Source organism: Globicephala melas, chromosome 18 (assembly GCF_963455315.2).
Source record: "Globicephala melas chromosome 18, mGloMel1.2, whole genome shotgun sequence".
Taxonomy (NCBI): Eukaryota; Metazoa; Chordata; class Mammalia; order Artiodactyla; family Delphinidae; genus Globicephala; species Globicephala melas.
The window spans coordinates 21029059-21150954 of NC_083331.1; the positions used below are offsets into that span (position 1 = coordinate 21029059).

Consider the following 121896-nt stretch of genomic DNA (forward strand, 5'->3'; position numbering starts at 1 on the left):
AATGCAATAATTGTACAACTCACCATAATGCTGACAGGAGGTGGAGCTCAGGCGGTAATGTGAGCGATGGGGAGCGGCTGTAAATACAGATGAGGCTTCGCTTGCCCGCTGCTCACTTCCTGCTGTGCAGCCTGGTTCCTAACAGGTCACGGACCACTACCGGTCCATGGCCCGGGGGTTGGGGACCCCTGACTTAGTGTATATGCAATTCAGCACATTTGCTTTATGTTTCACTTGGTAAATGCCTTAGCTCTGATTCTTCTTTTTTTTTAATTGAAGTATGGTTGATGTACAGTGTTGTGTTAGTTTCAGGTGCATGGCAAAGTGATTCAGTTTTATGTGTGTGTGTGTGTGAGTGTGTGTGTGTGTGTGTGTGTGTGTATATCTGTTCTTTTTCAGATTCTTTTCCCTTATAGGTCATTACAAAATATTGAGTATAGTTCTCTGTACTGTACAGTAGGTCCTTCCTCAGCTTTGATTCTTAAGAGGACAGAAAGATGAGACAGAGGAAGCAGCAGAAGAAACTACTGTACATTTAAGTTTATAGTTGGGAATAAGCAAAAACCAAGAGATTTCACATGCTAAATTTCAGAAAAATAACTATAAGCGTTCATCTAAAGAGCATATTGAGGTTTTTAAGAAAGAAATTACCTAGCAGCAAGCAGTGAGGGGTGCGGTTGGGGGGTCTGCATGTGTGCATGTGTCAACGCACATGCATGTTGGGGGACACATTAACACAGACACGTACTGGGAGAAGGTCTAAAGGGCATAAGATATCAAAACCTTAATAAATCTAATAGTCTATCCAAACTTGGAATAGCATATTTTTATCTGTACTGCAAATAAAACTGGGCAACAGGTTCATTTAAAACACTTAAGAAATAACCACAACTAACACAAAATCAAAAATGTTCTAGAAATAGAAACAGCTTTGGGAAAGATCACTGGTGTTCTCCTTACTTGGTGCAAGTAATATATCCTTCTTTCTCCAGCTCCCCCCGCCCCACCCCCAAAAAAAAGATGTCCTAGAAAGACTTTAACTACAGTTTCAAATGTTCACAACTTTTAATTAGGACCGCTGTCTTGAGACATTTAAAACAATCAAATATCCTTAGAAATAATGCTGCCATTCACCTGCTGTGCAGTTTCAATTCTTTCTTCTTCCATTTCTAAGGAGGTGAATCCCTTCAAGAGAATGTCTTCTGTAGATTCAGGCACTACTGAAGTCTGTGCAATGGGCAGCGACTGGGATGTTAAATTGCACAAGTCTTCAATTGGGAGCTTGAAAAAAAAAGAGCCACAAAGATATTCAAATAACTTGAAAATTCTCTAAACTTAACTCAAGATTGATATTCCACCTCAGGTGTTTTGAAAGAGAAAGAAATGTTTTCTGTTAAATCGTCTGATGTTAACAAGCGCCATATGATACTAACACTTAGAACCAGGTTCTCTCTATATTAAATGCTGGTCTCAAAATATAAACTTGACACCAATACCCAACCATTTGCAAAGTATGGTTTTTGAGTTACCTTTTGAAAACTGGTGGTGAATCTGTACTAATCCACACACCTTTTCCTACTGGAACTTCTTGGGAACTAGCACCAAGGCAAAGGCAAAACCTGCACGCTAATGAAAGTAGCCGGCCCTCTCCATTATCAACACAAAAGCCTCACTTCATTAATAGAAAACAGAAAACAAATCGTACCCAAGAATCAACTACCAACAACTATATCCCCTTCTACTATTTCTACACTGTTGCCACACTTCACCCACGTCTTCTTGCTGACAAATTCTGAAATTACAACTGAAAAGAAAGAATTTCAGAATTTCCCATCAGCTTCAGAAGAGCTCACCTTGAGGCCATCAGACCTACAATACTGTCTAGTTTGCCATTACTAAAGCTATTCCAGGTGTTCATTTACCTAGGGTGATACAGACAAGCTGTTTTTGGACTTAAAAGAAAGGGAGTGTGAATGCTGGGGAAGGTAAAAGGGTGGAATTATTTCGTTTCAATCCCAGTTTATGCCCTTAAGGCATGACATCTAAGGTCCAGCAATAAAAGACCTTAATCCAAGGCCTTAGGAAATTGCCTCCTGTCTATTTTTCTAGATACAGAAATTTCAGCTGAAGACAGTATTTTCTCTTCAAAGCTAAAATAAAATAAGCTAGATGCAAAATGCACCATCATTAACTTAGAAATACAACACTTTAAATATGGGGGGAGGGAATTCCCTGGCAGTCCAGTGGTTAGGAGTCAGTGCTTTCACTGCTGTGGGCCCAGGTTTGATCCCTGGTCTGGGAACTAAGATTCTGGGAGCAGTGCGGCATCAAAAAGAAAGAGAGAGACACACAGAAAGAGAGAGAGAAAGAAAGAGAAAAAGAAAGAAAGAAAGGAAGGAAGAAAGGAGGGGGGAGAGAGAGAAAGAGGAAGGGAGGGAGGGAGGGAAGGAGGGAGGAAGGGAGGAAGGGAGGGAGGGAGGGAGGGAGGAAGGAAGAAAGGAGAGGGGAGAGAGAGAGAAAGAGGAAGGGAGGGACGGAGGGAAAGGAGAGAGGGAGGGAGGGAGGGAGGGAGGGAGGGAGGGAGGAAGGAAGGAAGGAAGGAAGGAAGCGAGGGAGGGAGGGAGTTTTGTGTCTGGGTTAAAGTGGGGCTGCACCTTCGGGCGCAGTAAAGCACATCACAGTGCGGCCTGGTTTGAACCCTGCTCACTTAATAAGCGTGTTACAATGGGCAAATCACATAATGCTTCTAAATCTCTATTTCTTCTCTGTAAAACAGGAATTACATTATCTGTATCATGAGGCCATTGTGAAATGAAGAAAACACAGGTGTAAGAAAACAGGCTCCTTGGACCACTGGGAAGCTGCAGACAGAAAAAAAGTGTTCAGAAAGGTCCTCAATCTGCTTTCTCCCAGGAGGGTCCTGGATGTACAGAGATACGTCTTACTAAGGGCATCATTGTTCAACATAAACTCTTCCTGAATGGTGACACAATCCCTGAAGAGAAAAGGACTGTTGGGCAGGAAGAATTAAGTTTCTGAAATCTGATGAGAATCTATCTTGACTCTAACGTGTCACCAGCAACTGTGTGCTGCCACCAGAGGTTCTGAGGACAGAGGAAGCTGAGCTGAGCTAAGCCTACCTGCTCACGCTCTGTGCGAGTTACCAACAACAAGCTGTCTCCTCGGAGACAATGCTACGTGTGTTTAGCGTAATGCCTGCCAAATAATACACACGATCAACCGGAGCCGCTTCTATTTATCATATTACTATTCCTACTTATTAGCAGTAACAAAGTAAATTTGTTTCTTTTAATTTATTTATTTTTATTGAAGTATAGTTGATTTACAATGTTGTGTTAGTTTCTTGTGTACAGCAGAGTGATTCAGAAATGTGTGTGTGTGTGTATATATATATATATATTCTTTTTCAGATTCTTTTCCATTATAGGTTATTACAAGATATTGAATATAGTTCCCTGTGCTACACAGTAAATCCTTGTTGTTTATCTATTTTATATATAGTAGTTTGTACCTATTAGTCCCAAACTCCTTATTTATCCCTCCCCCACTTTCACCTTTGGTAACCATAAGTTTGTTTTCTATGTCTGTGAGTCTGTTTCTGTTTTGTAAATAAGTATTTGTACCACTTTTTAGATTCCACATATAAGTGATATCATATGATATTTCTCTTTCTCTGTCTGACTGACTTAGTATGATAATCTCTAGGTCCATCCATGTTGCTGCAAATGGAATTATTTTGTTCTTTTTTATGGCTGAGTAATTGTATATATGTGCCACATCTTCTTTATCCATTCCTCTGTCGATGGACACTTAGGTTGCTTCCATGTCTTGGCTATTGTAAATAGAGCTGCTCTGAATGTTGGGATGCATGTATCTTTTCAAAGTAGAGTTTTCTCCTGATACATGCCCAGGAGTGGGATTGTTGGATCAAATGGTAACTCTATTTTTAGTCTTTTAAGGAACCCCCATACTGTTTTGCATAGTGTCTGCACCAATTTACATTCCCATCAACAGTGTAGGAGGGTTCCCTTTTTACAGTAAGTAAATTTACAAATCAGAATCTATACTGCTTCTTGGGAACAGAATCGTCTAAGTTACCTTTACAAAATTATAGTTTATTAGTAGTAAAATTTAGTTATATATGAACAGATAATGACAAAATTCAAACACATAATTCTATCAGCACTGTTTACCTGATACCTAAGGAGGAAAAGGGAGAGAGACATGGATCAGGTACAGATTTGAAAAATACACCAGAAAGCACATGGAGACTAGGCTAAAAGAATGCTAGACAGAGTGTTGCTTGCACCTTAATAATAAGAAAAAGACAAATAGTCTACAAAATCAGGTTCTTGAAGCCATCAGAGAGTTGAGGTTCCAGAGTAACTAAGTAGCTTAAAATCTAGAAAAAGATGGGTATCTCCAGGCAGAGACAGAGTGAGAGCACGGGCTTACCGTGGCAGATTATGGAAAAATAGATGACAAATGCCACACAAGTAGGTAAGAATTAGGCTAAAATTTCTTTCAAATTACTAAATGGTACAGGACGGGTGAGTACAGAATGCTTGGAAGTCACAGACACAAGGGGAATTTGCACCCACTCACATGGTCTTCACGGACCTCCACCAGGTGCTCATGAGAAAGAATGAGGACTGGTGGTGCAGGCTTAGAAGAGGAGGGGCCTGGGGAAAGTGGGGCACAAAGCCCCATCCAGACCCTTCTCCCCAGTGGAACAAAATCTTAAGACACTGAAAAAAGGGCAGCAAGCGCTATCAACCCTAGGGCACAGGGGAGAACACACTACAGCCGGGGAAAGGGAAAAGAAAACAACCATTACCCCTGGAGGAGAGGCAAGAAGGAACCCAAGACCCAGAACATCAGAGGTCTCCTACTGCCGGAGGAGGGCAGAGTCAGTAAGAAACTCCACCCCTGAGTCCCAGGGGCAAAGGCCTGCCTAAGACTGAGACTGGACGCAGATGATAGAAAACTCCCACCTACCACCACCAGGCTATAGAGCGCCAGCAATGCTCTCCTGTGGGAGGGGCAAGAGCACAGACACCCTCTGAGACACAGGCGCACAGCACACCAAAAGCTGAGGGTTGAGAAGGAAGGTTAAGAAGACCCTGCAGTAGCCCAGCCCCAATGCTAGGCAAAAAGTAATGAAAGAGAAGTCTGAAGCCAGTGGTAAACTAAAGGCAACCAGAACAAAAACAAAACACAAATCTAGCCCACTAACCCAAACCTCCACACTAATGACCTAACAGAGTAAGTGTATTCATTTCCAGGCATTCACGCTATTTCCCTCATTCTCAAATGTCCTGCATACAACGTACAGTATTTGACCAAAAGTTACATTAAACAGCAAGGAAAATAACCCAACTCATTGTCAAGAAACGAAGCACTCAACAGAGCCAGACTCAAGAGATGATCTGGATATTGGAACTATATAACTGTGACTAATATGTCAAAGGCTCTGGTATGAAATATAAATAAAATGAATGAACAGACACAGAAGTTAAGCAGAAAGATAAAAACTATACATGTCCAACAGAAATGCTGGAAATAACCATTATTGTAACAGGTGAAGAATACCTGCCATAGACTCATCAGTACACTCAACACAGCTAAGGAAAGAATCAGTGAACTTGAAGACAGGTCAATAAAAATCACCCAAAATTAAACATAAAGAAGAAACAGAGTGGACAAATAAAAACTGAACACAACATCCAAGAACTGTGGGATGGTATAAAATGATCTAATATATGTGTAATCTGAATCTCAAAATAAGAAGAGAGAGAGAGAACAGGGTAGAAGAAATATTTAAAGAGATAATAGTTGAGAAGTTTCCAAAAATGATGAAAGACACAATGCTACAATTCTGAACTCAGAAAATCCCAAGCAGAATGCACATGCATGTGTGCGTGTGCACACACACACACCACCCCTAGACACATCACATTCAAACTCAGAGAGAAAATCAAAAGTCATAGAGAAAACCTTAAGGCAGTCAGAGAGAAAAAGATACATTATATACAGGGGAACAAAAATAAGAATTAAAGCAGACTTATCAGAAATCAGGGGACTTCCCTGGTGGTCCAGTGGGTAAGACTCCGAGCTCCCAATGCAGGGGGCCTGGGTTCGATCCCTGGTCGGGGAACTAAATCCCACATGCATGCCACAACTAAGAGTTCACATACCACAACCAAGAAGTTCGCATGCCACAACTAAGACCTGGCACAGCCAAAATGAATAAATAATTTTTTTAAGCTGCTTTTTAAAAGCTTATGAGGGAGTTCCCTGGTGGTCTAGTGGTTAGGACTCGGTGCTTTCACTGCTATGGCCTGGGTTTAATTCCTGGTCGGAGAAATGAGATCCCGCAAGCCACTCAGCGTAGCCAGAATAAAAAAAAAAAAAAATTAAAAAAATAAAAGCTTATGAGAAGATGCCCCCATTAGGTACATTTGCCCAGCTGTCTTCTTTTCTCAAAGCACCTGGAAGAGAATGGCAAATCAAGAAGGGTGTGTTGCAGGGAGATCAGCTCGGTGCTTTGTGACCGCCTAGAGGGGTGGGATAGGGAGACACAAAAGGGAGGGGATATGGGGATACATGTTTATGCATAGCTGATTCACCGTGTTATACAGCAGAAACTAACACACCATTGTAAAGCAATTATACTCCAATAAAGATGTTAAAAAAATAAAATAATATAATATAAATGGTAGAACTATTTTAAAAAAAGGGTGTGCTGGTGTCACAAACTTTCCTGTTCTGACTACTCTTTCACTCCTGAAGAGATGTTGACTGAATACCTCTGGCTTACTCGCACTGTCCTGGCTTCCAGATGGAGCAGACATTTACCACCAGAAAGAGAAGAGCAGAGACCTAGGCTCCTGGTTGGTCCTGGATAGCTACTGTACAGCTTACACAAATGGGGACACTAACATATTAAATACTAACTACAATAAACTATCAAGCCTTGCCTGACCAGCTGAGCAGCTCCAGGAAAAAACAAGCAAATATACCTTTCTCTCCCAAACTTTACTTCTTGCACAGTTCTGGGTTGGAGAAAATCACTTCTGTAATCAATCTAATAAATTCATTCCCTAAATGAAACCTGACGTTACCTACTCTGTTTGGAGCAAATCATTGAAGAGGTATAGATGGAGTCTCAGAACCTTCCTCCAGGCACCTAACCTCTTCTTTTCTTACCTTTGGTCTGAGTGACACCTACACAGTACCAGCTCAGCGTCGTAACATTCTAATCTATTCTTTTAAGGTAATAATCATTTGGGGAGAAAAGCACATGAATAATATAATACTGGCAGGTAGCTTGCTGTGTGCACTTTATATACTTCATTTAGTTCTCACAACTCCCTGTGACGCAAGTACTATTATAATCCCCATTTTATAAAGAAGAAAACAGGTTCAGAGAAGTTAAGTAGCATGTCTAAGGCCACACAAACTTTAGGAAAACAACAACTGTAACAGTAAATTACAGGTAAATTTCAGGATAAATTATCTCAGCATTTTATCAAGAATTACTAAACTCAGCAGAAAGAAAAAGGCCCTCACTACTAAAAAAATTTGCCCTGGCTACAAGAAACCAGTCTACTTAATATTCTACTGCAAATTTTCTTATCTAACACCAGATAAAAAGGTATATAAGGCTAGTTCTCCTAAATAAAAAGGAAAGCTATAAACAGCTTCATGATATTTGCTCAGAGGTAGCTGGCCTCTTGCTATTCAACTAACTTGCCCAGTTCCAGTTGCTCAGGACGTAACTTATCTCCTGAAAATTGTGAAACACTACAGAAAACCCTTTACAGGTTTTTATTTTGGTCAGACCAAATAAAAATTGAGGCATTCTTTCTCAGTGCCAGTGTTAAAAGAGTGGTAACGGATAAAAAATTCAATTCCAAAGTCTTCCCACCAGACATATAAAGGAAAAAGAGGGCTGTCGAAAGCTGAAGAGCAATGAGAAATTCCCCCTCAAAGATTCCAGGATGGATAAATAACAGGCTGGTATTTCATTCTCACAGCAATCCAATGCCAAGGCTGCATGTACCAGAAGACCTTCACTGAACCCTTGAACTTGGCAAGCTCATCCCCTACCCAGGGCTTTGCACTGCTTTTTCCTCCAGCTGGAAGGTTATTTCTCTAGTCTTTGCAAGACTGGCTTCTTGTTTTCCATCATGAGCTCTTGCCTTAGGTGGTTACTTTCTTAGAAAGGCCTTCCCTCTTTATCTAAAAGGGCACACCTCATTCCCTGGTGTCATACCATCCTGTTTGATTTTCCTTATATCCTGGATGACTGTCTGAACTTACCTTCTTTGTTCTTTTTCACATGCTCATAATCACCATAATTATGTCAGCTCCTTCAGGCTAGGAATCTTGTTTTTATCTTTCTGTTCCCCCATTCCTAGCCCCGGGTAGGCACATAATATATGTTAAATGACTGCATGGGGCTAATGGTAGGTATTATGTTGCATAAATATCAAATAATGGGGTGAAAATGAAGAGATCTCTTTTACTTCACTCCAAACCCTTTCCTTCATGCTCAGTGGGAATAGTAATATTTTATGGCCCAAGACATTAAAAATAAAATGGGTTACTTTGCTTATGGAATACATTCACCACAGGTACTGTGATGCCCAAGCACCTTGCTTTGGTGAGAGGCCTAATCAATTATAAACAGACTGAAATATTTATAGAGCAAACAACTTCTATTGCCCAGAGCATAAAAGACTCTGATAGCCACGCCAAAACAAATTTCCAACTGCTTCCTCATTTATTTCAAACACACTTCCAGCACAGAATCCTAGAGGTGGACAGAGAAACCCAAGAAAGAACACCTGTACTTTATGGCAGAGTGTGCAACGGCGAAAAGTGGCGAGAACTTTCAAACCAAAGTTCTTAACCTCTGAAGTGTGAGGGCAGAAAAAGTTTAAGTCTCTAAACTCAGTCTGCCTTTGGACACAACCGTGTAAAGAGAATGCTTCCAACATCAAAAGTAACCATCAGTGCTAATAAAATAATAACCGCCTAAACCTAGCCCTCAAAACTAGAAGAAGTCTGTCAAACATCTGACTACTCATAAAATGTACTTCTTGCTATTATAACTAATTGAATTGAATCACACAAGCAGTATCAGGGATAATATCCCAATGGCAATTAGGATTAAAAACGTTGACACTAAAACCGACAACCAGCATTATCTAATAATGTACTGACCCAGCTTTCAAAGAAAAATTTTTATTGCTTTGCTATAAGTCAAATATAAATGGGATGTCCCACAACCTGCACTTGATCGAGAGTTCATTGCTCAACGTGCGATGAATGAAGCTGTCACCCGGAATCAACTTTGGTTTCCCCAAGGGCCCCTATGGAAAAAGGAAGCTGGGCTATTCATTAAGGTGGTAAACAAATACCAACAGGAGGCTGTGCTGAAGTAAAGCACTTCGGGTTCAGTGTCTTCCCCTTCCGGGAGAGGGTGGGCAGCAGGACTATGCCTCGCTAACACCAGGGACACCCGGGGCAAGATGCCCGGGGCAAGGCTCCCGAACAACCGCCCCACGCCGCAGGGGGCGGGCTGGGTGCCGGCGGCCAGCAGCCGCTGGACGCCCCCGCAGCCGTCCCCACGCCGGAGGGGAGAGTCGGCGGTCTGGGACAACGTAAGGCCTGACAGTCCGGGAAGGTGAGGGGCCTCTCCCACCGGAGCCGACACTGTGATGAGGAGGAGAGGAGAGACCCTGGCCAAGGGTCTGCAAGGTCGGGGTCCGCCGGCGCGCCCGCGGAGTAGCCCAGCCCAGCTCCCGCCCGTCACCTCACCTCGGCGGGTACGGGCAGGTCCTCGGCCGCCGCCTTCAACTCCAGCACCGAGTCCGTCTGCCGGTCGGTCAGTGGCGCTGTCGTGTCCGGTCTCCCATCCCAAAGAGCCAGCTTCTCCCGAGCGTCCCGCTCCGCCGCCGCCTCCGGCTGCAGTAGCAGCGCCGCCTCCGCCATTGCCGCCGCCCCAGCGGCCCGCAGCAGCAGAGGGGAGGTGGGAACCCCGACAGAGAGATGTCCGGGGCACTTCCGGGAGAACCGGGTCTTCCAGCACTGCACCGGCGGCGGGGCGGGGCGAACCGGAATACCCTGACCCCGGAAACGCTTCCCCCCGCGTGGGCGGGACTGAGGCCAGGACTGACGTGGCTTTAAACGGGGTACAAGTATTTCCGGTTGGGATGTAAACAGAGAGGGCGAAGGATATAGGCCCTAACGGAAATAGACATGCCCCTACCAGAAGTCCCTTCCTCAACATCAATAACTTTATTGTTAATATTGTTACTGACAACTGTGTTCAGTGACCCTGCCGGCAGGGGCCTTCGTGAGCCGCGGCATCTGCTGCTTCTTTCTGCTCACAGCCTGGTAGTCTGGGTTGGGTGTGTGGACTGATTTCCGTGTTGACATGTTGCCAGTTTTCACAACTTTTCAAACATCAATAATTCCGCTGTTAGAAATCTAATTTATGAAAACACATAAAAACTCAAAGATTTATATATATCAGACATCATAAATAGTATCAAATAACCACCTGAACGTCCAACATTGAAGAACTGGATCAATAATTCATGGCACAGACGTGTAATTGGAATACTGTTCTGCCATTTAAATCATGTTGTAGATTTCAACAACAAAATAAATAATGATTGTATTGGGTCATAACCTGTAGAATAAATACCCATGAGTCCATACTGATATAAATAAATGACTGAATAAATAAATAGGGGAGAAGAGACAACTCCACCTTACTGAAGAATTCCAATCAATAAATTTAGAAAGAATGAGGGGAAAGAAATCATTAAGGATACTACAGTAATGACTATAGCAGGCAAAATCTAAGGATGGATGCTAAAATTAGTGGGTGAAAGTCTGAGGAGAAACAGAAATTTGCATGGCATCTCTCCAAGGTATTTATTAATGGGGGGAGGGGAGGGTGGCTGTTAACTTTACAGTGGAGAAACCTGGAAGACATCCCCCCTTAACCAAATGATCAAGGTCAGCATCATCACCATGAAACTCCTAATATGATATATCAAGAACCACACAATATTTCTTCTGTGATATTCTTGCCAGAAATGCAAAACCACATTCTAATTATGAGAAAACATCAAACAAATTCAAATTGATGGACATCCTACAAAACAATTCACGAGTACTCTTCAAAAGTGTCAAAGTCAAAAAAAAAAAGTGTCGAAGTCATAAAAGACAAGGAAAGACCGAGGAAATGTTACATTTTGGGAATGAGGGAGACATGACAAGTAGATGCAATGTGGGAGCCTGGATTGGATCTTGGGTCAGAAAAGGGAGAACTATAGAATAAAATATAGATATCCAAATAAGGTCTACAGTTTAGACGATAGTAGTGTACCAAAGTTAATTTCCCAGTTTTGATTGTTGTACATGATATAGTTATGTAAGATGATAACATGAGGGGAAGCTGGATGAAGGGCATATCTGAATTCTGTAATACTTTTACAGCTTTTCTAAAGTCTAAAATTATCTCAAAGTCAAGAGTTAAAATTCTCATGTTGTAGAAAGTATTTATCTCCTTGGAGAAATGATATAATTAAGAATGAAACAGTGTATCATCCTATTGACCAAAGGAAACACTTCCAAAATATTCATAGATGGTTAGAATTACTAATAATTATTTTCTTCCTTTTCTCTTTTTTTTTCAATGAGTTTTGCATCTAAGCATAAGGGTGTTTGTTTGTTTTAATTGGTATACCTAAAACACACTTCCTCCTTTTCAGGCCAGGCTGATTCCAAAAATCTCAGAAATGAAGTTTATCCTGTTGAGTTTTGTGATGATAATTCTTCACGAAATATCATCCTTCAAGGGCCAAATATAAGCATCTTCTCTCACAAATGTGCTTCTACTGCAGATATTCCTAAACCTATAATCATGCTACTTTCTTCTAAACATTATGTTTAATTTCTTAAAATATTTTTACCAACTGGTGATCCATGATGCTAAAGGGATGCAGTGTAGGTCATGGCACTCAGAAAAGATTTGGGACAAGGCTGAATGTCTAATCAGCTGCTGTGAGGGCAAATGAAGGGAGAGAAGGGTAGATATTCAACACAATAATGCCTGGACTATTCCTGAATTGAAGAACTGGAGCTAAGGGAGGTCAGCAAAGATCCAGCAGTCACCAGCTGGCCCTGCAGGGTGGGGGAGAGACAACAGCAATGAAGCAGTAAGTGCAGTGTTCCTGGGGTGTTTTCATTGCAGAACACTAGCACAGAAGTATATATATTTAAACGATGCACTTGTTGCTCAAAATACAGTGGAAAGGGTAGTATACAATATGCTGAACTCTGCTTCAGACTCTAGGGCTCTTTTCTGTATGGACAAATACTATCTAGTGTGCCCCATCCCCAGAAGTAGTACAAATTTCCTACAATGGATCCACTTTTATACTCTGTATTACAAGTCAAATTTCTTCCTGTTTCCAGCTGGTGATTAGCTTATTCCCAGAAGCACTAGATGTCATGACAAATACAACTGCAGCTTTAATTTTCTACTGTAATTTTTTTTTGACCGCACCTCACGGCTTCAAGGATTCTCAGTTCCTCGACCAGGGACTGAACCTGGGTCACGGTGGTGAAAGCGCCAAATTCTAACCACTAGACCACCAGGGAACTCCCTCTACTGTCATTTTTAACAATATTATTTATTTGATTCAAGTATTTATAAGTGTTCCCTTAGAAATGTTCAAGTTGATATAGTAAACACTCATATAGCATGTATCTGTACATATGCATGTACATATAAGGCACACATGTATTCATATCGTGTGTGCATGAAAAAAGAGAGAGAGAGAGAAATGAGCAGACAGGATTACATAGGCTATCTCGGGAAAAGGACGAAGATGAGGTCAGAGGAGTCTCATCCCCAAGTGATCAAGGTCCCATATCATAGTAGATGACATTTTGTTTGTAAGGTGTTATTCAGATTTCCCTCTTGATCTCTTGATTGAAACCCTGTAAGGCAGGTTATTCTCCCATTTAGATTTAAGCACATGAAACACAGGATGATGAAGTGAGACATCAAAAACATTTGGGAAGGTGAAGGAAAAGACCACTTTTCTACACTCTTTCTAGAGGGAAACTTGCCAACACCTATCAAATCACAGGCTAGACACAGGGAGATCAGCTCGGTGGTTTGTGACCACCTAGAGGGGTGGGATAGGGAGGGTGCGAGGGAGGGAGACGCAAGAGGGAAGAGATATGGGGACATATGTATATGTATAGCTGATTCACTTTGTTATAAAGCATAAACTAACACACCATTGTAAAGCAATTATACTCCAATAAAGATGTTAAAAAAACCCCAAAAACACAGGCTAGAGAAATGGAGAGAGGATAGCTCTTTGATCCAGCAATTCTGTACCTGAGAATCTATCCTAGAGAAATTTACATATTAAAAAAAATAGTAGTACATGCACAGGATAGTTTGCAATGGAGAAAAAGTGGACACAACCTAAATGTTTTTCAATGGGGAAATGGTTTAGTTTCTATTATTTATTGCTACCTAACAAACGAACCCCAAAATCATGCCCTAAACGAACCACCACTTTGTTCTTATCTTTCATAATCTTGCAGGTCAGGAATTTCTAGAGGGCACATCAGAAAAGACTCCTCCCTGCTCACCATGTCTGGAGCCACAGCTGGGGAAACACAAATGGCTGCAGGCTGGACAGCTGGGGTCTGGCTGTGCATCTCTGCATCCTCGTGAAGTCTCAGAGCTGGTCCACTGGGTCTCTTAAGTGTGAAGACCTCAGAGTATTTGGATGTGGCTCAGGGCTCGAGGAGATGGTTCCCACTTCTGCCCTTGCATCAGAAGTCACAGAAGGTCATTTCTGCTGCACTCCACCAAGCGAGTCACTATAGTCAGGCCAGATTCAAGGGGAAGGATTGACTCTTCTTAATGCGGGGAGTAGTTAAGAATGGGCAGCTTTTTTTTTTTTTCAGGCTGCGCTGCCTGGATTGCAGGATCTTAGTTCCCCGACGGGGGACTGAACCTGTACCCTCGGCAGTGAAAGTATGGAGTCCCCATCACTGGACCACCAGGGAATTCCCTAATTTGTGTTTTAAGGTTACGTTAAGAATGCATAATGTTTTACAACGTATGTGCAACTATTATTGCAGACCTGTCATAAACAGAAAAGTCTGCTTGTGGGATATATTAAAAAATATATCTTGTGAGGATAGATAGATAATCTTGCAATAATTTGAGGAGCCTTTCAGAAAAGTGTAGAGGAAAGCTTTCCTGACAGGGATTTGTGACTGTCTGCTGACATTAAGAACATGAGTTTAGGGCTTCCCTGGTGGCACAGTGGTTGAGAATCTGCCTGCCAATGCAGGGAACACGGGTTCGAGCCCTGGTCTGGGAGGATCCCACATGCCGTGGAGCAACTGGGCCCGTGAGCCACACTACTGAGCCTGTGCATCTGGAGCTTCTGCTCTGTAACAAGGCCGCGACAGTGAGAGGCCCGTACACCGCGATGAAGAGTGGCCCCCGCTCGCCGCAACTAGAGAAAGCCCTCGCACAGAAACGAAGACCCAACACAGCCATAAATAAATAAATAAATAAAAATAAAAAAAAAAGAACATGAGTGTAAACATCACAGGAGCCTGGAAACTGAGCAACAGCTGGGCCAACTGTAGAGGAAAGAAAGGAAAGCTAGAGGCACAGAGGACTTCAGGGGATTGACCAAGTGTTGGAAACCACTCCACTGGCCTCTGCTGGTATTAATTCCCCACTTGGTGCTCATTCAGCTTGCGAACCCCTGCCAGGAACCAGAAGGTTACACTTACAGAACATGTAAATGAACATGTACTAGCAGTAAATCTAAGATAAACAAACCCTGACACCAGGTCTGAAGTGGTTCCCCCCTCCTCCCGAAGTAGGTTCCCCCCTCCTTCCTTCTCCTCTTGGCTGGGATGAAGGGAGAGGAGGTATCTGTCACCTTTGGAGGTCTCCTGGGGGGAAGACAGGGTTTCCAGACTTCTGTTTTAAAACTAACAGTCTGGTATATTAGGGGTGTTTTGTTTTTGATGAATAAAAACAAAACCACCAAAAAGCAAAAACATCTCTCTTCTTTTTCAAATTAAATAGCTTTCACGATTATGTCATGACATAATGGGCATTCCCCCAGAATAACCTAGATCTTGCATTTTAAAATTTTCATTTGCAGGTTTTTATCAGGTGTGGCTGGCATTTTGTTGAATCCAACCGACAGCTTTCAACAGGGGAAGGAGGAGAAAAAAATGTTCTGAACTTTTTCCTTCCATTTCTCTCACTTCCTTAATGGGATGTCAGCCTCAGGACCAGGGCTGCCATGGTTTCTGTGGCCTTGGGTCCTAGCCTCCCTCCCGCCGCCCTTCCCCAAGTGTGAGCATTTGTGTTTGGCGGCTCCGGGAGGACACGGGGGCCGCTGATGATAGGCAGGCGCCAGGTGCTAGTGGGCCTGTGGCCAGCTCACCACACCACCGCAACAGCCCCGCAGAGCCCCAGTCCTTTCCGGGCCGGAGCTGCGACTCGGGCCCCACCTACCTGGGAACAGGCTGCTGGGGGTCACTCCTGTCCCTGTCGCAGAAGGCAGATCCCAGGCAGCCGTGACCCGGCTCCCCGCTGGAGAACGCAGACAGCAGTCAGCACCCTGGCCTAGGGCCTCTTTGGTTTATTCGTTCCACAAGTGATGGTTGGGCTGAATTGTTCATATCCATGAGGCCGGCCCCAGGGTCAGCGGTCCAGGGTGCTCACCAGCCTTTGCCTATCCTCGTGTTGGTGCTGACAACAGTGTTTAACAGCCCGGCCCCGGAGCCCAACCACCCAAGGATGTGTACCCTGCTTACCTTCCCCAGGTGAACATGGGCAACTTAGAAACTCTGTGCCTGTGTCCTGATGTGAAAATGTGCACTGAATAAAATAATAAAAGTACTTGCCCTTTGGACGTGTGGTGAGGATAGCACAAGATGATCTGTGTGAAAGCCCTAGAATGACACAGGGTGGGTGCTCAGTAAGGTACTGGAGAGGAAGAGAGTGGGGAGAAGAGGGAGAGAGTTAGGAGAAACTTTCAAGTAGTTTAGATTTTAATCCCTCTGGAATTCTGCAGCCTGATCTTCCAAAGTCTCTAGGACTTGAGTGCAGCTGTACCTCTGCCTGTGCGGATCTTTAAAAAACATCAAGCACGTTCCAAGGACAACTTCCTCAGCTGCTTTCCAACCATTTTTCTGTGCCACATCCCAGACGATTGGATCCACTGCCAGCAGCTCCAGAGGTCTATTTCCACCTGGTTCTCAGGTGGGGTGGGGCTCCAGATGAAGTTCGCTGGATTGAGAAGCCCTGATTCTGATGACACACCACCTTCCCCAGGCCCCATAAGGAATCGCTGTCATACAGCAGGGACATCCAAAGCGTGTGCCTTGTGTCTGAGCCAACAACAGTTAAGGAGACCCCTTTCTACTCTTCCATGGGGTCAGAGCAGCTAGAAGCAGCTTTGTGGTGATCTTGACAGTCTCCAGCTAGGGTCACAGTGACTCCAGGCTTTATCCCCAGGGAACAAATAGCACAAACCAGTGGCTGGCTGTGTTCCCAAATAAGGGCTCTTTGACCTTTTAAGAAGAGAATTCAGAACTGGCAAAGAATCTAAAGATCATATAATCAAACCTTTCATTCCGCAGATGAGCAAACTGAGGCATACAGAGAGGAGATGACGAGATGACCAGTCCAAAGTCCTACAGGTGGTTAATGTTAAAGTTAGGACTAGAACTTAGACAAGCTGACTTCTGGGGCTGAGGCTCTTTGTACGACCCCAGGGTTCTCCCAAGTTGAGTAACGCACAAAGCCCTTTTAAAAAACTGTAGATCGGGCTTCCCTGGTGGCACAGCGGTTGAGAGTCCGCCTGCTGATGCAGGGGACACGGGTTCGTGCCCCGGTCCGGGAAGATCCCACATGCCGCGGAGCGGCTGGGCCCGTGAGCCATGGCCGCTGAGCCTGCGCGTCCGGAGCCTGTGCTCCGCAACGGGAGAGGCCACAACAGTGAGAGGCCTGCGTACAGCAAAAAACAAACAAACAAAAAAAAAAAAACTGCAGATCCCCAATGTTGATGTAAATATATTATGTTGCTCAAGTATAAAAAGAAAACTTGACCTAAGCTTTGTATGTTTACATTAAAATGGATTTATAAGTTACATATCACTAGAAGTATAAAACCAATATTCAAATTAACGAGGTGGATGATACTGTCTTGCTGGAAAACGAAATTGCTGTTGGCAGCACGAAGATGGTGCTGACTGCTACCACACAGCTGCTTTGGGGTTCACGCACTTATGTTACACCGGTAACACGCTCAATCCCCTGACATTCGAATCACCAGGAAGCCTTCACTCAGGCTGTATCCCTAATATCATTTTGCCTTTAATGGGCTTGTACATACCATTTGCATATAGATCAATCCCTGTTCTTCTTTAATAGCTTAATTAAAATAGTCTAAATACACACATCAGGAGGGTGGTGGGGTGAAGGTGAAATCACGTGGCAATCCTAAGACAATCATGTCGATGATTCAGAAAAAAAAAAAATATATATATATATATATGTTTAAGTATATGAAATGAAAATACATACTTAAAAAACTGTCCACAGGCTCTGGTTTTAGAAATGCTGCACATTACATCCTGCTACCCTAAAGGCATAGAAAGATAGTCGTGAAACTTCCCTATTACCTTCTGTAAATGTCCCCAGAGCCATAACTTTGCTTCTTAAGACTTCATCTATTAATGTCTTAGCATAGGCCTGTGAGGGACTTCTCTGGTGGTCCAGTGGGTAAGACTCCGAGCTCCCAGTGCAGGGGGCCTGGGTTCAATCCCTGGTCAGGGAACTAGATCCCGCATGCATGCCGCAACTAAGAAGTCCGCATGCTGCAAGTAAAAGATCCCGCATGCCACAATGAAGACCCCACGTGCCGCAACTAAGACCAGCAAAAATAAACAAATAAATAATAAATATTTTAAAAAAAAAGAATAGGCCTGTGGAAAAAATACCCTAAGGGACAAGAGGCAATGATGTTCCAGGTCAGGGATGGAAGGAGAAAGCAGAGGAGATGGAGATCGGGATCCCAAGACCTCCTTCCAGTGCGTACTTCAAGTCTCACCTCAGTCAGTCCCACTCAATTTTAACTCAGGAGGAAGTTGGTGAATATTATTACTATTATCTTTATTTAATGAGTGAAGAACTGAATCCCAGGAAGGTTTGTGACCTTTTCAGGATAATGGTTAGTAAAGGGCAGACATGTCATCGGAACCAGGATTCCTGACAAGACTTTCTCTTTCTCCTTTACACTAATATTATGTAAGGGAGTCACATGAAGATGGACATTTAAACCCATTAGTGCTTTTCTGTAATAGGGCATTTTAGCAAGCATGAGCCCCGAGGGTGAGCATTACAGGCTTGAAGGAATGCTTCTAAGAGGAAAAGGCTTGAAGCTTTGACAGGTTCTGTTCTACTATAAGGCAGGAGTAGTTCAAGCGCCAAAACACTAAATCATAGCATCGATGAGGAGGAAAGATAAAACATCAGGCTTCTCCCATCATGCTCCATTTCACTTCATTGCTTACAATGAAGTCCCAAAATGAAATGATTTAAAAGAGAAAAATTCTTATGCCACCTGCATGTCTGCAACTCCCTCCTGAATTTTCAGAGCATGTTAATTTGAAATTGCTGAATTTCTTCATGTCCGATCCTCCAACTTATTACCAGAATCACTGCTCCTGGTGTTGGTTTTTATAGTTTCATCAAGTATTTGAATATGTTTCCCTTTTCAAATTACTTCCTTGCTTACTTACTGTATCAATTTCTCATTCACACATCAGTGAACTGCATAAATCACTTTAAATCTTGACAATTTATTTAAATAGTACGTTGGGCTCTATTTCGTAACAGAAGAATTGCTTCCTTAGATCAGACAAATGGTCCCTCAGCTTACAATTTAGGATATGTTGAATCAAGGCATATTTTGAAGAAAGGCATAATTACCTGTCAAGATTTCAACCTCAAAAAGCTTTGAACTGCATTTTTGCTAGTAAGAAAATGAAAAGAAATGGAATAAAAAGCATTATTACATTACGGTGATAAAAATAAACACTGGCAACATTGGTAAAACATCTTTGGAAACATCATTAGCTTTATAATATTCATTTTTTTACTTCTTCTTTGGGATTCTTTCAAAAATGATAATCTTAAATATATATATATATATATTTTTTTTTTTTTGGTGGTGGTGGTACGCGGGCCTCTCACTGTTGTGGCCTCTCCCGTTGCAGAGCACAGGCTCCGGACGCGCAGGCTCAGCGGCCATGACTCACGGGCCCAGCCGCTCCACAGCATGTGGGATCCTCCCGGACCGGGGCACGAGCCCGTGTTCCCTGCATCGGCAGGCGGACTCTCAACCACTGCGCCACCAGGGAAGCCCTTAAATATTTTTTTTAAAAAGCTTCAGACTCTGCAGTTCAGCTTACCCTCCAGAGCTCCCCTCCAGATCAGGTTGAAAGCAGAACTTAACACCACATTCCCGTGCAGCAACTTCTCCATCCCTATCTTGCTTCCTTCCCTCCCTTCCTCCCTTCCTTCCTTCCCACCCTCAATAAATCATGAGTACACACACACACACACACACACAAAATAAATTAAGTTAAAAAAAATAAAAAAGCTTTATGCAGAAAGCTGTTCATCATAGGCTACTAACAAACATTTATAAGCAATTTACATACAGAACTATGGTAAATTTGTTTCATGGCCTACTAAGACAGTGATTTTAAATTGTTTAAATTTTACTGGTATTTTTGTTTTTATGTATTTTTAAATGAGTATGTGTTACTTATAATGATGGCATATATTAATTATTCCTATATATTTTTATGCTGTTGGCATGTAGCCAACATAGCATTAGGGATATCAAAACATAACCAATTACCCATTTATTCATTAGCTCATCCACTTATCGAAATCTTTGGTGTGTACTTACTAGGTGCCATGTGGTGTGCTGGTCTGAGTCTTCAAAACTAAATAAGAACATTTCGTGCCTTCAAGAAGCTTACAATCTAGTAAGACAAGCTGACAAATGCTGGAAAGTATATTACGATTTGAGGTGCAGTCCCACTGGAATAAGCATAATTACATATTACAGAAAGCACAGAAGAAAAACATTGAATCCATTCTTGGAAGATCAGGGTAGGTGTCCTAGAGGAAGGGACCTCTAAGCACAGTGTCTGGCATATAGTCAATGCTCAATAAATGTATTTTGAATGAATTGGCATCTGAAGGAAAATAGGACAAAGAAGGAGAAACCCTTTTAAGCTAGAGGGAAACAGGTGAGCTAAGGCCTAGAATTGAGAATATACCACATTTTTAGGAAGTCAAAAATTTTACAATATGGCTGGAATTTGGAGTTGCAGGTGGAAAGGTGATGAGACAGGAAGCCAAAGAAGTGAGTAGTGACGAGACCAGGAAACCCCTGGGCGCCATGCTAAGGAGGCTGGCCTCTACACTGAGGAGACTGGGTAGAGAGGACACTGTCAGATTGGCTGCAGAAAGGTCCTTGATAGGATGACGTGTGTATTGACAGGCCAGACCAGAGGTGTGGACATAGAGTGGAGGCTGTTTCAGCATCTAGAAGGCCTGAACTCAGGAGTGTTAATGGAGATGGTGCAAGGAGGATGAACAGAAGAGATATTAAGATAAAATCCACAGGGCTTGAGGTTTACTTGAATTGAAATAAAATGCCCAGAGAGGGGTCAGGGTGTCTGGCAGCAAATGGAAGTGGTGTGGGATAGACAGACAGCATCAAGCATGAGCCGTTCCTAAAGGCATGAGTACGGGGCTCAGGCTCCCACGGCAGGTAGTTCTCCTGCATTACTGCCTTGCCCTCAAACCACACCTATGGCATCACTGGGATTTCCCTATGGCCAGCTGACAGAGGAGGAAAAAACTTAGCCTGGTTTATAGATGGTTCTGAACAATATATAGGTACCAACCAGGAGTGGACTGCTGCAGTGTGCCACCTCCAGTTAGGAGTGTCACTGGAAAATAACTGGGAGGGAAAGAAAATCTGACCACTCAGACTTCAAACAGTACCTCTGTACTACCAGGGCTGGAAGTTTTGGATCTATGACCATGGTCAAGGTGGTGAGTCTCCATTACCCCCCCAGAGTTACTACATCTACACCCTGCTCTATGCTTTGGGGTGAAGGGTCCTTGAATGTGGATTGGATTACTCAGGTCTCTTTACTTTCTATTTTCCAGTTGGATTATTCAGTGAAAATAGCGGCAGGAAATTGGAGAGGGAGAGTGAACAGGGTATTTTTTCATGCTCTCCCTGTTTCTCTGCTGTGTCACTCGCCATAGCTGTGTCCTTCTATGATCCCAGTTCCAGCCCAATGGCCCCTCCTCCACAACTGCAACTTGCACTAGGCTCTGGTGACTTGATTTCCTAGCCTTGCCTCTTAAACAACCAACGTACCAAAGAAGGCACAAGGGAAATTAGAAATTCTTAGAGATAAATGAAAGTGAAACACAACTTTACAACTTAAGCACCTAGAAAAAGAAGAACGAACTAAATCCAAAGCTAGCAGAATGAAGCAAATAATAAAGATTAGAGCAGAGATAGATTAAATAGAGAATGGAGAAAATAAATGAAACCAAAACTTGGTTCTCTGAAAAGATTAACGAAATTCACAAACCTTTAGCTAGATGGACTAAGAAAAGAAACAGAGGACTAAAATTACTAAAATCAAAAATGAAAATAGGGACATTACTACCAATTCTACAGAAATAAAAATGATTATAAGAGACTACTATGAATAATGGTACATCAGCAAATTGGATAATCTAGATGAAATGGACAAATTCCTAGAAACAGAAAACCTACCAAGACTAAGTCAGGAAGAAATAGAAAATCTGAATAGACCTATTACTAGTAAGGAGATTAAATCAGTAATTTAAAAATCTCCTAACAGGACTTCCCTGGTGGTCCAGGCGTTAAGAGTCCACCTTCCAATGCAGGGTATGTGGGTTCGATCCCTGGTTGGGGAGCTAAGATCCCACATGCCTCAGGAAAACTAAGCCCGAGTGCCACAACTACTGAGCACATGGGCCACAAGAGAGCCCACACGCTCTGGATCCCGTGCGCCACAACTAGAGAGAAGCCCACGTGCTGCAACGAGGAGCCCAAGCACCACAACGAAGATCCTGCCTGCCGCAACTAAGACCCAACGCAGCCAAAAAAAAAAAAAAAAAGAAATATTAAAAAAAAGGAAATGACTAGAGGGATTAATAAATTTAAAATAACAAGTAAAGAACTTGAGTAGACATTTCTGCATAGAAGATACACAAATGGCCAATAAGAACAGCAAAAGATGCTCAACATCACTAATTATTAGGGAAATGCAAATCAGAACTACAATGCAATACCACCTCACATCCTTTAGGATGGTTACTATCAAATAGCAAACAAGTGTTAGCAAGGATGTAGAGGAAGTGGAACCCTTACGCACCACTGGTGAGAATGTAAACCAGTACAATCGGTGTGGAAAACAGTATGCAGCTCCTCAAAAAATTAAAAATAGAATTACTGTATGACCCAGCAATTCCACTTCTGGGTATATGATCAAAAGGACTGAAAGCAGAGGCTCAAAGAGATATTCATACACTCATATTTACAGCAGCATTATTTACAACAGCTAAAACATGCAAACAGCCCAAGTGTCCACCAACGGATGAATGAATAAGCAAACTGTGGCATAAAGGTATAACAGAATTATTATTCAGCCTTAAATAAAAGGAAATTCTGCAATACGCTAAAACATGGATGAACCCTGAGGACATCCTAGAGACTGAAAGTAGAATGGGAGTTGCCAGGGGCTGGGAGGAGGAGAGAAAACGGGGACTTCTTATTTAATGAATATAGAGTTCAGTCCCACAAGATGAAAAGTTATGGGGATGGACGGTGGTGCACTTAATGTCACAAAACTGTACACTTAAAAATGGTTAAAATGGTAAATTTTTTTTTTTTTTTTTTTTGCTGTACGCGGGCCTCTCACTGTTGTGGCCTCTCCCGTTGCGGAGCATAGGCTCCAGACGGGCAGGCTCAGCGGCCATGGCTCACGGGCCCAGCCGCTCCGCGGCATATGGGATCTTCCCGGACCGGGGCATGAACCCGTGTCCCCTGCATCGGCAGGCGGACTCTCAACCGCTGCGCCACCAGGGAAGCCCTAAAATGGTAAATTTTTAAATGAATATCTTACCACAATTTAAAAAAAATTAATATCAGCCTGAACTGAACACTAGCTGACAGAGATTTTGAGTGTCGTAAGAGAAACTGGGTAAATAAAGCAGTCAGTAGGAAATACTACATGCAGTGATCTCAACCCAATTCTCAGACTCCTTGGTGACCTTAAGATCACATTTATTACATAAGAATCCCAGAAGTAATGAGCAAATCTTAGTAAGTTGCTTCCATTTAACACGGCAAGTATTTTTGGTATTATCTACTCTGCGCAAATTATTATGCTAAAAAAGCACAAAGCAGTGCAGCAAATTAAAAAAGTGATGAAGGAATTCCCTGGCGGTCCAGTGGTTAGGACTCTGCACTTCCACTGCGGGGGGGCACGGGTTCGATCCCTGGTCGGGGAACTAAGATTCTGCATGCTGCACAGGCCAAAAAAAGAGGTTAAATAGTGATGCAATTCAAGATAAAACAGTTTTTGGATGTTCGTAACCCAGGAATTAACTGTAAGATGCAGACTCCTTTTAAGTCTAGAATCATTGGAACTCTCACACATACATTCAGTGGACAGAGGTAATAGCTTATATTTAGTCAGCTTCTCTTTCCGTAAAGAATTGTGGGGTGTTTCAGAAATATATTTGCAAGATTATAATTGATGAAGCAAAACCTCTTAAATGAAAATGTAGTTGTCACTCTACCACATGATGCAATGAAGACAAATATAATTTGAAAATCAGTATGTAAGAGGGAGACTAATAATTATATAAAATACTCCAGGAGTTCGGAGGCTCAGTATGTATTCCACATGATACACCACTCTTCTAGAGGTTTCTCCTCACTGTCCAAAAAAAAAAAAAGTTAAAAAACTTTTTAATTATAGAAGTATTAAGTTCATTGAGGAACTAAAGAAGTAGTTAAAAACTGAAATAAACAGCAAAAGTTTCCCATTTAAACTTTCAGCTCAATTTTATGTTTGACATTTAGTATACTTTTAGAAACACAGTATACTTAAAATATAAGTAGAATATTATATATACTGCAACTCTCACTTTCCCCCCAATTCCCTTCACTTAGATGTAACTTGGACATCTATATTCCAAGCTAGTCCTTTTTAAGATTTTGTTTTCAACAGCAGAATATCAGTTTTCAAACCAACCAATACAATTATGCATAAAGAAAATATTAATAATTTTCTATCCTGTGATGGCAAAATTTTGTGTCAATCTGACCCGGCCACAGTGCCCAGTTGTATGGCAAACACAGGTCTAGGTGTTGCCATGAAGGTATTGGTAGCCCTGAATAACATCTACCATCAGCTGACTTTAAGATTTCACTCCATAATGTGCGTGTGCCTCATTCAATCAGTTAAAGATCTTAGGAGGGAAAAACTGATTTCCCAGAGAAGGAATTCTGACTCAAGACTAAAAGAGAGGGAATTCCCTGGCGGTCCAGTTGTCAGAACTTTCACTACCGTGGCCTGGGTTCGCTCCCTGGTTGCGGGGTGGGTGGGTGGGGGGACTAAAAGTCCCACCAGCCATGCGGCACAGCCCAAAAAACAACAAAGACAAACACCTGCCTGAGTCTCCAGTCTGCTGGCCCAACTGCCCTACAGATTTTAGACTTGCCAGCCTCCACAATCACATAAGTCTATTCCGTAAAATGAATCATGTGTGGGCACACACGCTCAGCCCATTGATCTGTTTTTCCCTGGAGAACCTTAATACACAACCTTTATATCCATTCCCTCCTTACATAAGTTTATGCTTTTTTTTCCCTAAGAGATGCGTTCATGATACACCAAGAAGTTTGCATCTCAACTTTTTCCTACGTAATAGCATATCATGGACATCTTCCCAGGTCAGCAGGCTGAGACGTAACTCATTCTTCTCAAGAGCCATGTGATAAGCCACTGTATAGATTATTATTTCAGCAAGGGACATATAGACATAGGGAGTTTCCAGTTTTTTGCTCTTGGTTACATGATTTGCATCAAGCTTTCAATAAACAGATTTATCCATGCCTTTGTCTTATATTCCCATGCTTTGCTGCAGGCTGGAGATACTTGTAATCTATCAAAACTTTACCATCAGTTTTTCTCAGCTGTCCATTTAAAATTAAATAGCCTGGGACTTCCCTGGGGGCGCAATGGTTAAGAATCTGCCTGCCAACGCAGGGGACACGGGTTCGATCCCTGGTCCGGGAAGATCCCACATGCTACAGAGCAACTAAGCCTGTGCACCACAACTACTGAACCTGCGCTCTACAGCCCTCGAGCCACAACTACTGAGCCCGCGTGCCACAACTACTGAAGCCCACGCACCTAGAGCCCATGCTCCGCAACAAGAGAAGCCACCGCAATGAGAAGCCCACACACCTCAATGAGTAGCCCCCGCTCGCCGCAACTAGAGAAAGCCCATGCGAAGCAGCAAAGACCCAACGTGGCCAAAAAAAAAAAAAAAAGTAGCCTGGATTTCATGCTTAATGCTTCTAACAGGTGCCCTGATCCAGTGGGACATGAGTTCTCCAGGCATTTAAGGCTCCCTCTTTTTGCCAATTCTGTTTTTTCAATAGACCACTGTGTTTTAACTCAAATATTAAGACAGGCACCTTGAAAACATTTTCAAATAAAAAAATAATGAACCAGGTTTGCATTTCATTCACTGGCTGTTTTATACCAACCAGAGGTATCTCTGCCTGGCCCACAATTAACCAAGGATCCCGGCTCCGCCTCTAGCCAACACCACATGCTAGAAGAAGGACTGAGGGGTCCTGAAATTTCAAGGCACTGATGGCGTACCACTGGTGTTCTGAATCTCCAAGGTGCCTTGCCCAGCAAGCCCACGAACCGAATTCACTGGCCTCTACTGAGGTGCAGTGTTTCATAGACTGGGAGGCCACACAGGTCTCTAGGCAATTAGTAAGATGATCCCAACAACTTCTCTAAGCAGAGAGAAATGTCTGTGGCCACTTTCACAAATGCTATTTCTACTCCAGCCTCCTGGACGCTTTGCCACTTATCTCTGTTTAAACGTTTCTATTCATCTGAAATAACCACGGAGCATTTTTTACTATTATATATCACTCCAGTTTATTAAATACTGAAACCAGTTTATGCCACATATTCCAACAATGTTTATATAAAGAGCTCAAAATATAAAGGCTTATGAAAACTTTTATAGCCTTTATATAATATACACTATTTCTAGTACATGAATAAATACGGAGAAAAGAAGCCATTTTTTATATAACAATCCGCCAACACTTAGCATCAATGATTACACAAACCCACAAGCAAACAAAAAAATCCACTTTCGTCATTTTGGTTTTCAAAGCTAAAAATCCCTTTGCCACATGTAGCGATACCCAAGGGGATGGATGACTTGTAGTCACGGCCCTGGAAACAAGGGGACCAAGTCTCCCAGTTCTTCAAGTTTCTTTCTTGGTTAGAAGCTTCAACAACTGCATTACTCTTTCAAGAAGCAGAAAAAAAATCAAAACAAGTTAAGACTCTGTTCTATAAGGTATTTAATAAACCTGCACTGAAGAAATACTATATTTTCGTCTTAAATACATGCTTACTAGGCTTCCCTGGTGGTGCAGTGGTTAAGAATCCGCCTGCCAATGCAGGGGACACGGGTTCGAGCCCTGGTCCGGGAAGATCCCACATGCTGCGGAGCAACTAAGCCCGTGCGCCACAACTACTGAGCCTGAGCTCTAGAGCCCGCGAGCTACAACTACTGAGCCCGCGTGCCACAACTATTGAAGCCCGCACACCTAGAGCCCGTGCTCCACAACAAGAGAAGCTGCCGCAATGAAAAGCCTGAGCACCACAATGAACAGTAGGCCCCGCTCACCACAACTAGAGAAAGCCCGCGCGCAGCAACGAAGACTCAACACAGCCAAAACTAAATAAATAAAGTTAATAAATTTATAAAAAAACAAACAAACACACACTTACCTTTTACAGTGAGGTTTGGCTTTCCTTTCATCCTGGTATGAACATGTACATTTTTGAATAAAGTGATATAATCAATATTGCATGACATTCAATCTTTACATTGTCTTCAAAATGAACTTGCTTCTACTGTTTTAGGAATTATATGTACACTTAACATGTTTTCTACATTAAAAAAAAAAAAAGAGTGGCTCATAAAAAGTCATCCTTTAAACTCAAGGAATTCAAAAGTGAAAAAGGCTTTCTATAGAAAGCCCTTACCATATCAATGGAATGTTTTAGTAAGAAGAAGAATAATCTGCTCTCTGAAGATATGGTTCAGTACGAGGGGCGAGGCCTGAACGGGCTCAGCTCTCCAGAGTCATGTCCAGAACTGGTCAGGGAGAACTGGGCTTCCATCTGAGCCTTGAAGCAATCAACACCTACCTGCCCTTCTGACCTCCTCCTTTCTTGACTTAGCTCTTACTTTTGGAACTAAAATTCTGCTTCACAAAATCTTTTTCAAAGAAGGCAAGGTCAAGGTGACTGGGAGCAAAACTGCCCAATCCCCAAGAAAAACATGCGTGCCTTCCATCCTGCTTCAAGGGAGGAAGCAGCCCAGGGGCTGGACCCACTGGGAACCTGCATATACTGCAGAGGTGTCTGTCCTGGAGGCCACAGGGAGTATGTATTTAATGTTACTCTCAAAGGGTGGAACCGAAGGTACCCAAGTAAATATTCAATATCGTCCCTTTCCTGGGGCTGTCTTCTAGAAGGGTAAAGATCGTGGGGCTCTGAGAATCACTTTTTATTTTGAAAAGAATAAGATGAAGATGAAAAAGAAGAATGATATCCTGTCTTTAGAAGAAGGAAGACATTATATACCTCTTATCAGACTCCAGATAAACAGGCACACACACAAAAAAACACCTTTCGAATTTCAAGCAAGTATTTTCATTCCAAACTGATTAGGAAGTCCAAGACAGGAAGTATTTTGACAAATGTGACCAGAACTAAAGTAAAACCCGGGAAATCTGGGAAAAAAAATCAACTCTTTGATTCACTTGCAACATTTTGCTACAGAAAATGTAATAAAACCTTAACCTCTTTCTTGCACAAGGCTTTTAACAAACGATCTCACTCAGGAGAAGCCCATGATAAAATGACTCTCTTCCATACACACGGACCATTTATTCTGGGATGATGGCTGTATGACAGCATGATGTAAACACACTAATCCTACAAGTCAAGTAGTAGCAGCTACTATCTTCTTCACCTGACCCTCAATATCAATAGATGTTATTATCCCCATTTTACAGATTGGGAAATAGAAACTTTGCTAAAATCACAGAGCAAATTACAAACATTACTTAAGACAGAACCCAAGTAGATTAATAACACCTCCCACCAGCACAGACTTTGCCACCTTCCAAGCCAACCTATCACACCATCATGAGTTTAGATATTAATGCTTTGTAACAATTCCTCACAAAGGTCAAGTGGTCAAAGGCTTAAAAATCACTTATTATAAGTGAAAGGTCCTGCCAAAATTGGAAATTAGAAAGCAGTGCAATATTCCAGGGATCTATATCCTGCACTGTTTATACCTGGGGTATACCAGGCATCCATGTGTGAATTTCTTCAGCAGACACGAAGCCAAAGCCCCCCCAGAAGTTCAGGAACAATAACACCCTCTTGGAGGCTCTATTCATTCCATGGTTCCGAAGAGCTTCTTTCGAACAGTCTGGGAGTCTCAGCTATGAGCTGAGATGCATCAGGAGTTATTCTCCCCTGAGGGAATCAGTCCACAGTTCCTGATCTTCATGCAAGTTTTCTTTAGCAAGAAACATGCATTTCATGTTATCTTTGATGTCGAAGGGCACTTGAATGGTAAGGACTAGTGTCTGGATGTTACAGTCTATGCCATTAAACATCTGGTGCAGAGCATCCAATGCCAGGACACAGCAATCCGAGCTAACCCAGTCTTCACCTGTTGCTCACACCTCAGAATCTGTGGCGGGCCAAGCAGTGAGAAGCAGTGGGAAAGACAGGAAGCTTCGCTATTTCAGACGTGAGCATTTTCAGCGGGATGTCTCATGCAGTCTTGACTTGTCACAAATCCAATTTCTTCAACTGCTCATATGTCACAAAGAACTGCAGGTATTAGTTAAGGCTGACATTTTATGCCATCTTAACCCTAACGCATCAAAACAGACCCACGAATAGCACACCTCCTAACAAATATTTCTGGGCAGACCACATGCCATGGACATGATTAAACATGAGGGGCTCCACCCTCAACCACCCCAAGAGATCTCCCCATTAACCTTCCCAAGATCAGCTTGGAAGAGACAGACCACAACGGAGACACATAAATCCCCTGCATCAGCTCCAAAAGCTTCTAAGATTACATCCACACTGCTAGCTTTTCTGACTTTTAGGAAGACTTCACAGAACAGTAAATTCTGTGAGAAAGAGAAAGAGCAACCTCGGGGAGTTCTCCTCTAGGGCTGCCGGTAGGCAAGCTTGCCTGGGAGGGAGGCGCAGATAAACAAGCATGGTGCAAACTGACATCCCCTGCTTTATAATTCTGTCCTTTCATTTCTAATGAACTGTCTCTTCCTTCCTGCCTCCCACTTTGGCATAGAGGGAAAAGTGCTAGTCAGCCAAGTAATTCTGGGGCTGATTCCTGTCTGTCCTTAGGCGCTCTCTGAAATAAGCATTCTAGAACATGGCTGCCAAGCCACATCCTTCCCAAGGGTGGCTAGGGACTGAAAAAATAAACAAGTAAATAAATCCTTGTCTCTCCTCTCTCGGAAATCATAAACACTCTCAGCTCCTAGAGCAGAGTCTAAAGAAAAGTTTTTATTGCTACCATTGCCTTTCAATATCACCACCATTAAGCCACGTTTCACAGTGCCTAGCAGAGACTTTATACCTCCTGAAAAAGAAACTGAATAGTTATTTCTTGAATCAGAGGAACAGAATAAGAACCTACTTCTAAATTCTAATTAATAACATGACAGTTTATATAAACAACATTCTTCAGCTGTATCTTTTTTCAGATCTACTCCAACAGAAAAGGATACAATAATATTCCAAGGACCAAGTCTCAACCAATTTGGCCAAAACCCTTTATATAGAGCAAAAAACCCTTCATTCTTCCATGTCTGTTATAAGGGAGGGGGGAAAAAGTTAACGTCCAACTTTCCAATTATGTCAAATATGCATTAATAATTAGTAGCCAGACTGAACTGATACATTTTTCTTAAAAACAAAATTCTATTTGGAAGGACTATCTAAGAAATCATTGCCCACTGCCTCTCTTCTTTCTTTAAAGGTTTCTGCATAGGTGAAGACAAAGGCTCTGTACCAAACTATCCCACACCCAAAGCAAACAGCAGTTGGATAAGAAATGAGATTTAATTCCAACTAGAGTCTATTGCCTCCTTGCCATGTGGGCTTACAGCAGGTCAGAAATAAAAAAAGGAGGCAATGGCAGTAAAGACGTAATTCAGAGTACCACTATTTCATGTTGTTGGATAGATAACATTAAGTGTCTTTGCTTCATTAAAGCAATATTTGAAGTCTAGGGATGCGCCAGCATCACGCCGGTAAACAGCAACCACAAACGTGGTCCCTCATCTTTGGCTGCCGGCAACCCAGCAGGGGAGACAGTCACAAACTTTCATCTACGCAGGAACAGTAGGCCCAATTATTTAAACTGAGAATTAAGGTTAAGGTTCATGTGTTCCTTTGAGAGATGTCTGAATGAAGGATGTTCATTCCAGTTTGACTCAACAGAAAGGTGATACATTCTGGAAGGAGACACAGTTCTACTACAATCACAGGAAATATGACTATTTTCTCACGCTTCACAGCAGAGCAGAGATATAAGAAAAATGAACTGTCATTTCTAAATATTCATTTAGATTTTGTATTTAAAACATTAGCCCCTGTGTGGCAAAAACTCTGTACCATCTCAAGACTTTAGAGCATCACTCGTCTTAGTTATTTTAGCCCTCAAAATTCAGATACTCCGTTGGTTAAATAAATATAAATACAAATATATATTTGGGGGCCTGTTTCACGGATTGAAGCAATCCACTAGAATGTTGAAGACTAACTTAAATAAATGTGCTTACTTCACCAGTGTCCCTTATTATTATACTAACAAGGTTTTATTATTATGTCTATACTTATTATTATAAATGTATATGATGTTTCTACCTAACATTATTCCAGGCACTGTGCTATTTTGTAGGTATGATCTCAATGATTTTTATAATAATCCTGTGATGTAGGTGCTATTATTTATTGTCTCATTTCACTTGTGAGGAAACCGAGGTGTAGAGTCTGTACCTTGACCAAAGTCACACGATTACAAATGACAGAATCACAGGTTCATCAGGCTCTAAACCCTTGTGTTTTTAAATCCTGAAAAGAAACTCTTCAGAAGGCAACGTGGAAGCCAATGAGCCACGAAAGGCATTCACAACAGCGTACAGATGGACATCCCCGCTCACCTGTAACAAGCAATCCAGGGAACCTGTGTAGCCAGGGCATCTGCCATCTCGAAGGACTCTCTGATTCATCATACGTGTTCTCACCACATCAACAGGGTTTGAGGCCAGGGCCCCCGCCAGCCCACAGGTGAAGCTTGAGCTATAAAGAAGAGACCGTTTGAAAAATAAAGTTTAATACCCCTGAGCTGCAGCCCCTACTATCAAGGGCAAGAAACAGCCTCCTCCCAAACTAGGTTAAAGTAACAGGTAACAAGATGGAATATATGAGAATGAGGCCCTTATCTAAAGCATTGTTTATACTGGCTTATAAATTCCAGCCTCGGCTAAGAATACTTTTGAGGTTCTGGAATGTCAACGAATCATAGAAACAGGAAGGAATGTCCTCCAAGGACGATCTATTTCATCTATCTATTCACCTACAAACAGGCATCAGAGTAATTTTAGCCATCTCATAACTACATTGCTCTTAGAGATCAGAGAAAAAGATTTCCTCACTGTAATGTGATGCCCACCAGGGCCCTGGGTTCTACTAAACTTTCAGTCACAAGACTACCATAGACCAGCCCTGGTATCAACTAACACAGAGTAGGGTTTCACAACTTCAGCACTACTAACATTTTGGAACAGAGAACTCTTTGTTGTGGATGTCTGTCCTGTGCACTGTAAGATGTTTAGCAGCTCGCTGGCCTCCACCCAGTAGATGTCATTAGCACATAAGAATCAGAACAGTCTCCGAAACGGCCAAATGTCATAGAAACAGAGAGTCAAAAAGTGGTTGCCAGAGCTTGGGGTTGGGAAGAAGTTGGTAAAAGCGTACAAAAATGTCAGTTATGAGATGAATAAGGTCTGAGGATCTAATGTATAACACGGTGATTATGGTTGACAACACAGTATTATATATAATTTAATTTTGCTACGAGAGTAGAATTTAAATGTTTTCACGCAGACATAAAATGATGGATGTGTTAATTAACTCGATGAGGGTAATCATTTCATAATGCATACGTGTATCTAACCATATTGTACACTTTAAGTATCTTACAATTCTACTTGCCAATTATACCTCAATAAAGCAGAAAAATAAAAAAATATAAAAATAAAAAGCAAGAGAATGCCAAGCATGATCGTAGCTGTATAATAAAGCACATGTAATATACTTTCGTAGACATATTTGCATATGCATAGAAAACACCTGAAGGTACATAATCAAACAGTTAACAATGGCTACCTACGTAAAGCGGTAAGGACATACTTTTTCCTGGTTTACTTCCGTATTATAATTTTTCAAATATGAGAATATAATACTTTTATAATAAACTTTCTTTAAAATGTCTATAAATTTGCAGCAAAGTTCTACCCTAAGCTCATGCATACCTAAAATATTAATTTTTTTAAAATCCATAAACATACAGGAAATGGGTATACACAGTGTCTCCCATCAAGCCCGAGAGAATAAGATGCTTCTTGGTGAGGTCGTAGACCGGCAGCTCCACACCAACAACAATAGCGGCCCTCTGAGCAGTAAGGGACACACCCTGGGTAAAAATATCAATAATAACAAGTCAGACATGTCTCCCCTACAAACTATGGCCAATTTTTACATTTTCCTGCTGGTAGGTAGAAATGTAGAGTGAAAGAGTAGAAAAATGCAGACGGTAAGAAGTCAGAAACCCCAAAGTCTAATTCTGATTCTGGCACTAACTGTACGACCTTGACCAGGACGAGTCACCTCTCAGAGCTTCCGGTTTCCTTGTATGTATGGAGAGGATCGGACTGGATGACCTTTAGGGTCTAATCTATGAGATGACAGTCCCTAGAATACTAGGAAATAGCATTCCATACCAGTGCTTGCCTAACAGTCTTCACTTAAGAGCCATGAAACCATACAGATCAAAAAAATCCAATGTAACTATAACCTCTTCTCCATAAGAACTTAGGGGGAAAAAAAGCAAACAAATCAAGTATTCAACCCTCACAGAATTTCTTATATATGAATTTTTCGAAAGGTACTTTAAAATCACGACATACTCCTTATGTAAAATCATGACATTTTCACTTTTACAGATTAAGAAAATTAAGGAAGAAGATCTCTTCAAGGGCAGATGTCATTCTTCTTCCTTTACTCCATTATACCATTTGGATTAAATAAAATAATAAAAATAGGAAAAATAACTTTTTTTAAAAATGGGAAGAACTAAGTCAGTTGGGTCTGTTTTTGAAGCTTACCTTCCAAAGTCCTCTTGTTCCCTCTTGCTGGTAAATGTGAATGAAGTTGCCTATCATTCCTCCTTGAAGGGAGCTATTTTGTGCTTGCATCCGAATCTAGAAATTAAAGACTAACGTGAGAAAGAAACTAGCATGTTTCTCCACAAATGCAGACTTAAAAAAAAAAAAAAAATTCAATTTGTTGTTTAGTGATCATTAAAAGAAAAAAAACTGTAATATAACTATTACTACAATGCTAGTTTAAATTTATCAGGATTGGTTCTTAGGCACTTTAGAATCAACAAAAAGCATCTAGTAGAGTCCAGTCTTGCATGCAGTAGCTCGTTAAGTGTCAAAAAGAAATTTTTTTTAAATAGTCTTTTAAAAAGGAAAGAAAATGGCATATCTCCCTCTAAGTTACTAAGTAGGAAAGAGAGAATATCATGGTTAATTCTAAAGATTTAACATAATTTATGAGTATCCAGTGTACCTGGCAGCACTAAGCATTGGTAAGCACTTTTCTTAAATTAGTTACTCCAAGCCCTATTATTTCCAACCAGCCAAACCCTAAGGTACACAGACGTGCTGGCCAAAGGATGGCTGTGTGATGTCCCTCACACTCTGTTACACAGGAACTTACAAGTGAACTTCACAACTGCCATGGAATTCACATGACCAATATTCCAACATAAAAATAATGTTTGATGTAGCTCTGCATTTTTAAGAATAAAAAGGGACTTCTCACTAAAAAACTGGTACCTTATTTTGGTTTAGGGAGCACATGCATTACCCTCTAATTCTACAGAGAACTGTTACTGCCAGGCTAACGTGAGAAAACAAAATGCAGGAACCGCCTTTCCACAGCCCTGATACAGCTTTAAGAGGTTAACAGGAGTGCGGATATTCTTCTCTAGCAATTCTACCCCAGCACAGGGTAAACTCAGGGCAAAAGGGCCTGGTCCTTCTATTCACACCGCGTGTAACTGTAGTGCACCCAACACCCTGCTGCATGCAATGTTGATGTTGTCAGAATCTCCTGTTAGACTGAAAGCTGAAGGCGGGGTCCTTGCCTGACTCACTTTTGGATTCTAAGCATATAGCACACCAACTGGTGCAAGGCAGAAGCACAGTGAATGCTGCTTAAATAATGGGGGAAAGAAAAAGAATGAGGGAAGGAAAGGAATATCTTCAGAGGGTGTGACCAATAACTCACACCTGATTTTGATTTTCTTTAATTAGTTAGTCCCTTGCCTTATTACAAAAAGGATTTAAGGAGGCTGTATCCCTGGTATTGTTGATAAAGTCATCTAATGCGTTATGTCTAATTGTAGTTATGTAAATATTTTCATTACTATTTCCTGAAATCAAATTAGTGGAAAACGTAACGCCTTCAGAAACGGTCACCAACAAGCTGCCTAGACTGCTGTAAAGCTTGCAGTCCATCTATTTTATTTTAGTTTTCATTTTTTGGCTGCGTCGTGTGGCTTTCGAGATCTTAGTTCCCGGACCAGGGACTGAACCCGCACCCTCAGCAGTGAAAGTGCCAAGTCCTAACCACTGGACCAACGGGAAATTCCCAACAGCCCATCTATTTTAATGAACCAATAAAAACAAGGGAGATTTTCAATGAAAAATGAAATTCAAATGCATCTAAGCCTAATTTTCTTTTTTCTGGTTAATCACCAAAACCTCCAAAGTCTCCAAAAATGGGTCCTACTTGTGAGCTTATCTGCATCACTGGGAAATCCACCTAGTGCATGTTTCTGAGTCTTCACGACACTAAAACTGTAAAGATTCACACATACACAGTATATGTTACATTCACAGATTTTCATTATCTGTACGTTGATTACAATAAGAAAATGCAGCGTGTGCCTGTAAGACATAGATAGCACTGCTTACTTTCAAAACATCAGTTGGATTAGCAATGGTTGAGGATATGACTCCAGAGAGAATTCCACAGACCACATTTATCAGAAGGGTTTCATCTGCAAACAAAGACATATTATTTGATTCTTCATATGTACAGGACTCTTCATATGAGTAACTCATGTATAGGTGTAATTCACTTACACATCACTTGTTCATTTAAGAGACGAAAGAAATACATGCTTAATGAATCAAGTAATTTTCAAAGGATTAGGGATTTTGCTGGCTGAAGGGATTTTGCTCAGCAAAATTTCTTGACACCTAAAAAGGAATGTGAACTATCACGCAAGAGTAACCATGGGAATCATCATGGAAGTGAACCATAATTCACATTTGTGTGTAAGTACAGACCACTGTAATTAAGACGAGGTCGTACACCAACTGGTAGGAGAATGAAAGATACCCTCCTATGAGATAAGGTGGAGATAAAATTTTAAAGCACATCACACATATTTAATTTGAAATGTATTGAAGCACTTTTCAAACATCTTTGCTCCTGGCTCACTGCGCTCATAGAACAGTGACTAGTGCTTATCTCTTTGTAAAAAAGACAGAAACTTCTAGGGATTAAAGCAAAGTCGAATAATCAACCAGCAAGAGAACATCAGAACTCAGAGCTCTTAATACTAAGAAAATGTAGTCACTGCTTTCCTGAAAAATAGGTGATAATTCCTATGATTGTAGAGAATTTTAAGTGGGCTACAACTACAACAACATACCCTCTAGTCTGGACATTGTGGAAACAAGGACAACTCATTAAGACGTTTGTAAGATAGCTCTGTTGCCCCCCTAAATTCAGCTGATATCCAACTTGCTTATTTATATAAGCAAGTATAATTCATTTAGATTTTACACCCAACCCAAAGTTCTCCTCCACAGTAGTAAAGACACAAATAAGAAAATCGATCCCAAACCACTTGAACAAAAAGACAAACAACCCACCTCCTGTCCGTAAGTGGAAAGAGAATTCCCCACTCACCTTCCGGGCGCTCGACAAATAACCGCTTCAAGCTCTGGTAGGCGCCTATCTTGATGGTGCCATAGGAAGCCTGGCGCAACATCGCAGGAGCAATCCTGCCAAACCAATGGGCAAAGGGACAAAAAAATCTAAAAAACCACTTAAAATCCTCTAGAAGACACACATAGGAGACGTAATCACGTATCTGCCTTCCACAATCAAACTACACTAAGACAGATTTCTTAAGAGTTTAAAATCCAGCAAAAATATAGGTGGAGGACTCCCCTGGTGGTCCAGCGGTAAAGAATCCCCCTTACAATGCAGGGGACGTGGGTTCGATCCCTGGTCAGGGAACTAAGATCCCACAGGCTGTGGGGCAACTAAGCTCACGCACCTCAACTAGAGCACTAGTGCCACAACTACTGAGCTCTCGCATCTCAACTAGAGCCCGTGTGCTGCAAACTACAGAGCTCACGTGCCCTGGAGCCTGCATGCTGCAACTAGAGAGAAGCCCGTGCGCCACAACGAAAGATCCAGCGTGCCTCAACGAAGATCCTGCATGCTGCAACTAAGACCCGACGCAGCCAAAAATAAACAAACTAAATAATAAATAGGGACTTCCCTGGTGGCGCAGTGGTTGAGAGTCCGCCTGCCGATGCAGGGGACGCGGGTTCGTGCCCCGGTCCGGGAAGATCCCACATGCCGCGGAGCGGCCGGGCCCGTGAGCCGTGACCGCTAAGCCTACGCGTCCGGAGCCTGGAGAGGCCACAACAGTGAGACGCCCGCGTACCGCAAAAAAAAAAAAAGAAGCCACCGCGATGAGAAGTCCACGCACTGCAATGAAGAGTAGCCCCAGCTTGCTGCAACTAGAGAAACCCCGCGCACAGCAACAAAGACCCAACACAGCCAAAAATAAATAAAAATTAAATTAAAAAAAATAAGTAATTAATTTAAAAATATTTTAAGAAAAAAGTTAAAAAAAATTTTTTTATAAAGGTGGGTTCTGGGACTTCCCTGGTGGCGCAGTGGATGGGAGTCGGCCTGCCAATGCAGGTGACATGGGTTCGATTCCTGGTCCGGGAGGATCCCACGTGCCACGGAGCGGCTCGGCCCGTGAGCCACGACTGCTGAGCTTGCGCTCTGGAGCCCGCGGGCTGCAGCTGCTGAGCCTGTGTGCCACGGCTGCTGAGGCCCGCGCACCTGGAGCCCATGCTCCGCGGCAGGAGAGGCCACCGCAATGAGAGGCCCACGCACCGCAATGAAGAGTAGCCCCGGCTCGCCACAACTAGAGAAAGCCCACACACAACCAAAAATAAATAAATAAAAATTTAAAAAAAAAAAAAAAAGGTGGGTTCTTGGGAGTTCCCTGGCAGTCCAGTGGTTAGGACTAGGCACTCTCAATGCCAAGGGCCCAGGTTCAATCCCTGGTCGGGGAACTAAGCTCCCACAAGCCACACAGTGGAACAAAAAATAAAATATATGTATGTGTGTGTGTGTGGTGTGTGTATGGGTTCAGTTAAATGTGTGCAAGTTATTAGTTCCCTAAGTGATAGCTCAGCCCCTCACGTTTATCCTCAATGAAAACACACGGAGTTCTATTTGCCCATTCACATTATAATGGGAGGGCTTTCCTTTCTCAGGACAAAGCACCTGGTGAAATGTGGCCTCTGTAGGCATCCTCCAGGGTTGCCGGAGCTCATCTCCCACCTCCCTGGGGGCCCTGTTCCACTTATTCCCTCTCCCTCCTCCAGGACCCTCCCCACCCCAAAACCACCCTGTGGCATTCATACTCGCAGGCTCTCCTGCCACACTTCCCACCTCCTTCTCAGATTGCAATGCGGCTTCCTTCCACCCTCTTCATCAATAGCCCCCTCACCAAAAGGGGCCCAAGGGACATCTCTGTAGCTAAATTAAATGATGCTTTTCAATCAGCATCTTATAAAGCCTCTCTGTCTTTCCAGTATTTGCTATGGTCCACTCTTTGTCCTGCTTGCAGCCGTCTCCTCCCTGAGCTGCCATAACTTCACTCTCTCCAATTCCTCTTCTTTCTCTGCACATCCTACCTCTGTCCTCTGAGGGGCCCAGGAGTTCTGTCCTTCCTCTCTTCTCTCACGGCTCCACACACTCCCCAGATGAGCTCATCTACTCGCATGGCTTCAACTGTCCAAAGAGTCATGACTCCTAAATTCATGTTTCCAACACTGATTCCAAGATGCATTTCCAGCTGCTTCCCAGATTTTTCAATTCACATGTCCTACACCTACCACCAGAGCAAGTGTCTCATCCAACTAATTATCCTCCCTCTCCAAACAATCCGCTCTCCTCTTCTGTGTCCTAGACCAAGGAATGGTACCTCCATCTGCACACTGGCCAGAACCAGAAAGAGACACTAGCCTGTCTCCTCCTTCCCCACCACCCCTCATGTATGAGGTCGTACACTATGTCGATCCTCTGCCCTAAACAGCCTGCCTTCTTTCTCTCCACCCCCAAGACAATTCCTCAGGTCAGATCCTTGTCTCTGCTTCCTATGTGCCAGCCTGCTTCCACTGTCACTGTCTCTCTTTCTCCCAATGGCAGGCGGGAATTTTTTACAACGCAAACCTGATCATGTCAGTCCCTCTACTCAAAACCCTTCAGTGGCTTCTGTCTGCCACAGGTATAGTAAACTCACACTTACAGGTACCGGGCAGATGCTATGAGCGCGTGAGGCGGGCTGAGTCTAATTGCACACCTACGCTATGTGAGTGCCAGAGGTTTGGTAAACCAGAGAAAGCATCCTTAACACCAGTTACTATTATCATAAGTGACCCAATGTGGGCCCAGATGTTAGCTTTCTTGAGAAGATCGAATGGTTTTTATGTTCAACTTCTCGCATTTAAAAGACTGGCTCGACTGAAAGACAAAAACCTTTGGGGACCCGTGGGTGGGAGGGCTGTGAGACATCAGTTTGGGATCTGGACCTCGTCCTTCAAGATCAGATCCAGAGCCTCTTAGTCTGGGATTGATGCCCTGCCTCAACCAGAGTCTAGTACTCGGCAGACGCCACTGTAATCCCGTTTGCACACCTGCAGTCCCCACTCAACCACAGTTCCTTCAGGGCAGGTGGCTGCTGCCGATTCCCATGTGTCCACCCAGATCCAGTCTCGCCCCTCTCCGTGCTGCTCTGTGCCGAGGCTGGCACCATGGATGACACCACCCGGCTCCCCTGCCAGCTGATTCCAGCCAGTAGAAGATGGGAGAGAGGGAGAGAGGGAGGGAGGGAGGGGGAAGAAGCGGAGGTATTTCTTCCTCTCCCTGGGCACTAGCAAGGCATCTCTCAACAACTCCTGTTGGGTCCTTCAAGGCTCCAGCCCTAGTAGGCTCTGCTAACATCATTCCTGTCCTTGTCTCTCTGGTCCTAGGCTTGGTAACAATTTCTCATTTTGCTAGTTTCTAGGTACCTCAAAATCCTTTATTCGTTCCCTTAACCCTTAAGTAGCCCTTTCATTAATCTCCCTTCATTTAAACCACCCGAACGAACTGTTTCCTGCAGGGCCTCTGACTGACATAGGCAGGACCCCGCCTTACTCACTCTCCTATCCAGTGCCTGCAGTACACTGGTCGTTAAATGTTGGATTAAAGAAAAGCTGTTCACTGCAACTCTTACCTATGGAGAATATCATATCATTTTCATTATAGCAAAAACCTCAGTAATTCAGAATAACCCAGGGGAAGGGCTATTAAAACAAATGTAATTTTTGTATTATTATCTGTATTTGAATATAATGAAAAGTTTCACCACAACACTCGCTACATTAAAACACATATATAGAAAATAAAGTTGAAATGAAAAATGAAAAAAAAAATCAACGATTGCTACTTGCTCTTGAATACACCCCAAACTTGTATTTTTTCTCTATGAAGTCTTAGTGTGAAGTCTGTTCATTTGAAAGTTCAACACTGAAATGTAAACACACGAAGGTCTACTTACCCTGAATACAGTGCTTTTAGGCCTTCCTCTCTGCCTATCCTCACTAACGCATGCAATGTTCCTCGATACCTGATTTCTTTAAAGTTTGCATCATTCTTCTGGCCTTGAATCTGGAGCCGTGTCTTGGTTAAATCAATTGGAAAAGTACCTTAAAATTTTTAAGAAGGAAACGTTTCACTTAATAGAAAGAAATTTCACTAAACAAAGGATACACAGGGATACATTACTGAGGAAACATTCAGACTATAACGTAAACTAAGAAACAGAAATGGCAGATACTCTGCAATCTTCCTATTTAAAAAAAAAATTAGGAACCAAAAGATTTTTTTAAATCTTTTTAAAAATGCATAACTGTGTTTTCTGTACATTTTTATTTATGTCCCATCTTATTCTACCTAGGATTTGAGGAGGCTGCACTGCTATCAAAAGTAGGTACATGGAATGATTTACACAAACAGGAAATCCACTTTCAAATATAAGTTACTGGGAACTCCCTGGCAGTCCTGTGGTTAGGACTCAGCACTTTCACTCCTGGGGCCTGGGTTCAACGCCTTGTTGGGGAACTTAGATCCCGCAGGCCGCGCAGTGCAGCCAAGAAATAATAATAATAATAATAAAATAAAAATGAAACGTAAGTTACTATTTTTCACACAAGTGAAGGCTGATACGGGGTTCAACATGGAGATAAATGCGTTTTCTAAAGGAATTTCTCACCTGTGTGTTACAGCCTAAAAGTGACTCGGTTAATGTAGGTAAAAACGTTTAATGTAGTACCCAAGAGATAGTCCATCCAAACATATAAACCCATACACAGTAACCTTGAGTCACTGTGTCGATGAATCTACACGGGGAGCCTAAGCCAGTGGTCGGTGGTTAATGTGCCTCAACCCCTCAGCCCAGGTCCCCACTGGCTCCTCAGGGGCAGCCTCTGTCCCAGGACAGCAGCGATTCAGCCCAACACCTGGCACTTGGCAGCATCTCAATCAACATGTGTTTTGTTTTGGTTTTGGCCACGCCACACAGCTTGTGGGATCTTAGTTCCCCAACCAGGGAATGAACCTGGGCCCTGGGGCAGTGAAAGTGCAGAGTCCTAACCCCCACCCCGCCGCCACCATCAATTAACATGTGCTGAATGAATGATCAGGGGAATAAACAAAGGAACTAATAGGATCTGACTGGAGCTGAGCGGATGAGGAAGTCACCAGCAGGACATGAACAACAGGCATGATTAGAACATGATGACACGATGACAGTCACTCGCCTCCGGCTCAGGAAGGCCCTGGGGCTCCCTAAACCTCTTTTAAAGCCAAATGTGTTAACAGTGATGAAGCGGGGGAAAAGGACAAGGAGAACAGGACAGATGGCATCCAACAATGATGCATGAAACTTCCGTTTGAGCAACAGGTCCAACTGTCTCCCCACTGAACTTTCAACCCTAAACTGCTAATAAGCAGCCCAAGTCACTATTTCGTCTTAAAAGTATCGCAAAGGAAGAAAGAAATTGTGAATCCTGAGATTCAGTGTTTCATAATCTCACATTCTGTGCCTGAACTACACTCACACCGTAAGTCTTATGACACCCAACGATCACATCCATAAGTTTCAGCCTCATCACATACAGCAGGCAGCTGACCGGCCTCGCCCTGGGCTCCTTACCGCACTCCGCTGTGATGGAGGCCAGGCCTCCGTACACGAAGGGCTTCCAGTTCAGGGCTGACATGCTCACCGCTGTCCCTTCTCCTTTGTTCACAGACGCATAGCCTCCAACAGGGTTTTTCCTGGACACAAAAGTAAGGTGTTTCAATGCTGTAACTTCTCACACAGGCAGTTTCTTCTTCTTTTTTTTTTTTTTTGTGGTACGCGGGCCTCTCACTGCCGCGGCCTCTCCCGTTGCGGAGCACAGGCTCCGGACGCGCAGGCGCGGCGGCCATGGCTCACGGGCCCAGCCGCTCCGCGGCATGTGGGATCCTCCCGGACCGGGGCACGAACCCGTGTCCCCTGCATCAGCAGGCGGACTCTCAACCACTGCACCACCAGGGAAGCCCCAGGCAGTTTCTTCTTTAAGCTCGTGTTTCACTTGGAGTGAGCACTACCAGATGCTACCCCTGAACCCTGCCCTCACCCACACATGCACGGTTCCCAAGATGATCCTCACCTTATAAAGGAAAGCACCCCTATTTCCTAAACCCCAACTCACTCCATCAGTTGCCTTAATTCTAACCCAGGCCTTAAATAAGCCGATATATTGATATCTTGATGTGCGTTGATTAGTGTAGTACAATGGAGGTGATTTTCTGGGTAGTCCATGTTATCTTAAATCTGTTCTTCACTTAATAAATATTTGCCATTTGCTTGCCACTGTCTTAGTGAGTCCCTCCCAGGAGGTACTGGAGTCTTTCAGATACACAGAAGCAGAAAAATGTTGCAACCCAGCGTCACAAGCTAAAATGATAATTACTTAAAATGACCAAAATGAACCTGTAGTTTATAAATGTTAGCTCTCTTCTCTTACTCACGTTATGTTACTAGCTGTGAGGCGGCCCGGGATGAAGGAACGAGGCAGACTATGGAGTCAGGGCCTCATCACCCCCTTCCTAGTAAACTTCCTGTTAACCTCTAGGTTTTTAAATTCTCCCTCATCATCATCATAGTTGAAGCAGCCAATACAACCAATTGGGGTAGAGTCCACACCTTTACTCATGCCTACTGTGGAAATTAAATACAAAAAAGACACTCACGGGAGGTGGAGTCAAGATAGTGGTGTGAGAAGACGCAGAGTTAGCGTCTCCCCACAACTAGTGCGCCTGCCTGGAGACTCTGACGCTCAAGGAGACGGGAGGGACCCCAAAGTGAACCAGTAGGATGTAGGGGGACTGAGGGGAGAGAAGGCGCGGAGGCCAGACAGGATCGGCGCCCCTGAGGCCAGATCAGGAGAGGCAGGCGGGAGGGACTCTCCTGGAGCAGCGGGAGAGGAGTGGAGGGCGATTGCCCCGCCCACTCAGGCCCCGGGAGCCTGCTGAGCTCCCAGGCCGGTACCCCACCCCCCACCCCCACCCCCCCGCCAAACCCCATCCAGGCCACGTGGGTCCTGGGGGCATAGGAGGGAGGCTGGGGAGATCAGGAGAGGCAGGCTGAAGAGGCCATGCAAGAGAAGCGAGAGGAGTGGAGGGTGCTTGCCCCGGCCACTCAGGCCTGGGGAGCCTGCGGGGCTCCCAGGTGAGGTCCCCTGCCCTCTGAGACCAGGGCTGGGGGGCACGCATAGGCCCCTTCTGTTCCCCACAGCCCCCCTTTTCCAGCCCTCTGCGTCCTGAGCATTGGCCCCGCCGAAACCTCGCCCTTGCTTAGGCCCCGCCTCCACAGCCAAGGACTTCCCCCACACTTGGTTTTTTTCTTTTCCCTCCTCCTCTTTATTTATTATTATGGTAAAGATGCACCTTCCGGTTGTTGATTCATCTATATTTTTATTTTTATATTCTTCCTAACATGTCTGTTAGTTTCCTAGTCAAATTTTATTTTTTACTTTGGTTTTTTTTTTTTTTGCCACCCCAGGCGGCTTGCGGGACCCTGGTTCACGAGCCCAGAGTTGGGTTGAAGCTCCTGCGGTGGGAGGTCCAAGTCTGAACCACTGGACTAACAGAGAACCTCATACCCCAGGGAATAGTCATCAGAGTGAGGTCTCAAGGAGCTCCTCATCTCAGCACCAAGACCCAGCTCTACCCAACAGCCTACAAACCCTAGTGTTGGAAGCCTCAGGCCAAACAACCACTAAGACAGGAACACAATCCCACTCATAAAAAATAAAAAAATAAAAAAAAAAGAGACGGCAAAAAAATATATCACAGATGAAGGAGCAAGGTAAAAACCTACAAGACCAAATAAATGAAGAGGAAATAGGCAAACTACCTGAAAAAGAATTCAGAGTAATGAGAGTAAAGATGATCCAGAATCTCAGAAATAGAATGGAGGCACGGATGAGAAAATACAAGCAAGTTTAACAAAGACCTAGAAGAACTAAAGAACAAACAAACAGAGATGAACAACACAATAACTGAAGTGAAAAATACACTAGAAGGAACCAATAACAGAATAACTGAGGCAGAACGAGTAAGTGAGCTGGAAGACAAAACGGTGGAAATAACTGCCAAGGAGCAGAATAAAGAAAATAGGATGAAAAGAACGGAAGACAGTCTCAGAGACCTCTGGGACAACACTAAACGCACCAACGCTGGAATATAGGGGTCCCAGAAGAAGAGAAAAAGAAAGGATCTGAGAAAATATTTGAAGAGATTATAGTTGAAAACTTCCCTAACATGGGAAAGGAAATAGTCACCCAAGTCCAGGAAGCACAGAGAGTCCCATATAGGATAAACCCTAGGAAAAACACACCAAGACACATATTAATCAAACTAACAAAAATTAAATTCAAAGAAAAAATATTAAAAGCAACAAGGGAAAAACAAAAAATAACATACAAAGGAATCCCCATAAGGTTATCAGCTGATTTTTCAGAGGAAACTCTGCAGGTGAGAAGGGAGTGGCAGGATATACTTAAAGCGATGAAAGAGAAAAACCTACAACCAAGATTACTCTACCCATCAAGGATCTCATTCAGATTCAATAAAGAAGTCAAAAGCTTTTCAGACAAACAAAAGCTAAGAGAATTCAGCACCACCAAACCAGCTTTACAACAAATGCTAAAGAAACTTCTCTAAGCGGGGGAAACATAAGAGAAGAAAAAGACACACAAAACCAAACCCAAAACAATTAAGAAAATGGTAATAGGAACAAACATATCGATAATAACCTTGAATGTAAATGGATTAAATGTCCCAAAAGACACAGACTGACTGCATGGATACAAAAACAAGACCCAGAAAATTTAAGAAAACTGAAATTGTATCAAGCATCTTTTCTGACCACAATGCTATGAGACTGGAAATCAATTACAGGAAAAAAAACTGTAAAAACCACAAATACATGGAGGCTAAACAGTGTGCTACTAAATAATCGAGAGATCAGTGAAGAAATCAAGGAAATAAAAAAATACATAGAAACAAATGACAACGAAAACATGACAACCCAAAACCTATGGGACACAGCAAAAGCAGTTCTAAGAGGGAAGTTTATAGCAATTCAATCTCACCTCAAGAAACAAGAAAAATCTCAAATAAACAATCTAACCCTACACTTGAAACAACTAGAGAAAGAAGAACAAAGAAAACCCAAAGTCAGTAGAAGGAAAGAAATCATAAAGGTCAGAGCAGAAATAAATGAAACAGAAACGAAGAAAAAAGAGAAGATCAATAAAACTAAAAGCTGGTTCTTTGAGAAGATAAACAAAATTGATAAACCCTTAGCCAGACTCATCAAGAAAAAAAGGGAGAGGACACAAATCAATAAAAGTAGAAATGAAAAAGGAGAAATCACAACTGACACTGCAGAAATACAAAGGATTATAAGAGACTACTACAAACAACTATATGCCAATAAAATGGACAACCACGAAGAAATGGACAAATTCTTGGAAAGGTACAATTTTCCAGGACTGAACCAGGAAGAATTAGAAAATATAAACAGACCTATCACAAGTAATGAAATTGAAACCATAATTAAAAATCTTCCAACAAACAAAAGTCCAGGACCAGATGGCTTCACAGGCGAATTCTATCAAACATTTAGAGAAGAGCTAACACTGATCCTTCTCAAAGTCCTCCAAAAATTGCAGAGGGAGAAACACTCCCAAATTCATTCTACGAAGCCACCATCACCCTGATACCAAAACCAGAAAAAGATATCACAAAAAAAGAAAATTACATACCAATATCACTGATGAACATAGATGCAAAAATCCTCAACAAAATACTAGCAAACAGATTCCAACAGCACATTAAAAGGATCATACACCATGATCAAGTGGGATTTATCCCAGGGATGCAAGGATTCTTCAAAATACACACATCAATGTGATACACTACATTAACAAATTAAGGAATAAGAACATATGCTTTCAATAGATGCAGAAAAAGCTTTTGACAAAATTCAACACACATTTATGATAAAAACTCTCAAGAAAATGGGCACAGAGAGAAACTACCTCAACATAATAAAGGCCATATATGACACATCCACAGTAAGCATCATACTCAATGGTGAAAAACTGAAAGCATTTCCACTAAGATGAGGAACAAGACAAGGATGTCCACTCTCACCACTATTATTCAACATAGTTTTGGAAGTCCTAGCCACGGCAATCAGAGAAGAAAAAGAAATAAAAGGAATACAAATTGGAAAGGACGAAGTAAAACTGTCACTGCTTGCTGATGACATGATACTATACATAGAAAATCCTAAAGGTGCTACCAGAAAACTACTAGAACTAATCAATGGATCTGGTAAGGCTGCAGGAAACAAAATTAATGCACAGAAATCTCTGGCATTCCCATACACCAACAGCAAAAAATCAGGAAGAGAAATTAAGGAAACACTCACATTTACCACTGCAACAAAAATAATAAAATACCTAGGAATAAACCTGCCTAAGGAGGCGAAAGAGTTGTACTCAGAAAACTATAAAACACTGATGAAAGAAATCAAAGATGACATAAACAGATGGAGAAATATACCATGTTCTTGGATTGGAAGAATCAATATTATGAAATTGACTATACTACCCAAAGCAATCTACAGATTCATTGCAATCCCTATCAAACTACCAATGGCATTTTTCACAGAATTAGAACAAAAAATTTTACAATTCATATGGAAACACAAAAGACCCCGAATAGACAAAGCAATCTTGAAAAAGAAAAATGGAGTTGGAGGAATCAGTCGCCCCAACTTCAAACTATACCACAAAGCTACAGTAATCAAGACAGTATGGTACTGGCACAAAAACAGAAATATAGATCAACGGTACAAGATAGAATGCCCATAAACCCACGCACATAGGGGAACCTAATTTACAACAAAGGAGGCAAGAACATACAATGGAGAAAAGACAGACTCTTCAATAAATGGTGCTGGGAAAACTGGACAGCTACATGTAAAAGAATGATATTAGAACACTACCTAACACCATACACAAAAATAAACTCCAAATGGATTAAAGACTTAAATTAAGACCAGACACTATAAAACTCTTAAGAGTAAAACATAGGAAAAACACTCTTTGACATAAGCCACAGCAAGATCTTTTTTGACTCACTTCCTAGAGTAATGGAAATAAAAACAAAAATAAACAAAAGGGACTTAATTAAACTTAAAAGCTTTTGCAGAGCAAAGGAAACCATAAACAAGACAAAAAGACAACCCTCAAAATGGGAGAAAGTATTTGCAAATGAAACAACAAAGGAGTAATCTACAAAATATACAAACAGCTCATAGAGCTCAATATCAAAAAAACAAACAATCCAGTTAAAAAATGGGCGGAAGACCTAAATACACATTTCACCAAGGAAGGCATACAGATGGCCAAGAGGCACATGAAAAGATGCTCAACATCACTAATTATTAAAGAAGTGCAAGTCAAAACTACAATTAGTTATCACCTCACACCAGTCGAAATAGCTATTATCAAAAAATCTAGAAACAATAAATGCTGGAAAGAGTGTGGTGAAAAGGGAACCCTCCTGCGCTGTTGGTGGGAATGTAAATTGATACAACCACTATGGAAAACAGTGCGGAGGTTCCTTAAAAAACTAAAAATACAATTACCATATGACACAGCAATCCCACCACTGGCCATATACCCTGAGAAAATCGTAATTCAAAAGGAGTCATGTACCACAATGTTCACTGCAGCACTATTTACAACAGCCAGGACATGGAACAAACCTAAATGTCCGTCGACAGATGAATGGATAAAGAAGATGTGGCCCATATATACAATGGAGTGTTACTCAGCCATAAAAAGAAACAAAATTGAGTTATTTGTAGTGAGGTGGATGGACCTAGAGTCTGTCATACAGAGTGAAGTAAGTCAGAAAGAGAAAAACAAATACCATATGCTGACATATAATATGGAATCTAAAAAAAAAAAAATGGTACTGATGACCTAGTTGCAGGGCAGGAATAAAGATGTAGACATAGAGAATGGACTTGAGGACACGGGGTGGGAGGGCGAAGCTGGGGCGAAGTGAGAGTAGCATCGACATATATACACTACGGAATGTAAAATAGTTGGCTGGTGGGAAGTAGCAGCACAGCACAGGAAGATCGGCTCAGTGCTTTGCGAGGACCTGGAGGGGTGGGATAGAGAGGGTGGGAGGGAGGCTCAAGAGGGAGGGGATATGGGGACACATGTATGCATATGGCTGAAGGGCTTTGTTGTCCAACAGAAACTATCACAATATTGTGAAGCAATTATACTCCAATAAAGATCTATTAAAAAAAAAAAGACACAAATGTTGCCTTCCATCCTCCTTTCCTTGTATAGGTCCTCACTCACTGTGACATATATGCACGCACCTGCCACAGCCAGGCCCCCCACATTCATTCCGTGTTCTGCAGTTTTATGCGATTTCCGTCGGCAAATCTGGCCTTGCGCCAATTAACAGGAGACACATGGAAATTAGCACACTTCTCTGTACATACTATCAACTCTAATTCTTGTCAGTTTAAAATAAAATCCTAATTTACTATAGTCATTGGCAAGCAATATGCCCAATGTTTTTACTTCCGCACGTTTGGGAGTGTTCCCAAGTCTGTATTTCCCAGGAGACCTACCACAAGTCACCACTGCCAAGAACGTCACTTCACAAGATGGCCAAGGGGCTTCCTTACACCACGAGAAAACAAAGGAACTCAAAAAGGACCCTAACATACAGATACCTGTTCCTCATCTACAGACATTAACCAAATTCAGAGTGGTTACAGATGACTAAGGTAGAAGGCTCCCTGAGCATGGAACTTAAAAAATCATCATGTTTTATGTATTTCAGTACCAAAGAACAAGTCCTGCTCCCCAAAACTCATCTCACTATTAGCCTTGAAAAAGTTTAATATCTGTGCTTAATTCTTAGCCTTACTAAATTCATAACTAAGGGAACGATTAACACTATAAGTTACAGACTATAAAACACATTAATAATAAATCCAATAATTCATTACTGTCCTCAATCCATTCTTGGGTTTTGCCGAGTCCAAGTTAAAAAGCAAAACAGGGCTTCCCTGGTGGCGCAGTGGTTGAGAGTCCGCCTGCCGATGCAGGGGACACGGGTTCGTGCCCCGGTCCGGGAAGATCCCACATGCCGCGGAGTGGCTAGGCACGGCCGCTGAGCCTGCGCGTCCGGAGCCTGTGCTCCGCAATGGGAGAGGCCACAACAGTGAGAGGCCCTCGTACCGCAAAAAAAAAAAAGCAAAATAACTACATAACGTTAGTGTCTGGAAGCACTGTAACTTGACGTTACAAGTGTTCAACATAAATGATTTCAGTGGATCTCCCCTCAAGTTTGGGATAGGACAGAAAAAGAGACAAGGAAACCCAGTTTCAGGAAGGCAACTTGTCCAAGGCCACATGGCTGATGGGGCAGAAGTGGACCTCCAACCCCCAAATGCTTTGATCCCAAGTTTAGTGTTCTTTCTGCTACCACCTGAGGCTGGACATGATCAAAAAGGAGTGATGGCATTTTAATTAAGGAGAAAATATTACCAAGCACCTTGGAAAAGGTACTACTGATAAGATGTACCTTAGAAACAATGAAAATGTGCTTTAAGAGAAAAGTCTTAAGAGAAAAATATATAGTCAGAAGGTAGTCAATCTAAACAGTTATAATTAATTTTTCCAATACACAGTATACAAAGATAGTATTCGTATTTTTTCCCAAAGTTTTTTTACTGAGGTGAAATTCATGTACTGCAAAATAAACCAGGGAAGTCCCTGGCGGTCCAGTGGTTAGGACTGGGCACTTTCACTCACCGGGCCAGGGTTCAATCCCTGGTCCCCTGGTCGAGGAACTAAGATCCCACGAGCCGCACGGTACAGGCAAAAACAAACAAACAAAAATAAAATAAACCATTTTAGCAAATAATTCAGTGGCACTTAGTACATTCTAATTTTGTACAACCGCCATCTCTAGCTAGCCCCAAAATACTCCAGCACCCCAAAAGGAAACCATTAAGCAGTTCCTCTCCATTCCCCCTCCCCCTAGCCTCTATGATTCTTATTTTCTTGGCTGTGATACTATACATGCATCAAGCATCTCTGTGGAACACAAGACTCCTTATTAGTAGTTCCTAACCTGGCTGAGGAGCTTCTTAAAAGTAGACACACAGATGCCCCGGCCACTGAATGAGGGAAATCCTAAGCATCAAAGAGTCAAATAAATGATGGCCTTGGAATACGTATCACTTAAAATTAGGTAGTTGATTAGATAGTGTTGACATTATAGCCGGTTCTTCTTGGCATTCACCTTATTTAATAGAGATTTTTTTCCCTACAGTGTATACATAAACGTATATGTACAAAATAGACACACACACACAAGATGTCCTCTAAAATGTCAGCAAAAATGTTATTCGGAATGGGATTACAACTTCTGATCTCTAATTAGAAACAAAACATTTTTTAGAAACTATGTCGTCGGGGGGCTTCCCTGGTGGGGCAGTGGTTAAGAATCCGCCTGCCAGTGCAGGGGACACAGGTTCGAGCCCTGGTCCGGGAAGATCCCACCTGCCGCGGAGCGACTAAGCCCATACACCACAACTACTGAGCCTGTGCTCTAGAGCCCGCAAGCCACAACTACTGAGCCCGTGAGCCTAGAGCCTGCACTCCGCAACAAGACAAGCCACCGCAATGAGAAGCCCACGTACCGCAACAAAGACCCAACGCAGCAAAAAATAAATTTATTTTAAAAAAAAACAAACTATATTGTCATGTGACTTCATGCCATCTCATCCATTAACTTTCTGATTTCCTGCCAATATTTTTGCCAGTTTAAGTTTAATGAGATCTGGCTACTTTTTCTTCTGTTGGTTTTGATATTAAATTTTTAGTTAGTTATAATATTAAAACCCAGAGGTTCTGGGTTATACTCATATGAAACTACTCAAGTAGAGCTCGACCTTGTTGTGGAATTGCCTCCCAGGGTTTTGAATCACATGGGATGAAGCACACACCCATTAGTTCCTATTCAGATATTACCCCACAATAACTTATCTTCCACAAACAAGGGTCCCCCCTCCAGTATCCCTGGTTAAACTGTAAGAAAGTACAGTCTATTCACTACAATGTTTAAAAAGTTAACCAAGACGAGGGTAAATTAACTTTGGGGCTCTTCTCTTTTCCTTTCCCAAAGCTAGGACTAGCTTCCTGAGCAGTTAAGACTACCGTGCCTTCCCAGGTTACTGTTTGCAGAGTCAAATAAAGAATAAGTAAGCTGTACTGGCCAGGGCAAGCGGTGAAGGGCTTCAGTTATCTTGGGTTGAATTCTCTGTTCAGTAAACTAAACCCCTTCTTTGTTTTTGAGCTCTTTGAGGGGTTCTCCTCACACACATTCCTTAACTTGCCAGCTCAATTTTTGGGAAAAATCCCAACGCTACTCAAGTGTCAAGACTATCAGGCCAACACAGTCAGGGAGATTGATGTGTCCCTTAGCGATCACTAGTGTCTGAGCAGCAGCTCAGCCTGAGACTCAGGGAAGGAAGGGCTTACAACCTGCAAAAGTTCCAGCTTCCGGCACGGAAGTGGCTATTGATCGCTTGCTACTTTGTTCTCCTCTTGGGGCCCTACCTTCTAGCCAAACTAAAACCCAGAGACCACCTCTCTGTGCTGCACTATGAACACAATACTGTCATTATTAATACCTGACATGTCAGGTACTGCTATATGTCTTCCACATGAAGGATTTTATTTAACCTTCACAAGCCTATGAAATAGGTATCATTATCTCATTTCACAATTGAGGAAAGACAGCCTGAGAGAGGGAAAGTGACTGTGCCTAGTCACACAGCTAGGAAGTACTCAAACTGAGCTCTCCCTGAGGCAAAGCTGATCCTTCCTCTATGTACTACAAAGCCAAACGCTATTTACCAAAGGCTGTTAAAAATACTGGCACAAATAATAAGAATACAATAAAAAGCGGTGGGTGGGAGGGTAGTTAATTGACATATTCAAAATACAGGTAGGGTTTTCCCGAGCGGGATGTACAAAAATTTTTATCTATTTAACAACCAAAAAAAGTGTTTTCTGAGCCGAAGTGTCTATACAAATTAAGAACTACAAAGGATTCTCCCTACACCTAAGATATATGCTAAAGTTACATTCCTCTCTACTACATTTTCTATAACAGCATTTATTTTCTCCTTACCTCATCTATATAGCTACAAAGAGAGGGAATTAAAAACAGTAATTGCTGCTGGAACTTCCGAAAGCTTTCCAAGTTTCTCTTATATAATCAATTCTGGCTAAGTTCTTTCACTTTTACTGTGCTCCCTTTTCAGTCCCCAATCTTAAACCCCAATCCAATCCCTATAAACTTCTGCGCGCTCATAAATCTTTGTTCCTCGCAGGGCTGCCTTTCATGGCTTTTTCCTATTTCTCATTCTTTTTAAAGGTACGGGGCGAAAAATAAGCTCATCAGACTAATAACACGTGGGATTTGAAGGGAATCTTAGAAATTTATCTTATTTCACGTGAATTAACTAAGTCCATGGTCACAGAGCTTGGCAGCAGCAAAGTCAAGAACAGAATTCATGCCTTTCAACTTTCCTCGCCAGAGGAGGAGGCCGAATCTCGACTCTTGCAGGGCAGTTCGACACGTTTTGCTATTCCTGCGCAGGAACAATGCCATTTCAACTGTTTTACACGAAATTACTCACACCTAGAATTACGCTAAAATCCAGAGCTGCATTAACTTTCCGAGCAAATGAATTCAACCGGTCCTTGCTAACGTGAGCCAGCCTGGTGTGTTCCAGGAACAATTCAAAGTACAGAAAGCCTTTTCCCATAGTAGGCAGCTCACGGATGCCCGGGCTGCACGCTCTTGAATGAACCGCAGGTGTGAGGGATGCAGAGGCAGGAGAAACGCACCTCGGCGGCAAGGGCACACACGCCGAGATGCCAGACGGGCCTCAAGCCTGATCTCGGTGACGCTGGAAGAGAAATCACCCCCTACGCCACCGAGTGATGAGGGCCGGGAGCCGGCTCTCCTGCAGAACCGGCCCTGCCGCAGGCAGCTGCAGCCCGAGGAGCAGGGCCCACGCCGGAACCTCGCGCCCCACCGAGCCAGGCCCCGCAAACGAACCGGAGAGCAGAGGTGGCCCCTGGGTAGGGCCACCGGCGCCGGGGCTCTCCGGGACCGCGGCCGACCAGGGGGGCAGCGCCGCCGCGTTGGGGCCGGGAGTTCCGCGCCAGTGGTTCTGGACACCGGGGGGCAATGGAGGGCGGGCCGGAGCAGGGGCGACCCGGAGCAGGCGCGGAGCGGCCAGCGCGGCCCCAGCCGGGAAGTCAGACACTTACCGGGTGGCGGCTGCCCTGCACCTCCTACTCCCCAGGCGCAGCAGTAGCCGTTTCCAGCGGCCGCACGGGAACTGGAGGAAAGGTTGGGGAGCGGCGGGGGCGGCCCAAGAGCCCGCGCGCAGCCCCGCCCTGCCCTGCGCGGCCCCGCCCGCAGCCTTGGCTCCCATTGGCCGCTCCCGGCACAGGCCACGCCCAGGTCGCGCGTCCGGCAGCCGGCGGAGAGGGGCCGCAGAGGGAGTGGGCTGCGGGACTCCGGCTCGCCGCTGGCGGGGGTAGGAGCTGTCCGGACTCGGTGACGCCTCCGACGGCCTCGAGGTCAACTCTGCGGTGAAAGAGAAACTTAAGAGCCACGGAAGAGCCTTCTCAGGGTGCTGATTCTTTTTGCTCACGTGAACCTCTGCAGTCAGAAGGAAGTAAACTTGCACTCCTTTTTTTAAAAAGTCAGCTTTTTAGTGTGAAAATTTATAAACCGACTGAAGACTTAAACAGTATACCCTGCACTAAATTAAATGCTAACATTTCACAGTATTTGCGTTCTCTCTCACTGTATAGTTTTTTTATTACCCCGAACCATTGGAAAGTTGCAAACAACACTGCTTCACCCCCAAAATACCTCGGCATTAGAACATGCAAGAAATTAAATACCATTTCAGTCAAATCCAATATACTGTCCATATTTAAATTTCCTTTGTTGTCCCTAAAGGTCTCACACACACACATTTTTTTTTTCCAGTTCGAGATCTACCCAGGATTCGTTGCATTTGATTTCATGCCTCTCTGTACAAACTCCTTTAGTCTACTACCCTAGTACTAGTACTCTCACTTTAAAAAGAATCGTTTGTTAACGCAAGTTCGTGGGCGGAGGCACAGCGAGGCCAAACAAACTGAAACATCAGAGTTTGGAGCAAAGAAAAGCTTATTGCAAGGAGACAGGCGGCTCACGCCCTAAAAGCAACGAACTCCCCAAAAGGGTTTCAGCAAAGCACTTTTAAAAGCCAGGTGAGGGAGGGGGCGTCGCTGGGAATGTGATTAGTTTGTGCACAGCTCTCTGACTGGCTGACGGTGAGGTAGCAGGGTGGTGTCACAGGGGTCAACAGTATCTGTCCTCAGGCTCCAGGAGGCCTGGGGCTAGTTGCTCACAGGGGTTGTCAAGTAATTAACATCTTCCATTTGTTGGGGGGGGGGGGGGCGGGAGGGGGTGTTCACTTCTGCAAACAACTCAGGAAGTGTGCATCAAATACTATTATCTAGGTTCTTCAGAGAGGAGCCAGGACAGAGGAGATGGGGGAAGGCCTGTCCCTGGAAGGCCCCATGGGGTCCTGCTCCGTTACACTTTCATTACTTTGACATATTTGAAAAGTCCAGGCCAATTGTAGACTATATCAGTATGGGTTTATTGAACTGTTTCTTCATGGTTAGATTCAAGTCAAACTTTTTAGTAAGAAAAGTCGGAGGTGATGCTATGTACTTCCATCAGCAGGCACAGTATCCTTTTGGCCTATTATCCGTGATGTCAAGCTTGATCACTTGATCAAGGGTGGTCTGGTAGTTCTCTCCAAAAAGATCGTCTCTCCCTCTGCAACAGATATCTGCAATGCTAGGCTGAAACCAGATGAGTATTTTCACCCAATAGGGGTAGCAAACACTTAGCGCAAAAGTTATAAAATGGAGATTTTCTAATGCTATCATTCCTTCTCCGTTTATTAGCTGGCATTCCTTTCTAAAGAAGAGGACTCCCGCCCCCCACTTTCTCCTTTTCTTTTTTGTTTCTCCTCCCCTTCACAATTCCCCTCCCCCACCTTCTTCTGAATAACAGTGTGAACTCTGGCATTCTTTTAAAATTCAATTTAATTAAATTACTGTAATCAAATACCATTATTATTTGCGGTGCTCAAATTGCCCTTTTGTGAGCCGTGGAAGCCCCCTACCCGGCTCTTTTTTCTTTACATATATCCTATCAGTCTTTGAACATTACCTTGCTTTCTGACCCAGGACCTCCCAAGCTCTCCTTGCATTTTCTCTGCCTTATGCAGAGAAACCTTAGTTCCTTTTAGTAGGAAATGGTACTTGGAAAACTAAATCTGAGTGTTTGCTACTGGGATGTCATTTCTTCCAGGCCCTTTCAGTGGACCAAGTGTATATGTATTCATATAGATATAAAACAGTAAACAGGGCTTCCCTGGTGGCGCAGTGGTTGAGAGTCCGCCTGCCAATGCAGGGGATGCGGGTTCGTGCTCCGGTCCGGGAAGATCCCACATGCAGCGGAGCGGCTGGGCCCGTGAGCCATGGCCGCTGAGCCTTGGCGTCCGGAGCCTGTGCTCCACAACGGGAGAGGCCACAACAGTGAGAGGCCCGCGTACCGCAAGAAAAAAAAAACAGTAAACAGTATAGTCTTTACCCAAATATATTTTAAAATCATGAGTTCATACTGATAACCCCAATTAAAAATTCAACACCGCGAGGTTCATTCTAGTCTTCCTCTTTCCATATTTATATCTTTTTTTCTACCACAAAGTAACCCTGGTTACTAACAAAAAGATATGAAATATGATGTCAAAAACAGTAAACATGGCAGGGGTAAAAATGCAGGAAAATGCTGGTTCCCATCAGCATCAATATATTTACTCATTTATTCTATCCTACAATATACACAAAAGAGCTGAGACTTCAGTACTAATACCAGCAGCAAAACTTCTAAGTTCAGGATTTCTTTGCAGTTCTCTTTATCTTTATAAGTACGGCCCTTCTCAACGATGTGCAATATATGTGATATATTGTTAGGTTTGTTATTTTTATTTGCATAATTTTAGTTTGCTTTTTTCATCTTTCTTATCTAGTTTGTTTTTGTTTTTGTTTTTGTTTTTGGTACCCGGGCCTCTCACTGTTGTGGCCTCTCCCATTGTGGAGCACAGGCTCCGGACATGCAGGCTCAGCGGCCATGGCTCACGGGCCCAGCCGCTCCGTGGCATGTGGGATCTTCCCAGACCGGGGCACGAACCCGTGTCCCCTGCATCGGCAGGTGGACTCAACCACTGCCCCACCAGGGAAGCCCCTAGTTTTATTTTTTGAATGTATAAAGCATTCACCTGGTTCAAAATCAAATCTTACAAATATTTTATTCAGAGGAAGCTCTCCCTTCCTGTTTCCTGCACTCTGTTCCCACTCACTTCCTATCACTAACCATTGTCATTAGTTTCTAGTTTATTCCCCCCCAAAATTAAGAATATTTATTTATTTGTTTGGTATCTATTGCTGTATAATTATGCTTTGCAGCTTAAAACAACAAACATTTATTACCTCACAGTTTCTGTGCATCAGAAATCCAAGAAGAGACTTCCTTGGTGGTGTAGTGGTTAAGAATCCACCTGTCAATGCAGGGGACACGGGTTCGAGCCCTGGTCCGGGAAGATCCCACATGCCGCAGAGCAACTAAGCCCGTGCGCCACAGCTACTGAGCCTGCACTCTAGAGCCCGGGAGCCACAACTACTGAGCCCACGTGCCACAACTACTGAAGCCCATGCGCCTAGAGCCTGTGCTCTGCAATAGGAGAAGCCACCACAGCGAGAAGCCTGCGCAACGCAACGAAGAGTAGCCCCTGCTCACCGCAACTAGAGAAAGGCCCCGTTCATCAACGAAGACCCAACACAGCCAAAAATAAATAAATAAATAAATTTTTTAAGAAAAAGAAAATAACGAAATTCAAGAAGGGCTTAGGTAGCTACCTCTGGCTCCAGGTCTCTCGCAAAAATGCAATGAACATGGCACCTGGGGCTACAATCCTCTCCAGTCTGGACTGGGGGACGATCTGCCTCCAAACTCACTCAACCTGGCTGTTAGTTGGCCTCAGAAGATCCTCTTTCAAGCTACCTCACGTGACTGTTGGCAGATCTCAGGTCGCTGCTGGCTGTCAGCCAGTGAATTCGTTTCTTGGGGCTGCCTCAATAAATTACCACAAACAGGATGGTTTTAAAAAAATGGGGGGTTCTTTGTTATACAGCAGAAACTAACACAATGCCGTAAAGCAATTATACTTCAATAAAGATGTTAAAAAAAATGGGGGGGTTTATTCTCTCACAGTTCTGAAGGCTAGAAGTTCAAAATCAAGATGTCAGCAGGGGGCTTCCCTGGTGGCGCAGTGGTTGAGAGTCTGCCTGCTGATGCAGGGGACACGGGTTCGTGCCCCGCTCCGGGAAGATCCCACATGCCGCGGAGCGGCTGGGCCCGCGAGCCATGGCCGCTGAGCCTGTGCGTCCAGAGCCTGTGCTCCGCAACGGGAGTAAGCCACAACAGTGAGAGGCCCGCGTACCGCAAAAAAAAAAAAAAAAAAGATGTCAGCAGGGAAGAATCCTTTCTTGCCTCTCTCCAGGCTTCTAGCAGTTACCAGCTATCCTTGGTGTTCTTGGCTTGTAACTGCATAACTTTTGTCTCTGCCTCTGCCTTTACATCACATTGTGTGTGTGTCTCTGTGTGTTTGTGTCCAAATTTCCTGCTGCTAAGGACACCAGTCGTTGTACTTGGGTCCACGCTAATCCAGTATGACCTTGGCTTAACTTGATTGCAGTAGCAAAGACCCTGTTTCCAAATAAGGTCACTTCACAGATACCAGGTGGATCAGGACTTCAGTATGTCTTTCCGGGAGACACAATTCAACCCACAACCACCGAAAATATCAGTTTCTTGCATCGTGGTTTCTCAGTAAAACTACTCACAACATGGCAGCTTGCTTCGCACTACAGAGAAAAAGGAAAAAAGAGAGAGAGATTCCAGCATGGAAGGCGCGGTCTTTTTGTAACATTATTTAACAGTGACATCCCACTACTTCTGCTGTATTTTACTTGCTTTTCTAGAGTCAGTAAGTCCAGCCCACACTCAAGGGGAAAGGATTACACAATAGGCAATGATCGGGGGGCCATCTCAGAGCCTGCCTGCCACGATTTATATATTTTATTTTACTTCCCCTTTTTTCTTCCATGAAAGGTAGCACATTTTATTCTTCCTTGCTATTTTCGCTGTTTAACAATCGATAATGTATCCTGGAAATCACTCTGGAGTATAACTGAGCAGGACCCTATGGGGCCTTCCCAGGACAGACCCCTCCCCCATCTTCTGCTTTAGCTCCTCCCTGAAGCACCTAGATAACAGTTATCTGATGCACATTTCCTGAGTTGTTTTACAGATGCTAAAACCCCTACCAAATAGAAGACTTTAACTACATGAAGACCATGAGCACACAGCCCCCAGACCTACTGGCGCCTAAGGATGGATCCTTTCGACCCCTGTGACACCGCCCTCACCATCAACCAATCAGAATTGTGCACGAGGGCTTCCCTGGTGGCACAGTGGTTAAGAATCTGCCTGCCAGTGCAGGGGACACGGGTTTGAGCCCTGGTCCGGGAAGATCCCACATGCCGCGGAGCAACTAAGTCCGTGCGCCACAACTACTGAGCCTGCGCTCTAGAGCCTGTGCTCCGCAACAAGAGAAGCCACCAGAATGAGAAGCCCGTGCACCACGAAGGCTTCGAAGAGTAGCCCCCGCTCTCCACAATTAGAGAAAGCCTGCGCACAGCAACGAAGACGCAATGCAGCCAAAAATAAATAAAATAAATAAGTTAAAAAAAAAAAAAAGAATTGTGCACGAACTGATCACAAACCCTGTGACACCACCCCCGCCCACCTTGCCTTTAAAAATGCTTTCCCGGGAATTCCCTGGCAGTCCAGCGGTTAGGACTCCGTGCTCTCACTGCCCAGGGCCCAGGTTCAGTCCCTGGTTGGGGAACTAAGATTTCACAAGCAGTGTGGTTCGGCCAATAAATAAATAAATAATAAATAAATAAACAAAAATGCTTTCCTGAAACCCACTGGGGCGCTCGGGTGTTTTGAGCACTAGCTGCCCTGGACTCCTTGCTTGGCACCTGCAATAAATGTTGCAATTTCCTTCACCACAACCCTGTGTCAGTAGATTGGCTTTACTGCAAGCAGGTGACCCAAGTTTGACTCGGAAACAAAATCAGTGCCCAGTACTACATTCATTATTTTGTAATAACCTATAAGGGAAAAGAACCTGAAAAAGTATGTATATGTATAACTGAATCACTGTGCTGTACACCTGAAACTAACATGACGTTGTAAATAAACTGTGCTCCAATTAAAAAAAAAAAAAAAAAGACAGTTCCCAGAGGCCTTTCTCATCCTTCATTACTACAGCATAGTTCTCCCTCATGTGGATGGACCCAGGTTATTTAACAGTTAGCTTCTTGTAGTGTGATAGGCAGAATTCTAAGATGGCCCCTAAGATTCTTGGCCCCTGATGTGCACATACCTTCTCCTAGTTATTCAATCAAACACTAATCTAGGTAAGTCTGTGAAAGGATTTTGCATGTATATTAAAGTCCCAGCGACTTCCCCGGCGGCACAGTGGTTAAGACTCCATGCTCCCAATGCAAGGGACCCGGGTTCGATCCCTACTCAGGGAACTAGATCCCGCATGCATGCCACAACTAAGACCCGGTGCAACCAAATAAATAAATTTTAAAAAATAAAAATAAAGTCCCAAGTCAGTTGCCCCTATGATAGGGAGATTATTTAGTGGGCCTGACCTAGTCATACGAGCCCTTTAAAAGCAGAGAATTTTCTCTAGCTGGTCACAGAAGGAAAGTCAGAGCTTCAAATCACAAGAAGGATTTGACACACCGGCTTGACAATGAGGCTTCACACGGCAAGGAATGAGGGTGCCTCTAGGAGCTGAGAGCGTCCCGAGCTGACACCCCACGAGCATCCTCAGTCCTGCCACCACGAGAAACTACACTCTGCCAGCAATAAGGATGACTCGGAAGCAGGTTCATCCTGCTGAGTTCTCTAGATGAGAACTAAACCAAGCCGGCACCTTCATTTCAGCCTCGTGATACCCTGAGTGGAGAACCCAGCCACACCACACCACACTTCTGATCGACTACTAAATGGGTGTCACTTGAAGCTAAACTTGTGGTTTTATATTATGCAGCAATAGAAAACGAATAAATGTGGCATATAGTTGGTTTGCAATCTTTTGCTATGACAAATAGTGAGATAATGAAGAAACTTTTGCATATATTGTGTTCATTGGAGGAGGTATAGCTTCAGGATAAATTCCCAGAAGTGGGATTGTTGGGTCAAAAAGCAAATGCGGGCTTCCCTGGTGGCGCAGTGGTTGAGAGTCCGCCTGCCGATGCAGGGGACACGGGTTCGTGCCCCGATCCGGGAAGATCCCACATGCCGCAGAGCGGCTGGGCCCGTGAGCCATGGCTGCTGAGCCTGTGCTCCGCAACGGGAGAGGCCACAACAGTGAGAGGCCCGCGTACCGCAAAAAAAAAAAAAAAAGCAAATGCATGTGTACAAAACCTGCATTTATTGATGCAAAGTGCTCCTCCAGGAATCTTTATATTCAATGGTTCATTCAAGCCAAAAAATGTGTTATTTCCATTTTATAAATGAGGAAATTGAGGTTTCAGGAGGTAACTGGTCTATGCTAGAGCCAGAGACCAAAGCCCCCTCTCTCTCATTCCCTTTTCCAGTTTCTGTAGCTCAGGCTCCAGGCTGGGCTTAAACAACCCCAATTTCCACTCTCCAACTTGAGCTCTAAGTGAGACCCTGGAGTTTCGTCAACTCACTGTTTTGATGTCAGTACAGTTTAGACCTGTTTGAGGTTTCACATGAATCCTGCCATAAAAACAAACGTACGTGTGCATTGAGATTGCAATGTGCACACTGTTTTTTGTAGTTGTGGCATCTTGTTGACATCGAATATGACTTTGATAATAAATACCAGTTCCTGAAAAAAACAAAACGAACAAACAAACAAAAAACCAAATGTAATCCCCAGGCTGTGGAGAAAGTCATTGGAATGCTTTCCTTTCTAGGGCAGGGAAATAAGAACATGACTTTTTCTACCCCAGCTCTCACCTCACCAAGTCCTTTCCAGACTCATGACTGTGTGACACACCCTTTCCTATAGATTCTTTAGACACCTAAACTCCACTATTTTCCCGTGCCCCACCAGCCTCTGCTAGTAGGCGTATCATCCTTAGTAATACACAGATAATATCCAGTAATTTATATTTAGTACGAAGATCCCTTTCAAGAATGAAGATCCGTCTGTAATACAAACTAAATTTTTAAAAATCTTGGAGTCCCTGGGTTGTGCGATCAGCTCGATCTAAGATGGCGGCTGTGGAACCGGAAACCACCCCTACTCCTAATCCCCCACCTACAGAAGAAGAGAAAACAGAATCTAATCAGGAGGTTGCTAACACAGAACACTATATTAAACATCCTTTACAGAACAGATGGGCACTCTGGTTTTTTTAAAAATGATAAAAGCAGGGCTTCCCTGGTGGCGCAGTGGTTGAGAGTCCGCCTGCCGATGCAGGGGACGCGGGTTCGTGCCGCGGTCCGGGAAGATCCCACATGCCGCGGAGCGGCTGGGCCCGTGAGCCGTGGTCGCTGAGCCTGCGCGTCCGGAGCCTGTGCTCCGCAGCGGAAGGGGCCGCGGCGGTGAGACGCCCGTGTACCACACACAAAAAAAAAAAAAAAAAAGAAGAAGATAAAAGCAAAACTTGGCAAGCAGACCTTCGGCTGATCTCTAAGTTTGATAACTGTTGAAGGCTTTTGGGCTCCGTACAACCATATCCAGTTGTCTAGTAATTTAATGCCTGGCTGTGACTACTCACTTTTTAAGGATGGTATTGAGAATATGTGGGAAGATGAGAAAAACAAACGAGGAGGACGATGGCTAATTACATTGAACAAACAGCAGAGACGAAGTGACCTCCATCGCTTTTGGCTAGAGACACTGCTGTGCCTTATTGGAGAGTCTTTTGATGACTACAGTGATGACGTATGTGGAGCTGTGGTTAATGTTAGAGCTAAAGGTGATAAAATAGCAATATGGACTACTGAATGTGAAAACAGAGAAGCAGTTACACATATAGGGAGGGTATACAAGGAAAGATTAGGACTTCCTCCGAAGATAGTGATTGTTTACCAGTCCCACGCAGACACAGCTACTAAGAGCGCTCCACCACTAAAAATAGGTTTGTTGTTTAAGAAGACACCTCCTGAGTATTCTCATAGGAGACTGCGTCAAGCAATCGAGATTTGGGAGCTGAACCAAAGCCTCTTCAAAAGCAGAGTGGACTGCATTTAAATTTGATTTCCATCTAAATGTTGCTAAGATATAAGAGACGTCTCATTCGCCTTTGTCTTGTACTTCTGTGTTCATTTTTTTTTTTTTTTTTAATTTTGGCTGAGTGTCCGCTATCCCAATCAAAGAATTACAGTACACATCGTCCCCAGAATCCATAAATGTGTTCCTGGCCCACTCCGTAATAGCTTAAAAGAATTAACGATTTACAAACACATTTGACCCATCTACAATATTAAAGAATTTGCATTTCTACACCTTACAAGAGAACGATTCTGTTTATGTTCCATTGTATGCAGAAGCATATTTTGCTGGTTTGAAAGAGTATGATGCATACAGTTTTCTAACAATTTTCTTTGTTTCTTTTTACAGCATTGTCTGTGCTGTACTCTTGCTGATGGCTGCTAGATTTTAATTTATTTGTTTCCCTACTTGATAACATTAGTGATTCTGATTTCAGTTTTTCATTTGTTTTGCTTTTTTTTCCTCATGTAACATTGGTGAAGGATCCAGGAATACGACACAAAGGTGGAATAAACATTAATTTTGTGCATTCTTTGGTAATTTTTTTTTTGTAACTACAAAGCTTTGCTACAAATTTATGCATTTCATTCAAATCAGTGATCTATGTTTGTGTGATTTCCTAAACATAATTGTGGATTATAAAAAATGTAACATCATAATTACATTCCTAATTAGAATTAGTATGTCTGTTTTTGTATCTTTATGCTGTATTTTAACATTTTATTATACTTAGGTTATTTTGCTTTGGTTAAAAAATGGCTCAAGGGCTTCCCTGGTTGCGCGGTGGTTGGGAGTCCGCCTGCAGATGCAGGGGATGTGGGTTCGTGCCCCGGTCCGGGAAGATCCCACATGCCGCGGAGCGGCTGGGCCAGTGAGCCATGGCTGCTGAGCCTGCGCGTCCGGAGCCTGTGCTCCGCAACGGGAGAGGCCACAACAGGGAGAGGCCCGTGTACCGCAAACAAAAAAAACAAAACAAAAAAATGGCTCAAGTAGAAAAGCGGTCCCATTCATATTAAGTCAGTGTACAAAACTATAAATAAAATGTGTACAGTGAATTGTCTTTTAGACAAAAAAAAAAAAATCTTGGAGTCCCTATAAGATGGATGGTGGTACTTTCAGCATCTATCAAGAAAATTCACACCGAACTTGAGGACCCTCTGAATAACCTTGGGTTCCCACAAGGGTCCTGATCCACGGGTTGGAAATCACTGCTCTAGGGAATAGTAACATGGTTATATCATTATAACCAGTTTTGAAACAACAAGAATAACAAAAAAGAAATGTAAGTCAAGAAACAAATCTACTAACTACTCAGTGCCAGTCCCTGCTAAACACAGCTAATTTCTCACCTATTCTTTGCTCTCACCTTTGCACTGTAACAGCCCTTCATATGTGCGTTTTATCTGACTACAGTCAAGACACCCAGATGGCAATATGGAAATGAAGACCTGAATTCTACTCAATCTTGGCCAAACTGTATTAGCTCTCCGACCTTGATTAATTAATTTCTCTAAGTCCTCAGTTGCAAAATGCAAACAATACCTCCCTTACAGAATGTTAAATGAGGTGATGTGTGCAAAAACACACTCTGTAAAATGTAGGTGCCGTGGAAATATCTTCTAAATTCATCTGGCTATGTCACTCATGAGCTTAAAATTCTTCCTTGTCTTCCCAGTGTCTTCAGAATCAAGGATAAGCCCTTAGCCTGGCAGAGAAGCCCCTCCCTCTGTGGTTTTTAGAGCTTCCAGTCACAGGAATCAGTTCCCCATCCTCCCCTGTTCATCTGCCTCTCAACCCTGCGTTCTAAAGTCTGGCCATCTCAAGGAGCTGGACTCTTCACCGTATTTCCATTTCGGCCCTTTATTAGCACATTGTGTATGCCACTGTTTAGAATAGTAAGGTCCTCAAACAAGCCACAGTCTATAAGTTGGGCTATGCCAGGCCTCATGAGGAGGCAGCAAGAACCATTCCTCACCCACATCTTGGTTTTCATCATCTTGGTAGTTACATTTGTACTGTGATGAAGAACAAATGATTTGGAATCAGCTAGAATTTAATAAGTGTGTATGCAACTAACTTAAACTACAGGAATGATATTGATAGATTGTAATATGGCCCTACATTTGTCAGGAAGGAGTCTCTTGAGTTTTTCTGGATGCTTGATGCCATGCAGAATGAAAGGCCTGAATCAGACCACTTTTAGGGTAGCCTTCAGTGATCGGTGGTGGGGAGAACATTGTATCTGAGACATCTGGTCACCTTCCCCTGCTCTTGGCAAAGTGGAGCAGTAATGAGCGATAGCTACTCCTAACAAGAACAGCTGGATAGGCGGTGTTCCCAGCTGGTATGCTCGGGGAATGAGCCAGTGAAATTCTTTATCCTCACCTCTTACAGCAGTGGATACCAACCAGGAGATTTGCCCCCCAGAGGACATTTGGCAATGTCTGGAGACATTTTTTTTTTTTTTTTGGGTTGCGTTGGGTCTTCATTGCTGCCCACGGGCTTTCTTTAGTTGTGGCAAGAGGGCTTCTCACTGTGGTGGCTTCTCTTGTTGCGGAGCACAGGCTCTAGGGCATGTGGGCTTCAGTAGTTGTGGCTTGCAGGCTCTAGAGCGCAGGCTCAGTAGTTGTGGTGCACAGGCTTCAGTAGTTGTGACTCGCAGGGTGTGGAGCGCAGGCTCAGTAGTGTGGCGCACGGGCTTAGTTGCTCCGTGGCACGTGGGATCTTCCCGGACCAGGGATTGAACCCGTGTCCCCTGCACTGGCAGGCAGATTCTTAACCACTCCGCCACCAGGGAAGTCCCTGGAGACATTTTTGGTTGTCACAACTGACTGATAGCTACTAGCATCTTTTGAGTAGGGACCAGACCTGCTGCTAAACATCCTACGATGCCCAGGAAAGGCCTCCACAACAAAGAACTATCAAAACAGCAATAGGGCTGTGGTTTGAAAAATCCTGTTTTGTAGGAATGTTGCTTTTGGTATATGTTTTTCTTGGTTACAGGTGCTCTTTTGAGAGCACATCTTTTGCATAGGTCTGTGAGTGTTCATTTGTATAAAATAGTTGCAGCTCCCTGAACATGCCATTGCTCCCTTTCACCTCTGGAACCTTGCACACGCTAAGGTGCACCTGCTAAGTTCTTTCTCTTGCTAATTTCTTCTCATCCTTCAGGCTTCAGTTTGGACATCATCTCCTCCAGGAAGTCTCTCCTGATTCCTAAAATCTAGGCACAGTAGGTGCCCCCATGCACACCCATCCTGCGATCAGAACAGTTACGGCACTGCAGTAGAATTAACGTTTTCTTTGTCAGTCTCCCCGCCAGACAGTAAGCTCCTCGGGGTGGGGACGCAGTCTCGCTCACTACTGTATGCCTAGTACCCAGTACAGCACCTGATGTGGTAGGCAGTCAATTAATATACACACATTTGAAGAGTCTACATAATCTGGGATCTGCAGAGACATGAAAGGCTTTTCAAAATGGTCCACCCCGTCTTCCTCTCATTGATATCAGTTGTGTGTTTTGTTTGATCAAAGCTTCCCTAGTTGTGCTTCAGTAGAGAAAATGGAAGAATAGTGCAGAGAATCTCACGTGAATTCTGGTGAGCTGTACTTGGAGATCTCATTTATCTACCTTTACGCTACTCTCTGCATTGTTTTCCTTTTTAGTAGCCTTTTAGTAGCCTTTTAATTTTTATGCCCAGGAGCTGGCAAACTATGGTCTATGGGCCAAATATGGACAGTTGCCTGTTTTTGTATAGCCATAGAAATGGTTGTTACATCTTTTTAATGGTTACTTTTTTTTTTTTTTTTTTTGCCAGACCGCACATGGCACGTGGGATCTCAGTTCCCGGAACAGGGATCGAACCCGTGACCCCAGCCATGGAAGCACAGAGTGCTAACCACTGGACCGCCAGGGAATTCCCAATAGTTACATTTTGAATGGCTATGTAAGTACCTACAGAATAGCCTCAATTTTGCCTCCTGGACTAAAGAGCGAAATATTTACAATCTGGTCCTCTACAGAAGGAGCTTGCTGACCACTGCTGTATCCTTCAGCGTATTTGCATTTAAATATTCCATTCTGGTCTCAGCTGTGCTTTGGCTATTGTGTCATCAGCCTGTTGGGGCTCATTTGGTAAAGGGGGAAGAGCACAGCCTTGTGACAGCTGATGGTAGCAGAACCGACTATCATGAGACCCTCACAAAGACCCCTGGCACCTGACAGGACAGATTTGTACCATGATTCTCTTAATACAAGCAATGCAGTTTACACACTTAACCAAATTCTCTTGCACCTTCACTTTAAAATCATAAATATAAAATCAATTACACACTTCAAATTGAAATCACAAGGTATTCTGTCAGATTCTCTAGAGTATAGTTTCTATTTTTATTACAGACACTGCACATAAATAACAGACACGTAAGTGTTGTGTTACACTTCCAAGGTTAGTACTAAAAATATTAGTACTATGGGCTTGATTTAGCTCACCATTGCTATATTTAATTCTAAACCTTCTCGGGGTTATATAATCATATAATAATGTACCCAACTAACAGCAGATTTACTAGCTCAGGTCAGCTGAGTAACTAGATAATGAAAAAAATCAGGACATCAATAAGATTATCTTGAAGTGTTGTGAGATACACTCCAGTTATGTGTTCCCTTTTTACAGAGGAGCTGTGTCTGATACGTAGCAGGGACCTCAAGTCTAAGCCTTTCACTTGGAATTTCATTTCTCTATCTTCATCCCTGGTCATTTTCCCTCAGCAAACCCAATTTGTTTGTTTTAGAGCCTGATTTAGGTGGAGAGAGAGAGAGAAGCAAGTCACATTTAAAGGACTGAGAATACTAACAATTTCAAACTTCTCAACAGCAATACTGGAAGCTAGAAAACAACGGAGCAATGCCTTAAATGTGAGGGAAAATTATTGCCAAACTGTAACGCCATATCTAAACCAAAAATTTTAAAAGCTACAGACGTGCAAGGTCTCAAAGAATTAGCCTCTCCTGTATGTGTCCTCAGAAAAGCTAATAAAGGATATATTTCCTCAAAACTAAGGAATAAACTTTTTTTAAAGGTTTACATGGGAAATAGGAGCTCCAACACAGGAGGGTGGGGAAAGGACTTCCTAAGATGACAGTGAAAATCAATCTCAGGACGACAGCAACCAGCCTAGATCAGAGCAGGGATACAAAGAGATCCTGGAAATATATTGCAGAGAAAAACTGATAAATCACCTGATGTTTGTGAAAGTAGTGATAGGGGGCTTTAACTACAAAGAGACGGTTTGGGGATGAATTTGAAATAGGCACCCAGAAAAGTAAGCCCAATTATTATCATTTTTTGCCGTGCTCGGCCTCTCTCTAGTTGCGGCGAGCGGGAGCTACTCTTCATTGTGGTGCTTCTCATTGTGGTGGCTTCTCTTGTTGCGGAGCACAGGCTCTAAGCACGGAGGCTTCAGTAGTTGTGGCACTCAGGCTTAGTTGCTCCGTAGCATGTGGGATCTTCCCGGACCAGGGCTTGAACCCGTGTCCCCTGAATTGGCGGGCAGATTCTTAACCACTGTGCTACCAGGGAAGTCCCCAAAAACCTTTTAAATGATGACCATTTTTAATTCCAGGGAAAACCAGAGGTCATAAAAAGAAGAAACATAATCATGGTATACTACATGGCTCAGCTATCAATAACATTTACAAAGTCAGAGTAATTAAAACACTACATATTGGGAATTCCCTGGTGGCACAGTGGCTAGGACTCCGTGCTTCCACTGCAGGGGGCAGGGGTTCGATCCCTAGTCTGGGAACTAAGATCCTGCAAGCCGTGAGGCACTGCTAAAGAAAAATGTTCATTAAAAAAAAAAAACACCTATATATTGGTTTAACCAAAACTGGTGATTAAATTGTAATTAGAGGATAGTGAAGACCTCTGTGTGTCTGTGTGGGTAGGTGTGAGAGTGAGTGTGGATGGGCGTAAATCTTTGTCTTCAGAAGAAGGAAGTCTATAGATATCAAAGGAGAAAAATCAGGAAATGGCAGCTAAATCAGCTTATTAGAAATCAAGGAGGTAAATGCCAGAAGAAACAGCTGAGGACTTCCCTGGTGGCGCAGTGGTTAAGAATCCGCCTGCCAATGCAGGGGACACAGGTTCGAGCTCTGGTCCAGGAAGATCCCACATGCCGTAGAGCAATTAAGCCCGTGTGCCACAACTAGTGAGCCTGCGCTCTAGCCCGCGAGCCACAACTACTGAAGCTCACATGCCTAGAGCCCATGCTCTGCAACAAGAGAAGCCACCGCCATGAGAAGCCCCCGCTCAACGCAACTAGAGAAAGCCCACGCACAGCAACGAAGACCCAATGCAGCCAAAAATTAATTAATTTTTTAAAGAAAGAAAGAAAAGAGCATGGGGAAGGCCTACCTGCTCTTTACTGCCTCTGGTCACAATCCATGTGCAAGAATTAGTCCCAAAGCCCCACTAAGATACCAAGATGCTGGGAAGTGTGCTTTAATTGTATATCTAGGGGAAAAAAATGGATTTTGGTGAATATCTGGTGAATCTCTTCCCACTTTGGCGGAATGTACTTGCAGGAGGGAAGGTATATGATAATAGCTAGCCTCTCATGTCCACTCTTGCCTCCCTCATCCATCTCCACAGAGCACAGTGACCTGGATCAAGTCTTACTGCTGCCTAAAAGCTTTCCACTGTACTTAGCATTAGCCCCCAAATCCTTATGCCAGCCTTGGAGGCCAGCATGACATGGGTTCTTCCACTGTGCCAAGCTCTTCTTCATCTGCACAGGTTGTCACCTCTGCTCGGAATACTACCGTCCTGCTCCCTCTTTTCACAACCTGACATTTACCCATGTTTTTAGTCTCAGGCCAAATGTTGCTTCATCCAAGAGGCCACTGTGATAGTCACAGTAACAGCCCCAAAGAACTCTATGTCCTAATCCCTGGAATCTGTGACTATGTTAGGCCACGGGTTCGTGGCCCAGTCCGGGAAGATCCCACACGCCTCGGAGCAGCTGGGCCCGTGTGCCATGGCCGCTGAGCCTGCGCGTCCAGAGCCTGTGCTCCGCAACGGGAGAGGCCACAACAGTGAGAGGCCTGCGTACCGCAAAAAAAAAAAAAAAAAAAAAAAAGATTACAGATAGAATTAAGGTGGCTAATCAGCTGGCCTTCAGGTAGGGAGGTTATTTGGGATTATCCAAGACAATGAGATAGTGAGTGGGTCCGATGTAATCTCATGGGTCCTTATAAGTGAAAGAGGGAGGTGGAAAGGTCAGAGATACAATATGACTGTGGAAGTAGGTTGGAGTGATTTGATGTGAGAAGAACTCTACCTGCCATTGTCGGCTTTGAAGATGGAAAAGAGTCATAAACCAAGGAATGTGGGCAGCACCAAAAGCTGCCCAATCAGTCAAGGAAACTGATTCTCCCCTGGAGCCACCAGAAGGAATACAGCCCTGAAACGCCCTTGAGTTTTGTCTAATGAGTTCCAGTCCAGACTTCTGACCTCTAGAACAAAAGATAATAAATGTTTATTGTTTTATAGCATCAGGTTTGTGGTAATTTGTCATAGCAGCAATAGGACACTAATCCATGCTCGCTAACTCTTCCCTGACCACCCTCATCTCCCTGCCATGTCAGCTGGGTCTGCAACTAATCTCTCTCCCCAACAAGACCTCTGTTCTTCCCTTGCACATCTGGATCTCTGGCGGGTCCATGCCTGGGTCTTCTGGGACCTCTTCTGGGAACTGACCTTCACTTCTCCCGGTCTCTCCATAAACACTCAGGAATGTGTTGAAGTTTTTCCCCTCCAATTTTTTTTCTTTTTTCTCTCTCCCCCACCCCCGGCCCCCCACTGCCTGGATCTTAGGTCCCCGACCAGGGAGCGCTGAGTCCCAACCACTGGACCGCCAGGGAATTCCCTCCCCTCTGGTTTTGCACCTGGTGAGTTGACAGGCAGAACAGTCAGGTAGGAGGGGGAACAAAAAAGTGTAAACACCTCCATGAAAATGGCTCAAAGGGTCCACATGCCTGGCGAATTTCTCTGCCTCCACAAAGGAGGGGATTTGGCATCCAACTCAGGAGAACTTTAAAAGTTATTTATCTTCTTTATAATTCTCAGTTCTCTTCAAAGTAAAATCATAAACATACTTTCTTCGGAGGGTTTTTGTAAGAATTAAAGGAAATAAATGAAATCGTGACCACAGTGCCTTGCATATAATCAACATCACTATTGCCATTGTTAGTATTGCCGCCATCATGATTGTCATTATTCCAAATGACTCTTTCATGTTATATACAAAAGGCCCACTCCATTGGGAATTCCCTGGAGGTCCAGTGCTTAGGACTCTGCGCTCTCACTGCCGAGGGCCTGGCTTCAATCCCTGTTTGGCCAAAAAAAAAAAAAGGCCCACTCCATTTAAGTAAAACCAGTATTGCTAACAGGGTAAGAGTCTAAAATTAAAGCCTTTCACGTTTCTTAGTGGTTTTGTCCTGAGATTTACACTCAGCACTTCCAATTAATTTTTATTGAGTGATACAGCTTCAAAAATGTAATAGGAACAGAAACCAAAATGGCTACTTACTTGCTCTTACGGCAAGTCATGTCTTTGAAATACTATGAAAATTAGCCAATTCAACGTGCCCCCCCCCAAAAAAAAAATCATTCTGGGCTTTAATTACAATTGTCTGCACTTTTTTTTTTTTTTTTTTTTTTGGCGGTGCCCAGAGGCATGTGGGATCTTAGTTCCCACTACCGGGACCAGGGATGGAGCCCGCGCACCCTGCAGTGGAAGCGCGAAGTCTTAACCACTGCACTGCCAGGGAAGTCCCTGTCTGCATTTCTCTTTTATTTTATTTTATTTTTATTTACATTGGGTCTTCGTTGCTGCGCACGGGCTTCCTCTAGTTGCAGGGAGCGGGGGCTACTCTTCGTTGCAATGGGCGGGCTTCTCACTGCGGTGGCTTCTCTTGTTGCGGAGCACAGGCTGTAGGCGCGCGGGCTTCAGTAGTTGTGGCTCACGGGCTCTAGAGTGCAGGCTCAGTAGTTGTGGTGCACAGACTTAGTTGCTCCGCGGCATGTGGGATCTTCCTGGACCAGGGCTCGAACCTGTGTCCCCTGCATTGGCAGGCGGATTCTTAACCACTGCGCCACCAGGGAAGTCCTGCATTTCTTTAAGTCAATCATTTGGTTAAATATTTTACTCCCTTTCTGGGTGCCCTCATGTAGACACTGCCTAGGAAACTATCAGACTTCAGTTTATCAGAAGCAAAATAAAGGGGCCAACTGAAATCTCCAGTAGATAGAATAAATGGCTTTTTCCGCAAAAAAGGATTTGGGGAAGTGTAAGTAATCCGGGCCACCTGATGCTGAGAGGCACAGGACAAAAGGAGGTTAACAGGTAGCCTCTGCAGGGTAATTTTAGCCAGAGCTCCCTGCAGCGTGCTTCTTGGGGCCGGGAGGGAGGTCTGTGCGCTCGCCAGCGTCTATAGAAATGCCCTAGAGGGCTTCCCTGGTAGCGCAGTGGTTAAGGATCTACCTGCCAATGCAGGGGACACTGGTTCAAGCCCTGGTCCGGGAAGATCCCACATGCCACAGAGCAACTAGGTCTGTGCACCACCACTACTGAGCCTGCGATCTAGGGCCCGCGAGCCAAAACTGCTGAGCCTGTGCTCTAGAGCCCGCAAGCCACAACTACTGAGCCTGCGCTCTAGAACCTGCAAGCCACAACTACTAAAGCCCACGCGCTTAGAGCCCGTGCTCTGCAACAAGAGAAGCCACCGCAATGAGAAGCCCGCGCACCGCAACGAAGAGTAGTCCCTGCTCGCCACAGCTAGAGAAAAGCCCGCATGCAGCAACAAAGACCCAACGCAGCCAAAAATAAATAAAACAAAATAAAATAAATAAATAAAATTTAAATTAAAAAAAAAAGAAAGAAATGCCGTAGAATGTTCGAGGACATTCACAAAATAACTGGGGACAGCAAAGCCAGGACTGACACTGTTTTTACCACTGGAAAGTCAAAAAGTTGTATAACCAGTGACAGTCATGCTCTTGGTTCTTGGAACTTGCCTTTGGGGCAGATGGTCACACTAAATTTTTGCCCCTGATAAAGAGCACAGTACTCGGAACACACACATGACATTTCCATCCTGGTAATATTTGGAGGGTCTGGGCAGCAGGCGAGGCCTGAGGCTGGCAGTGCTCAGATCTGAACAGTGCTAAAGGGACTGCAGCCATTTCTGTCCACGGCTTTCAAATCTGAACTTGTTAAACTGTAACCCACATTAGGAAACACATTGTACATCATGACCCAGTACACATACACACACACACACACACACACACAACTGAGGCAAACATTTCGGGAAAGAATACTTACTATGACTACAATGCACTCTGATATTTATTATTCTATTTTCTTTCATTTTGTTCATACTATTCATAACCCACTAAATGGAAAACCCACAGTTTGAAAAATACTGGTTATAAAAGTCAAATCAAATTATACTCTCTCCGAGTTATTCTGTAATTAGAGGGGCCTCTGCAGCCCTCCTTTCCTATCTCTACAGTTAGAGGAGGTGAGTGCCTAGAAGAGAGGCAGCCACTGTCTGATTGCGGACAATGCTCTCAGAGCACAGGGTCCTCTTCTCGCGAGATGGCAACACCTGCCCTGCCTCCTTCATTGGACTGCCGTGAGGATCCCATGAGCTGACTCTGCGAGTATGCCAAAGAAGGGGAAAGGGCTCTGCGACAAACGCTGTTAAGGTTGAATAGTGACTTGGCCATCCGATAACTCATCTTAAGGACTTAACCTGGAAAATTCCTCTCCCAGTGGGTGAATCAAAGGAGAGATTCTATTTTCATGTCACACCAAGTCCACTCATGGCCTTGAACCTGACTCAGTTTGGTCATCATTTGCTGGTTTTGCTGTGAATTAACTGCTATCTAAGCCACCATAAGGTGGTTAAACAACAAATCCTCAGCAAACAAACAGCTTCTCACTGAGAGGTTTCTGAGAATTGGGACAGATGTCCGGTAACAGTCAGAAAGATAGCTTTTTCTTCATTAAAGTCTATACCGAATCCATAAGCGCATGGCTCCTGGGGTGAGTCTGCGGGCAGTGCCAACAGTCTTTTCAACACAGAGGACCAGATCATCCTCAGCATTCGTGATCACTTGTTCAAAAACGTATCTTTGATGCAGACGTAGAGAATGGACTTGAGGCCACGGGGAGGGGGAAGGGTAAGCTGGGGCGAAGTGAGTGGCATGGACATATATACACTACCAAATGTAAAATAGATAGCTAGTGGGAAGCAGCCACATAGCACAGGGAGATCAGCTCCGTGCTTTGTGACCACCTAGAGGGGTGGGAAAGGGAGGGTGGGAGGGAGACGCAAGAGGGGGGGGATATGGGGATATATGTATACATATAGCTGATTCACTTTGTTATAAAGCAGAAACTAACACAACATTGTAAAGCAATTATACTCCAATAAACATGTTAAAAAACAAACAAACAAAAAACCATATCTTTGGGTCTGGATAGAGGGATGGTTGCACAACACTGTAAATACACTAAATGCCACTAAATACACTTTTTAAATGGTTAGGTCTATCTTATGTGAATTTCACCTCAATTTAATTATTTTATTTATTTATTTTTTTGCCACAACGCACGTCATGCAGGACCTTAGTTCCCCAACCAGGGATCGAACCAGCGCCCCCTGCAGTGGAAGTGCGTGGTCCTAACCACTGGACCGCCAGGGAAGTCCGTCACCTCAATTTTTTTTAATGGAAAAAAAAGAGGAAAAAAAGAAAAAAACAGAGGAATACATACCACCAGAGCAATGTAGGGGTTTTTTGTTGTTGTTGCTGTTTTATTTATTTATTCTAGATTTCTGATACTCTGGGTAGTCAATGCAGAAAACTTTTAGGGCTTTAACTTTGAGCAAATGAAGCTAGAAAGGCAGATAACTCTTTGTAAATAGTAAAACAGCCCCAATCCCCACCTCCACCCCCCAAAAAAGGCCAGTCTGACACAGCTTAGCAAATAGCCTAGAACTAGGAATCCAGGACCAGCCACAGTTTAATTACCTCCTCTGGAAAGTCTCAGGGAGCCTCCCTCCCCCACGGTCCCCTTGGTCACCCCTGAGATGACCAAGACTGGTAGGTGGAAAGCGATCCTTCACCCCGGTCACACTACTAGACCAAGGGAGCCAAGCCAGCCAGAGGCCTGAGGTGGCCTTGAACGAGCACCCGCCCCATAGGGGTGCCTCCCGTGGACAGTGAGTGCTGTCCAGCTGAATCCCTCTTGGGACTTCGATAGAAGACACAGGAAAAGCCCTGGAAAAGGCAGAAGGAGCAGGTTCAGAGGCAAAATATCTGAGTCGCCATCATGGCAGAGCCCAAAGCATGGATCCACAGCGCCCCATTCTGAAGAGTCGCCTACCAGGCATTGTTGTGATGGTGTCGCCAGAGCTGCTATCGGAGGAATGGAGCAAAGACTACACGTGGGACCGTCTTACCCTGCCTGACGGTGTAGCCTGAGACAACTTCCAGTGTCTTCCCGTTTCCTTTACCTCCCTGTGGAGCCTGTAAGTGGAAGTCACCTAAGGAGGTGTCTTGACTTGAAACTGGGTAGAATCTGATTTAAGTGCCACAAAAGGAAGCAACCCAAAGGATTCTGGCCACTCGCCGCTTCCCTGATGGGCTGCTCTCTGATGTTATTGGTAGGACAGCTTCTCCCTAACCCTCCTCTGCTTTGTCAGCCTCCAGTACAGAAGCTGGGAAACGTAATACTTCCTTTCCCAGTCCTTCTGCAGCTAAGCATGGCCAAGTGACAAGTTCCGGCCAAAGAGACAAAGGTGCCGCTCCTGTGGGGAAGGGAGAGTGTCTGAGGAAGCTTTTACTTTTTAATAAAAGGGCCAGGCCCAGGAGCAGCGGCCACAGGCACTGCCCTTCCCCATCCTCCCACCTGTAATACAGACATGGTACCTGGAGCTGTGGCAGCCGATCACAAAATGACAAGCATGGTAACAAAAGACCACGTGCTAAGAGGGGCAGGACCGGAAGACAGTCAGGGTCCTTACTGGCATTGTTGGGAAGCTACGCCAATGCCTGTAGCTTCCGACCTCCAGACTTCTGGTTCTATGAGAAAAGTATCGTTTTAAGCAGGCATTATTACTTGCAGATTTCCTATGTGATAACACTAACACGTATACTAGTGTATACATAAAACTAATAACAAAATATGTCTTATAGATTTATAATTTCCTTAAGTACACTTCTAAAAATTGCACATTATTCATTCCACAGAGGCATCCAATTGTTCCAACAACTCCTTATACAATCTCCAGTTTTAAACATCACGTTGGGTTTTGCTAAGGAGATGCACGAAGGGGACCCAGCCTCTGCACAGGTCAGTGCCTAGGCTCTGCGGAGGCATCTGAAAGGGAATAATTTATGTCTGAATGTGCCTCTTACACAGACACTGCTCACGTTGGCTACTGGACGTGGTTTCATGCAGTAAGAACGTGAAGAACCGAATTATTGACGCAGTTAAGCATATCTGATCACTGCTTATGTTAAAGACAACTATCACAGAATCGATGCAACTACATAAAATAATTAGCGGATGGTTCCTAGAGAGATACAAGCCACACGCATATGGTCTATTCAAAATGCTCACTGTATTTATGAGTTGAAGAGCACATCCTTTCAGCAGCCCACATAACAGGAACTCTAAATCGAGCAGACACTCAACCAGGGCTGGTTAACTAACAAAGTCCTCTGCAGAACAAGCAGCAGCCACGTCTCCACCCCATGCTTATGTTGAAACTGATAATGTCGGGTCGGGTTTCTCTCATCATCACCGTCCGTCCCCACAGGTCAAGGCCGGTTCTCACTTGACGGGCTGAGTCACATGAACATGCCTTCCTCTCAGAGTGGACAAATGCCAGACTTGTTCCACTGACATCACACAGGGGCTCTGAACTGATAGCAGTCCCTAAATATATGACCAGGAGCCCCTGTCCTTAATTTAGATTTTCCAGCAGCCTGGAGAAAATTCTACAGCCAGAGCGACAAGGACACACATCACCACTGTTCCCCTTTCACCTACTTACCTTAGGTGAGGCCTATCGATCAGTTCAAGAGAATGCCCTCCACACTCTGACTCAACCGTCTCTTACCCAAATTAAAAAAAGTCCTATATAAACAAACAGGATGACCCTTTCCCCAGATATGTTTCCTTTCATCAGAATTCATGGAAAAATAAAAACTAAGGATGGTTTCTGTGTGATGTTCACTGTTCGCTTTCCATTTATGCTGTAAAGAAAAAATGCTGGTGGGATGGCCAGGGGGCTTTCGCAGTTGATGTGACTAATGAACAGTGTTAGGTAAATTATAATCAGTGACGCCCATCTGGAGATTCTCAAGAGCAGGCTGACAGTTGTTTTCTGACCTCCGTTTTCTGTGAGAATATCACAAGAATACCGTCAGGGCTTATCCATAATGAAGGTCTCCAAGTTCACATTTTATTATTTGCACTCACTCCCTAACAACACTTTACCTTAAAATGAACCATGACAGCCAACTATCCTAGGAGAAGAGGAGGGAGGTACATTGTCTAACAGTGACGCTTCCACAGCCAGCCCTGGGAGAGATGTAAAAAGATTCTCCAGTGTAGAACAGTGGGGCTTCTGATTGCTAATTTGGTCTAACCATGGTTTGCAAATTTAACTTCCTTTGAAGATTTATATTCACTTAATTCTCTGGTCCAGGAAAGCAGAATTGAATTTCCAGCCACTAGTGTGTATCCTGAGTCTTGAGTCTTATTTCCCTTTGTATTTAGTAAAAAGCAGAGAATGAAATAGAGCAAGAGAAAACATGCCTAGGAAAAAAACTGATAAAACCTGTGGAGAGTGGTAGGTAAAAGTGGAAACACCCACATTCGACCATGAATCCTACGTGCAGCTATGGAAAATAAGAATTATTTCCTCACCTTGGTCATTTATATACTCATGCATTCATGACTGAACCATCACTGATTAAGTACCACGTTGTGTACAAGGGGAAAGAAGACTTTAAAGACTTTGCCTTTAGAGATTTATGGTCTAATGAAAAAGAAAAAAAAAGAACCTAACAATTATTTAATGGTCTGAACAGGCTTTTGGAAAGCTTCCTGGGGGAGATGACACTTGAGATGCCCAAGTCTTGAAGAATCAATGTAGGTTTCCCAGTTGAAGAGCTACATAACACAGTGATAGTGGGAACTGGGGAGGTGAGCAAGGCAGAATGCACAGAGCCTGACTGGTCACCCTGGAGGTGGAGGAGAAGTAGTTGAGGCAGACGCCTGGGCTCCTGACTTGTGTCCAAAGGTGTCTGGTGGTGCCACTCAGAGCAGAGACTGCGGGGAAGAAGGCAGCTTAGAGGTAAAGGAGATGCTTCTGTTTGAGGTATGCTGGTTTAAGGTGTCTGAGAGACTTTACATGGAAGTGTCTAAGTCAATTTGTTACACGGCTCTAGAGCTCAGGAAATAAGTAGGAGCTAGAAATGAATGTAGACTAACTGAAGTTATACAAGCAGCAGGGGAGTCCACAGCTCTGGCTGTGGGCTCCCAGGGACAGTGAGATGAGCGATGGTTGAGAAGCCATCTCCGAAGAGGCCAACACGGAGCCATGGGCCAGAGAGCCAGTGAGGGGGCAGCGCCCCTGGGAAGGAATGGCCGACCCATCACTTACCAAAGGACAAATGAGATAAACTCTGGGGGGGAGGATACTACCTTTTCTTCTGAGAAAGAAGTGAAGAACCAAGGGAGGATAAAAAGAGGACTCAGAGACGAAGAAAAAGGCAAATAAGAGTGTCAGAGACACATGGGAGTTGAGATTACCTACAACAGCTGGTGACACACACTAGCCCAGGAGTTGAATGACATCACGCTTCCCACAAAAGACGGGAAGCATGGTGGAGCTCTGGGTCGGCTCCGTCGCTAACAAGCTGCGTCTGACCATCTCTCAGCAAAGACGTGAACCTGGGCGACCTCAAAGTTTCCTTACTCCTTTAAGACGGACTCTGTTCATGCAAATGGCGTCCTAGCCTTTCTCCAATTCCTCCTCAAAGGGTCCCACTGAGTCCCAGGGAATGGAATCAGACCAGGTGCTGCGGTAGGTGAGACAGGTCTACTCACAGGGGTCTCCCACCCTAGAGAACCCTGGAGTCCCTGTTTCCCTGGTTAGAACAGGAAGAGCTGCCCCAGCTCAGCAGGGCCACTGATGCCCGGAGTTAGAACACAGGGAGTTTGGCAGTGCAACAGGGCGCTGGCGCAGGTCCCAGGCCTTTTGGGTTCAAGCACAGGTGTGTCAGCTCCCACTTTCCTCCCATCTTTCAGAACTGTGCCCCAAGCTTGTCCTAGACCTTTATCCCACATGTCATGCCAGGTTCCAGCACAACAGGGTCTCTTCTGACCAGAAAGTGAAAGTGACTGACCTAATTTGAGGAGAGCTCAGAGCTGCTCTATCCAAAATTAAGCCTCGGGACTTCCCTGGTGGTGCAGAGGTTAAGAATCCACCTGCCAATGCAGGGAACACGGGTTCCAGCCCTGGTCCAGGAAGATCCCACATGCCACAGAGCAACTAAGCCCGTGCGCCACAACTACTGAGCCTGCAGTCTAGAGCCCACGAGCTACAACTACTGAGCCTGCGCTGGCTCTAGAGCCCACGAGCTACAACTACTGAGCCTGTGTGCCACAACTACTGAAGCCCGCGTGCCTAGAGCCCGTGCTCTGCAACAAGAGAAGCCACTGCAATGAAAAGCCCGCGCACTGCAACTAAGAGCAGCCCCCGCTTGCTGCAACCAGAGAAAGCCCGCGCACAGCAACGAAGACTCAACATAGCCAAAAATAAAATAAATAAATGAATTTTTTAAAATTCTCTTAAAAAAAAATTAAGCCTCCTAACAAGTTTCTCTCATGTCAGCTATTGTACTTTAGAAGAAATAATTCAAATGATTTACTCCTGGTCCCATAAATCCATCCCAGATTTTAGTGCCTCTGTTCACACTGTCATTTCCCTCTCTCCTCACTTGAGTTGGAATGGATGGCCAGTCCTCCAGGATGCCTCACCATGTGGCTTGTTCACTATTACATCCCAGTGGCTGGGACCAAGTACGTTGTGAAAGAATGACTCTGCTGATGCTATTACTGCACTAATTAATAGCATCGACCATCAGCCTAGCTTGGTATTTCTCTTGTATTGTTATTATTATCTTTCCTTTTGGCCGCCCTGCGTGGCATGCGGGATCTTAGTTCCCCGACCAGGGATCCAACCAGTGCCCCCGGCAGTGGAAGCGTGGAATCTTAACCACTGGACCACCAGGGAAGTCCCTCTCTTATATTATTTAACTTTTCATAAGTTGAAATCTTATCTCTCAAATCTAGTGTTGATATCACGTCTTTATGCTTCTCTTTACCGTCAATGAGCACAGTGTTTTGTACATAATAGCTGCTCCATGACACTTGTTGTCTGACAGAGAATCTAGAATTTTACCAAAGGACTTCCTCTCCCTCATCTCCTTTTGGACTCATCCTTAACTCTGCACCTGTTTGTCCTCTGACTTTAAACACTTTCCTCTAGTAAAATTTCTCATCTCCAGAAAAACTCAGAACACTCAAGAGAAAACAGCAAGATTCAGAGAGGGCAATTAAGTGGAATTAAGATTCCCTGGGCTAACATTCTGGGTGACTGAGGAAAATCCGCTGAGTGTAATTCTTCCAAACTGAAAAAGTCCTGAGGCCAAATAACTACTTTGGACTGTAAACAGGATCATGAGACACTATTCATTGGGCGGTGACCTTGACAAAGGACATAGTTAGAACTGACAAAGGCAGTAAAGTGCAAAAGCTACAGTGAAACTCATCTACGGAGGCCATACTTTTAAAGGTTTCCAGGGAATTACCAGAAAGCAAAGCGAAAGCATACAGTCTTAAAGGCTTGATACCAGGAATACGAACATAACACCAAGCAAAATGTTGCCTCGAGGGGGATGTTATAGGACAGCTTTGTTCAACACAGCATTTACCACCCTGCATCTTAAGTGTGGCCTTTGTCAGATAATTCAGAATTAACCTTGGTAACCGTCTTAGTCAGTTTGGGCTGCGCTGACAGAATACCATGGACTGGGTGGCTTATGAACAGTAAACATTTCTTTCTTTCAGTTCTGGAGGCTGGAACTCTGAGATGAGGGTGCCAGTGAAGCCAGCTTCTGGGTTACAGACTGCCGTCTTCTCGCTGTGTCCCCACATGGCAGAAAGAGGGCAAGACAGCTCTGTAGGGTCCCTTTTATAGGGGCGCTCATCCCATTCATGAGGGATCCACCCTCATGACCTGATCACTTCCCGAAGGCGACACCTCCTAACACCATCACACTGAGGTTAGGATTTCAACATATGAATTTTGAGGGGACACAGACTTGGGGTCTGTTGTAGTAAGGGTCCAATCTTTCTAACTTCTGAACCAAACAGGTCTGATTGCCAAGAATTCACTTAACTAATAGGATATGGTTATTCACGTTGTCATTAGTTATAAAATTATATATAGTCAGTTTTTAAATTTATTTCAGCAATTGACTTTTGGGTTCAAGGTTTATAAAATCATGTTTATGTGCTGTGTGTGACACACATTATTTTGTTTAATCCTTGTAACAACCCATGGGAGGTAGGAATTATTACCCCCATTTTCTAGACAGAGAAATCGAGGCTCAGGAGATGGACTTACCAAGCACCCTGACGATCACTTAACTTCCTGTATAGCTTTGCTTTGGGGGAAAATGTTCTGGGCAGTGACTACAAGTTTCACATCTACTCTGTAGTTTTCACTTAACATACAGGAAGCGACATTCTGAGTTTTCTATATCAGACTCCTGTGAGTTTGTTTGCAAACCTTACAAAGCAGGAAGTGGCGGCCACGGCAAAGGCCCCTGCTCCAACCCCACCCCACCTTTTCTTCAAAGGCCTGTTAGAACCACACAAATACACTTGGAAATGGACTGTGCTCAAGAGCATCAAGAACATAAAAAAGTGGTTTCTGAGGGCTGGTGGGTGGCAATAACCACTCCCATTCCCCTTCCTGGATGATACAGGATAATGAAATTCTGACGCTCAGCCTGGTATCCAGCTGAACAGGAAGGGTATCTTTCAGTCGCTCCGGACCAGTGTAGGGCTCTTTCCCTTGTCTGAATACCCTACTCTTTACCTCCTTTCCTTAACTATTGACCATGGTACCCATTTCTCGGTCCAGCATCTTGCCTTCATTCCTGTTCCTTTACGTTGACCAGACCTCCATCGCCTCCGTCACGTCCCGGTGCATCTCCTTCCTCCATATGCCCCCCCACACATCCACTGTGTCCCCCTCCACACATCCCTCCATCAGGCCACCGCCATCTCCTTCCCGTGCTGCCGGCCCCCGGCCCCTAGGCCTGCCTGGATGACCTACTTTATGCGTCCCAGTCAGAAGAGCTTTCAGAACGGAAAGCCTGCGGGTCTCCCTCTCCTTCGTGCTTCCTTGCCGCCTTCCGAACAAAATCCGAACGCCCGGGCTCGGCACCCGGGGCCCTTCGTGATGCGGCTCTCGGCTTCCACCCATCTTCCTCCGCGCCACGGCCGCTAAGCTGGTCTCAGCTCTGGTCACACCCGCGGTACGTCTGCCTCCCAGTGTCCAAGCTCCGTGCTCTTCCCGCCCGGCCCCCTCCACTCCTTTCCTCTGCTAACTGCCTCTGGTAAGTTATTTGCAAAAAACTCCCCATCCTTCCTTCTCCTCTTGCCAGCCAGGTCCTCCACAGCTTCTCCCGTCAAGAGATGGAATCAATTTCCACACCCGCTGAGTCTGGACTGGCCTGTGGCCGCTTGGACCGTTTGAATGTGCTGGAAAGGCGCTGTGTGGGTTCCGAGGCTGGGCCTCAAGAAGCTTCCAGCTTTTATTCAGTCTCTTGGATCCTTACCCAACCACAGTGTGAACTTGAACTGCAGTTTCGGATGTAAAAGAAGCAACAGAGTCTGAGGCTTAGGATAGGATTTCCTACGCAGCCTCTGAGGGCTGGATGGAATCAACTCCAAGTTCCAGGGCATTAACGCCACCCTCCACCCCGACATGGATGAACCTTGACCAACTGGGAATGAGAAACTTGAGCAAGACAGTCAGACATTTTCTCTCCTTCCTCTCTCTGTGGACTACTCTGAGAAATAGCTCCTCTTTGCAACCCTGATGTGCTATTGAACAACCCGCTGTGTCTCTTCACAGCTCATTGTAGAGCAGAGGCCAGGCGGTAACATATCTCAGAGCGAGTCTATGCCTCCTTCCTTGCTTTACTTCCCTCACTGCCTGGGGCTTGCACACCTAAAAGCCTCAGGTTCTGCTTGTTGCTAACGTAGCGGCCAATGTGCACATGTCACATCTAGGAAGCTCCTTTCTGATTCAGATGCTCCGGTTCCCACTCCTCCGAAGCCAAGAATTCCCAGAATGCACTTGTGTAAATTTCCTATTGCCGCCGTAACAAGTGGTCTTAAACTTTGTGGCTTAAAACAACACAAATTTATTCTGACAGCTCTGGAGGTCAGAAGTCTGCAGTCAGTTCCAGCCAGCTGAAATCAAGGTGTTAGCAGGGCTGGTTCCTTCTGGGGGCTCTCAGAGGAGAATGTTTCATTGCTTTCTTCAGCTTCTAGGGATGGCCTCTGTTTCTTGGCTTGTGGCCTCTTCCTCCATGTTCAAAGCACATCATTCCAAGCTTTGCTTCCACCGTCACATCGCCGCCTTCTCCTCTGTGGTCTAATCTCCCTCTGCCTCCCTCTTACAAGGATCCTTGTAATTTACATTTAGGGTCCATCTTGATAATCCAGGGTAGCTTGCCCACCTCAAGATGCTTGACTGAATCCCATCTACAAAGTCTCTTTTGCCATATAAGTTGACAGCACAAGTTCTGGGAATTAGGACCTGGGTATCTGTGGGTCCATTATTCAGCTGACCACAGCACATACAGTCCTTTTGCGCCCATACGTATATTCACCCCCAACTGTGACAAACCAGTCACCTCTCAAAGAGTTCTCAGCAGTCAGTTTCCACCACAGTGTCAGGCCCTTGTTTCCTTTTTAAATAAAAGACCAAGTTTACAATTCATCACTATTTTGTACAGATATTCTATCCCATCCCCTCACTGTTTAAATAAATGAGCCTTTGCGAGCTCAGCTGGTTGTCAGCAACATGAAACAGACATTGGCAAGTACCTAAATAATGTGACCCATTTGGATGTCAGATGCCCTGATTTTATCTAGACAGGATGTTTATTTTACCCAGTCTCTACTTCCTTTTGTGCTGGCTGGGCCCACCTGGTTGTGAAGCAATAACTTTCTGTGGTTTCTTTTTTTTTTGCTGTACGCGGGCCTCTCACTGTTGTGGCCTCTCCCGTCGCGGAGCACAGGCTCCGGACGCGCAGGCTCAGCGGCCATGGCTCACGGGCCCAGCCGCTTCGCGGCATGTGGGATCTTCCCAGACCGGGGCACGAACCCTCGTCCCCTGCATCGGCAGGCGGACTCTCAACCACTGCGCCACCAGGGAAGCCCCTGTGGTTTCTAATTAGAAACCAGAGCTTAATGCACACAGCAATATTAATCTCCTTTATGACCTGTTTTTATGACTTACAGGAAATTCACTAGGCACCAGGGAAAGGAATTCAATGGCAGGTGAGCACATTACCCAGTTGTTTACCTCTCATTTCCTTAATACTTCGTTTCCATAAAATCTTATTCTTGATTTAAACCAATTTAAATATGTAGAATGGGAAAAAAAAAAAAAAACCCTGTGATCACAGCCTGGTTTTAAGGCATCCATTTGGTTGTATTTTAAAAAAATATATTCTTTCAGACAGATGATGTGTGAGTTCTTCCATTCTGTTGACCCATATTAATTTTATTGATACGCCAGGTACTATACTAGGCACAGTGCGTGGAGCAGTGAGCAACATCAAAATCCTTACCCTCTCAGACTTTAACTATGCTTAGGAGGAGACAGATAATAAACGCACACACAAGGAAATAATGTCAGGTGAGCCACGTCACAAAGAAAAGGAAAGCGGGGTGGAGAGAGAGAGAATGATGGTGGGGGTGTGCTGGGGTGCCACGTGAGATGGAATGGCCAGGCAAAGGCACATCTGAGAGGAGACTGAATGAGATGAAAGCACAGGCTGCACACATCTGGGATAAGGGCAAAGGGAAGAAGGCACCTAAGAATTTGAGACACCGGCAACAGGAAGTGCAAAGGTCCTGAGGCAAGTGTGCTGCGGTTGTTTGAGGAACAGCGATGGGGCCAGTGTGGCTAGAAATGGAGTGATGGGAGATGGTGGTGTAGACGGAACGCTCATCTCCCCCAAATTCATATGTTGAAACCTAACCCCCAATGTCCTGAATTCACCCATTCTAAAGTCGAAAGGATTAAGATTCCAGGGGAATAAAAACAGAGTTGAGAGGCCTGGGGTAGGCCCAGTTCTTGCGGGAACCTGCTGTGACCCTGGACAACACGCAGAAGGAGACCACCATACCCACAGCCACCCCACCTGCCAAGGGTGATTATGACCATCAAATGAGGGAACACAGGGGAACATTATTATAGACTATGCCTGACATTATTATTCTGCTGTGACTCTGTGAAGTTCAAAGACTGAATTCTAGTCCTCGGGCTTGGCATGTAGTAGGGCTTGTGCAAATGTATGACTGGATGAGGGAATTCTTCTCCCAGGCTGAGAGTAGGAAGCTATGTGAGGGACATGACCATCAACCAAGTCCCAGAGGGAAGTGTCTTGCGTTTCTTTCCTTTAGAAACCAAAGCTGACATCATTTACTTGTAAAATCCAGAGTGAAATACATTCCTAATTGGCTATTGTCACTATATAGGCTGCTGGGAAGGTGAGGAGGCCCTTCCCTCATCCCCAGCAGCCCCTCGGGAAGCCTTCAAGGGGGTAGCATGAGCCCAGAGACAACCTGGAAGACAGATGGTGTCACTTAATAAACAGAGAAGAGAAAGGGCCTTGGCATAGACTAGCGATAGACGTGTACACAAAAGGAAGTGGGTTTTATTTCCAATAGGAACAGGGACCTGAGAACAAGGCCGACTACCAGAGTCCCTTTGAGAGCTCAGCTCTGAGCTCCGAGAGGCTCAAAGAGGAGGGGGGGCCCTGCGACAGCTGGGGAGGGGCAGGATTGGGCTGAGAGGAGGGTAAGCCTCTCGTATACCGAAAGGTATGGATGAGAGAAAATGAGAGGCACGGTTTGGAAGGAAACAGAAGCCGTCATTCAACCTGCCCTGGCTCAGGGCCTCCTGTGTGAAACAAGTTAAATAATACTCACCTCTTAAAGTTATGCAACTATTTTCCAAAAGCCTCCCATTACCCCTCCCCCAAAGTCCTCCCTGCACTATTTTTCCTAAGGGAAGGGAAGTAACTACCTGCTTAAGGGTATGTCCTGGGGCAGGGGCTGGACAGGCAGGCTGGACCATCACGGAGCTGCCCTCCCCCGCCTTCTCCAGATGCGTCTCCCCTCCAGCTGTTGTTGGCTTCTGTTACTGCTCACCGGCCTCCTTCCAGGTCAATGAACACACCAAGCCACTTCTGATGACTTGCCTTGTTCACTGCCCGGCAAGCTCTCCTCCCAGACCTTAGCGTGGCAGGCTCTTTCTCATTGTCCAGGGCTCTGCTCAGATGTCACCTCCTTGGAGAGGCTTTTCTGGACCCACAAGCCTTTGGTTCTGTTGTTGAACCCAACTGCATGTGCCTGACACACAGTGAGGCCAAATAAACCAAGATGTTGGAATTTGGAGCAGAGAAAGGTTTATTGCAGGGCCAAGCAAGGAGAACAGGTGGCTTGGCTTAAAAGACCTGCACTCCCCAATGGCTTCAAGGAAGACTTTTTAAAGGCAAAATTTGGGGTGAGGGCTGGAGGGTGCATGACTTTCTTCGGGTTGGTGGTGAGGTGACCAGGAATCTCAACTGGAACCTACTGGTTCTGACCAGTCTAGGGTCTCAGCAGGTAGTTACCATCCTCCCCCTGGATGGGGGCCTTAGGCCCTGAAAAACAACTCAAAGATTTGTATCAGATTGTTATGCATACCCTTTGAGGAGTAACTAGGACTTGGTTTCATCCCTGAGCTATCATTTCTTGACCGCTTTCCCTCTGTTTCTGCATTCACTCTAATTAGTAACTGCTTGAGTGTGCTCTTTGGAACTCCCAGAAGGCCTAGGAGACTTAAGCCTTTTTCTACAAACAAGCAGGGGGGTGAGGGACACAGGGACTTTTGTATGGGGTAGGGCCCCGCAGGGTCCTGCTCAGTTTCAGTTCCCTGGTTCCCAGGCACTTTCCATCACACCACGTGTTCTGTTTTCTCAAAGCTCTCAACACTCTGAAATCATCTTAGATGTGTGATTGTCTTTGTCAGTCTCTCTCAATTCTCAGCAGAATGCAGGCTGCACGAGAGCAGGGAGCTTGTTTGCTCATTGTGGTACCCCCAGTGCCTGAAACACTTTGAAGTCTTAATCAGTCGTTGATGAATGCATGAATAGGATAAGATGAGCATTACATGAGATGATGTGCCTAAGCTTTTGGAGGGTGTCAGGCAACTTAACAATGGCATTTGTTATTATCACTATTACTATCATTCCTCTTTTGTTCCAAATCTGATCTGTTGGATAAGTCAGTAATAAGGACCTTACGTTATTATCCCTGAAATAGAAATGTAAGAAGCACTGATTTCTCTTCTCTGGAGGACAAGGGCAAGACCCAAAAAGATTCACCAGAAACCTTCCAGAGGCAGCACTGAATGCTGGCGAGAGCACTCAGTGCTGCCTGGCTTTGTGCTCACCAGCTGTGTGACCTTGGGTTAAGTCTCTCAACCTCTCTGAACCTGTTTCCCCATCTGAGAAATATAGGGGTTCACTAAATGCTGCATAAGATCCCTTCTAACTTCTAGAAACAGTGTCCTTTATCTCCTCATAGGTTGTTCTTGCCTGCTTTCTGGAGGAAAAGTGAATGAACTAAAGACAGGCAGAGACAGAGGTGGCCTGGAGGTTCTAGAGCCAAACATTATAGTCAGTTCCCAAATGATTAAATTGCTCGGTCTCCTCCTTCCTGCCGATGGAAAGACCCAGGAGAGGTACCAGAATGCCTCTTCTGCCTTTTCCTCAGAGCAGAGACTACCTTACTTTGAACACTTATTATTAGCATTCTTTACACCTGGATATCCTTTTGTCCTTAAAATAAACTTACAAAGTATGCATTATTACTCCATCTTTATTAACTCCAGTTTACAAGGGGGGTGGAGTACTCTGAAAGGTCACAGCTAAAAAGCAACAGGGCTGGGCGTGGAAACCGGCTTTGTCTCCTCCTTACCCCTTCGGCTCCCCGAGTTGGCCCAGGGAATGCCCACCAATGGGTCCCAAATCTCTTGATCATCAAAATCAGCGGGAACATCTTCAAGACGGTCCTGAGTCCGCCCAGGTCGTGCTGAACCAGAAACTTTTGGGAGGGCCATACAGAAATCAGATATTTTTCAAAGTCTCTCCGGATACCAGTGATACTCTGCCGGACTTGGAAACCACTGCATGATACTGGCCGCCCAGCTGTTCAGAAAGCCTCCGGAGACCTTGCTAACGCTTCTCACTGTCGTCATTTAGAACGTCATTCTACTCTCGCCCCGCCCCTCCCTCGGGGCTGCGCCTGCGCCCGCGGCAGCTGTGTCTCCGCAGCGCCTTCTGCTGGACACGCGGTAAAAATCTAAAGTGCAACCAACTCCCCTAGGGGTATGTATACAGGGGCTCCAGGTGCGCTCACCAGTCCCTTTGTAATATCACAAAATGTAATGCAGTTCCCCACCGTCATGTGGACGTGAGTACCACTAATACCAGCTGACCGAGAAAATGCATAACGATCATATTCTATTCATGAATGAACAAATGAATTAAGAATTTGCTTTTAGTTAGAACAGTACTAACCACATGCTCTGGTGGAGGGGGGGCGGACAGGGGAGGCGGGTACATACATGGTTTATTCAGTAGTTTTGGGCACCACTGGTAAAGAGTTGCTTCCCTGGTAGTTGCCCAAACTTGATTCATTTACTCATTAATCTTTCCCAACAAGTATTAAATGCCTAGTAAATACCAAGCACTTTTCTAGCACAAAACAAGACATAAATAAATAAATAAACAACAACTCTCTGCTCGTGGAGTTTATAGTCTCGTGATGGAGACAGGTATTAAGCAAATAAACAAACATAAATACCTACTTACAAATGGTGTGGATGTTCTGAAGGAAAGAACTAGGTTTTGAGAGCCTTATTCTAGGAAGGATGGTCAAGGAAGTCCTCTCTGGAGCTCACTTGAAGCTAAGATCTGAAATTTGAGAAGGAATGAGCCACACAAAGCAGGGAGGGGATTCCACGTGGCTTAAGGAGCTCCCATTTGAGGCAAAGGAAGCCAGGAGCATCCTGAGTAAGGGCGTGGTGTGAGGGTGTGAGTTGAGATGAGGTATCTATTTCTGTAGATAGTAGGCGGCAAACCTAGGATTTAAACCACAGCGGTATAGCTTCACCCAGCCTCAATATTCTACTGCCTCTGTGCATTGATAAGGAGCTTGAGTTTTATTATTCTAAGTATAACGAGACATCTTTGTAAGCTTTTTTTTGGCTGTGTTGGGTCTTCGTTGCTGTGCGCAGGCTTTCTCTAGTTGCGTTGAGCGGGGGTTACCCTTCGTAGTGGTGCGCGGGCTTCTCACTGCGGTGGCTACTCTTGTTGCGGAGCACGGGCTCTAGGGCGCACGGGCTCAGTAGTTGTGGCTCGCAGGCTCTAGAGCGCAGGAGCAGTAGTTATGGCGCATGGGCTTAGTTGCTTCGCGGCATGTGGGGTCTTCCCGGACCAGGGCTTGAACTCGCATTCCCTGCATTGGCAGGCGGATTCTTAACCATTGCGCCACCAGCGAAGCCCTCCGTGAATGTGTTGTTTTTAGCCTAATAGGTGCTATTTAGAAATGGATGCTGTTCCCCTGGGAGAGAAAAGTTCCAAGGACCAGACTTTCAGAAACTCCAACGTTTGGAGGTTGGATCTGAGAAAAGAAGGGGGTGAGGTGGGAGAGAGAGAGAGACAGAGACAGGGAAAGAGAGCCAATTGGAAGGATGAAATTACAAAACAAAAGCAGCCTAGGACTCACAGCCTAGGTCCTTTGAAAAAGGAAGACACCTCCTTGCTGTTTCCTTACACAAGGGGAGGAATTGGCCCAGACTCAGAGCGGTCAGTGCCAAGTCTAGGCTAGCTCGTAGGGCGCCATAGGCTTGTCTAAGCCCATCCATCACTCTATACTAGGAAGTAGTAAGTACACCGGGAAATAGAAAGATGTCTCAACACTTTCCTGTAACCCCTCAGTCTCCTGTTGGGCTCACAGGGATACACGGAGGAGTGGACAGGGTGCCAGCTCAGGTGCAGGTGCCCACAAACCTTTGGGAGAAGCATTCAGGATGGGTGGGACTAAGGTATTATGAGTCATAGTCTTGTCATTTCCTGCGGTGGTTTTCCTTTTTTTATCTTTCCCTGCCACTGACCCTAATTTCACCCACTTCTCTTTCTGCTTTTTTATATCCCCCCCAGAAGCCATTATGATTTTAGCAATCATTTCATCCCCATAATCCCATGGTAATAATAATCTCCTCATTCATCAATATGCTGATTAAATTTTTCTCTTTCACATCCCTTTTGGGTGCTTGAGAATCGCTGCTCTAAATGTTTAAGAGGTTTTTGTCCCCATAGTAGGGAGAAAGATAACTCTTCACCCTGAGGCCCAACAATCGCACAGGGAGGTGCAATTCTATGCAGAGAAGTCTCCAGCTTCTAGCCTGACAGCCCAGAAACAGGGTAAATAAGTCACTGGGGAAGTCTACCATTTAAAAAAAATCTATCATTTTCTTAATTATAAATGTATATTTATTGTAGAATTGGTTTCTCACACTTTAATGTGCATATGAATCACCTGGGGATTTTGTTAAAACGCAGCTTCTGATTTGGGAGGTCTGCGGTGGCCACAGAGATGCTGCATTTCTCACAAGCTCCCAGGTGATGCTGACATGGCTGGCAAACAAGCCACCTTTTGAATATCATGGATACAGCAAAGAAACAAAAAATAACTAGGATAATACAAATCAACTGTGAATTTGTCTTCTCAAATGGGACATTCTGCTTTCCCTTCGTAGCTCCATGCAGAAGTAGCTCAGGACTCCTGGCTTCCTCCTCAATGTCACCCAGAGAGCCAGAGAGCTAACAGATCACAACAGGCAGCAAGGAGCCCCTGGGAGGCAGGAAGTGGTTTGGAACTGTGAGTACAGGTGGCAGAGGGTGGCCGGGGAAGGAGTCTTGTCCTGCTTGAGACAATTGATACTTTGCCTCCTCATCAGGTGAGTTAGACCCAGGGATCCTCAGGCTCAAGAGGAAAATCCATGCAGGGCAAGAGGCAGGTGTGGGTGAAACGCTGTGTCAACAGGTGGGACTGATCAGACCTAGGGATTCACTTCTCCACCCTCCCGTCCAGGGACAGGATGGGGGATTATAGTCTAAGGGAAGCCTCTCCCTAAAACTCTCAGTAGAGACTTGCTTGGTGGTCCAGTGGTTGAGAATCCATCTTGCAATGCAGGGGACGCTGGCTCGATCCCTGGTTGGGGAACTAAGAGTCCACGTGCTGCGGGGCAATTAAGTCCACGCACCGCAACTGCTGAGCCCAGGCGCTCTGGAACCCATGTGCCACAACTAGAGAGAAGCTCGCGAACTGCAATGAAAAACCTGCACACTCCCACGTGCTGCAACTAAGACCCGATGCAGCGAATCAATCAATCAATAAATAAAGCTTTAAAAGAAAAAAAAAAAACCCTCAGTACTCTACCTGGGAGGATTAAGGGAAAGCCCTGATCTTGATTCAGGAGTGAGACTGTAGTCCTCTGTGCCTGGAACTTTCCACCATAGGGGTATCTGCCCTCATTTATCTCACTACCCCTCCTTCCAACCCCCAACAAAAGCCAGAAACCATATACTTCAAGTGAAAAAATCAGAATGAAAAGCATAATATTGAAATAAACAACAGAATTAATGGGATAAATGATAAAATTGATGCAGCCAAGAACAGAATTCGTGAAAATGAAAGATCAACTTGAGAAATTATTATAGAAGGAAAAAAGGTCGAACGATCTGAATTTGCCAACAGAGCAGTTAGACAAAAAGAAAGGAACAGGGCTTTCCTGGTGGCGCAGTGGTTGAGAGTCCGCCTGCTGATGCAGGGGACACAGGTTCGTGCCCCGGTCCGGGAAGATCCGCATGCCGCGGAGCAGCTGGGCCCGTGAGCCATGGCCGCTGAGCCTGCGCGTCCGGTGCCTGTGCTCCGCAACGGGAGAGGCCCCAACAGTGAGAGGCCCGCGTACCGCAAAAAAAAAAAAAAAAAAGAAAGAAAGGAACAGAGGAGAACTTATAGGTTAAAAAAAATTTTAGAAGACCCATCAAATCTTTTTAAAATGCAAGACTATGTGTAAGCATGCCATTTGGCTGATAAAACTATAAAAAACTATAAGGAAGTGATCACTACAAAATCAGGAGAGTGGTTACTTTGCGGAAAAGGCAGGGGCGAGGTGGGATAGGATTAATTTGAGGGCTGCAAAATGGTGATTTCTATCCTACCATTTCTTTTTTTATGTTGGTAAAAATAGTCATAGATAAAATTCACCATTTTAACCATGTTTAAGTGTACAATTTAGCGGCATTAACCACATAGACAATGCTGTACAACCATCACCGCTATCTGTTTCTGAATGTTTGTATTATCCCAAACAGAAACGCTACCATTTCTTATTTAAAATGTATTTACTGGGCTTCCCTGGTGGCGCAGTGGTTAAGAATCCGCCTGCCGATGCAGGGGACACGGGTTCGAGCCCTGGTCCAGGAAGATCCTACATACCACGGAGCAACTAAGCCCGTGCACCACAACTACTGAGCCTGTGCTCTAGAGCCCGCTAGCCACAACTACTGAGCCTGAGCTCTAGAGCCCGTGCGCCACAACTACTGAAGCCCGTGCGCCTAGAGCCCGTGCTCCACAACAAGAGAAGCCACCACAATGAGAAGCCCGCGCACCGCAACGAAGTGTAGCCCCCGCTCGCCGCAACTAGAGAAAGCCTGCACTCAGCAACAAAGATCCAACGTAGCCAAAATTAAATAAAAATAAATAAATTTATTTAAAAAAAAAGAAATGGAGGGAGGAGGAAGAGGGGAGATTGAAGAGAATGTAAATGAAAGGGTATCTACCTCATGCTTGTTGTAATAATGATCTTTGAGCTATAGGCTCCAGTATTCCCACAAAGCATACATCACCCTATATTTTATTGACCTAATGGAAAGAAAAACTAGCACTTAAATGGAATTTCCCCTTAAACGTTCTGATCTTATTAACTCTGAGATTACAGCTGCTCTGGAAGAAGTATTTCCCTAATGGGATTTACTGTAACTACCATCCTTGATTCCTAAGGCCTAAGCAGGCTGCTTGGAAAGGAAGGGGTGATTCTTGTTCCCTGGGAATATTGGTTCAGTTGCTCCAGTTCCCTGGCCAGAAAGTACTTTGGAAATACCAAGTCTCTCGAAGTTTGTCTCTCAGTCAAACAAGTAACCTGTAAGAAGATGATGTCCCTTCCCTGTGAAAAATTGCCTCTCTGTAATTATGAAGCATTATTCCACCATAGATATGATGTTCTGGAAAACGGTTCTACTGAAGCAGAGGAGAGAATTAGCAACTTAAAGGGAGAAAGACATGAAAGTGTACAAGACTCAAGGCACCTCAGTGTTTGTAACTTTACAAATGAGCTTTACCAAAGCACCTTTTGGATGATGTGCGCTGTTCCTTTGTATGCTAGTCAATAAAATGAAACAGTGGATGATCCAAAGATGCAAATTCACTCACTGTGTAGCTGTGTGTGTGTGTGTGAAAATATACATAACATAAAATTTACCATTGTAGCCATCTTTAAGTGTACAGTACAGTGGCATTAAGGACATTCACATTGCTGTGTGACCATCAACCCCATCTATCTTTAGAATTTTTTCATCATCCCAAATTAAAACTCCATACCCATTAAATAATAGCTACTCATTCCCTCCTACCCCCAGCACCTGGTGAGCTCTATTCTACTTCCTGTCTCTATGAATTTGCTAGGTTCCTAAAAAACAGTGGAATCATGTAGAGTTTATCCTTTGGAACTGGTTTATTTTACTTAGCATAATGGTTTCAAACTTTATCCATGTTGTATCTATCCTGTGTCAGAATGGCCTTCCTTCTTAAAGCTAAATAATATTCCATTAACTGTCTGTATCACATTTTGTTTGTCCATTCATCTGTCAATGGGCACTTGGGTTGTTTCCACTTTTTGGCCTCGATGAGTAATGCTGCAATGAACATAGATGTACAAATATCTGTTCAAGCCCCTGCTTTCAGTTCCTTTGGATATATATCCAGAAATGGAATTGCTGAATTATATGGTAATTCCATGCTTCATTTTTTGAGGAACTACCACGCTGATTTCTACAGAGGCTGCAGCATCTTACATTCTCACCAGCAATGCACAAGAGTTTTTCTCCACGTCTTCACCAACATATTTTCAGTTTATTTTTATTATAGCAGAGCCATCCAGCTGGGTGTGAGGTAGATGCTTCCACCTGCTTTGACGGGGCTCATTCCTTACAATCACCCAGAAAGTCACGCCTCATTTTACTGGCGAGGAAACTAAAGTTCAGACAGGCTTCGTGGGTCACGTGACTGGTAAGTGGCTGAGCCAGGATCTGAAAACACACCTGGCTGGTTCCAAAACCCATTTTCTTTCCATTAGACCGCACTGCCTGCCCCAGGAGGTACGTGCTAACCCCGCCCAGAGCTGACCTTGCCTGGAGATGTTCCAGGAGACGGAGCAGCCGCCACAGGCCACGTGACTACTAGTAAGGTTATCCCCGATTCTAGTTGACAAGAGCCGGTGAGGAAACTAAGCCACGCCTACAGGGAGAAACCACGACCGCACATTTGTTTTGTTCAGGCAAGTGAACGAAGAACAGGAAAAGAGGCAATGGGTGAAAACCGGCCTTTCAGCAGTTACAGGCGGATCCTGCGGGGAGGATGGCGATCAGAGCTGGGAGCCGGGGAGGAATCTGAGGGACCAGCCGGGGAGCTGGCTCCCCTTCCAGGGCCTCAGGAACAAGGCGGCTGGAGACAGTTTGACCCAGGTAGCAAAGTGCCGGTCGGGGACCTCACGTGGTTTGGGCAGGACCCAGAATTCCAGCACGTCTGTCCGAGTGCCATCCCAAATCCACCTTAGCCAACAGCCCGCTCTGCACCCTTACTTCCCTGACAGGTGCAAGGGGAAGGGACAGGTGCCAGGAATCTCTATTAGCTGTACCAAATCTGTGTCTCTACCTTACGTCCCTGAGGGTAAGAAAGTTAAGTCTGCTTGGAAAGTCATGCTCCCACGCTGCGGTGTTTTCTTTGTATTTGTTTTTCCTTTGTTTTCTGGTTAAGGTACTTTTGAAAAATGTCAATCTTTGCCTTGCACAGGAAAGGGGAAGAGATTTCTTCAGCCCTAAGCCAAGGCCGCCTGGGAGGTGAGAATATTTCTAGAGTCAGATAAAGCGTTAGCCCGGCTGCCCCAGTTCCTGAGCCGGGCACAGTCTTTGAGGTGGAGGCAGCTGGAGGCTGCAACCCAGAAGTGGAAGCTGAAGGGATTCATCTCCTCCGTAAGTCTGGCCCTCGCTGCTCTCCATTCAACGGGTGATGGTCTCCCTTCAGCCTGCCTGCCACACGTAATTTATCGACAGTATATCCTTTTTTACTTTGGATTAATAATACTGGCTTTCATCATCAATCATAAGAAGCATCATTATTTTACGTATCACTTAGAAAGAAAAAAAATGCTGCCATGTACCATGACATACCGTAAGATGCATCTCAATATCAGAAATGTTAAAAAAAAGATGCACCCAAAAAAGATAAAACAAAAAATAAAGTAAAAAAAAAAAAAAAGCACAAAAACCCCATCTCCACCTCAACACCAACCAAACAAAAAACCCCACAAAGAATAAAAATAAAAAATAGAAAAAACACAAACAAAAATAATCACCTTAGTATTGATAATATGCAGTTTTTAATTTGTCTTCAAGCCATTTTCCAATTACAGTGTTTTCTACTCAAGTTTGCCATAAAATTAGAATTAGAAACACTTTTTCCTCTGAGACAAAGTTAAAATTCATTGAGGTACTCATTTAAAATTTCTACTGTTTACTGGATAAACAGGGGTAAATCTGGAATAGTCAACAAAGGGAGATAAAAGTCCAGAAATAGCAGTGGCCCAAAGAACAAAGTGAGATAGTGAAAGCTCAACTCATTTTCGTTTTAAAGTAATCAAAAATGCCAAAAAGGCTAGTAAACTATGTTCCAACTGTGGCTTTTCTTCCACCATATATGTGTATATGTTTGAGTATTCAAATTTCATATATGTATAGACACTGCACATATATATCTGTTCTACGCAGGCCCACCATTCCTACCTTTTCAAAGCCTACCCATACCTCAAGGACTAGTGGGACTGCAACTTTCCCATAAAGACAGGAATGGGCCTCTCTTCTCCTGAATTCCTATTTTGCTTGTACTACCTTTGTAACCTATCAAATTCTATTGTTTCTAGTAGCTGTTTGCATATGTGGCAATAGCTTGTAATCTCATCAAAGACAGAGATGGTATCTAACACACCCTCAAGATTTTAAAATGCATTTTTTAAAAGATTTAAAATGCCATGGACCCTAACCTTAAATATTTATTTTTAGTGTCCTGCCTTGTTTCAAAAGAGGCTTACAGAGGTGCATATGGTTGTACATCAACTACAATACACACAAGAAAAATCCTCAAAATACAAAGTGAGGAAATCAGGACAAAGGGAAAATGAAAGGAGGGAAATTGGGTGTAAACAGGAATTAGTTAGAACATAAAAGCATTCCCATAGATCCTATTGCTGGAAATAAGCCCAAATTTGGCTCTGAGCTTCCTAGTAGTCAAAGTGAAGAGGGAAACAGGAACAGTTGTAAGACGTTGTCCATACACAAAAGACTAGTTGCTCACAAGTCAGCTTTTATTAAACCCTGCTTGTCTGCACAGCTAGTGAGTGCAAAGTCAGTAACCTATTTAGTTTTATTTTTATTAAAAAAATTTTTTTAATTAATTAGTTTATTCTTGGCTGTGTTGGGTCTTCGTTGCTGCACACGGGCTTTCTCTAGTTGGAGCAAGTGGGGGCTACTCTTCATTGCGGTGGCTTCTCTTGTTGTGGAACATGGGCTCTAGGCGTGTGGGCTTCAGTAGTTGTGGCACATGGGCTCAGTAGTTGTGGTTCACGGGCTCTAGAGCACAGGTTCAGTAGTTGTGGCGCATGGGCTTAGATGCTCCGCAGCATGTGGGATTTCCCCGGACCTGGGCTCAAACGCTTGTCCCCCGCATTGGCAGGTGGATTCTTAACCACTGTACCACCAGGGAAGTCCCCCTATTTAGTTTTATATTTCCAGATCCCAACACAGGGCTTGGCATGTGGTAAGTAAGTGGTTCTCAAATTCTTTGGTCTTCAGATCCTTTTACACTTTAAAAAAAAAATTTTTACTTTGAAATAATTCTAGATTTACAGAAGAATAGAAAGATAGTACAAAGAGTTCCCATATAACCTTCACCCAACTTTCCCTAATGTTAACATCTCATGTAACCACAATACATTTACCAAAGCTAAGAAATTAAATTGATCCAATACTATTAATTAAACTATGGATTTTGTTTGGATTTCATCAGTTTTCCCATTAATGTGCTTTTTCTGTTCCAAGATACAATATGCATTGAATTTAACTCTTTACACTTTTAAAAATTATTGAGGGGGCTTCCCTGGTGGCGCAGTGGTTGAGAGTCCGCCTGCCGATGCAGGGGACACAGGTTCGTGCCCCGGTCTGGGAAGATCCCACATGCCGCGGAGCGGCTGGGCCTGTGAGCCATGGCCACTGAGCCTGCGCGTCCGGAGCCTGTGCTCCGCAACAGGAGAGGCCACAACAGTGAGAGGCCCGCATACCGCAAAAAACAAACAAACAAACAAAAATTATTGAGGAAAACAAACTGTGGTTACCAAAGGGGAGAGGGAAGGAGGGAGGGACAAATTAAGGGTATGGGATTAACAGGTACAAACTAATATGTATAAAATAGATAAGCAAAAAGAATATACTGTATAGCACAGGGAATTATAGCCATTATCATGTATTAGTCTATAATGGAGTATAATGTGCAAAAATACTGAATCACTATGCTGTATACCTGAAAGTAATGTGATACTGTAAATTAACTATACTTCGATTAAAAAAAGTATTGAGGACTCTGAATGCCTTTGTTTATGCAGATTATATCTTTGGATATTTACTATATTAGATGTTGAAATTTTAAAATATGTATTTAAATAAAATATATTAAATAAAATACATTAAATACATTAAAATAAAATACATTAAGTAGAATACATTAAATAAAGTATTAAAATAACAGGACTTCCCTGGTGGTCCAGTGGTTAAGACTCCGTGCTTCCACTGCAGGGGGTGTGGGTTTGATCTCTGGTCGGGGAACTAAGACCCCATAAGCTGCGGGGCAACTAAGGCCGTGTGTCGCAACTACAGAGCCCATGCGCTACGAAAGATCCTGCGTGTCACAACTAAGACCCAACGCAGCCAAAAAATAAATATTAAAAAAGAATTATTAAAAAAAAAAAGTGAAGTGAAATAAAACAAGGTGTGCCGGTACTTCTATTTCAAAAAGAAAAAAAGATTCTGTGCTCCCAATACAGGGGGCCCGGGTTCCATCCCTGGTCAGGGAACTAGATCCCACATGCCACAACTAAGAGCCCACACACTGCAACTAAAAGATTCCACATGCTGCAACTAAAAAAATCCTGCATGCCACAACTAAGACCCAGCACAGCCAAATAAATAAATATTAAAAAAAATAACAATAATAAGCCCATTACATGTTAAGATAAATAGCATTTTATGAATAATAACTATATTTTCCAAAACAGAAGTTAGTGAGAAAAGAGGCATTATTTTACATTTTTTTCAAATACCTTTAACAGCTGAGTTCATACCTGCTTTTGCATTAAATCTATTCCAATATCACACATCATGTAGCCTCTGAAAAACTCTATGGAACATTGTGAGAATATGAGAACGAAAAAAGTAAATAACAGCTTGGCATTATCATGAAAATAGTTTTGGTGTATTGGACTCCTGAAAAGATCTCGGGGACCACACCTTGAGAGCCACTGTGGTAGACACATAGCATGCCTGAAATGTTAATTAAAATGTTCATAGGTGCAGAGCCTTGTTTTTCATGGTCTGGCTAATTTCTTTCAGACGCTGGGCCTATGGGGCAAGGACTAAATGTGAATTTGTACGAGAGCTTGTGGGTGAGGCTCCCATCACCATGTTATAACTTCCCAAAGTGCACTAAGGAAAGGATCTATATTCTCTGAACAGGATGCATTCCTTCTACAGCCAAGCAAAGGTCTCTAAGCAACTGGAAACACAAGCAGGTGTCCAAAAGAATAAAGGATAAGAATCACAGATCTGACCTAAGACCACCCATGCCCTATCTCAAAAGCTGACCTCTGCTTGTTTCCAACCTCTGTCACCCCAGGCTCACACTTAGTAGGTTCATGGCCACCTGGAGCGGATTTGTCCACAAGAACAAAAATATCCATCCCGCCGACTACTCCCAGCATATGTAGCACAGTCACCCTAGGCCTCCTCCCTGACCACAGGCCCAGGGATGGGTACCAACTAGCTCCCTTCTCATCCCACATGCATTCTTATTCAAACCACTTCAAATTAAAGTGGCAAGTCAAATTTCCTCAGATATGGCACTAGCTACCCTAACTTCACAGACATCCTGTAAGGCAGCGGTCCCCGACCTTTTTGGCACCAGGGACCGCTTTGGTGGAAGACACTTTTTCCACGGGGGGCTGGGGGGGTGGGGTGACGTTCAGGCGGTAATGCGAGTGGTGGGGAGCGATGGGGAATGGCAGAGGAAGCTTCGCTTGCTCACCTGCTGCTCGGCCCCGTTCCTAACAGGCCGAGGACTGGTACTGGGCAGCGGCCCAGGGGTTGGGGACCCCTGCTGGAAGGGACCAAAAGGCATACTCTGTTTGCTGTGGGAATCGTCTTGCCCCGCCTCTCCCTCTTCTCACCCACTTGGTGAGTTTGGAAGGATACACTGGACATATGCGGTCCAACCCCTTCCTCTTTTTTTTCCTCTTGGGACCTGGCCTACCAGTCTTCTCTACGTAGTGTGGTTTATAGGCAAGTTGGCCTCATTTTGTGGTTAAGTATTAGGAAGTCTCTCTCCCACAGACAGAATCTCTGACCTCCAACTGGGCCTTTGTCAGCAATAAAGGTGACATTTTGGTCTCCACTTGCTGACTCCTTGATTTTACATCTTAATTGATGCTGAACCCCAATGAGGTAGAAGGGCATCATCACTGTGCCCCCTCAAAGACCCCAACCTGGTCACATAGGTAAATATTAGCAATTCTAGATCCCTGCTAAAAGACAGTTATTAAACGTAGTCTAAAAGTTATAAACTTTGCTTTGAGTGTTATCTGCAGACAGTTCTGATATTCTTCAAAGAAATGATTTTTTAAAAAAATAAATAAATTTATTTATTTATTTTTGGCTGTGTTGTGTCTTCATTGCTGCGCGCGGGTTTTCTCTAGTTGCGGCGAGCGGGGGCTACTCTTCATAGCGGCGCGCGGGCTTCTCATTGCGATGGCTTCTCCTGTTGCGGAGCACGGGCTCTAGGCGCACTGGCTTCAGTAGTTGAGGCTCACAGGCTCTAGAGCTCAGCCTCAGTAGTTGTGGCGCACGGGCTTAGTTGCTCCGCGGCATGTGGGATCTTCCCAGACCAGGGCTCGAACTTGTGTCCCCTGCATTGGCAGGCAGATTCTTAACCGCTGCGCCACCAGAGAAGCCTCGCTTGCGGGATCTTAGTTCCGTGACCAGGGATTGAACCCGCACCCTCGGCAGGAAAGCGCAGAGTCCTAACCACTGGACCGCCAGGGAATTCCAATTGCTATTTTGATTGACTTTTATCTGAGTTAGAGGCTGTCAGCAGCATTCTGACCTTCCCCTACAGTGAGGCTTAGGACACTATTACAATTTGCATGTTTAATCTCCTGTCTGCCTCCCTTTTCCTTCAGAGCAAGGACTCTGTCTTGTTCATGTGGTCCATCTAGCAGGTAGCTGCCTGCCATGCACAGAGTAATTGCTCCATATACATGTGCTGAATGAACAAATAAAAAATTAATACTACTTGAGTCTCCTCAAAAGCTCACATGCTAATAACTTTTTTTTTTCCTCTTGGAAAAGAACTGCCTTTGGGAAAAGACTTTAACAAATCGTCTTGTAATAAGAGTGAGGGACATTGAAAGAAGGAGAAAGACATAGTTAAGCTGCCTCTGACTGAGAAAACAAGAGGGATTTGTCTCTCTCTCTCTTTTTTCTTCTGATGCGGGAAGTGGGGGATTGGGGTGGAGAAGAGAGAAGGGCCAGGAACTGGTCTGTGCTGGGGGATGAGGGAAGTCGGAGTGGGTGGCTAAGGATATTTTAACAACAGAGACCCCCAGAGCGTAGTCTGAAGCTGCAGTGCTGGGAGGTCATGCACTCTTTTTCTCCCCTACATTTTGCCAGTGACTATGAGGATGATATACACATCGCCAGAAATCTTGGGGAGGGTTTTGGATTTCCTCAGAGGGTACGTGCCAACCTTATCTGGGTTTCCTGGGGACAGGGGATCCCAGCAGACATATGTGTTACAGAAACAATACGTGTGGTAAGTTGCTTGAAGAATATTCTGTCCATTGCAGATCATATAATAATTTTATCTTTGAATGAGTCCAGACCTCAGAAAGCTGAGAGGCGGGATCCCCTTGTTCACCTGCTAGTAGAATTATTTCTACTGAATTGAGTTTGAACATTAGGACTGCACTGAAGGAGGCTATAAGAAATAAGCCATAGGGAATTCCCTGGCGGTCCAGTGGTTAGGACTCCACGCTTTCACTGCCGGGGCTGGTTTCGATCCCTGGTTGGGGAACTAAGATCCTGCAGGCCACGTGGTGTGGCAAAAAAGCAAACAAACAAACAAACAAAAACCATGTGAATAACCCATTACTACATGTACTGATTTACTGTAGGGATATTTACTGGTGAGGACTCATGGGAGAAATGCCTTGTGTGTCTCATTACTGGATGCTTTAAAAAAAAAAGGTTTTGGGCTTTCCTGGGGGCGCAGTGGTTGAGAGTCCGCCTGCCGGTGCAAGGGACACGGGTTCGTGCCCCGGTCTGGGAGGATCCCACATGCCACGGAGCGGCTGGGCCCATAAGCCATGGCCGCTGGGCCCGTGAGCCATGGCCGCTGAGCCTGCGCATCCGGAGCCTGTGCTCCGCAATGAGAGAGGCCACGACAGTGAGAGGCCCGCGTACCGCAAAAAAAAAAAAAAAAAGGCTTTTCCTAGAAAAAATGATTTTTTTAATACAAAAACAATGGTGGAAGGACTTTCCTGGTGGCGCAGTGGTTAAGAATCTGCCTGCCAATGCAGGGGACACAGGTTCGAGCCCTGGTGCGGGAAGATCCCACATGCCACGGAGCAACTAAGTTCGTGCGTCACAACTACTGAGCCTGCGCTCTAGAGCCCGCAAGCCACAACTACTGAGCCCACGTGCCACAACTAATGAAGCCGGCGCAACTAGAGCCCATGCTCCTCAACAAGAGAAACCACCGCAACAAAGAGTAGCCCCTGCTCGCCACAACTAGAGAAAGCCCGTGAGCAGCAAGGAAGACCCAACACAGCCAAAAAAAAAGATAAATAATTAATTTTTAAAAATGATGGTGGGTCTTATAACTAATTAGATTCTCCCTCCATCCTGTTTTTGGCTGCTAAAAGCTCCTGACCAAATTTTGAGGCCACCTCTGATGACTGTACAGAGCTTGATGACTGACACTCAGTTTGACAGCATCCTTACCTGTGGCTTCATCTTACTGTCTTACTCTCATTTTCTGTTTGCACTTACTGCCTCATTCTTTTTTTTTTTTTTTTGCAGTACGCGCAGGCCCAGCAGCCATGGCTCACGGGTCCAGCCCAGCCGCTCCGCGGCATGTGGGATCCTCCCGGACCGGGGCATGAACCCGTGTCCCCTGCATTGGCAGGCGGACTCTCAACCACTGGGCCACCAGGGAAGCTCTTGCCTCATTCATTTGTAAAGATGCTGTGTGCTACACAGAACTCTACAAGCTGCTACTGGTAATTTTTCAAGCAGGGCAAAGGGTAAGGAAAATAAATGAATCTACTCTCCCAGTTATATTATCTCTAATTCCCACGCCAGTGTGCTCTTGGCTTGAAAGAATGGAAAGCCAGAGATAAGCTATCTTCCTCCTGCAGCATGCTGACAAGCCTCCACCCACCCCTCCCTCACCGATGCCTAATAAGTACTTGCTGCCGGTTTTTTTGTTTTTTGTTTTTAATTTATTTGTTTTTGGCTGTGTTGGGTCTTCGTTGCTGCGCACGGGCTTTCTCTAGTTGCGGCGAGGGGGGGTGCTATTTGTTGCGATGCATGGGCTTATTGCGGTGGCTTCTCTTGTTGCAGAGCACGGGCTCTAGGTGTGCGGGCTTCAGTAGTTGTGGCGCACAGGCTCGAGAGCACAGGCTCAGTAGTTGTAGCACACAGGCTTAGTTGCTCCGCGGCATGTGGGATCTTCCCAGAACTGGGCTCGAACCCATGTCCCCTGCATTGGCAGGCGGATTCTTAACCACTGCGCCACCAGGGAAGCCCCTTGCTGCCGTTTTCTAGCAAAGTAATTTATGGGTCAATGTTTTGGATCAAAATCAGGCAAGCACATGCATGCACGCACGCACCCTCACACACACACACACACACACACACACACACACACACACACACGCTTTATGCTTATTAAGTGATCTGAAAACGCACTGCCTCCCGCTGCACAATTCAGGAATAGAGAGCCCTTAGCTCTTCTAGGTACATATGCTTCTTCTTTCTGTAATGCATTTTCATCATACATTGTCTATAAATAATATAAGTATTTCCCCCATACTTTAAATAAATAATACAAATGTATCATTATGTTTGGTATCTAGGAGACAAAGAATGCTTTAGAAATTAAATGTGAAATTATATGTGAAAACATTCTTGTGATACATTACAATCCAAGCAACACAATGAGCACCAAAGCTCCCCTTAACCGTGTTTTTCCTCCACCCCGATGCCTCCCAAAGTTAGCCACTGTTATCAGTTTGCTGCATATCCTCCTGGACTGTCATCTACACTTTTGCAAATACATGCACGTATCTATAGCAATGTGCTGGGTATATTATGTGCGTCTGGCTGTTAAATGTGCGTTCTGCTGCACATGTCCTGCTCTCCTACCGCTTGCATTTTTCCCTGAACAGTACGTCTTAGAGCACTTCTCCTGCTTCAAGGGAAGAGCTCTTTTCTAGGTTAACTTATCCAAACAGCCTCCTCTAGCCACTAGCTGCTGTTCTTCCATCTTTATCTTTTGTCAATGGCACTGCCAAAAACCTAAATTGCAGGTCATAAAGGGATTCAGAAAAGCTGATTACACAAATGTGACTACTTCATAGGGTTGCTGCGCCGGAATATAAGACTAAACCTATATTAGTTACTATTATTAGTCTTGATCTGAGATCCATTCTTTGACCAATTATTGACTGGGTGTCTACACTGTTCTAGGCACTGGGGAGACATCCGTGAGCAAAAAGGGCAAGCTCTGTCGCTCTGGTGTCCTGAGGGCAGGCAGAAGATAAAAACCAATTAAAAGAAATAGTATGTTGGTTGTTGATAAGTGCTACAGAGAAAAATTAGAGAGAAAAGAAGAATGGGGATTTCCAAGAGGAGATCAGAGATTACAATTTTAAACAGGGTGGCCTTTGGAAGGCCTGTGGAGAAGATGACAATCTCAGCCCAATTGTACCTTTCATTTGTGTAGACAGTTAGTTAGTAACTTCTTTTTCAGCGCGAGAGAAAAAGAGTAAGTGAGGCATTTTCAGCAATCTCTTTCTCATCATTCAGCCCTCCCAAGGTTGGCTCACCCTCCAAAACTTGACTGTTGAGCAATTCTCTTCTGAGGGGTCAGGATGATCGTACTCTATTGTCAGCCTGCAGACAGCAAGCTCCAAAACCACTTAGCTGTTTTCTCCTTCTGGCTTCCTTTATCAGGCATTTGTACTTTTAAAACATATCCAATTGCTTCTCTTGACCATTATTTTGAAAAACTCTCTTATTAAAATGCCTTAAGACAGAGATTCTCAGCCTTAGCTGCATACTGGCATTACCTGGAGAGCTTTACAAAATTCTGATGCCTGTGTCTCACTCACAGAGAACCTAATTTCTTTGATCTGGAGAATGGCCTGGGCAGCGGGATTCTTAAAAAGTTTTCCAGGGCTTCCCTGGTGGTGCAGTGGTTAAGAATCTGCCTGCCAATGCAGGGGACACGGGTTTGAGCCCTGGTCCGGGAAGATCCCACATACCGCGGAGCAACTAAGCCCGTGCGCCACAACTACTGAGCCTGCGCTCTAGAGCCCGCGAGCCACAACTACTGAGCCCGTGTGCCACAACTACTGAAGCTTGTGCTCTGCAACAAGAGAAGCCACCGCAATGAGAAGCCCACGCACCACAGTGAAGAGTAGCCCCCGCTCACTGCAACTAGAGAAAGCCTGGACAGCAATGAAGACCCAACACAGCCAAAATTACTTGGCTGAAATGTCAATTCATCCCAAAAGAATTTGCTTTCTTCCAATTATATTGCGATATAACTGGCATACAGCACTGTATAAGTTTAAGGAGTATGGCATGATGATTTGATCCACAGACCTCATGAAATGATTGCCACAGTAAGTTTAATGAACATCCATCATCTCATACAGATACAAAATAAAAGAAAAAAAAGATATTTTTCCTTGGGATGAGAACTCTTATGACTTACTCTCTTAACTTTCATATATAACATACAGCAGTGTTCATTATATTGATCCTGCTGTACATTACATCTCTATTTATCTTATAACTGGAAGTTTGTACCTTTTGACCACCTTCATCCAATCTCCCCCCCCACCCCCGATCCCCAGCTCTGGTAACCACAAATCTGATCTCTTTTTCTATGAGTTTGTTTGTTTGCTTGTTGAAGTATAATCGACCTACAACACTATCAACATAGTAATTTGATATTTCAATACATTTCAAAATGATCACCACACAAAAGAATTTCTTGAGTAGCTACTATGTGCTTCATTGCACTCTAGAGTCATAAAGACGACAATTAGGTTTCACACCTTTCTTGAGAGTAAATAAATCAGCAAGAGTAAGTAAACTGTTCTCCTGGGTTTTGTGAGCTGTTCTAGCCAATGACTGAACCCAAGGAGCGGTTCATGGGAACGTCCAATTTGTAGCCAATTTGCACAGAAGCTGTGGGTAACTTGGGGCCCTACTACTTGCAACTGGCATCTGAAGGGGGGTGCATCTGAGTCCTGTGGTACTGAGCCCTTAACTTGTGGGACCCAGAGAGTTAGTGTCAGAATTGAATGGAACCGTAGGACATCCTGCTGGTGTTGGAGAACTGGTTGGTATGGGAAAAACCCGACACATCTGGTGTCTGAAGTATTGTATATAAGGGTAAAGGAAAACAGTGCGTTTTCCCCTAGACACCTTCACAGAATTGTGACGAGAAAGACTACTTGCAAGTATGTTTCCTCATCAACATAGAACTACTTGTTACAAATCTTATTCTCGTCATTTTGGAACAGTTTTTGAGAATGGTGTCAACTTCTATACCTATACTAACGGATATACAATATAGGGTAGGACAAAAATGGGCCAATAAAGAATTATATATTCATGGTCATATATATTTCTATAAATATGTTTATATTGTATATATAATTTATGTATAGGAATGTATATGATATATTTATTTTATTTTTATAATATTTCATTTTAGGTTACATATTTAAAATATATTTATATTATATTAACATAATATATATTCCTATACACATTTCTATAATTTTAGTTCTTGGACTTTTGAATACATTTTTACATATCTGATATTTCAAATAGCATTAAATTGCTCTAAAAGCAGTTATAAATTACTATGCCTTAGTGTGCCCTATGAGCTCTAAAGAAAAAATTAATTTCTTTTCATTGTTAACATTCCAGTGACCCCAGCTAAGGCAGCCTTGAAAAATTACTGTTGCCATGCCGACAGCTTAATGAAGAGGTCTACTATTGTTTTCTTCCCCGTTTGTCTCAACTATGTGATAAATTTCAAATATGAATTAGACCAGTTAAATACTGTCTCCAAAACATCCTGTTTTGGATTTTCACTTTTTTTTCATTGCTGCCCTTCTCCTAATACAAGTGTTGAGTTAATTCATTCTAAAAAGCTTGAATTCTGGTGTCAGAATTCAGAGTGTCTAGCCATATTCAAGCATTTATTCATTTGTTTATTCAACCAGAAGGACCCCATTGGGAGCCAGAAGTCCATAAAGCTGGATCCCTCCCCTCTGCTATCCACTGGCTGTTTGTCCTTAGGCAAATCACTCGTCCTATCTGTGCCAAGTATAAAAATGTCAAGAAACCCAAACTACAAAGTTTTTTAAAAGATCCAAAGCAAAAATGAGAAAAATAAGGACAACATAATGAATTTTTCACAGAATTAAGTGTATTCAATTTAGAGGATTACCCATTACTTAGAGACTATGCCCTTTGATTCATGAAATGGCAATTGTAGAACACAGTCGTGGTTATACTTTTAATGGCTTTATTGGCAAACTTATATGGAGACTCAAATTTCTTGGAAATTTTTGTTTTTGGCTGTGCTGTGCAGCTTGTGGGATATCAGTTCTCTGACCAGGGACTGAACCCGGGCCATGGCAGAGAAAGTGCCGAGTCCTGGCACTGGACCGCCAGGGAATCCCTTGGAAATGTTATTGGTACATAAACTCCCAAAGTTTGGGAAGCACTGCACTATAATATTTTAATTTAATTATAAAAGTACCACATATACATGTTAAAGATTCAAAGAGTACTACTGGGTATAAAATTAAAAACAAAACTCTAACTCTTCTCCACATTAATCCCAATCACAGTTCCCATAGTAATCACTATTAATAGTTTAATATGAAACACCTGAAAAATTTTATACAGGTGCAGAGAGATATTCTTTTCCTAAAAGGGATACTGATGCTATTTATACTGCTCTGTAACTTGCTTTGTTCTCATAATGAGATTTTACTACCTTCAGGCCCTTTATTTCAAAATCCTAAATTTTGATATTCTAAAATGGTATTGGAAAAAAAAATGGTATTGGGTTCCTACTATGTGCTGAATTCCATGACTATTATGGGGAGGGATGGGCAGACAGGCAGGATGCACCAGGAAAGGAGAGGTCATGTAATGAAAAGAGGAGTAAGCTGGACAACAAGTTAGTGATCTGGAAGGGAGACAGCAATAAGTGTGGAAATAACTCTACTATTTGTTTATTCATTTGTTCATTCATTCATTCCTTCATGACGACAAAGTACTTCTACATCCAACGTTAATTCTGTGACGCAAGATGGAAAAGCTGAGGGAGAAGTCAGCCACTATTTCATAACCATTAAATTTTCCTCTGACTTAATTCTGTGCTGTTTCTCCTCCCGTACGCCACAGAGCACAGAAGTGCCAATATGGCTATGTTTGAGACTGCTCATTCTTCCAACTCCCTATCCATTTTCCAACCAGGATAAAGAATACATTTCCTGGGCTTTCCTGGTGGCGCTGTGGTTGAGAGTCCGCCTGCCGATGCAGGGGACACGGGTTCGTGCCCCAATCCGGGAAGATCCCACATGCCGTGGAGCGGCTGGGCCCGTGAGCCATGGCCGTTGAGCCTGCGTGTCCGGAGCCTGTGCTCCGCAACGGGAGAGGCCACAACACAACAGTGAGAGGCCCATGTACCGCAAAAAAAAAAAAAAAAAAAAAAGAATACATTTCCTAGCCACCCTTGGAGCTGAGGGCTCTGTGATTAGGTTCTGGAAATAAGATAAAAGAAGTGAGTGGTATGTGCAACTGCTGGGTCAGGACCCAAAGGGAAGGAGTAGACCCTCCGATTTCTGCTTATTCCTTTCTTACTGGAATGTGGTTACCTGAAGGGGGTATTGGTGGGGAGGGGGAAGGACCTCTGGAAGGAGATAAAGGAGGATAAAGGAGACTTCAATTTTATCTGTAATTATTTTTTAAAATTTATTTTTGTATGTGTTAGGTCTTTGTTGCTGCGCGCAGGCTTTCTCTAGTTGCGGAGAACAGGGGCTACTCTTCGTTGCGGTGCACGGGCTTCTCATTGTGGCTTCTCTTGTTGCGGAGCATGGGCTCTAGGCGCGTGGGCTTCAGTAGCTGTGGCTCGCGGGCTCTAGAGCATGGCCTCAGTAGTTGTGACACACGGGCTTAGTTGCTCTGCGGCATGTGGGATCTTCCTGGATAAGGGATTGAACCCATGTGCCCTGCATTGGCAGGTGGATTCTTAACCACTGTGCCACCAGGGAAGCCCTGTAATATTTTTATTAAAAAAAAACAAAAAACTTTGGGGCTTCCCTGGTGGTGCAGTGGTTGAGAGTCCGCCTGCCGATGCAGGGGACATGGGTTCGTGCCCCGGTCTGGGAGGATCCCACATGCCGCGGAGCGGCTGGGCCCGTAAGCCATGGCCGCTGGGCCCGTGAGCCATGGCCACTGGGCCTGCACGTCTGGAGCCTGTGCTCTGCAACGGGAGAGGCAACGGGAGAGGCCACAACAGTGAGAGGCCTGCGTACCGCAAAAAAAAAACAAAAAAAAAAAAAACAAAAAAAAAAAACTTTAAGCAAATATGAAAAACTGTTAGCAGTTATTTACTGTGGTTGGTGGGTACCTGAATATATATTTAAAAAAATTTTTGTGCATCTCTGTTTCCCAATTTTTGGATGTATAATTTAAAAATAAATTATAGTACATTCATCAGTTGGAATATTTATAATAACTTTATATGGCATTTTAGATGAAGAGCTACTGATATGGGAAAATATTCATAATAAATGAAAAATACCTGAGCAATTTTCTGATAGACCTAAGAGAGATTTAGAATGGGAAAGCTGGAGTTACCTACCCAGCTCACTGATTAGCCTAATAATCTTTTACTAGAGATATTAAAAACTTCAGTCTAAAAGTAATTAAAAGTAGTCCCAAAGAAGAGATCTTTGAAGTGGGACAATTTTTATTTTTATTTGTTTATTTATATTTTGGCCATGCTGCACAGCATGCAGGATCTTAGTTCCCTGACCAGGGATTGAACCTGTGCCCCCTGCATTGGAAGGGCAGAGTCTTAACCACTGGACGGCCAGGGAAGTCCCCCAACCAAGAGCTCTTTGAACTGGCTTGTTCATAGATCTCTCCTCTTAGAGCAAGCCTAAAACAAAACAGACCAATGCCCTAAAGCCTTATGATGGAGAAGTTGCTTTAACATCAGCGGATCCCACACACCCCCTTTTTATAAATCTACAAACTGAGAATATTAAGACATCAATACTAGTTATCGGTGGCTTCTTCTATGGTTTATAAATACTCTATAATGTGTATTATTATTTTTGTAATCAGAAAAACATCCTATTTTTCAAAGCTAAAAGAAATATTCAAACATCTGAAAACATCTTAGATTCTAGTGATCACTTTACATTCATCAAAAACACCAATGGGAGTTACATTAGTTATATTGCTTGGTTTCACTTAAGAGGATAGGAACCTGTACTCTGAGCTAGGCCTAGACGTTGCCAGGAGCTGGCCTTGGTATTCTCCTGTTGAGCATGAACACCTCACAGAACATAAGGCCACAAGAACCTTGTCCAAAAGGGCAACAAAGTCAAAAATAAGTGTTCACTGAATCTTGGGGTGCATTCCACTCAAAGTGAACATTTGATGCTGCCAAGAAATAGATTTGAAGAGAAAATTTGCCTGAATCAATGATTTCAAACCTCTTGGGCCTAGAGCCACATGAAGAAATAAATCTTACGTTGAGATCCAGTGCATACATACACATATAAATCTAAGACAAAAGCTTCATGAAACAATACTCATCTTCACCACACGTGAGTCTATGTTCTTTTTTATCCTATTTCATTTTTAATAAAGTTAGTCACTATTCACTAAATTCTCAGTTTGAAAAACACCGTGATACCAGGTTTTGGATATACAGTATGCTAAATCCAATTAATCAACTGAGTTGGAATTAGACTTAATCTAATTAAGAGAAATGAAGGAAACATCATCTCTTCCACTCATTGATCAATAATTATTAAGTCAGGCCGCAGTTAACAAAATGACATCCCTCATGTCATTGACCTCATGTCAAATGACCTCGCAGAGTTTACATTACAGAGCTCTGCTGCCCAGTAAAGTTACTAGCCATGGATACCTAAATTTAAATTAATTAAAGCGAAATAGAAATAAACATTCAGCTCTACAGTCACACTAGCCACAGTTCAAGTGCACATAGCCACTTGTGGCCTAGTGGCTACGGTGTTGGACGGAGCAGATATAGAACATTCCCTTGTCCAATAAAGTTCTTTTGGACAGCTCCACTCTAAAGCAAAGAACCTTGCCTTGTAACTTGACTAAAGCAATGATTTGTTAGCAGAGTATGAAGACTAGGAAAAAAGAGCAATAAGAATTCATTAACATATCTCCAGAGGAAGGGGTTCAGACCACACACACCAAGAACAGTCCAGCTTGGCTGGTTCTTTCCTAATCACCTTCTGTCACAACCATGTGCTGCATTCCAACCCCCTCTGCTTAACTCCTTATTGATCAAACCACATTTTCTGAAACATAACTACTTTCTACACTACACCTAACCAGCGAGGAATTTCTCATCCTAAATTAACAGTATTCTGGGTGGCAAATCAATCTGTTATGAGCTTGAACCTGACCCCCAGTGAGCGAAGTGGACACTTCTAGGCTGAGAACCAGACCCTTTGCACTGTGGGTACAACAGGGGCTTCTAGCTGCCTCTATTTATCCCTAGTAATAAAATCCTGATTTTATTACTAGGGTGGTAATGAGCCTATCTCAATGAACAAGCCGACTACAGTTTGCTGCCGTCCTTGTAATTGCTCACTGGGGCTTCTAGAATAGCTCTTTAGAAGGAAACACGCAGATAGAATGCACCCCTATGGTCCTTTCCCTCTTCTGGCTGTCTGCAAGATGGATGTGATGGCTGGAATTCCAGCATCTATTACAGATCTCACGGATGATGGAGAAGAAAGGAAGATCCTGGGTTTGCGATGCCCATGAAGTCAGACGGCTTCATAGCTTCCGTCTGACTGCATCCCCCATCAATGAAAAAATGCTGCCTGCCATATCAGTAAACAAAGGATGTTGCAGCCGTCAAGCCACTACAGCCACCTTGGACGGTGAGCCTAGAGGGAACTCAGGATGGAGACGAACGGGCTGCCCGCTGCCAAGCTCTCAGTCACTGCAGCCCTCCAACCCCGCTCTCCCTCCCCAGTGATACACTCTGAGGAGACTCAGGATGAGAAAGCAGAGGATACTGAGGATACTGGCCCCAGAGAGCTGAGGTGCATATCAAAGGAATGATTTCAGTGACCCCAGACTCTTGCATCTTCCCATACATAGAAAAGCGCTCTATATTCCTTAACTTGAGATCCATGGCTTCTTTAACTAACAGAAATCTACCCGGGTCTTTGTTGCAAAAACTCCTTATATCCTGGCTCCTCCCCTACATCTTCGGAGCAGTCCCTCAGAGCTGTCTGAGAGGATGTGTCCCAGGCTTAAGTCCTCAGTTTTGTTCGCCAAATAAAACCTAATTCTCAACTATTAGGTGGTGCATTTTTTTTCAGTCGACACCCTTGAATTTCTTTTTATAAGGGAGAATAAACCCTTATGTGTTTAAGCCATGTAGTCAATCCCTAACTGATAAAATGGAGAGCCCACCTGAGTTGCTTTTCTCATGTGAGGACTTGTGTGTGAAGAGACCAGAAGACACTGTCTTTGAAATCTCTTTAATTGTAAGAGATACCAAGTCATATTTAACTGTAAAATCTAGGACAATCTTAGATTTTGTTAGAAATCAATGATTGTAAGGAAAGAAATGTAATAAAAATATTCAAGTGATTCCTAAGTAAAAGCCAATCAGCCTGGATAAAAGTCAAATCCTTGCAATTTTGTCAGTGGCTTGCAAGCAGTGACTATTTTCCCCTCAACTATTGCTATCACTGGTGTTCTAAGTAGATATTTTCAAGGTACAGCACAGATTTTCTAGACCACAAGATGGAGTTTATGAAATACCCTGAAATTTAAATATGATTTTCCTAAGATTTTATTTTTAGGATGTCTAGTCACAGAATTATCGTGAGCTATCAAATATGAACCTGAGACAGAAATCTTTTAAGGACACAAGTTGAATTCTTTCAGGGATCCACTATGAGTGTTGTGATTAAATAGAAGAATGTCTTTAGTACAGTATCTATCAACTAAATCCTCCAAATACTTCCAAATAACAGAGGGTTAATGGAATAGTTTCAGGAATATTTTGAAAAGTATTAAAATTTGGGGAGAATTATGCACCCAAATTCAACTAATATTTACTGATAACCTATTGAGGATGCTAGGCATTTTTTCGTTATCTTATTTAACTCCCAAAAACCCTTTTAACTCACAAAAATTTCATTTTATACTTAGGCTTAGGGAGGCTGACTTTCCCAAGGTCACAGGACTAGTACCAGGTAAAGCCAAGATTTCAACCTAGGGTGCTTTGATTCTAACTTCAGTACTCTTTTTCACTGTGGCTATCTTATAAAACTTGAAAAAAAGTTTTCAACTGAACATAAAACTGGAAAGGAGTCGAGGGAATAATGTTTGACGGTACTGCATGGGTGATGGGAAGATTTCTGAATAATTTGAAAATGTTCAAGTTGAGGAAAATAACTAAATTGTGATATGCCTGGGATAATAATGTTCCATTCACACATCCCAGAAATAAGAGGTTTGAGCGATCCTTAGTTGACCATCTCTCAGAAGACGTCCATTTGTTTTCAGATCCCCTTCATCCCATTTTTAGCTTCCTTCCAGTCATCCGGTGACTCCTGGGGTGTCCAGTACAGCCCCACACCCCATCTTCCAGGGAGGATCCCGTTTCCGGGCTCTTTTTCATTTTGACTTCTCCATCAATCTCAATTCACTGTCTTGTGCCCTGCTCTTTCACAAGGGTTGCGCTCTCTTATTGTGTGGAATGCTTTATTGTTGGATCTGGGGTAAATTGTTAATGTGTTGTAATTGCCTGTTTTTGATTTACTAGAAAGAAATTTTCTGTGCGGGTAGGACTGGATTTAACTTGTTCACAATTGGGACCTCTGTGCAAAACCCAGTGCTAGGGACACAGTAGAGCACAAATATAGTTGAGGAATGGAACAAGCTCTCCGGTTTCATACAGGCATATATCTTTGCCTTTAAACCAAAGACGTGACTAAACCAGGCTTTTTTTTTTATTTTTTATACCGAGTAATTGGGTCTAAAGCCCGAATAAAATTTCGGCCAGTGGGAAGCTCCATCCTTTTATATTTAACCCTCTAGCGCCTGGGTTATAATTTCGACTTCATCTTAAAGTGACAACATACCCTTTTTTCAAACAAAGGACCTAATTCTAAACCAAGTGCAAAACAGAAACATGAAGATTTTATAGCTGTCTTAGGAACGGCAAACTTCCAAATATGGGACCAAACTGAGATGGGAAACCTGTGCAAACTCCCTTGACACCTTCCTTCCTCTTTAAGTCCCTTCCCACAGACTCTACGCCCCCTACGATTATTCCCAGGGGGCAGGCGGGACGACCTGGATCCCACAACTCGGACTCGGCTCTGCCCCACAAAGGCGTCAGAAAACTCGAGGTGGGTCAGCCCTGGGGGCAAACGCTGAAAAGTTCTCCGAGGCCCTCGAAGATCACAGAGGCTGATCGTAAGCCCAGTCCCCTGACCGCATCCTCGTGGACAGCCTCGCGGTCTCCAGACGTCGAGGAGACCTTCCGTAAATGCAAAGTTCTTTACAACAGCGGACACTTTTGCTCCCAGAAAGGGTGGGAGCTTGCGCTGGGCGAAGCCCGGTGCGGAAACCTGAAGAGACTTCATCTAAGCCTCACCTAAGCCCAGCACCTTTTAGAGCTAACCTGAAGTGTCGGGACGGGCAGGGCCCCAGGCGCCGCTTCAACACTAAGGGCCCGGGACTCCCTTCCTCCTCCCTCCGCCGCGCGCTCCTCCCTCTCCATCCCCCCCCCACCCTTGCCAAGCCCTCAGGCATTTTCCCTCTGCCTCCTCCTCTCCCCTCCCCTCCCCGCCTCCTCTCCCTCGGCCGCCCTGCGATCCCAGCGGAACGCGCATCATTGTATCCCAGGGCCAAGTCCCCGGATGCTCGCCTGTCCTCTCCTCGGCCCGCCCAGTGGCCCTGCCCACCGCGTGGCTCTGCGTGCCACGTCACCGCTTGCGGCGCTTCCGGAGGCGCAGCGGGAGATGACGTAGGGGGACGTGCCCTCTATATGAGGTTGGGGAGCGGCAGAGTCGGCCTTTTCCGCCCGCTCCCCCCTCCCCCCGAGCGCCGCTCCGGCTGCACTGCGCTCGCTCTGAGCTCCGTGCTCCTAAGCTAGTGCCACCGTTGTCTCCCTCCAGTCGCCATCATGATCATCTACCGGGACCTCATCAGCCGTGAGTCGGGACTGCACTGCCCCTAACGCCGCGCACGGGGGACGGGGGTGTGGGTGGGGGCGGGGAGGCGGCCGCCGTCGCCGTGTCGTGGGCCTGGGGGACGCCGGCGCCTTCCTGGGAGCGAGGAGGGTCGGTGCTTGGGGCGCGCGTCGGGGTTTCGAGCGCCCGGGGAGGGGCGGGGGCCGCGTGCGGCCGGCCGGCGCGGGAAATGGCGCCCGCTCGGGCCTCGGGCGTACCGTGACCGGCGGGTATATGTCCCCGAACAGATGATGAGATGTTCTCCGACATTTACAAGATCCGGGAGGTTGCGGACGGGCTGTGTCTGGAGGTGGAGGGGAAGGTGAGTCGGCTGGGTCGCGGCGCGGGGCCGGGTAGGCTCGGGTTTCCGCCGCTCCCCCGCCCGGGGTTGTGCAATCCTCCCCGTTGCCTCCTGGCGGAGGAGACGCTCTTTCCGGGCTCGGGTTTTTCTAGAAAAGTGGAGGCGGAGCTGAGCCTGGAAATAGGTCCGCCGCTTCGGCGCCCATCCTCCTCCCAGGCGGTCCCGGACAGGTTGTCTCCGGTTTGGGAGCCCCAAGTCCTTCGGCGTTTGCCTTATTCCTACTTGGCTCTTCAACCCGACAGCCCACGCAAAACTTCCACTGGGTTGTAAATGACCCCCTTTCCGTTCCGGTCAACAAAGAATTGTTGAGCTGAGGTGTTTCAGGAAATCGATTTTAGAATCTTTTCCCCCATAACGTGTTCATGGTATTCGACAAGAACTAAATGTTTGGTGGAAGGATGACGGGTACATGAGGTGCCAGTAGATTTTTTGGATGCGTTTATGGTAAAGTCGAGGATGTGTTAGCAACTAAACTTTTTCTTAATGCAGATGGTCAGTAGGACAGAGGGTAACATTGATGACTCGCTCATTGGTGGAAATGCCTCCGCTGAAGGCCCCGAGGGCGAAGGTACCGAAAGCACGGTAATCACTGGCGTGGATATTGTCATGAACCATCACTTGCAGGAAACCAGCTTCACAAAAGAAGCCTACAAGAAGTACATCAAAGATTACATGAAGTCGTAAGTGATACCGGCACACCCCAGTCGAGGTCTGAAAATCCTATAGGATTTAGGGGTTGGCTAACTGAGATTTTTAGCGGCAGGCGTGCTTGTCAGAGGTCTTTTTATTAATGAGCTCAGAAGGGTGGTTCTTTTTCTATAAGTAAAATAATGTGAGCATACTGGAGCATGTGGTTGGTTTTACCTTTTTAGAAGAGTACTGTGGAGATAAGCTGACATGAAATTCCAAGTTAGAAACAGTCTTGTGGATTAAAACATCCCTCCTGTGAACTAGTAATTTCTTGATCGCGTGCGCCACGTTATTTTGCTCAGTGACAGCTGGTTTCAGTTTGTAATTTTTACTTAATGAAAATATATTTTGCTCAGAACTGAATAACCTATCAATAAAATGTTGTTTTAGAATCAAAGGGAAGCTTGAAGAACAGAGACCAGAAAGAGTAAAACCTTTTATGACAGGGGCTGCAGAACAAATCAAGCATATCCTTGCTAATTTCAAAAACTATCAGGTAAATAACTTAAATATTTGGACCGAAGGATTGTACAATTTTAACTGAGCAAAAAATGAGTTGCTTGATGAATCTCTGATGTAATTAAGCTGTGGTTATTTTCTCGGTCTTTTGAACAGTTTAAATACTTCATAGATTCAACTCCAGTAGTCTAGGCTGTAGGAAGTAGCTTTCTCTGCTCCCAAGCATGTTTCCAGATCTTGTCTTCTGGTTCCAGAATCTTATCTGTACTCAGATAACATACATTTCCCAATTCTTTCTCTTGAATTGCTTGTTAACTCCCAAGTGGTCTTCCTTTTCTCTTTCCACTTCCAGTGTGTCTTGTTGCCGCTGAAGCCCTTTCTGATCTGAGCTTGTCCTATTGAGAAACTTCAGTGACTTTCCTTTACCCCTGAGAAAAAAAATGAACACAACCTGGCTCTTTAATTTTCCGGTTTTCATACATCCTCTGGCCATAAGATAACTTCTCATGTGATATGCTCTCGTTGCTAGCTTTATGTTCCCTGTGCTTGACTATGTAAAAAGCCTTGTTTGTAGGGTTTGGAAATGGATGTGTGGGGCTGAGTAAGTTTCCTGAAAGCCTTGTGTCCCTGGATTGCTCTGTACTTTTATTTGGTTATTATTAGTACTTTGAGTGAACTGAAGTTGGATTAGTGAGCATTTTTTCTCCTAGGCATCAGAGCCTTTAGTTGCTGAAATCCCTTGACTTAAATAGCGGTGTTCTGAATCATCCTTTGATTTATTGTTTTGATATAACACGTCCGTGCGTAATCTAATTCTGAGTATTTGTTTGCTTCCTAAGTTCTTTATTGGTGAAAACATGAATCCAGATGGCATGGTTGCTCTGCTGGACTACCGTGAGGATGGTGTGACCCCATATATGATTTTCTTTAAGGATGGTCTAGAAATGGAAAAATGTGTAAGTATAAAGAAGTGGGTTGAATCATTAATGTAAAAATGGAGCTATCCAAGGTATAATCCTCCTTGTTTTGCCACTAGGATAGTTAAAATGGATCCTTTTAAACTGAGGCTCTAGGTCTTAATTCTCTTAGGGGCATAAAGAGGGTGTTTCACGTGTAAAAGATTTTTATGGTACAGAAAGGCTTAGAGTCTTTATCTGCAGAAAACTTATAGGTGACATTACAAAGCACAGCTTAAATCCTGAGCTCTAGAGGTCAGAGATAACACTCTATGTTTATCTTCCCTATAGAAATGGCTTGTTGAAATCAGACTGCCTTTCTCCTGTTTTGCTGCACATATACATGAGTATTAAAAGCTTTTTGTAAAGAAACCATTCACCTTTATCTACTGATAATTGGCAGCTGGTTGTGAAAGCTGTGACGTTACTAGCTTTTAGTAAATGGCTGCTGATCCAGTATGCCAATTGCTTTACTAAAATTGAACGTCTGCTATGCAAGGAATTGCTAGAGGCAATATAGAAATGAAGGCATTCATTATCCTAGCCTTCAGGGGCTTCTGTAAATTAGGAGTAAGATAAATTTAAGGCTACACTAAACAGGATTGGGGCAGCAATGAACAAAAATGTCTAAAGGGACTCAAAGAATGTGTGAGGCTTTTGTTAGAACAAAGTGAGTGGAACTTTCTCAGAATGAGACGTATCCGCATCCACTGATAGACCTTGAACAATCCGCTGTTGTTCTTTTGGTTTGCACTGGGATGCAAAAGAAAAATCCCTGCGCTTTCTGTCTGTCTTCGTGGCAGCCCAGATTGAATAGGGGAATACATTTGCAGCCTAGCAATGTTAAATATTTTCATATTGGAAAGGTGGTAATGGGGTCTTCCTCGTTTTTACAGTAACGAATTCGGCTGTTTGGATCTATCACCTGCTCGTCATAACCGGCTGGCTGCTGCTTTTCATCCACACAACACCGGGACTTAGACAAATGGGACTGATGTCATCTTGAGCTCTTCGTTTTGATGTTGATTTGTTTGGAGCGGAGGCATTGTTTTTGAGGAAAAAAAACCATGTCATGTAGGTTGTCTAAAAATAAAATACATTTAAACTCAATTGAGAGAATGCCTCTTAGTTTAATATGTAATATCTAAATCCATCCTGTGTAGCCTTCCTGGAGAAGCTAGACGCTGGTTGTAGACCACTACTAGAAAGCATAAGACCATCTTCAGATAACTTCTGCAATGAAAACCACTTCCGGGACTTGGAATATAAACAAGAATCAACAGTAATTGAGTTGAAATAAAGGGGAAAGACCATGCTCGTAGCAGTGCCAGCATTTGAAGTGGATGTCTTACACATTTCATCACCTACAAATGGAAGTAGTTAACTCTGGAAGAAATTACCAAAAGAATAAAAAGAGACTTAACACAGTTGGAAGCAAAGTATTGTCTCAGCTTATTTACAAAGCAAGTAGAGCCAAGTTCTAGAGAAATCTAGACGTCTCCTGGAATACTTGTGTCAAACTTCTTGGAACAGGGTTGGCAAACTGGCTTGTCCTACCACCTGTTTTTGTGTGACTAAGGTGGTGCTTACATTTTTAAGTGGTTCAAAATAGCTTACGGGATGTGAAAAAATATAAAATCGAAGTTTGTGTCTAGTTTTATTGGAACACTGCCATGCCCATTTGTTTATGTATTGGCTGGCTCTGACACTGCAAGAGCAGAGATTAGTGACAGATCTAAGGGCCTGCAAGCCCTAAAATAACCATGTGGCCCTTTACAGGAAAGGTTTGCTGGCCCCTGTTTTAAAGATGAAATTACAGATGGAGTGTGGGATAGTTGGTGGGCAGAGGAAAAGCAGGTACTAGTCAAATTGTATCTGAAAAGGCTGTGGGTATCAGAACAAGGATATGAAAATGCATCTATTTGACATGCCTGGAGCAGTTACTGTCTGCTAAGGTTTCCAATACAGATGCAAGAAAAAAGTGCACTTGCACTTTCTGTCTGGTTGTGGCAGTCCAGATTGAATGGGAGAATACAGGGAGAAAATCGCAATTCACAAATAACAGTAAAAGCCTCCAAGATTCCAAAGAAGAATTCATAAGTGTTTACAAGAAAAATACTGGAAAATTATTCCCCTACACCCTTGCCTTTTGATTTCACTTTTAAAAGCATAAGGGTTAAGTCTAAAGGCAAGCCAGTGATGCTTTCATGTGAACCCAGGGTGCAGCCAGTGACTTCAAGAGACGGAGGTGTGGTTCAGAGCCTAAGACAAATGCTCATCAGGTTGGTAGTGCCCCCTGGTGACTGGCGAAAGCATACCCAACTACTGGAAACTGCACTCATGCTGAGGGTGGTTTTGAGCACCAGTGATCTAGGAGGCCACTTGCCTGCCTCTGAAACATACTATCGGAAGAGAATTTTCAGGCAGGGGTCAGTGCTGTGAAGGTGAGGATAATCTGGTAGTGGGAGAAGTCTTGAGGTCATGTAAGCTGCAGCCTGACTTAGTGAGCTCACATGGAAAGGACTGGAAGAACAGGAATAGCAATGCAGAGGCTTCATATAGGGAGCAGGTTCGGGTAGTTGCCTAAGAACGCTTATTTTGGATCTTTGTCTAGTTAACTCCCAGTTAGAGCCAGGTTAAGATATCTTGTGCAAGAATAACAGGTGGTGAGTACTTGCTGTGCATATCAGAAGGCATGTGTTTGTATCACTGCTGCCTAGTTTGAAACAGGTACGTTCCTAGTGGACTTGAAGCTCTGGGCTACATGGACGTAAAACGGGTGCAGAAAGGACTCTTACAGTATGTCTAGGAAGGCTTTTGTAATGTGATAACTGGAATAGGAAGCTGAAAGCAAGGAAGGAGCTTACGTGGGTATCTGGGGGCAGAGCATTACAGGCCAAAGAGCAAATGT

The 121896-nt window shown here is 44.1% G+C and overlaps 3 protein-coding genes, 2 non-coding genes and 1 pseudogene across 8 annotated transcripts in view; 4 read left to right on the plus strand and 2 right to left on the minus strand.

The window, feature by feature from the left end:
* The window catches only part of COG3 (component of oligomeric golgi complex 3), a 57230-nt gene extending 47049 nt beyond the window's left edge, over positions 1-10181 (minus strand). The window contains exons 1-2 of one of the 2 annotated variants that reach the window (XR_009559757.1): positions 9850-10181; positions 1135-1281 (exon numbers count right to left, since the gene is read on the minus strand). Coding sequence is in view for 1 of the 2 variants with exons in the window: in XM_030882227.2 (XP_030738087.1) it covers positions 1135-1281; positions 9850-10023 (321 nt within the window). In the remaining variant the exon portion in view is untranslated. The remainder of the gene's footprint in view (positions 1-1134; positions 1282-9849) is intronic. The other variant, XM_030882227.2, reaches the window with a different exon arrangement.
* Positions 10182-28464: 18283 nt separating this feature from the next.
* SLC25A30 (solute carrier family 25 member 30) lies at positions 28465-116919 on the minus strand. 3 transcript variants are annotated; one of them, XM_060287936.2, is made up of 10 exons: positions 116738-116919; positions 42533-42654; positions 40877-41024; positions 36928-37022; positions 35922-36007; positions 34041-34136; positions 33225-33349; positions 31815-31953; positions 30378-30458; positions 28465-29442 (listed from the first exon to the last, which is right to left on the minus strand). In XM_060287936.2, the coding sequence occupies exons 2-10, from the start codon at positions 42594-42596 to the stop codon at positions 29401-29403; spliced, it is 876 nt and encodes a 291-aa protein (XP_060143919.1). In that variant the 5' UTR covers positions 42597-42654; positions 116738-116919; the 3' UTR covers positions 28465-29400. The 3 variants fall into 3 exon arrangements, with proteins under 3 accessions (XP_060143919.1, XP_030738083.2, XP_030738084.2); XM_030882223.2 differs by lacking the exon at positions 116738-116919 and adding an exon at positions 54333-54461; XM_030882224.2 differs by lacking the exons at positions 30378-30458; positions 116738-116919 and adding an exon at positions 54333-54461.
* On the plus strand, positions 62522-63609 carry LOC115866616 (eukaryotic translation initiation factor 4E-like; annotated as a pseudogene).
* Positions 116338-120095, plus strand: TPT1 (tumor protein, translationally-controlled 1). Its single transcript, XM_030882226.3, has 6 exons — positions 116338-116501; positions 116768-116841; positions 117370-117560; positions 117961-118066; positions 118869-118985; positions 119882-120095. The coding sequence occupies exons 1-6, from the start codon at positions 116474-116476 to the stop codon at positions 119882-119884; spliced, it is 519 nt and encodes a 172-aa protein (XP_030738086.1). The 5' UTR covers positions 116338-116473; the 3' UTR covers positions 119885-120095.
* Positions 119687-119814, plus strand: LOC115866851 (small nucleolar RNA SNORA31). The gene has a single exon (XR_004044878.1). It is a non-coding gene; the product is annotated as a small nucleolar RNA SNORA31 (small nucleolar RNA).
* An 802-nt stretch (positions 120096-120897) lies between the features above and the next one.
* On the plus strand, positions 120898-121024 carry LOC115866852 (small nucleolar RNA SNORA31). Its single transcript, XR_004044879.1, has one exon. It is a non-coding gene; the product is annotated as a small nucleolar RNA SNORA31 (small nucleolar RNA).
* Positions 121025-121896: the final 872 nt, after the last annotated feature.

Excerpts from the sequence above, each read along its gene's own strand:
- SLC25A30 (XM_060287936.2), bottom strand. The coding sequence starts at position 42,596 with ATGTCAGCCCTGAACTGGAAGCCCTTCGTGTACGGAGGCCTGGCCTCC. Across the intron at positions 41,025-42,532 it reads CTCCATCACAGCGGAGTGCG|GTACTTTTCCAATTGATTTA; the intron begins GTAAGGAGCCCA and ends AAAAATTTTAAG. Across the intron at positions 37,023-40,876 it reads CTAAAAGCACTGTATTCAGG|GATTGCTCCTGCGATGTTGC; the intron begins GTAAGTAGACCT and ends TTGGTTTGGCAG.
- TPT1 (XM_030882226.3), top strand. The coding sequence starts at position 116,474 with ATGATCATCTACCGGGACCTCATCAGCC. Across the intron at positions 116,502-116,767 it reads CTACCGGGACCTCATCAGCC|ATGATGAGATGTTCTCCGAC; the intron begins GTGAGTCGGGAC and ends GTCCCCGAACAG. Across the intron at positions 116,842-117,369 it reads GTCTGGAGGTGGAGGGGAAG|ATGGTCAGTAGGACAGAGGG; the intron begins GTGAGTCGGCTG and ends TTCTTAATGCAG.